This window comes from Periplaneta americana, chromosome 13 (genome assembly GCF_040183065.1).
Source record: "Periplaneta americana isolate PAMFEO1 chromosome 13, P.americana_PAMFEO1_priV1, whole genome shotgun sequence".
In the NCBI taxonomy this organism is placed as follows: domain Eukaryota; kingdom Metazoa; phylum Arthropoda; class Insecta; order Blattodea; family Blattidae; genus Periplaneta; species Periplaneta americana.
The window spans coordinates 69,783,862-69,928,040 of record NC_091129.1 but is presented as its reverse complement, the minus strand read 5'-3'; the positions used below and the strand labels follow the sequence as shown (position 1 = coordinate 69,928,040).

Sequence of the window (144,179 nt, the reverse complement as noted above, 5' to 3'; positions counted from 1 at the left end):
CGTTGTTTAAACAGTTTGTAACAAACAGAAGAAATAGGTCTATAGTATAAAGATATAAATACGCGGTCATATTGAAGTTTTGGTTCAAAGAAGCCAAAGAATACGAACTTGGTGTCTGCAGAAGGAGCTTTGAATTTTTTATGATTAGACAGCGTACTACTGCTCCCTCCCTATATTTGACATTCCAATGCATAACATTACTGTTTGTCCTTGGTGACGCGTAAACACCACAACTTTCAAACCGAAACCCCAACGTGCCTAATCACAAAATGTATATAATTTTATGTTAATAATCATTATAATTCAGGGATGAGATTCTTTTCATTTTATTTCTTAATTTTTCTGTGGATTTTAAACAGTGGCGGCTCTACGAGTTTAGCCACGAACAGGCTCAGCTATGAGAACACAAAATGTTGTTAGTCCAACAAAAATGAAAAATTTTAGAATTTTAGAATTGCAAACCATGCATAACAAACATAAGTTTGTCTTTTGAAGTAGAATTACGTCGTCCGATAGTTCTTCGGAGTTTGATGTAATGAAAATGTAAAACGCAGAAAAATCGTTGTTACCGAGCAGGTCAAAATATAAACGGTTCGAAAGAGGAAGGATATGGGAACCAAAGCCATCTTCGCGAGGCTTCGCGACCACAAGAAACGATGTCTTCCACATCTTCCCGAGCGGTCTACTTCGAGTCTCTGTTAGTTCTTGCATACCATACAGGGTGATTCACGAGGAAAGGTAAAAAATTTGGTATGTGAATTCTGAAGTCATTCTGAGTCAAAAAGTTCATATGAATATGGGTCCGCTTTCGAACGATTACGGAGATATGGCTCTTTGATTTCACAAAAACTTCTGGGATTCCATTGTACTAACTCGCATTTAGAGACAGATAACGGACAAATTTAAAATGTATATTCACGTATGCATACATACCTAATATTCTAGATGCCGGGGTCGATGTTTTCGCACATTTTCAAAGGTACCTCCTTCTGCTTCAATGCACTGTTGCGCTCGGGCGTGAATCGCGCTCGTCACTCGGGAGAGTTGCACGTGGCTGTTCTTTATGTGGCGTTCAGCATCCAAAATAAGGTCGATTAGCGCCTCTCTCGTTTCCACCTTCCTTCGGTATACTAAGTCTTTCATCCAACCCCATAGACAGTAAATACTCTTCGATATGGTACCCTTCTGTTCGGAAAGCGTCGTTCATATTCAGCGACGGCACGCAAGGAACTTCCATCGTACAAACCATAAACATGCACAATATCGGCGTATTCTGCAGTCAAAATTTTATAAGGCATCTTGAAAAACACAACTTAACTCTTTCGATAACTGTACCTTTATAACTACTGTAGTGTAGGTAGCTGACTGAACTGCTGTGAACTGATAAGCGATAGTGTATTTGTGTTATGCGCGGAATCTGTGTCACTACATCAGATAAGGACAGGCGATTGGACATTTGTAATGCCCCATCACTCAGTTTGTGAGGTGAATGCACTTATCCACATCGCTCACAATGCAGATTCCAATGTTACGTCATTCATTGCGATCCGTGACCTTGTCTCACATATCACGTCAGCAGCATATGGTAACGTCTAATTCACATTGCGGAGAGACGTTTTACCAAAAAAAAAAATGCATCTAGCTCCGCCATCGTTCGAAAACGGACCTATGTTCATATGAAATTTTTTTACTCAAAATGGCCTAAGATCGTATAATAATTTTTTTATCTTTCGTCGTGAATCACCCTGTATGAGTTCTGTCAAAGTAAGAAAGAAAAAAAATACTTGTTTTTTCAAACTTTCTTGAAACAAAACTACTCCGTTCTCACCATATGAACACCGTTTGAATCGTATTCCATATCTCCTTAAGAATTTTGACTTTGTGTGCATATAGTGTCACAAGTGGAGAGTTCAGGGATATCCGTTCATACAATATTATGTTTAATAACGCAGCTGATGAGCTCGAACAAGTCCGCGTGATTTGAGTGTTTTTGAACAGGTGCATGTCCTGACGCTACGATCGGACGCGGATTCAAATTCAGCTTGTGTGATCACCTGACCGAGTTTTTTTCGAAGTATTTCGAATATTATGTTTAGAGACTGCATTAGAAGCTTTTGCATGAGCACGACAATGGTTAGCAGGTAAGACGCCAGATAGCGTACCTACGGGAATAAGAACTGTTTACTCGGCTTGATGTCAGCTAGGAAGCAGTACTCGATCAGTTAGAGGGAGCATCTCATACTCGGTGCTAGTGATACGCCATCAAAAATATGTACTGTAATTTGGATCGTGGAGCGAAAGACGCGGTGAAGTTGAAACTTCTTCACAAGGAGTACAAACTACATAAGTGCGGAAGTCGAAATGAAAAAAAAAATTTAAGGGATGAAGACCGTTTACAATTACATTGACTGTAGTACGTCCCGATTATGAAATCCGAATTTTTCCGTTTTGATGGCACAAATTTTTTCGGTGTTTTGTTTTTTTTTAGGAAATCGACTTTTGTTTGCATTTTTATAATAGCAATATGTAAAAACACGATCATATTTTTAATATTAAACAACTGTTAAATAGTTGTGGCAGTCAAGGAATGGAGAAGTTTCATTATTATCTGCATAGGCTATGATCTAGCTGGATATTTAACTTCTTTGTAGGCCCCTGACAAACTGATTTTTCCGAATTTTCATGGATGTTTCTGAAACAAGTATACTGAATTGGCCCGTATATTTAACAAGTATCCAAAACAAAACATCCTAAATTCCTCAATCAAGGATAGAAAAACTGAAAATGTTACAAATTCTCGTAATATCTGAACAGAAAGTAACGTAATGCAAATCTGGCTTTCAGGTAGAAGCTCCCTGTGAAGCAGAATTGAATAATTTCAAGGGAAAAATTGTTCCGGGACCGGGTAGCGCCCGAATGCTCTACAGACTGAGCTACTCAGGAACTATATATTCGTTACTGTAGGAACGTTAACAGAAAACCACAATATAAGTCACACAGAATTGTGTGCACTCAAAGTTGGGTTTCTGGCGTCTTGTCAGCCCATTTGAGTTGTGTGGATAAAAAAGGGAAGAATTGTGACGGTGGCTTGTATAGTTCCTGGGTAGCTCAGTCGGTAGAGCATCCGTGCGCTAAGCGAAGGGTCCCGGGATCGATTTTTCTCTTGAAATTATTCAGAAAGTAAATATTTCACTGTACGGTACATAAAAGCAAATCGACAACAAAAGCATCGCATCGAGTAGCTGAATTTAAGCTACGAGTATTTACATATTCGGAGATTGTTAAGGATTGCTTTCTAGCTGTATGTGATACTTTATTTTCTAAATTTTCAAATTAAAAATTGAGTAAAAGTGAAATAAAACAACAAATCAACCTACTTGTATTGACATGATTCTGCAGACGAGTAGCAGAGTTCGCTCTTCAACTTCAAAATACTGTAGCAGTAATATGTGTTTATTCTGTTACTTTACATTTAAATAATAATAATAATAATAATAATAATAATAATAATGAGCCTAATAAATTAATAAATAAAATCCGCGCATTTTGTTAAGCTTCAATACTGTGAAATACATTGCGGCTCTCGGCAAATCATTAATTTTCACTTTTGGCTCTCTTCTAATTTCTAAGGAGTACCACTGGTATAGTTTAAAAATCTATTATGGTTGACAGCTAAAGATATTGTTGTACAGTACAGTTCAATAACGAAATTAATTTATATAAATAATTTGTGTAAAACAAAACAGAAAATGACAGGAAAAACTGGGATAATTTGATAGCTCGTTAAACATGCTGTTGCTTTTTTTTTTAATTCTTGCCATATTGATGAGCAGTTCAGTGAATTCCTAAACATGACAATATTTCTTCTCACTTCTAGCACACAATTCCAATATAGAGAGAGCTATTAGTTTTATGTCTTCACAGTAGATGGATGAGAAAAACAGGTTCAATACCAAGAGCAATAATTGTGTTTTGTTCACTTGCTTCAGTGACATTTATAGTTATTTACTTAATAAACCAGACTGGTAGAATGCAATAAGGACTTGAAACAAATATGACTGGAGTAATAAACCCAAGTAAATCCCTTTCATGACATACCGTAATAGGAAATATTTAACAGACTTCTTTGTCCATTGCGTTATACAATATAATGCATAGTACAAACCTTTTTCGAATTGGAGATTTATCCTTCCAAGATATGGAAAAATTCAAATATCTTGGAGCAACAGTAACAAATATAAATTACACTCAAGAGGAAATTAAACCCAGAATAAATATGAGAAATGCTTGTTATTATTCAGTTGAGAAGCTTTTGTCATTCAGTCTGCTGTCAAAAAACCTGAAAGTTAGAATTTATAAAACAGTTATATTACCGGTTGTTCTGTATGGTTGTGAAACTTGGACTCTCACTTTGAGAGAGGAACAGAGATTAAGGGTGTTTGAGAATAAGGTGCTTAGAAAAATATCTGGGGCTAAGAGGGATGAAGGATGAAGTTACAGGAGAATGGAGAAAGTTACACAAAACAGAACTGCACGCATTGCATTCTTCACCAAACATAACTAGGAACATTAAATCTAGACGTTCGAGATGGGCAAGGCATGTACTACGTATGGATGAATTCAGAAATGCATATAGAGTGTTAGTTGGGAGACCGGAGGGGAAAAGATCTTTGGGGAGGCCGAGACGTAGATGGGAGGATGGTATTAAAATGGATTTGAGGGAGGTGGGACATGATGATAAAGACTGGATTGATCGTGCACAGGATAGGGACCGATGGTGGGCTTATGTGAGGGCGGCAATGAACCTGTGTATATACGTATGCATATACACACAATCATTTTTCATTACGCAATACTATTTTATTGTACGCATTTCCATTACATAATACGGTTTCATTATAAAACTATTTTTTAATTTCATAATAAAGTTCATGTGTTCTAAAATATACTTCTGCAAGATATTTTTGACAGAAGATAATGGCAGGTGTCCCACTTTAGGCTGTTAGACTTGCATTAAGTAACTTTTAAAAGCTACCCATTCTACTCTAATTTTATTTGATATGAAAAGTGGTTTAGAATGTAAACACAGATAGTTTAGTTGCAGATACGGGTTAAATTTATTACTATAATATTAGTATATTGTATAGGCCTACATAGTAATTGAGAACCTCTACACTCAACTCTGAGAGATGATAGGTCTCGCATGAAGAACTCGTTTTTTGTCAGACAACTCATTTTCTTCCAAGAGTCAGTTAGGAGCTACTCGATCTTAAATTATGAGTCTAGGACAGGCATGTCAGAAATCAGACACTGAAAGTGCAGTGTATGTGCGCGGAACGCCGGTCTGTGCAGGTTGCGTCATTCACGTGTTGCTCTTACCAGTTCTTAGCCGGAGGGATGTACAGGGACATCATTTTATTTTTACTTCAATTTTTATTGTACCTGAGTTTTTGAATCTACTTTACTCCCACCCCTTCTACTAATGAAGTTCAACCGTCCTCCACACAGATCCAAGATCGCATATACAGTCATAATAGCCTTACGGTCACAGTAAACAGTACGTTCCAAAAATATGTTCGCGTTTTCCAGTGACGAAAGAGCTTTCAATATTGAATCATTTTCGCACAGGTACTGTCGTCCATTTGCCTACGTCGCATCCCGGTTTCCCCCACCAGCTTTTATTCGCCAGCTAGTGGCTGGGCTGTCTTAGCTCTTTTCTGAGAACATTAATTTCTGTTAGGAATTTTGACGTCTGCGTAATATTATACAGCTGTTTAAAATAACTTAAATAACAGGGCCTTGTTAAGTAATTAACTGTCACGTGATTTCCTCCCTTTCTACGACCCTACGACATAACCACTTGGACGGACAGTAGATAGTATGTCTGAGTAATTTTATTTTTTCGGATCGGACAGAAGTGAAGATTGAATTTACAGTACGTAAGGTACTCTTCTATAGAGTAGGTACAGAATTATTTCAACACGAGTTACTGGTACGAAGGACGAAACTGGTAATTGGGATTAGGTACAGTAGTCTATAGTGCGTTAATATGCACATTAGAACTGAAGTCTGTATCGAAATGAACGGCCACCATTTTAAAAAATGTGTTTAAACCTCCATATTATGATTATTTTTCAATTTAACTTCATTCTCTATATTGTACGCTAATGTGCTGTAGACAGTATAATATACATTGCATAATGAATACGTCCACATGGACAGCTCAGTTCGTGAGTAAAAACAGTAACTGTTAATACTGTACTATATTTTGATTAAACAAAAACCTAATGAAAATTATCAAACTCAAAAGCGCGATATTTGCTAGTTTACCTAAATGGATAAACTACTTTTCTTCCTTTCTATACCTAGTAAAGTGAAGTGTTTGTATATTACGCCAGTATCATCGAACTCTAGTCGTGGAAGGGGGTAACAAACGGCGTTGATCCAACGGTATAGCCAGGTTAATATTAAAAATATTAGTAAAAATAAAATGATGTCCCTGTACAAGAATCTATTCTGCACTTCTATGTAGTGTTCAATTAAATTGACATTTGGACATTATAAACACACTTAGCAGAAGGCAAAAACACAATTATTGTCAGTGTCTATATTTGACAATAATTGTAACACAAGAAACAATAGACTTACTCAGTTACAATTCACAAAGCAGTCGTTTGTAAAGTATCATTTATTTACATGATTTGTATACAGTATTTGAAGAAAATATAAATATTGCAGTAATTTCGAAACAACAAAAAACGAACACAGTATTTCATTTTACGTAGTAGGTACTGATTATTTCAAAGTAATACTCTTTCATTGTTCCTCAAGCATTATAAACTGGGACCATTGGTGCACAAATATTAAAGGAAATATTTTACTCCGGATTACATGCAATAGGACATTGTGAGACTTTTACACTGGAATCATTTTCTTGCTGTATATTAATATAAATTCACATTATTATTAATAAATTAGATAAATTAAGCTTGAATTTAAATTTATGTATAGTTTATTTGGAAAACGTTGAGAGCAAGTGTCAGCAAGTTGGGAGCGTTACTGAATTGAGTTAAAAGAGTACTTCACAAGCTGTGAAGGGAGGAAATTTTCTTTATGTCAGGTTTAAAGATTTATTAACGTAAGTATATTAAGATAATATAGTAACGTGAGATGGAAAATTTGCCATTATGTATTATTTTTCCAGAAAATTTTTCCGCCTTACAAATAGTTGCTTTCTTCCTTCCCTTACAGCCTCAAGACCCTCACATGTTTTCTTCACTCAATATTCTCATCACTTATCAGCTTATCAAATAATAGTTGTAAGTCGTCTAACCATTGATGGCTGTATTAGTACAGATTCCAAAACAATATCATTGTCATGTCTGTCTTGCCGTGAGAGTACTAATTAATAAATAAGAGCAGGCGAATATCATATTTTGAGAACTTTACTAATCTGATTTAGATTCTCACATCACTATTAGGTCCACATGATATGATGAAATCCTTTCATTTTAAAATAATTACTGTTGGCTGAGGAAAACATCATAACAGTTATGTTATATGATTCGTGATTTCTCTTCTTCGTTATATCTGTGGACTCCTCACTTTATTTTTCATAACGCATTCACAAGCACAGCTCAATGAGCACAACCGTACTGATCTGTGTTACTGAAACCAAAGCTGTTCTGCTACTGCAGGTAATGTACAGCCCTGTCGCGTTCCCCTCCAAGCAGATTCACTCCCTCCAAGTAGGGGAATAGGAACTGCACATCGCACAGAGACAAGTGCACAATGTGCGCGACTGCATAATGTGCAAGGTTTTGACATGAATGGTCTAGGGTTCGGATGTTGATGAAAAGTCACCTTATTTTTCACATTAGGATGATGCCTATGAATATGAAAATCCTTTCTATATTAATATCAACGTAAAAATATAATTTCTTATTTTGCATTTGTTGATGTTTTTGAACTAATAGATTATTTTTTATTTATTTTCCGGCATTTTTTGTCATTTTTAATACTTTGAAGATCTTTTAGACCGTTTGGAATGCATTTTAATTTCTTCTTTACATATAGGTATGTTAAACCTTTTTCTAAGCAAATAGATCAGTAATAATTACCTACTGAATAAATGAATAACAGTGAAGTTTGAGTTTTATAGTTTGAAACAGATTCTAAAGTCCATCTCTCATTCCACTGAAGATTTCATTCACACAACGGAAGTAATATAAAATGCTTCACAACAGCTTAGTTTAAGTGAGGGATTTGACCGCTACTGTTCTTTTGTCGGTATCAGGGTGTCTTTAGAATTTACGTTTGGAAGGGGGAAACTTTCACCGTTTCCTGGACGATAGGACATTGTGTCCCAAATATGGTTTGGAAGGGATCTACTGTAGTAGACAGCATTTTTAACAGAAAGATTGCAAAAACGCAGGCTGCGCCCACAATTTGTTTTGTCATTCACATTCTTTCATCTGTAGGGTCTGGCAACAAAAGTGAAGAGCGGAATGAGGAGGAGACAGAGAATGAAGGCACTGACATGGACCAAGCCTGATTGAAACACATTGTAAACCCTCATTAAAATCTATAGTTTTCCCTTGAAGCCTTCATTTTGTTACATGCCATTTTCCTTTATCTTAGTCAAATTCCAGGAAGTTATCTCCTCTCTCCGAGCTTGGTGGGGAGTCATTGAAACAAGGTGACTAATTTTAAGAAGTTATGGTGTGAGTACTTTGAATAATATTTAAATGTCATTTTTTCATTATTTTAAGGGCATTTTATTGATCATTTTAAGTAGAATTTTAGGTCATCAATATCCTCCCTCTAGTTATAACTAAAGTTCTGCGTTTGGTTACCTAAAGCCTTCAAGTAACCCGCAACAGTGTAGGTATGAATGAAGTATAGCTTGACGGTAATCGACTCTATTTAGTCCAGGTCTGCTGTTCAGTGAACATACGAAAATAAAAAAAAAACAAAACTAGACGTTTGGAAATGAATGTTCCAAAACAAGAACTTAGTAGCGAGCACGTCCATTAGGGAAGAAGAGAATGCATTTTATCAGAAAGAAGGGCAAATTTTCATTTGAAACACTTAAAATGTTTACAGTCATTGATTATAATTTGTAGAGACTAGTAAAGCACTCATAATGGGTTTTATTTTAAGTTTCTGCTGACACTTATATTTTTTCATTGGTTAATTTCAAACTTTAATTAGATCTAAAGTATTTAGATGCGTTTTACTTGTTGTACAATTCAGGGGTAGACAGCCACACACTCAGTTCTTCTCTCGTGTCAACTGGAGTGGTGTACTCCTACCACACTCTTCACATGTTACCAAAGAAAAAAATCAATGAGCATTATGTCGGGCGACTGCGCTGGCCATGCAAGAGGCAGCCTTTCCCTATCCATCGCTCCCCGTAGGTGTTATTGAGACGTGTTCGCAGAGTAAAGTGCGACGGATCTGTATCATGTTGGAACAACATGTCCCTTCCCATTCCGAAGGATACATTCTCCATAAGTAATGTCATTGAGTTCTGAAGGCTGTAAAGGTAAAATGCTCCGTTCAGTTGCTCAGGTAATCCACTGTACGTACATCAAGCTAAACACAGGCTATGACCTCGGCAACAAGACACAATAGGCTCGGAGGCACATTGAGGAGTGGGGTTGACGCGATCATAAACAAATTACAGCTTTTTCAGCTTCAGAAGTTCTCTTGTGAGCTTAGTGTACACAGACGTATGAAGAGGGGCGAGAAAAAGGATATCTGTGGATCGGTTGTAAACATTTTTACTCAAACTAATATACGTAGGGATGCGTTTTAAATAGGGTGCATACCTCCTAAACAACACATCAGAGTAAATGGGTTGTTTGGGAAAAAGAAATGGTCCTCCAAGCGAGACCTATCATCCTTCCCAGTTTGGTACAGAGCTCCTGAATTATTCTGTCCTGTATTGTGTCTTTGTTGCTTATATAATCAATTGAATTTATAAAACAGTTATATTACCGGTTCTTCAATATGGTTGTGAAACTTGGACTCTCACTTTGAGAGAAGAACAGAAGCTAAGGGTATTTGAGAATAAAGCGCTTAGGAAAATAGTTGAGGCTAAGAGGGATGAAGTTACAAAAGAATGAAGAAAGATGTAACGCAGAACTGCACGCATTGTATTTTTCTTAAGAATATTAAACCCAGACGTTTGAGATGGGCAGAGCACATAGCACCAATGGGCGAATCCAGAAATGCATATAGAGTGTTAGTTGGAAGGCTAGACGAAAAAGACCTTTGAGGAGACCGTGGCGTAGATGGAAGGTTAATATCAAAATGGATTTGAGGGAGGTGGTATATAATGGTAGGGACTAGATTAATCTTCCTCGGGATAGGGACCGATGGCGGAGTTATGTGAGGGCGGCAATGAACCTCCGGGTTCCCTTAAAGCCATTTGTAAGTAAGTATATAATCAATTGATAAAGTTATATAATCATTCACACTTAACTAACAAAGTTCTGTTGAACCTCGGACTCTTTTAGCCATAATTAATTTCAACTTCATCTATCACTATTCAAAATATTTAGGTCAACACAAGATACCCAGCAGGCTTCAGTACGTTTGACTTACATACAGATGGCATCGTCCTGAGGAGACTGAAGAACCCTCAGAGTGACAGAGGGATGTTAATCGCGACTCTGTAGGAACAGTCTTGTGTAGCTGAATCGATAGATGGTACCAAACAGTGAATTACGGTACATACAGAAATGCGATCCCACGGACTTAGAAGATGATCCCTACGAAAGGCGTGGTAAGTACAGTAAGTCTCAGGCTGCAGTGCAAGTCTTTGAGTCCTTCCTCCGTAAAAGAGAAAAAGATTTTAAAAAGGGTTAGAAAAAAATACATAATATCCTTCCTTGTATATTACAATATTACGTAGGGATTATCAGAATTGAGACTGAACTGAACACAATTTTATGATTTCTTAGAAAAGTGGCAATATTTTACATTAACATTACTACGAAAAGACGACCGTAAATCAAACCAATAGGATAGTGTGTCGCTGGTATGCCTATATCAAGACAGCAAGAAAATGAATAGCATAAAGGGTCAAGAGTGAACACTGTGAAATATGACAACTTATATGGTGTACTTATTATTTGAAGACGGCCATGACATAAAATCCATTATGTCAATAAAACAGAAACGGACTTGACAAACACGCTATATAAAAGCAAGCTTGAAATAAATGGCAGACACATGTAATCTAAGTGCATAATGGAAAAACAAGACATATAACTTTAAATGCCAGTCTTGTTTGGTTTTACATTTCCTACATTCTTTTTGTAATGCAATGGAATAATTTATGCCGGTTGGTACTATAGCTACAAAAGAAAGACAAGGCGAGTAAATTTAAATGTAATCACCACTTACTCACGCTCTGTAACACAAAAACTGCTTCGTGCTTTTTTAAAAAGTGATGACTCTATTACCACACGGGAACCTCTTCGTAGTGAGAGAAAGTTAACGGAATCTTGTAAGAATTGGATTCTTTTTTAGGCTGATTCTTCACTTCAAGCGGAGTTCACAGAACGAAATAATAATAATTCCGTGGCGCGACAGCCTATGGAGGGCCTAGGCCGGTCAGCGACTGCACGCCTACGTCACTTGAATCAGCAGAGGTGAACGACTATCTAGGGACTGCAGTAGACTCCTCACTGTAGGTGCACAAATTAATCATGATTAGGGCCGTGACATCGGTATATTTGTACAGGGACATCATTTTATTTTTACTTCAATTTTTATTGTACCTGAATTTTTTAATGTACTTCACTCCCACCCCTTCTACTAATGAAGTTCCAACTGTCTTCTACACACAGATCCAAGACCGCATATAGTAAACAGCACTGAGTTAGTGAGTATAGTACGTTCCAGAAATATGTTCGCGTTTTCCAATGACGAAAGAGCTTTCAATATTGAATCATATTTTCGCACAGGTACTGTCCGTATGCCTACGTCGCATCCCTATTTCCTCCACCTGCTTCTGTTCGCCCCTCTGTAAAAGCAGGGCTGTCTTAGCTCTTTTCTGAAAACATTAATTTCTGTCAGAAATTGGACGTTTACGTAATATTATACAACTGTTTAAAATAACTTAAATAAAAGGGCCTCGTTAAGTAATTAACTGTCACGTCATTTCCCCCCCCTCTCTACGATCCTGCGGCATAACCACTTGGACGGAAAGTAGATAGCATGTCTGAGTAATTTTATCTCTGCGGGTCGGGCAGAAGTGAAGATTGAATTTACAGTAGGCTACGTAAGGTACTCTTTTATAGACTAGGTACAAAATTATTTCAACATGAGTTACTAGTACGAAGGACGAAACTGGTAATTGGAATTAGATGCAATAGTCTATAGTGCGATAATATGCACAAAAGAACTGAAGCCTGTATCGAAATGAACGGCAACCATTTTCAAAAATGTGTTTAAATACCCATATTATGATTATTTTTCAATTTAACTTCATTCTCTATAGTGTACGCTAATGTGCTGTAGACAGTATAATATACACTGCATAATGAATACGTTCGCATGGCTAACTCTGCTCGTGAGTAAAAACACATTCTTAATACAGTACTGTATTAAGATTAAACAAAAACCTAATGAAAATTATCGAACTCAAAATCGCGATATTTCCTACTTTACGTAAATGGATGAACTACGTTTCTTCCCTCCTATATCTAGTAGAGTGATTTGTTTGTGTGTTACGCCAGTATTATCGAACTATAGTCGTGGAAGAGGGTAGCAATCTGTGTTTCCGGTTCTCTAAAGGTATAACCAGGTTAACATAAAAAATTTTAGTAAAAATAAAATGATGTCCCTGTATTAGTCTGAGGTGAACACACGACGCCGGACAAAATGTAGTCGGCGTTTCAAGTACAGGCAGCGGAAGCGAATTTGACACACGCCTAAGCAAGCACGTTCCGTGTTTTGTATACGATTATTGTGTATTATAAAATCAAGACAATGCAATCATTGTGCAATGTCGGAAAGGTCTAAAATGCTGGTGAGGTTGAGAAATCATACTTAAATTGTCACAAATGCGGTAAAACATGTCTGGAAAGATGTATATATATATATATATATATATATATATATATATATATATATATATATTTAGGGTTTTGCATTACAGTTTTAGAATGCCGAAAACGTATATGGCGTACAATTTTGCTTTCACTATATTCAACTGTTACATTAATTTATTTATCACATCAATTCCGTTCCTTACTTTCCTTGCATGTTGTTTGCCTGGTTTCAGTTTCTGCTGCAATAAACAACAATATTCATTTTCAAAGTTTCAAATAAAAATGACCGCCAAGTATCGGATAGTATAACCTTGTATCCGGAGAAACTGCATTCAACATCGACTGAAACCAAGGGCGCATATGTAAAATATTTCACATCATCCATTTCATTTCTACATCGTACAGTAATACAAAAAAACGGTGGTTTCAATTCATTATGCAAAATTGCAAAAGTTTTATCAGATGATAAGTGCGATTGTTATAAACTTGATGTGATAAATAAATTAATGTAACAGTTAAATATAGGGAAAGCAAAATTGTGCGCCATGTACGTTTTCGGCTTTCTAAAACTGTAATGCAAAACTCTAAATATAAAAAACATCTTTTCAGACTTATGCTTTACCACTTTGTGACAATTTATGTATGATTTCCAACAATTATTCTCAACCTCATCAGCATTTTAGACCTTTCCGATATTAATCCTTATTATACAATGATTGTATTATCTTGATTTTATAACACGCAATAATCGTATACAAAGTGCGAAATGTGCTTGCTTAGGCGTGTGTTAAATTCGCTTCCGCTGCCTGTACTTGAAACGCCGACTACATTGTGACCGGCACCTCAGGCGTATTCCGAATCTCAGCGCTGAGCAATCTGAGGGCATCACGGTGTTCCGAATTTCACCGATGGCTTCACTGATGCTCGACCGGCGTCGCACGGGTGCCATCAGCTTGCAGAGGTGGTGGCAGTCTCCATCAGTCGCCATAAGTGAATCTGATTGGTTCTTGTATAGAGCGGGAATTAGCAGACGAATGACATTGTGCACTGTTGTGTCATGGCGGTATGTTCTGCTTTGGTTCTGCTGTATTGTTTATAATGAGCACAACGTAAAAACAATATGTTAATGGCTTATGAGCGAACATGTCAACGGACCAGTTATTACTACCGGTTCAAGAAATATATTGTTTATGCTCTCTTTCTTTGAACGAGATGGCAGTATGGAAATTTCGCAAAATTTTGCTAGCGTAGCACAGACAACAACTTATACAGTCGCCATGACAGCCATCGATCCTTCCAGCAGTTTTGTTCCTATTTCGCTGCAGCGTGACGTCATTGTTGTTCACCAGATTCGGAATACGCTGCAATACAAATATACCGATGTCACGGCCCTAATCATGATGCTGAATGAAAATATCTTCCTCCACGGAGGACTTACCCAACGCTTATTCCACATTGCTAGTCCAAGGAATGTCGCCTCTGACCACGTAACCAGGCATGGACAATATGTTCCCTCGCGGACACTGTATACACCAGCCCTGTATTTCTCTTTCAACAAATATTCTGCCTCTCTGCGTGTACGTACAGTAAGCAAAGTTTGAACTCGGTACCATAACGTTCTTTCTTTTTAGTTGGTTATTTAACGACGCTGTATTAGCTACTAGGTTATTTAGCGCCGATGAGATTGGTGATAGCGAAATGGTATTTGGCGAGATGAGGGCGAGGATTCGCCATAGATTATCTGACATTCGTCTAACGGTTGGGAAAACCCTCGAAAAAAACCAACCAGGTAGTCAGCCCAAGCGCGAACCGAACCCGCGCCCGAGCGCAACTCCAGGTCGGCAGGCAAACGCCTTAGCCGACTGAGCTACGCCGGTGGCCCATAGCGTTCTAATCAAGGACGTATAAACTGGTGGAATATGTCAAAAAATTTTAGGTTTCGTTTTAATTTTCAAGAAATATGGAAACAAGACTATTTTGTTATTATCAGTACAGGGTATAATCTTATTTAATATTTCAGAAGTATTCTTCTTCATTTCATTCTTCAGAGCATTCTTCCTGCTCTTTCTCCTTATCAAGCAGGTGGTGAAATGATTAAAAATGTAAGTTTTGAAAAAACAACTTATTCCGATTTACCATTTAAGTTTGAAGCTGGAACACTAATGTTTCAACTGTTCAGTTGAGATTTAAATAAAACATTATATCAGGCGGCACTTCGATCTTGAACATAAGAAGGATTTTGGAAAACAAACTTACAGAAGAGTTTAAGATAGGATTGTTAAAAAACGGTTTATATCAATAAAATAGTTGTTACATGCGATAAAGCAATCTGTTATTTTAATTTAATTTGTTGTGCACGTTGAAATAATGAGATGTTTTACAAAATCTACAAGAATAACTTGTTAATGGAAAAGTCAACCCACAATCACTAGTTGAAAATGCAGTCCAATCAATTTATCGCATTTCAAACACACAGATCAGCCACAGAGAACAATATCCTTTTTTTCAAATTCCAGGTAAAATCCGTAATGAATTGTATGAAGTCTTCTAACTTACGTAATTTTGCAGCTAAGATGCTGGCAATTTTTTAATCCACGCACATCTGCGAACTTTTTTTTATCTAAAATTAACCTGATGAAAAATACTGTGCGTACACGTCTAACAGCCTATCATCTCATAACTGTTTTACATTAAATTTATATAGTAAAGCAGAGCTAGGAAGTTGGTACCAAAACTGTTAAGTTGTGTGAGCTTGGACTGTAACTCTACGGAACGAAAAGTAGTAGCGTAGCTCTCTCTATATGTATGTATACATATATATGTATATATATGTATATGTGTATATATATTATTTTATTGGGTTATTTTACGACGCTGTATCAACATCTAGTTTATTTAGCGTCTGAATGATATGAAGGTGCTAATGCCGGTAAATGAATCCGGGGTCCAACACCGAAAGTTACCCAGCATTTGCTCGTATTGGGTTGAGGTAAAATCCCGGAAAAAACCTCAACCAGATAACTTGCCCCGACCGTGATTCGAACCCGGGCCATCTGGTTTCGCGGCCAGACGCGCTGCTCTCTATATATCAATGAACCAGAACGACAAACATATACAGCCGGATGATAACGAAACATGTGTTCCATTCGTACACGGCCTTACAACAAACTAACAAACGAATAACAAAAAAACAATAATTTGTAATTATAAACTTTGGAACTCCCAATCTAAAATAATTGACCCATACATATAAAAATAACATAGAAAGTATACAATTATGGTTCTAGCCTCATTATAACAAAAAAATGAACATTTTCATTTCACCAAAAGAAATACCTACTCCTTTTATGTTCAGAAAAAAAAACTATTTGTGCTCTGAAAATATTCGTTCTATGTCACAAGACATTAAAGGAGTACATCTTAAATATGATACAGTATTTCTTACGAACAGCAGGTGAACAAATTCTTTGTGAATCTAATAGTGTATCTTGTATGTGGCACATAATATTAAACCCATAATTGTTTTCAAGAAAACATCATTTCTAATGTAATGACAGCTAGGAAGTTCGTATCGTAATTCCGATGTTGAACTTGGACTGCAACGCAACAGAATGCATAGCAACACGAGACGTCAACATTTAATGAAGAATAATCCGAAAAAAAAGTAAACGTATTACACACTCCTGTTTGCATAATTATTTAATAACAGATGAGTTTACTTTTTTGGAATCACCCATGATATTAACATTACGTAAATAATACAGTAATAAGAAAGTAGCTCACTTTGTTCAGAACTTTAAATATTAATATAAATTACCATAACAATATTCTTCAAACTATTCACGACTGTACACAGCTCCACAGAATGATGCTATGCGTTGTTTATGTGAACATACTGTGCTCCGTCTGTAGCGAACGGGAGTAGGGCGAGGCGCGGGTGACATCTATACTCCTCGCTGTGCTCAACTGAAATCTTATGTTTTGGTAGGAACTTCTTACCTATAGTAATAACATACCTATTTCACATTTACGCCTATTGTCTTGCATTGTGTTCTTCAGTCAGATTTAACTCCTTCTGGAGCAACTTGTACCTGTTGATATCAGACTTGTTTACCGATAAAAGTGAAATATTAACAATTCTACCCGGTTTCATATAGTCCAGATCACTTAACACGATGGTTTACTTATAAACTCCCTCTTCCTAGTCATGACAGATGGTTAAATTCTGGCAGATCCCTTTCTTTTGCAGTCTCAAGTTCTATGCTCATGTACCCTACTTTAACTCGTATCCCAAAAATACACAAGCCAGTCGGTTAAGGCGCTTGCATGCCGATCTGAAGTTGCGCTCGGGCGCGGGTTCGATCCCCGCTTGAGCTGATTATCTGGTTGGGTTTTTTCCGAGGTTTTCCCCAGCCGTAAGATGAATGCCAGGTAATCTATGGCGAATCCTCGGCCTCATCTCGCCAAATACTATCTCGCTATCAACAATCTCATCGACGCTAAATAACCTCGTAGTTGATACAGCGTCGTCAAATAACCAACTAAAAAAATATATATACAAGCCACAATAAGAATGAAAAGTGCTTCCGACCCCAACTCAATCTTAACCCTTAGCTCGATAGAGTGACAATAGAGACTTAAAAAATGTTTTCTATTAACCGGAAATAATTCAAAATAATTTAAGCAATAGAGGCCTACAGAATTTAAAACAACAGATTATACGAACAGACTCCATTTCTTGATTTATCTTACTAATATTACTAGGGCAATAGACAGTGCAGAATGAATGTTTTTAATGAAATCTGTGTCAGAAGTTCTAGGGAATCAATTAAATGTAACGGGCGAAATGTTTGTTTACCAAACGCGCCAACATCATAGCATAGCAATTGATAACAATCAAAAGATTGGCTTCATAATCGATCCCACTATAAGATTTGAGGGTATTGAATTACAACCACAAGAAGTAGATCTGGAAAACAAAAGAAATTATGAACCCTGCTATACTTATCTGAAAAAGAAATACCACATACTCGTTTGTCGCTGGGAAGTAATTGGCTTGCTCTTTGGTGCAAGGGTCACCATCTCAAGATTTTGTATCAGTTTCTTTAATCGTTTCCATATTGATTTTTTGAAACTTCAAGATATAGCCATTAATGTTTTAAGACATTCCTTGTTAATTGTAAATAACCATCTGTACAGTTCTATATATGAAAAATAAATTATTCCTGTCGAGGATAGCTGCCCCCCCCCAAATAAATAAAAGTAAAATTAAAATTAAAAATAGAATATTGTTGATCTACAATTAATTTAGGTGCTGTTACCGCTCGGTACCCCCTTTTCAAGGGCAGCTATCCTTTTTGGATTCTTCTCTAGTGATGGGAACAATCAAATGATAATTCGATTTACTAAAGTGTACAGTATGTTTGGAATGAAAGTAGAATTCTGTAAAAATTGTGGCGCAGGTTAAGAGATGTTCATTCTGTTGCTGGAATATATTTAATGAAAGATTACATTCGAATGCACTATCGAGGGCCGAGAAGTTTTAATATTAGCGTACATTACCGGCGCACACAGGAACATGCAAGGTCTTGCGATCAGCTGACAAGAGTTGACAAGACGCACGCAGCCCGTTACTAATAATAATAATAATAATAATAATAATAATAATAATAATAATAATAATAATAATAATCAAATACTTTTGCATCAAAAGTGAACGTGTCTAAATTTAGTAGCCTAATGTAAGAACAGTTACCTAGGACATTGAATTAAAGACTGTATTAGAAATACAATAAGATGTTTCAAGATACATACGATGTCTGTCTTGGTACTTACAGCTTTAAATCAATGTTTTCATTTAAGATAGGGTGACCAGACATCCCATTTTTTACGGGACTGTCCCTTTTTTTTCAGCCTCTTGTTCCCTGTCCCGAGAAAAGTATGCTCGGGAGGTGAAACGAGCGTTGAGCGGATTCCGCCGATTTTGGAATAGACACCGACGTACTTGAACTGCCAACATAGAAAACAAAAAATCACACTCAATCGCTTTCACCTTCATCTTGACGGGATAATAAAAGCCTAAACTAAACTAACCTAACCTAACCTAACCTAAGTGCGTCGGTGTCTATTCCAAAATCGGGGGAATCCGCTCAACGCTCGTTTGACCAAAATTTGTTATGAAACAAGTTCAGAATATAGTGACATGGATATAATGTAAGGTCCAATTAACCTAAGTATTTTTAAACAGTTAAGTTAACCTAATTAATCCAGACTAGTTTCAATATAAAATTGTTAACAATGACTTAAGCCACGTATCCATGCTACTCTATTATGTATAATTATTAAGCCTATAGCCTAGTTACTGTTAACAGTGTAGTATTTATTACTTTAACCCTTAAATTAACAATGTATCCTATAGGATACAATAGGTTAATAGGCTATATGCTATAATTTTAATAGAACAATAGAAAAATAGCATGAAAATTAAAATTCCACAATACCATAATATTGTACAACATATAAAATATGGACAATGCGATAGTTGCTTTCTTCGTAGTCCGACAAGGTATAATAAACTAGTATGAGAAATGAAGCTTTGCCAATTTAAGGGTTAAAATAAATAAAACTGGACCTTGTTGCTCAATGACATACAAACACAAACTAATGTTTAGATAAAATGTTCATTCATGTCAACTTTAATAAGTGTCCTTTTTTTTTATTTTGGAAATGTGGTCACCCTATTTATGAACATACGTTTCATTCTCTTTATAGACCTAACGAAAGTAATGTAGTACCGTATAATATTTCTTTTTAATTATCAAAAATAATAAGAAATTTCAAGATAAATCCTTACAGCTTTAAATAAATCAGCGTTTTTATTTAAGAACACAAGAATGTATTACTGTAAATTTATGAAAACAATATGATTATGTAGTATAATTTTCCATGTTCTTATGTCCTATGTTCAAACAAAAATAATGTATAATTTATGTTTTGAATATACGAAAATAGCAATAAGAAATTTCAAGATACATGAGCCTACAAAATCTTTCCCTTCGGACTTACAAATTTTATATCAATAAATGTTTTTATTTAAGAACAAAAGCATTATCTAATTTTGCAGAAGGAAGTCTGTTCCTTTTTTCCTTCAAGTTGCTGATCGTGAGGCACTAAAGGACAAATTGCTGTCATTTAAAAATCGCTTTTTCTACCGTGAGAAGTGAAGCATTTCGGTTGATTACGCAGAAATAATTAGAATGATTATCTTAACATTTCGAATGAATTCATTCCAATAATTCTCAACACCACTAATACTAATTAAGATTAAAGAGGGATAAATGATAACTTGAAAATTTATATTTAACAAAATAACATGACATGTTGACCGAAACAAAATGTATTAATTATACCGGAAATTATTCGTTGAAATGTTATTTACCTGCAGTGAAAGTCGTCCAGCCCTATTCTCTCGCTTTCCCACGTCCAACTGAGTAAGATTCTCGTGCTCTTGAAAGACAGTCTAAAAGTTACGCTGGACTAGTCGAGTGTAGGTAATCGAAGTAAGACGTAAAGAGATGGAAACGAATGAAGCAGAAGGAAATTGGTTTCTAGAGTACACACTCAAATAATTAACGAGATATCTGAGATCGTTGGTAAATCACGCCCGATCATCTAGTCTGTTTTAAATCGTTTCGAAATAACAAAAACAATTTTATTATTAAAAAGAATCACGTGTCATGATGTTTATACTACACATACTTTCTTATTATATAATTTACGCGATTCGCAACAAGTCGGTTAATTTATTATATTGCAAACGCTATTGTCATATATTATTTTCTTTATCATTCGGAAGATAAAACTACAGAAAATAATTTAATATGCACATAAATAGCAAAACATGATTTCCTTTTTGGATTACATACAAACTGTATTTTATAGAAATAATAACTAAAATGTATAACGCTATTCATAGCTTACTTATTTATGTAATATTCTCCACGAGTTAAAAAAAAGGTCCACACCTGTGGAGTAACGGTTAGCGCGTCTAGCCGCGAAACCAGGTGGCCCGGGTTCGATCTCAGGTCGGGGCAAGTTACCTGGTTGAGGTTTTTTCCGGAGTTTTCCCTCAACCCAATATGAGCAAATGCTGGGTAAATTTCGGTGCTGGACCCCGGACTCGTTTCACCGGCATTATCACTTTCATCTCATTCAGACGCTAAATAACGTAAGCTGTTGATAAAGCGTCGTAAAATAACCTACTAAAAAAATAAAAAAATAAAACGAGTTAAAATAAAAAAGTACCGTATTCGCATTTCATAATCACGTCTAATATTATCGTGTTTTACGAAAATCGTCATTCACAACTCAAAGAAATAGTAATGAGATTCGAAGTTATTACTCACTTGTCAAATAAGGAGCTGTACCTTGAAAACAAATCATTGAGGGGAAAACTATGAAATTATATTTTATTGTGTAAATACGCCTTCGCATAACAAGGTTTCTTGGAATGAGTAACAGCTATTTCTTAAGAAAGAGATAAACTACCTAGCTTGAAGTGACTTGTGGAAAATAATTTCTGAGAATATATTTGCGACTTCGTCTACAGAAAGATAAAGTTTTCAAGTAAAATACAATCTTCTTATTTTGATCTTATTTCGTAATGGCTAAGAATGTATTAAATTTTTAAGTTATTAGTAGGTTATATAGATAATCTTAAGCTCTAATATTTACATATGAAGAAATGCTTTATTGGTGGCATTTATTGCTTTTGACGGTACACTGCTCCGTCGATATAGTAGAAAGTCAATGTTAACCTACTTATACAGGGACATCATTTTATTTTTACTAACATTTTTAATATTAAACTGGCTATACCTCTGGATCAACACCGTTTGCTACCCCTTCCACGATTGGAGTTGGATGATACTGGCGTAATATACAAACAAATCACTTCACTAGGTATAGGAGGGAAGAAAAATAGTTCATCCATTTACGTAAACTAAGAAATATCGCGCTTTTGAGTTTGATCATTTTCATTAGGTTTTTGTTTAATCAAAATACAGTACAGTATTAGCAATGAGTGTTTTTACTCACGAACGGAGCTGTCCATGTGGACGTATTCATTATGCAGTGTATATTATACTGTCTACAGCACATTAGCGTACAATATAGAGAATGAAGTGAAATTGAAAAATAATCATAATATGGATATTTAAACACATTTTTTAAAATGGTGGCCGTTCATTTCGATACAGGCTTCAGTTCTAATGTGCATATTATCGCATTATAGATTGTTGTACCTAATCCCAATTACCAGTTTCGTCCTTCGTACTAGTAACTCATGTTGAAATAATTCTGTATCTACTCTATAAAAGTGTACCTTACATACTGTAAATTCAATCTTCACTTCTGCCCGATACGAAAAGATAAAATTACTCAGACATACTATCTACTGTTCGTCCAAGTGGTTATGTCGTAATGTCGTAGAAAGGGAGGAAATCACGTGACAATTAATTACTTAACGAGGATCTTTTACTTAATATTTTGCAATTCATTTTTAATTTTCAGAGAAGTCTATATTGTATCTTAAAAGTTTTTATTCCAGTCACTGTCTTCACAGCATATGTTTAAGGTGCTACACCTTTACATTACATATTTAAAAGACGTATGAACGTTTTCGTTGGTCTACGCTAACATTATCAGATACGAAGTACATTTCAGCAATATCAGTGCTCTCTACATAATATCTACAAATACAAAACATATTTAGTGGCATGCAAAATGAGACATATTAAAAACCAACATTGCTGTGATACACATTGACATTCTATATGACTGCCTTGATTGTCACTTACTTAAAATACACGTATAGATTACAAAAAAATATTGATTTACATATATATATATAAATGCAAGTCTTCACATATGAGATAATAAAATGACATGATTTAAAAGTGATAAAAATAATAAAATATAAAACTAAGATAAAAAGTATGATGAATGTGAAGAGTTGCAAAATTATTATATTCTTATTTCTGTTTCACAATAATATATATATATATATATATATATATATATATATATATATATATATATATATATATATATATATTGTGAAACAGAAATAAGAATATAATAATTTTGCACAATATATATATGTAAATCAATATTTTTTGTAATCTATAAGTGTATTTTAAGTAAGTGACAATGAAGGCAGTCATATAGAATGTCAATGTGTATCACAGCAATGTTGGTTTTTAATATGTCTCATTTTGCATGCCACTAAATATGTTTTGTATTTGTAGATATTATGTAGAGAGCACTGATATTGCTGAAATGTACTTCGTATCTGATGATGTTGGCGTAGACCAACGAAAACGTTCATACGTCTTTTAAATATGTAATGTAAAGGTGTAGCACCTTAAACATATGCTGTGAAGTCAGTGACTGGAATAAAAACTTTTAAGATCTTTTACTTAAGTTATTTTAAACAGTAGTATAATATTACGTAGACGTCCAATCCCTAACAAAAATGAATGTTCTCAGAAAGAGCTAAGACAGCCCAGCCACTAGCTGGCGAATAAAAGCTGGTGGGGGAAACCGGGATACGACGTAGGCAAATGGACGACAGTAGGCCTACCTGTGCGAAAATGATTCAATATTGAGAGCTCTTTCGTCAATGGAAAACGCGAACATATTTTTGGAACGTACTGTTTACTGTGACCCTAAGGCTACTATATGCGATCTTGGATCTGTGTGGAGGACGGTTGAACTTCATTAGCAGAAGGAGTGGGAGTAAAATACATTAAAAAACTCAGGTAGGCCTACAATAAAAATTGAAGTAAAAATAAAATGATGTCCCTGTATATGAGCCGTTGAAAGCAAAGGTGGTGTAAGTAAAAAATGGGTAATGAGGGTTAAATTGAACATTCTGTAAAATACAGCGCAAAGTAGGAATTAAAATTCAATTTATTTAGACTATTAGTGGTCAGTGGATAGCAAAAAGGACATATTAATTGCTACTTTGCGCTGTATTTTACATAATTTTTACTTTAAACCTCATTACCCAATTTTGACTTACACCACTTCTGCTCTGAACGGCTCATATAATACGCGGAGTAAGTTCCCTGCAATCGGCAAGAATCATGTTTAGGTAGAGCATGAAAGTCAAAGAATAATATGGACAGTAAAAATCGATCATACGGAAATGGGTATTTTACAGTTGTTAATTCAAATTAAAAAAGTGAATCTGACACAATGCTAATACAATTTATTTCCTAGAATATATCTATATATAAAATACAATAATAAATAAATAAATAAATAACAAATAAATAAAGTAAATAAATAAATAAGAAACTAAGTAAATAACTAAGTGAATTAATTAATTAATTAAGATACGAAAGAATGAAGAAATCGAAAAATGAAAATGTGACGATATGAAGAAATGAAGAAACGAAGATATGAAGAAATGTGTAAATGAAGAAATAAATAAAGAAATAAAGAAATTAATAAAAAATAAACAAATATTACCTTAAACTCTCCAGCAATATCCTTAATATTTGCGCCGTTTCCAAGATGTTGAATAATATTTATGTATACTTTGTGAGAAATTCTTAGACGTGAACGTGATTGTGACATGATGCCTTAACAGTATGCAGGAGATTGGACTCTCGTCACAACGGACCGCATTGTACTCTTTTCCTGCTTTCTTGAAACCAGCGGTGACCAAAGCGGGTGTCGTGATTACATCGTATAATCACAGACATTCAAACGGGTACGAGGAGTTTCCTGTACATTGCTGTTTTTTTTCATTGACGTACTGGCAGTATCATGTCGCTCTACAAATTCTGTCTCTACAAGCAGTAAGAGGTGGTTTCGTAAAGAATGAGGAGAACTTTTTTGTTGTTCTGTCGGACCAAATGTAGTCTAATATGTTTACTTTGCTCAACAGTTCAGTTAGGAGTATATAGAAACATTAATTGCCACGCTGAATAATGTATTATTATTATTATTATTATTATTATTATTATTATTATTATTATTATTACTGACCCCTAAGTATGTGTCTATGATTCTCCTATACGTACATGAATATTGATATTTTTAGATCTTCTCCATAGAAGGATAAAATTATTAGGTCTTATCTCAATTTTATTCTTCTTAATCTTTAGATGAGGGTAACTATTTATTAGTTATTCATTTAATAATAATATTGTAGAAAAACTGATTCAATATTATGTGCCAACGACCTGTTAAACCTGTCTTAAATCATACCCAGAAAGAGAAAGATGAGGAAGTCAGCTACCTAATGGTGTTTGAAATATGTCGTGCTTTAAAGTCTTTTAATAGAACAGAATTTCTCAAAAGAGTAGGTCTAATGATTAAAATAGCTTAAATAACTTGTCCATAAGAAGTTTTTAATTTTGAAAAAGTACGAATTTCTCGATCAAGTATCGAGAGAAGAATTTAGAAAATTCCTGATTATATTCAAGAGGAAGGTTAAAAAAATAAACAAGAAAAATCGTATATTATTCACTGGCTCTTGATGACAGCAGTGGCATTACTGATACAGCAAAACTTGAGATTTTTATCCGCGGGATTGATCAAGATGTTAGTACAGGAACCACCACTGGTTATAGTTTTCATGTAAAGTACCTTTCCTCCGTCTCCTTACTTCATACGCAGTCTGTCGCATGTAATCACTGCAGTTCGAGTTTTGGTCACCGCTGCTTTAGACTCAAACGCATTCTACTAAATCGGCAGAATAGTACAATTAATTCTTTCAGAGAGTCGTTTTTGGCAACATATGATTTACAACATTTCCTGTGTCATTTCAGTTTGTGTAAGAAGTATTTTCAAGAAAAGAATTTTTAGAGCTGATGTGAATAAATGGCTATTTCGTATTATGTTCAAAATAAAGGTTGTTTTAGAGAAACATTTATAATTCACATGTATAATTTCCAAATGATTTTATTTTTTTAATTATTTAACAAGACTTCACTAACTAGACCTATTAGGTTATTTAGCGCCGATGGAATTGATCACAGCGAGGCAGTATTTGACGAGATGAAACCGAGGATTCGCCATGCGATTACCTGGCATTGCCTTACAGCTGGTCAGAACTTAAGGAAAAAAACTTGAGCGCTACTGTCAAACATATTGCGCGGTGGGAAAACCAAGAAGAACTAGAAGGCCATAATAAAAAATTCAAGGAAAAATTAGTAACGCTAATTACATGTAGGCTATAATAATGCTGTGTTATTTTTATCCAGAGTGTGAAAAAAATGTGGTCTGCTCTTTTGTTAACGTTTCACGAACAATAATGTAGGAAAGAATGCGCGTTGTTTGCACAGTAGTTAGTCCCACATTACATTTGATTTACAGTTACAGCGGTTAAAAATTTGCTTCGCAATTGCGGCACAGAGAATATGCAGAATATTTATTCGATAACACAATACGGAAGGAAGGTCATACGAAGTATGATAGGTTTAATTTACAGAGATATGTCTACTTGTTATATAATAGTCATAAACAATTATGTACTACATGTTTACGAATGCGCGTGTACGAGTAGAAAGTAGGTCAGGTAAAACTGTAGCATTACACGGGTCTGGTGCAATGATTTTCAACCATCTACATCTCACAGAACTTGAACGTTCAAAATCTTAAGTGACACGAGGAAAGTTTTGTTAAACTTCGGAGCAATCTACACTAAAATGTGTCGCCCTCTACGGTGCTATACAGTGCTGTACAACTCACGACGAAAGGAGGATCGCATATTAGGACAAACCCAGGTCGGAGGGTCGCAAATTTAATGTTATAAACAATAAAGTAATAAATAGAGACCGGATTTTAAAGGAAATCCCTTTTTTTATTTCAACACGAAACATGACATAATTAATTACGATGTTCAAAACTATCTTCCACTGACCAAATTATGTGGTTTTGACTTCCCTTCCCCCCTTTTTAGTACATATTCCCTTGTTTCCGCTTTTTTAAAAACATTTCTTATTTTGGTCTTTTTTGACAGAATATCGCAAACATTTAGATAATTTTCCTATATTCTTTCCGATAGGCCTGTAACTTCCTGGGCAAGCGAAAATAAATATCGTTCTTCTTCTGATTCCAGACATTGAAAAACTAATAAAGTGTGCTGATTTAGAGTTCAGGATAAAAAGAAAATTTTCATCTATGGTTTCAGTTGATGTTGAGCGGTCATATTCTGTTTATAAAGACATTCTGCATTCAAAGAGGCAGAATTATATTGAAATATAATAAAAATGTTGAATGTGATCAAATACAACACTTTCCTTATGTTGCGAAGCGGTAAATATAAGCTTGTGTGTACTATGTGTATCTATGAATATGCTGATGTGTGTTTTCAATTAAAATAGTACCCTTTTGAGGGAGCAATATAGTCCCTTTTGAAGTCCTTTTTTGACTTTATCAAATACAACACTTTCCTTATGTTGTGAACAGATAAATGTAAAATTGTGTGTGCCATATATCCATGAATGTGCTGAAGTGTGTTTTCAATTAAAGTAGCACACCTCTGAGAATGTAATATAGTTCTTTTTGAAGTCCTTTTTTGACTATATCAAATACAACACTTTCCTTATGTTGTGAAGAGATAAATGTAAGATTGTGTGTGCCATGTATATCCATGAATGTGCTGAAGTGTGTTATGGGGAGTAATATAGTCCTTTTTCAAGTCCTTTTTTTGGCTATAACTTTCCCTTTTTTGTCTTTTTCAGATGAAAAATTTCCCTCTAAAATCCGGTCTCTAGTAATAAATTAATAATAACTGCACATAGACTACATTGCTATCCATTATAGTGAATTATTAAGCAAAGTCCTGGACAGGAGCACACTCACCCATATCAGTTGATTGTGCTAAGGTATGTCGTGTATTCAGGTTTCATGCAGAGATTTTCACATGTCCTAAACCAATCCTCTCTGCATTTCACTGTCGGAGATATGCCAGGAATATGAGAATGAAATAGATATCGGCCGAAATTATGTTAAAAACCATCACGGGAAAACTGAAAAACTTTAAGAAAAATCCAAATTTCCACTTTGTCCGCCATAAGTGTAACTATGAATTTTTCAATTAAAAATCCAATACATTACCTGGACTCGACTACGGACAGTCTGTATGAATTACAACAACTTAGTTTCATTTAATCTCTAAACAGTTTCCTTTCTTTCTTCCTTCAGCACACATTGCGGGCCTCCGCTAAGACAACATAGTACAGCATATGACAAGGAACAAACACCCAATTCCATGATTGAAAGCACTCAGTGACGCGGTGCAAAAAGACACGAATGCCTATCTCTGTTGTAAAGCATATTTTCATAAAAATTCATTCAATCTTTCACTGCAAATCCAGCTTCCTCGAGTCTTTCGTATTTTCTCCTTTCTTCTTTGTCTCCGCATATGATCCATACATCTTACGAGGCGTGTCCATAAAGTAACTTTCCCACTCGTCCCACAGCTAGCAAACCACATGTTGCGCGAAGCGACTGCGTGTAAGTGATAGAGTAATGTCCTGGCATGGCGCATGCACTAGCGGAACTTCCCGAGTGCTCTCAGTAGCTTCGTTGCATTGGTTGAAGATGGACGCTCCTATTCCAGCTCCCGCCGCGTGTGAAGTGCAAGTTTTTGAATGCACAGGGCATAGCGCTGATTGAAATTTATCGTTAGCTGTGCCAGGTCTATGGGCCTAACGTCATAAGCAAGCAGATGGTGCGTTGCTCCATAAGTCCTCTGTGATGATGGTTGGCCTCCCACTGCATTCCTCGTCATGCACATTTTGGTGTCCTGCTGAAAACTGTCTACAGCAGCAACGCACCATCTGCTTATCCATAGACCTGGCACAGCTGGCGATAAATTTCAATCGGCGATATGCCCTGTGCATTCAAAAACTTGCACTTCACACGCGGTTGGAACTGGAATAGATGCATCCATCTTCAACCATTGCAACGAAGCTACTGAGAGCACTCGGGAAGTTCCGCTAGCGCATGCGCCATCCCAGGACATTACTCTATCACGTACACGCAGTCGCTTCGCGCAACATATGGTTTGCTGTGGAACGAGTGGGAAAGTTACTTTATGGACGCGCCTCATAATATTATCTATCATTTGATATCTTCTTCTGCCCAGAACTCTTCTCCCGTTCACAATTCCTTCCAGTACATCCCTCAGAAGGCAGTTTCTTCTCAATCAGTGACCCAGCCAATTCCTTTTCCTCTTCCTGATCAGTTCCAGCATCATTCTTTCTTCATTCACTCTTTCCAACACAGCTTCGTTTCTTATTCTGTCTGCCCATTTCACACACTCCATCCTTCTCCATATCCACATTTCAAATACTTCTAGTCTCTTCTCTTCACTTTATCGTAATATCCACGTTTCTGCCCATGCAATGCTACACTCCACATAAAACATTTCACTAGTCTCTTCCTTAGTTCTTTCTACAGAGGTCCGCAGAAGATCCTCCTTTTTCTATTAAAGGCTTCCTTTGCCATTGCTATTCTCCTTTTGACTTCTTGGCAGTAGCTCACGTTATTGCTTGTAGTATATCTCAAGTATTTGAAGCTGTCCACTTGCTCTACTGCCTCATTTAGAATTCATAAAAATATCGAAGTACATTTTTTCAACATAAAAATAATTTTTGCTCTCACTTTGTACGAAAAAAAGGAGAAAGGAAAGCTCAAGGAAGTTCCCTACGGTGACTGAGTGGTCAGACCTTCAGCCTGTCACGCAGGCGGTTCAGGTTCGAGTCCCGATCAGGCCTGGGACTTTTTAGTGAAAAATCTATAGTGACACTTATGGCGGAAAAGGTCGCAGTTGGGGTTTATTCTCCCGTTTCCCCATTTTAGGCATCTACATCATTCCGTCAACATTTCTCCATTTCGTCATAATTCCGCAGCTTTCCCCGAACGCCGGCTGGCGACGCACTGAGGGGGTTGATCTAGGAACGAGTGGTGTTGCCTGGGTACGAAGCGGATCTTAGTGTAGTCACCCGGTATGAGTTTAGAAATGCGTCTAGCTTGAGGGTTAGCGCAACTTGGAAGGTCGCAGTGCTGGATCGTAGTGCCCCTCCCGAAATTTTATTCTATTCCAAGCTCAAGGAAAGACATCAACAAAGAAAGCGGTGTAATTCAAGTTTTGGTAAAATCCATTCCATTAATGCCGTCAAGTTTTGAAGTTGTATTTATATTCAGTTCTTCATCACTCTCTGTCATTGCTATGCTAGTAAGTATTTACACAAAAGACACACAGATAGCCAGCCATTCCCACAAGCAGTGGTATGCCGCTGCTCCTATGAAATGTTGGCATACATCGCAAACGCGTTCTAAACGTGATGACGACGTAGCTACTACTCTAGCATGAACACCACTGAAAACCGGAATACACAATACAGGCAAGTCAAGCCGCACGTGCAAGGTAGGAGTGGGAGTGGAATAACCTATTGAGGTTCGTTAAGGAATGTACGATCTGAAATTCGTAACTTCATCTCGAAAATTTGTAATCAAAATTTCGGAGAGAGAATGTTGAGACCAAACATATTATTAAACAGCAATATGTAGGATCCTACTTAAAAATGAAACTGAATAATAATAGTACATTATGCAACGAGCCTATAATGAAGGTAATTAAGAAGTGAGTATGGATATTTATGAAACGAGCGCAAGCGAGTTTCATAATTTTCATACGAGCTTCTTAATTACCATTATAGGCGAGTTTCATACGACTTTTTATGCTCGACCATATTTCTAACTTGATATTATTAATTTTATTGTATCTGACCTGGAGCAATGTCCCGTATGTTGTGAGATGTGCACAGACGCGAAAGTATTGATTTTTTTCCGAGGAACAGATGTCCACATTGACCTTGCTAGGCCATAAGAACCTACAGAGATAACATTGAAATAAAATTAGAAATTGAAAAACGAGATGACAAATTGAATTTATTTGAATATTATTTACAATTAACGCTAATTATTATAATAACAGAACATAACCTTCTGCGACAGTATTGGATTTCCAGCCTCCGTGACTTTTCGCTAATTCTCTTTCGATTGCATATCCGAGAATAATCGATACTTGCGGTTTTATAACGGTAGAAAGCTGACCTGTCATTGGCTGAACAGTTGTAACCTGAGTCGTCATTGGTTGAAAGACCTGACCTTTAATGAGTAGGTGTACTTTAATGACATGCATTAAAGGTCTGCTACCAGGTGTATAATTACTACATTTCGGCATGGTCGAGCATAAAGCTATTTTTGTCATTTATTTAGCTTCCACGGTACCATTAGTACAAGCAGATCCACCACCGACCAAAATTCCGTACAGCGAAGAGATCAAGTCTGAAGAGTCTTGCACTACTCTGAAAAAATAAATTAAACAATACAGTACTTCAGATGATCATCACCGCTACTCACAAATTGAAGTTTTAATCTTCGATGTCATTAAAAGAACAGTGCTAATTTGAAATGGAAAATGGTGACAAGAACTTGATTTATACGCCATTTAAGATGGTAATTACAACTATTTATGAGAGATACAAAAGAAGCAAACAAGTTTCAATTCATAAAACCACAATTAGTGGTGAATGAGCACTTACTTTTACTTTATGCTACAGTGGCGTAATCATCAAGAACGTACGCCCTACCAGCACGATCCGTTTTAGCAGACAAATAAGTAAAGGATAGATAGACACGAAAAAATATGGAATTTACCTATATATCATAAAATTTAAGACTTACTTAGAACATTAGAATTACTGCACGACTAATCCGCTCAACTTTAACGATGCGTGGAAGTTACACTCACGAGTTCGAATTCTGTCTTGGTATGGGTGTTTATCCGTTTTAATGCCAAGTTCTAAGTTAAGACACGGCGTTTTGCAGACCTCATGTCAGGGAATCTATGCTATGTGTTCGTATAATACAGGCATCAGTAAAAAAATGTAATCGTGATCACTAACAATAGTGACGTCTCAAGAATCCTCTGTTATTATTTTAATAGTTTCCTTTGTCTATCATGGGTCTCCGCGGTTTCATTCGCCAATCAGGAAACTTAGTGAGTCAAGTAAGAAATGGACTATAATTAATTTTTCTATAGCCCTTTCTATTAAAGGTATAGTTTACTTCGAAGACACTCAAGTCAAGAATATTCTATAGTCCTTCCCCATTCACTCTCCTGGACAAGGTTTCTTAGAGCTATAGTCCGGGTCAGCTTACTTAATAACTTAAGGGTGAAACCTAACCATTTTTCCCTCAGTACTACATAAGCTAGTGGATTATGGTGATTTTCTAGTTTGCAGGTTGAATTTTCTTTTGCCAATTTCATTTCGAATTTCGGTACTGAGAAATACTACAACTGGTAATTATTTTATAACTGTTACGTTGGTAGCAGTGACACAAGTTATCAGCAGTTTAAATTCTGCAAATTCAAATTGTTCTAGATTTCTGAGCCCATTAATGGAAGCTAGTGAAATTTGAACATACTAATAATTTAATTAATAGCATATTAATATTAATACATAATAGTTATTGTATGTGTTGCTTTGTGTTGTTACAATTTCAAGATTAGAGTCAGGGGTAGTGGCATTCGTTTTCGGAATTCATACTAATCATTTCACGTGATCAAACAAATTACATTTTTAGGTTAGGTCTCGTGATTAGTAAACTGTTTAATCAAAGCAATGAAATTCATGTTCTTCTTTATGGTTGTGAAACTTAGACACTCACTTTGAGAGAGGAACATAGGTTAAGAGTGTTTGAGAATAAGGTGCTTAGGAAAATATTTGGAGCTAAGAGGGATGAAGTTGCAGGAGAATGGAGAAAGTTACACAACACAGAACTGCACGCATTGTATTCTTCACTTGACATAATTAGGAACATGACGTTTGAGATGGGCAGGGCATGTAGCACGTATGGGCGAATCCATAAATGCATATAGTGTTAGTTGGGAGGCCGGAGGGAAAAAGACCTTTGGGGAGGCAGAGACGTAGATGGGAACGTAATATTAAAATGGATTTGAAGGAAGTGGGATATGATGGTAGAGACTGAATTGATCTTGCTCAGGATAGGGACCAATGGCGGGCTTATGTGAGGGCGGCAATGAACCTCTGGGTTCCTTAAAATTCAGTAAGTAAGTAAATAAGTAAGTAAGTATTATTATTATTATTATTATTATTATTAGTATTATTATTATTATAGTACATTGCATTGTGTGATTTTATCCTCTTTTGGTGATATCTAGTATTAGTTGGCAACACTGAAGAGACGGCCAAATTAGTCTTTTAGGCTGCTATTCATAGACATTTCGCAGCACGCGCTACGAGCGTACTAAGCTAGCCCCGGCTATCGACTGGTTACTTGTACAGAATTCAAATCATATCCTGTCGCTAACACTGGTTTATGAATACGAAAAACGCTGATCATCCACCGGAAACCCGCGCTAAAATTGTCTATGAATACGCCCCTTAGGAATTACTCTTACGTGATCCTCACTATAACTTTGAATATAATGGCAAGCACTGTAATCACCAGATCTTCGAGGACGACAAACCGAAGATCAAAGTCTGCTCTCCACTAGCACGACATAAATGCGAACTACTGTATGTCTACTAGATAAAAATTTGTAATAGTCTTCGTTGGGATTAAGCATTAAATCAGTTTGATAAAACGAATGATACCACATACATACAAACAAAGCAGTTTAAATAAATAACATTGTAATTCGTTGAACATAAAGTTCAATGAAATTATTTTATGTTAGGTATGAGTGCTGTACCTGCAAGACGCATGCACAGTATCGAGCTGGGATCTCCTCCCGTCATTGTTTGAAACAAATGTCTGGCACTGAATCGTGACTTGAATTAATCGTTCCACAGATTAATCTACACATACAGGTGAGTTACCATTACTGCACTAGAAATTATGCCACATTGAAAGGAAGGACAATTCCATATACAGTGCAAAAATACAACACGTATTTTAATGTTAAATAAATAATATTACTGCAATAACCACAATTTCCTTTTTCTTCTTTTAGATCTACCTTCCTCTTCAATCCATTTTTCTTCAACTGCTGTTGCTCACATAAGCCCGCCATTGATCCCTATCCTGAGCAAGATTAATCCAGTCTCTATAATCATATCCCACCTCCCTCAAATCCATTTTAATATTATGTTCCTATCTAAGTTTCGGCCTCCCCAAAGGTCTTTTTCCCTCCGGCCTCACAACTAACACTCTATATGCATTTCTGGATTCGCCCATACGTGCTACATGCCCTGCCCATCTCAAACGTCTGGATTTAATGTTCCTAATTATGTCAGGTGAAGAATACAATGCGTGCAGTTCTGTGTTGTGTAACTTTCTCCATTCTCCTGTAACTTCATCCCTCTTAAACCCAAATATTTTCCTAAGCACCTTATTCTCAAACATCCTTAACTTATGTTCCTCTCTCAAAGTGAGAGTCCAAGTTTCACAACCATAAAGAACAACCGGTAATATAACTGTTTCATAAATTCTAACTTTCAGATTTTTTGATAGGAGACTGGATGATAAAAGCTTCTCAACCGAATAATAACAGGCATTTTTCACATTTATTCTGTGTTTAATTTCCTCCCGAGTATAATTTATATCTGTAACTGTTGCTCCCAGGTATTTGAGTTTTTCCACCTCTTCAAAGGATAAATTTCCAATTATTATATTTCCATTTCTGATACATTCAGAAATTTAAAATAAATATTATAGTCCAGACACATGATCTGAAGACATTAATTCATCAATTTAAGCAAAAAAGATCTTTTGAATTCAATATTTTCTAATGTTAATAGAAAAAAAAAAGAGTTCAGACAAGTTTGGGGGGGAGGTAATGCCTCCATGCCCCCCCATAACTCCGTCTATGTGCACAAATTGTGTATGACTGCATATTGAAAAAACTCAGGTCTATTAACGTTTATTTTGCATGACCCCATGTTTTCTAACTTATTGCCTGTTTTGCCTCTCTTTCAAAGGCCACTGCCGATTTAGGAGCCGCTTTCGTAAAGACATCTGCAATCTGAATTGAGACGTTAGCTACAGATAATTTTCTCAAAGAGGAAGGGAAACAACTGGTCTGAAAATTTTCTTTGGAGTCCTCTCAAACACGAACAAAGATGTTTTATACGTCGAAAACCTGCTGGGTGGAACAGCAAATATAGGCCTAGTAACCATTAGGCTACCAAAACTACTGTGCATAACAATATCCATGTCCGTATCCGTGGCGCAACAGCCATGCAGAGCCAAGCCCGAGCAACCAACTGCTGACTTACGTCCACATGCCTCACCTGACAGCAGACATTCTGATGGGGGCAAATAAAAAGTTTTTTTTTCTTTCACCATGTTAATAATGTCAAAAGAAGTGCTTATGCAAATTTTGGCCACTCAACCGCAATTACGAGGGCCGGAAAAAAATAAGTTCGCCAGGGGCCGTTGACAGAAAGAAAACACAATTTTATTGGAAAAATTTGTTGGAACAGACACAGCAATTGTTGAGCTATTTTTCAACATATTCCCCACCGAACTGAGATAATTTTTCATATCATGGGATCGTCACAGAGGTGCAGACGACTGTCAAACGCTGGTTCCGATCCCAGGCGGCTGACTTCTACGACACAAGAGTACAAAAATTGATCCCATGATATGACAAATGTCTCATTTCCAGTGGGGGATATGTTGACAAATAGCGCAATAATTGCTGTATCTGTTTCAATAAATCTTTCCATGCAATCGTGATTTTTTTCTGTAAACAGTCTCAAGGAAAATCACTTTCTTAACGGTCTCGTAATTGTGGTCGAGTAGCCAAAATTAGTGTGAGCACTTCTTTTGACATTATTAACATGGCGGAAGAAAAAAATATTAACTTTTTTATCTGCACCCATTAGAATGTTTGCTTGTGAGATAAACGATAATCCAAGTACGGGGGTAATGTGTGAATAGCACAATGATCTCTCGCAGCCATTATAGATGGTTTTCGAAACTGCACATCGCTACCTAATATAGCTCTCCAAATTCATCACGATGCTGGGTTGGCACCGGTCCCATACACTGGCCGTAATTGTGAGAAAATTCCTCCTCCATAAGGACTCGAACCGGTGCTCATTCCGTAACGCGAGTTCTAGCACGTTGATTGCCAGAGTGGATACCAGTGTCTCCACAAGGATTATCTGACTGCCTTAAAGGACACCGGTGTTTCAGCGGACCTTTACCTAACTGCCACAAAGGGCACCGATGTCCTCTCTCATGTACACCTATTTATCAATACGCCAGCGCCAAGTTTTACTCTAAGGACTAAAGTACATAAAAACACTATGGCAGTCAACGTGCTAGACATAATACCTTCGTCCACCACTACGGTGCAGACAGCACAGCAATAATAATTATAATACCATCGGTTTATAGGCGAAACACATTAAGTAAAAAATATTACTTCTGAAAAAAAAAAAAAAAAAAAGAAAGACGTTTAAAATATCTTGACAAAACTGAATCCTCAAAATATTATTTTTACTAAGTTGTTTCTCTGCATGTATATTTCATTTTCTAATTCTAAGTGCATAGACATACAATATGTACATTATATATGACTTTTTCTCAGAATCAGTATTTTTTACTTAATGCGTTTTGCTTGTAACCTATATGTGATCAACAAAGAGTCGTGGAATGCATGTTGTAGGAATACTGTCTCATTCATCATTCTCATTATATTATTGCTCAGTTATCACTTTATCTTCAATTCAAAATTCTCCATGATTCTGTTTTAATGTAAGTTGGTTCTCTTTTCTGTTTCTTCCCCTTAAAAAATATTCAAATCCTTTCAATGGAACGGTGAATCTCGGAATGAGACAATGACTTGGAGTTCACACATATATCCTATTAAGACTGAGATCTCTTGCAAGAATGCGAGGTCGCGCGTAATTTTCTAGACTTTGATTCCCCTGCAAATATTTATTGACTCTCAAAAGATCCTGTGGGTGTTTGTGCAAGAGGAAGACGGATGAAAGTCATGTTGCATGCAGACCATTTAGGTAGCTCCTTTATACATAAGATTGTTTATTTATTTTATTGGGTTATTTTACGACGCTGTATCAACATCTATAAGATAATCCTTATGAGATAGGATTTGGAAGAATGGAAAACACTATGGCTGACTCAAGACAGGTCTATAACGGTCACTAGATACTACATATAGCCTACTCCCGCCACTACTTACGCAGTCTCCAACTGGCACCACGGCCAACCGTCGCATGCTAGCGGTTCCCGTAGCAAGGCGCCTTTCGCCTAGGACCGAGAACATTTTCGGATGCTATTGGGTATCGCCCATTGAGAGTCTCCGTCTGGCAGCGGTGCGATGCACGGTTGTTAGTACAGACAAACAATAGTCTCACTGGTCATTTCCATTCGGTATCACCAAGGCTCGTACACCTTTTCCTGAAACCACAATTCTGAATGGTATGAAATTATACGAAAATATGAAAAGATGAGCATGAAATGGAGGGAAATGGTGGAATAAATGTGTAATGTTGAAACTGGAAAGCTTCAGAAAAATCTTTATCCTCCGATTTTGTTAAACCCAAGTATCACTCGGTCAGAGCTGTGGATCGATACGGAATTCGCGAAATGATTTTAGACGGAGCTCTAGTTTTTTTACTTGGTTATTTAACGACGCTGTATCAACTACTGGGTTAGCGTCAATGGATTGGTGATAGCGAGATGAGGTCGAGAATTCGCCAGAGATTACCTGACATTCGCCTTACGATTGGGGAAAACCTCGAAAAAACCCAACCAGGTAATCAGTCCAACCGGAAATCGAACCCGCGCCCGAGCGCAACTCCGGATAAGCAGGCAAACGCGCTACCGCTTGAGCTACACCGGTAGCTGAGCTCTAGTAATAAGGGGCCTAGAAGATTCTGAATAGTTTATAAAATCTGGAAGGTCATTAGTTGTACAAGTACCATTTGTCCATCATAAATTAATTTGAAACTGTATCTTCGGTGTGAAAAGCTGGAGAACTATCTATGTAGTAGCCAAGGTTTTGTATAAGAGCGTTGAAACCAAAACCCCATCCCAGAGTGAGAAATTAAGTTACATAATATCTCTGTTAAGATAATGAGCTGAATTATTTCTTGCGACCTTTATCTGTATTTGCTTTAAGCAAATCGGCATTTGCAAAGCAGAAGCAGTGACGTGAGCACCTTGCCGGTTTATCTCGTCCACATAAATTTCGTACTCTGTTGGTTTTTCACACGCCTTTTATGGAGCCTCCTAAATGTGGATAATGAACTCTGCAACCTGACGTAAAAAGCGCCTTGTTCCCAAGGGCTTCGGCGGCCCCAGTCAGCAAATTCTTCATCCTATTGCTGGAGAGAGATAAGGCTGTAATATACGACCGGTTGGGGAAATTATAGCACAGCGAGCGCCCTTCTTAGGTGCTAGGAAAGTTCACGTGGAACAAAGCGGCCGTTATCCGTCTTTTGTTAACTTTTTCATATATAGTATATGCTGCATGTGTCATTGCCTGCTCCTATCCGTTTGTAGCCGAGACAGGAAACACTCGGTATAACGTGTAAAGATGGGTGATTCGACTTGCACGTCGACACTTCAGAAATAATCGATTTTGCGAGGAACATAGCGTCGTTGTTCCTGCAATAACTCCTATGTGCAAAATATAAATTTTTTTCAGTAGGAAGAAAAAACACATTTATTCATCCTATGGCAGCCATACATAGGAGACTGTGAATTCTTACATTTTCGAAACAAAGAAATATAATTACATATAGGAGATTTTATTATTTGCTGTATCACTATTTAAGTTATTTAATAGAGAAAAAATCAGAAAATCGATAAATATGTCACATAGGAGTTATTGCAGGAACAACGACGATATTCACATCAAACGGTAATAAACGGCTTATGATTTTCAACTCCGTTCTCTGTTTCGTCTTAAGTGGTACCTTCCTACAAACACAGCCGACCTGAGTTCGATTCTCAGCAGGGAATTCAAAATCTATATTCCTTCCATATCTTGTTTGTCCACTGTCTGATGCAGTTGTCTTGCACATATCAGCCGCATGATTATGGAATTCTGCTATTTGTATCTACAGTAGAGCATCGATTATCCGAATACCGATCAACCGAAACATCGGTTAACCGAAAGCGTTCCAGTCGGCAAATTCAAATTTGCGCGCGCGCAATGTAGAAGTTTCGCTAGTGCTGTTTGCGAGATTTAGCGGCAAAAACATGAGTCTCAGTCTGAAGAAAAAAGAAAAAAGTTGGACAGGACTTCTTTTCCTAAACTGTAGGACTACTTTAATGGCCATTTTGAACTTGCCAAACTAGGCTAGTCAGTTCTCTGTGTTATTTGTAAGACGTGTGATACAAAATATGTACCGGTATGTACAGTTTTGTGTTTAAGATCAGTGTTTCTTTGTTTGATACTGCTCCTCTGACACCGGTACAATTTGTTTTCGTAAATGATCGGTTATCCGAAAAATCAGTTATCCGAAGACCCACAGTCCCCAATTGTTTCAGATAATCGATGCTCTACTGTAGTTAGGTTTACCAACACGTCCCTGTTTGAGACTCTGATTTCGCTGTTCCAGTCGATTCGATAAAATGATTCGTCCCTGTTAAACCCATAAGTAGGCTAATGAGTTAATGACTGATTTCTCTGAAGAACTTAGCATGGTAATTTATATGAACTGGTGAATCCGTCTTGTTTCTAGTCTCATCCTACCTTCTTTCCATAGATTACGGAAATGCTTCCGATAGAGTAGATAAAAACAAGTTCTGCAACATAATTATTACATGACAAAGACATCCCTAACATTTTAATAAATTCAATAACATCATTATATAAAAAAACCAACTTACAAGAAACATTACAATTGAAGAAAAAAAATCACTAAACACGGATTGAAACAAGGTCGTAATCTTTCGCCCATACCCTTCGGTATGTGTGTATAATTACATACATAGCTTATATCGCACCTTGGGAAGAAGGGGGCCACAAGTGAAAAAATTTCACGAATTGAGATAACGCTGCTTCCTAATAGAGAATAAACTTCCTCTGTCTTTTTCTACAGAGTGATTCAGTAACTATGTTACAAACTCTTAGCGATACTAGAGGAGGCAATTATGAACAACTTTCATCAACGTGTTCGGAAACGTTCTGTTTGGTAATTACAAACCTAGATATCGTACGTTTGTCAGTGTAACCAGCCATAATCGAACTCAAGGCCATCCTTTTGAAGTTTTGTTGCATACGACCGTTCCTGCGACCATTGTTTATTTCTCATAAACACGGTATCAACTAGTTGGCATCGTAAACGATATTTTGACTGTTAAAATCTTGCAACTTTCCACCCAACTTGCTGATTTGCATTTCATTTATGGAAGAGCAAAAGGCAATGTAACGAAATTTGCAAGGTTTTTTTTTTATTATTGGGTTATTTTACGACGCTGTATCAACATCTAGGTTATTTAGCGTCTGAATGATATGAAGGTGATAATGCCGGTGAAATGAGTCCGGGGTCCACCAACGAAAGTTACCCAGAATTTGCTCGTATTGGGTTGAGGGAAAACCCCGGAAAAACCTCAATCAGGTAACTTGCCCCGACCGGGATTCGAACCCGGGCCACCTGGTTTCGCGGCCAGACGCGCTGACCGTTACTCCACAGGTGTGGACAATTTGCAAGGTTTGATCAGTCAAAATATCATGTACGATGCCAAGTAGATTATACCATGTATATGAGAAATCACTAACGTTTGGAGGAACAGGTCGTCTGCAACCAAACTTCAAAAGGATGACCTTGAGTTCGATTCTAGCCGGTTGCACTAACATAGCTAGGCCTGTAACTGCCAAACGGGATATTTCCGGACATAGGTTCCTATATGGAAGTTGTTCATAACTGTCTCCTCTATCATCCCTAAGAGTTTGTAACATAGTCACTGAATCATCACCCTGTATATGGGACAAGCGGTAGGCAGGGCGTTAATTGTATCCGTATGGTACTACTACAGATCAAATGGACGTATTACACATTAAACTTCACATATCTCATTAGTATAGTTTTTGCATTTGTGGCCGTCTCCTTTCCAAGATGCGATATATATGAGTGTGTGTGTGTGTGTGTCTATATATATATATATATATATATATATATATATATATATATATATATATATATATATATAGGGACATCATTTTATTTTTACTAACATTTTTAATATGAATTATTATTATTATTATTATTATTATTATTATTATTATTATTATTATTATTATTATACCTCTGGATCAACGCCGTTTGCTACCCCCTTCCACGACTGGAGTTCGATGATACTGACGTAATATACAAACAAATCACTTTACTAGGTATAGGAGGGAAGAAAAGTAGTTCATCCATTTACGTAAACTAGGAAATATCGCGCTTTTGAGTTTGATAATTTTCATTAGGTTTTTGTTTAATCAAAACACAGTACAGTATTAACAATGAGTGTTTTTACTCACGGACTGAGCTGTCCATGTGGACGTATTCATTATGCAGTGTATATTATACTGCCTAGAGCACATTAGCGTACAATATAGAGAATGAAGTTAAATTGAAAAATCATCATAGTATGGATATTTAAACACATTTTTTAAAATGGTGGCCGTTCATTTCGATACAGGCTTCAGTTCTAATGTGCATATTATCGCACTATAGACTATTGTACCTTCGTCCTTCGTACTAGTAACTCATGTTGAAATAATTCTGTACCTACTCTATAAAAGAGTACCTTACGTACTGTAAATTCAATATTCACTTCCGGCCGATCCGAAAAGATAAAATTACTCACATATGCTATCTACTGTCTGTCCACTGGTTTTTCATTTCTTAACTGATCGTTTCTTATACAACCCTTCACCCTAAGGAAGAATCTCATTTCTGCCGATTGCATTTTGCTTTTATCTCTTTCTTTCATTATCCAAGACTCGCTTCCAAACATAATAATTGGAACAGCCATTATCTTGTAATTTATTTTTTTTATTTCTCTGATAGAGGAATAAGTCAGCATTTTTATTTAATGTGATTTATTTAATGTCGCAGCAAAAGAAAAGTATCTTGCCAAATGATTCGTTCCCTTCACAGGTCAGATGAATCAGTGTCTGTAACACATATGAGGCATTTAGAATAGCAATGATGTATGCGCCAACTGTATGAATTTGGTTTTTTCTCGCAATATATTCCTTACACTCTCCTCTATCATGACAGGAAGAATGACTGGTTCATACATCTTGCAAATGGGTGAAAATGCTATTCAATTACATGGTATGTGGTCCTTACAGCATTCTTTGGAACGAGGTAGAATTATGAGAATAGCAATGATGTATGCGCCAGCGTGTTCCTTTAAATCTGCTGTTCTACTACAGAATGAAGTATCTAAATTTGGTCATCTTTAATATGCATGACATGACGTTTAAAGTAATGAAACAGTTACTATTACAAAATTTCCGTATATTTTACAAAATCATATCAGTAATTAAATTTTTATTTCACATTTATATCATACATTTTGTATCAACCATTACATTTTTCATTCAGTTCTTGCTGTGAAGTGTTAATTTCTGTAATGTTTGACAATATTAAACCCAACCCACTTACAATATCTATTTTAACGTGTTTATGTATTTAATGTGGTCCTTTGCTCAACAAGCATTGGAAACACGATGTTTATTCTTTTCAGTAGGCCTAGAGTCTACTGATTTATTGTCTCTTAGTTCACAAGCAAACTAGAAACGTGATGTTTGTAAGATTACCTTATCTGTAAACCCTCATGTGACCAATCTATCTTTCTCAATAAGCAGACTTAAACGTGGTATTTATTCTTTTCAGTACCAGATAGTATCAACAGATACCTCTAATTTTCGCAATACAGGAAATGAGTAACTCAATTTATTGAACAAGGCTCTTTATTTCCTCATTTAGGAAAACAAATCAGTATCTTTTTGAAACGTTATTTTTAATGTCATAATATAGAACACGAACCAGTGTCTTTACTGAATTATGCTCATTCAGCATGTACAATTTTCAAAACGGTTATTGTGTCAATTTTCCACAGAAAATACCAGAGTTCAAACTGGGCCAAGTCCAAGTGGAATTTGTGATGGGCAATGATGATGATAACGTAGATTTCCCTGGGTTAATGTTATTTCATCTTCAATCATTATAGAGTTTCTTCATTATCGTCAATAAAATTAAGTAGCTAGGCAAAGTTAGATAATCTGATGGAATGGAGCTAATGGAGCTAGAAATGACACACACACACAACCTTTGGAGAAGAAATTTATAAAATATATGTATAGGAAAATAAAGCAGTAAGTTCTGAAACGTTGGAAACTTTTCATTTCACCACAACACTAAAGAAACCGAAAGCTAAACAAGCTCATTGTTGTCGTTCCTTGAAAAGAATATTCTAAAATTTTCAAAGGCAAAGAAATGAATAACTCAATAATGATATAAAAAGTACTTTATTATGAAAATAAATTAGTTGAAGTATGTATAGTGAAATTAATGTACATAATTACAACAACCAAGTAATCAAATTTACAGTAATTGCCAACAAATTCAGTGAACCTATTTCCAAGAGTATAGCTTCAAGAAGTTCTCATATAAATACATTACTAGAAATTTTTCAAACTGAGATTAATAAACATATTTTCATATAAAAGTTATTTCAGTTTCATTGTGTTCCTACTTCTAATGTTACAAGAGGTAATGATATACAGTTGGCCTTTTGCCTTTGTTATAAACGAAAGAGTCCCATGCTGTGGCGTCGTGGTCTAAGGCATCCTGCCTAGGACTCATGTAACAGAATGCACGCTGGTTCGAGTCCTCGTGGGGGAAGAAATTTTGTCATGAAATTTCGGCCAGTGTATGGGACCAGTGCCCACCCAGCATTGTGATGCACTTGGGGAGCTACGATAGGTAGCGGAAATCTGGTTTCACAAACCAGTTATAACGACTGTGGGCATAATCATGCTAACCACTCGATACCTCCATTCTGGTTGGATGATCGTCCACCTCTGCTTCGGCATGTGGAGGTGAGGCCAGCAGCCGGCTGGTTGGTCTTGGCACTTCATGGGATGTAGCGGCATGGATTTACTTTTTTACTTCACTTTATGAACGAAAGAAAAGCGATTAGCCTGTCATGGAAAAGAGTACAGGTATGCTGTTTGATAAACAGTTACTCCACGTTTGGTGATAAAAAGTTCTGATCATTCTGTATTGTGAATTTTTAAAGTAATTATGTCAGAAGAAATTACATTTTCATAAAATTGAATACTATCAGTTAGTATATTCTTCAAAGGATTGTCTTACAAGGAATTTATGCAGATGCAGCAACTATACTGAGAAATCACTGTCATTCATATGCCACCATAAAAAAAATTGAATTGCGGAATTTAAAAGACGAAGAATGGAGATCAAAGATGAATACCAGTAGTGTTGGAAGACCTGTTTCTGTGACCATTCCTGAAAATATTAATGCCGTGCATGACATGATATTGGAGGAATTGGGCTCAAACATTATCAGAGATCTTCCTTTGGCCATGTTTTTCAAGTTGTACAATATGATTTCGGGATGAGAAAATTATCTGCTATCGGTATTAGATATGTACTGGAGCTAAATGGCAGATGTGAGCATTATGGGATGAAGATAAATGCAAAGAAGATGAAGACCATGGTTACTGAAGAAAAATAAAGAAGATAAATGTGGGAATTCGAAACGAAGCAGTAGAACAAGTTGACAACTTCATATACTTAGGGTGCACTGTAAGTAGATAGTTAGATAGATGGATTTATTGAGCAATATTATACATACAGATGTACTATATTATCAGAATTTTCTCTTATATCCAATGCACGGGTCTTCTGACCATACATGCTGTGTAAAACAAGTCCTACTTTGTAGGTTTTACCCTCCTCACCTATGATTAGATCCAACCACTCTCCAAAAGAACACACAGATTAAAATAAAAATGGCACAAACAAAACACATTATATAATATATCCTAACCTGAAACAGGCATAAAAGTGTATAACTGAGTAGATACCATTATCCCTTCGTCAGTTCGCATCACAAACTCCAACAGCTGAAGTTATAATCTGTCTCACCTTCAAGAGGAACAATTCAGTCTTTTGTTCGTATTCTCTATTCCCCATGAGGTCAAGACAAGCAAGCGAACTCCTATTCTGACTTAGCATTGAGGGTGGTATATATTTTCTTCGGATATGTTCCAATTCGACACACTACAATAAAATATGTCTATAGAAGTCCTTTTCCCCATAAAGTGGTAACATGAGATGCTGGCAGAAAGTCAAAAGGAGGATAGCAACCGCAAAGGAAGCTTTTAATAGAAGGAGCATCTTCTGCGGATCTTTAGAAAAATAACTAAGGAAGAGACTGGTGAAATGTTTTGTGAGTAATGTGGTACTGTATGGGACAAAAGCATGGACATTACGACAAAGTGAAGAAAAACGACTAGAAGAATTTGAAATGTGGATAGAGAGAAGAATGGAGCGCGTGAATTGGACAGACAAATTAAGAAAAGAAGCTGTGCTAGAAAGAGTGGATTTAAAAAGAATAATACTGCAATTGAGGGGTTTGTGCTAGTTCCCCATCGGGTGCCTCCCTAGGTGGCGGATTAGGGAATGCCTCCTATATATAGGTGGTACCGAGGAAATGAAATACTCGGGGTGGACCAAAACTAGCACCCCATGCCCGGGGTAACAAGGGTGAAGACTTCAACGGCTGGAAAGGTGGAGGGAGCACCCTTTCATGCAGGGTTAATATACATGATGGCCTGATTGGATACCATAAGGTAGCAGCCCTGCCACCAATCTAGCTCTGAGTGGTGCTGGTAACACCACCAGAGGACTCCAATTACTCGAAAGCTCCAAAGAAATAGCCGGACTGATCTATTACAGATAAACGATTTGGAATCTCTCAACATATACAAATAGTAACATGGAATGTACGTGGGCTCACCGATAAAATACATGAATTACAGAATGAACTCTCAGACAGGAAAATATAGCTGATATAGCTGTTATCACGGAAACAAAGAAGAAAATGCAAGGAACGATAGATCTAGAAAAATATACTATGATTTACGGAGGAGTTCCAATGGAACAAAGAGCATCAGCAGGTGTAGCTATACTTGTAAACTCCATATGGAAAAAGAAAATACATTCATACACATGGTACAGTGAACGAATAATTGTATTAAAGTTTAAAATAGATAGAGGGTATCTATCGATAATTGGAGTATATGCCCCAGAAGATGGCCGTAAAACAGAATCCGAAAAATTTTATCAACAACTACAATATGTTATTGGAAAATGTAATAAGAATGATTATATAGCTTTGGTAGGAGACCTTAATGCTCGGATAGGAAATGTACCAATCACCAATATAGTTGGGTTTAATGGAGAACCTATAATTAACCAAAATGGAGAGATACTTAGAGACTTTGCATGCTTCAACAATTTACGGATCATGAATTCTTTTTTCCGTCATAAAGAAATACATACTTGGGCAGCAAGGGGAAGTAGATCAATAATTGACTATTTCCTAGCGAATGAAAAGATGTGGAATCTATTTAATGATGTAAGAGTTTATAGAGGAGCAGATATTAGCACTGATCATTACTTAGTATTAGCTAAGGTAAAACTCAAAACAAGATGGGCTAAAGGTAGTGACAAGAAAAAACCCCTGGAGAAATGTTGGAAAACTTATTTGCTAAAAGAACCATCCATTCGAGATCTATACTCTAAAAGACTATCCCTATATACTAAAGAAAATGAAGAACGAGATGATATTACTGAAGAATGGACAAATATCAAGAAAATCATAGAAAAGGCTGCAAATGAATGTTTAGGGACTAGAAATAAAAAGAAAGATAAAAAAGGACTCTACATATGGAATGATGACCTTAAAACTTTGATAGAGGAAAAGAAATTACTGTACCTGAAATGGTTACAGACAAAACAGGAAAAAGACTTATTAGCATATAAAGCGATTGCAGCTCAAACAAAAAAGAAAGTAAGAATGGCGCATAAAGAAAGTTGGGATAGATACGTCGCGAATATTGAACACGATATACACAGACGACAAGTAAATGCATATAAAATAATAAAACATCTGTCCAAACAAGAAAGAGATAAAGCAGACATAAATGTAATATCGGGAGAAGAATGGATCCTTTATTTTAAGGGACAATGGACAGATAAATCAAAAATATATAATGGAATAAAACACCAGGATATATCAACAGATTTTACAGAAGTTGATAATATTGAATTAAAGGAATTAGAAGAAGCTCTAGAGAGATCAAAAAATAGAAAATCACCAGGCATTGATGGTGTTCAAATAGAATTAATAAAATACGCTCCAGCTGAGTGGAAAGCGAGATTTTTGAAACTCCTAAATCAATGTTGGATCCAGAAGAAAATCCCAGAAGAATGGACAGTAGCAAATATTATTCCTATATTCAAAAAAGGAGATCGAAGTAAATGCACTAACTACAGAGGAATTAGCTTATTAAATGAAGCATATAAAATATATGCAAAAATAATAACAAAACGATTACAAGTTATTACCGAAACCATCCTCTTGGAAGAACAGTCAGGATTCCGAAAAGGAAGATCATGTATTGATAACATATTCACAATAAAACAAATAATGGAAAAATCCAAAGAATTTAATAAAGAGCTCCATTTATTGTTTATAGACTATCAGAAGGCATTTGATAATATAAAAAGAGATAAACTCTGGGAAATTATGGAATTGAGAGGTATTCCTAAACATTTAATAGACATAGTAAAAAGTATATATGAAAACTCCACCATATGCTACAAATCAAAAGAAGGAAAACTGTATTATGAGACAGTAAATTTAGGAGTAAGACAGGGCTGCAGTTTGTCGCCAACACTTTTTAATCTTTATATTGACGAAGCAATGAGGAAATTTAAGTTGCAAATGCAGAAGTTCAACATATCAGAAAACGTTAAAAACAAAAAATTCTTAAAAAACCTCCTCTTTGCTGATGACCAAGTTATATTAGCTAGTGACGAGGATACGTTACAAAGGGGGCTATTTGAATTATATAAAATTACGAAAGATATGAATCTAACAATTTCGAAAGAAAAAACAAAAATAATGGGCATTTATGGGCAAAAGGGTGGTGAGATCAAAGGTAGTAGTGGAAGACTATATCATAGAACAAGTTAATACTTTTAACTTCCTTGGCTGCCATCTATCATATACTCATGAAAAAGATATTGATTATAAAATTGCCAAATTTAACAATATATGTGGGACCATTAGAAGAACACTCCGTAATAAAACTAGGAAAGATACACAGATTAAACTATATAAAGTTATGGCAATACCAACGGGCTTATATGTGAGTGAAACTTGGACGTTAAAAGAGAAAGATAGAAGTCGACTACAGGCAGCTGAAATGCGATTTCTTCGAAGTGTAGTAGGAGTAACTCGACTGGATCACATCAGGAATGAGGAAATAAGAAACAATCTAAAAGTTAACAGTCTGATAGAAACTGTAGATGAGTATAAACAGAAATGGTGGGAACACGTACAACGGATGAGCCAAGATAGAACCCCGAAAATAATCGCTGACTATGTACCCACTGGAAAAAGAAGTATCGGCAGACCAGCAAAAAGATGGATACAAGAAATAAAGGAGCCGCAACGGGCTTAAAGCCTACAGCTTGAAGCAGAAGAAGAAGAAGAAGAAGAAGAAGAAGAAGAAGAAGAAAAAGAATTAGTTGGGCTATAGGCTAAGAAGAAACTGCCTAATGAAGGATGCACTGGAAGGAATGGCGAATGGAAGAAAAGTTCGGGGGTAGAAGTAATATCAGATAATAGACATTAAGAAATATTGATTGTATGTGGAAATTACGAGGAAGGCAGAAAATGAAAAAGGACTGGAGAATGCTGGGCTTGCAGACATGCTCTAGGCCAGAAAAATATGAATGAAGGGATCCCTAAATATCTTAATTCTGTTAGAAATGACTCATAGGAACAATTTCCAAGTAATTTTGCTGCCATTTTGAAACCGATTCTTATATATATTTTTTTTTTTTGGATTGTATTGCAACTATGAAAGAAACTGAATCAGTCAATAAGATCTAGAAACAAAAAACCTCAAAAAATGGAAACATTCTGGTTATCACCATCTAAAGACATTTCTTGTTCAAAAATCGGCATCAGTTTTTTAGGACAAGATGGAGTAATTATGACAGACTACATAGAACAAGGTAAACTGTAACGGGAGTATAAAAATTATTCATTATTAGCTGTGCTTTGGAAAAAACTGAGGAGATACATTGTGGTAAAATTTCCGAAGATGCACTGTTCTTGCACCTGCTCACATGTCTGATTATGTTGCAGAAAAGTGATGAAGTTGGCTTTGAATTATTGATTGATCATTATTTATATTCACCAGATTTAGTAACAAATATTGTGAAAGAGTGGTTTGCAGACCAAGACAAGCACTTTTTAAAGCTTAATATTGCTTCATGACTATTGCTGTTTAAAACGAAATTACGAATATAACGTAACTATGTACAGGATCAGCTATTAATGAAGTCATAAAAACTATTCAAATATAAAAAAAAAAATACTGTACATTCTTTCGCTATGGACAAACCTATCGATAACTTTCTGGTTGAAATGGGAAATGTTCCTGATAAAGTCTTTTTCCACTGAAGGCATTTCTAATGCTGAAAGCCTATCCTGTTCCATGGTATTTCTCACAAATATTTTTATCCTCTTCAATGTAGAGAAACAACGCTCAGTTGCAAAGGTTGGATGACGAGTGCAAGCACTATTCACAACACAAAGTTTAACAATTCTGTTTTTGAAAAAGATATGCTAGTTGCACACAAACGAGAAGTAAGTGAGAATTCTGAAAATCAGTTGGATGGCAGGGCAGCTGCCACAACTCACGGAAGTGAATGGAAACGAATGTTGTGTTACTGTTTTACCAAATGCTGCTTAGGAAGAATTAACTCTGATATACTGTTGGGAGAAGTAACAATTCAATCTTGAATCTATTATTACATTATGTACAGCACATGCATTATGTCCAGACACTTCCCCACCTCTTCCTACAGAGCTGCACACGAGACAGGATGAGTCTACTTACGAATTATAGGGGAATGGGTTAGTTTTTGCCTTGAATTCGGTAGACACATACCCGACCTTCCCTTCTACTCCTACCCCTCTACAGAAACGCTGTTCCCATACTGCACATTGCGAGTGTCTTGACAAAATGAATGAGCTGCACACGAAGATGGATAATATCTGAAAAATTTATTTCTTGCTAAATGTGTGTGTGTATCTAATGCTCTGGATTTAACAATGAAGACATCATCCTTCTTGCTTCCCAATATTTTGATGGAAGGTCCACAAATGTCGTAAAAGTTTCACAATTAGTCAGATGCTCCATCTCCATGTCCTCTTCTCTGGTGCACAGTAAGCATTTAGGTGAATTCAGTACTCCAATACGATGGGGTTGTTTACTGAGGCAATCATGACCAGTAATCAATCTAAACATGACCACGGCAGATTTTCGAGGTAGATCAGGAATTAGTTTTGGATCTTTGAATGATTCTTTCCATTTTGAATTTCGATGTTTTGCCTGTTCGTTGTTACTTATTCTTTTTATGACTCGTTTTATTGATTCATATGGGAACTTGAAATTTGTTTTTAAGTTAATTTTAGTTCCTTTCTTTGCTAACATATCCGCTTTCTCATTACCATTCAATCCACAGTGGGCCGGGATCCATTGGAAGATCAGTTTTTTATTTAGCATTTTAATTTGTTTTACCATGCAATGAATTTATTTTGCTTTTTCCATTTTAGGGGATGTAGTTGAGCTGATGGACTGGATTGCAGCTTTGGAGTCAGACAGGATGACTATGTTTTTGCACTGGTTTAGCCAAACAAATAAATTTTGAAGTGATGTATAAATGGCTTCAACTTCACCATCAAAATTTGTTGTGTACTTGCCAACATTTTTATAAAGAGAAAAGTATTAACAAGTAGCTCCTGCTGCAGCTCCTTCATTTTGATCCATGAGAGATCCATCAGTGTAAATGCACAACCAGTCCTTCTGTGGATATTTTCTATTAATTGTTTGTAGGGCAATGGCTTTTGCTACTTCTGGATTTATATCTTTTTTGTTGAAGACTTTATCAAGATCAAGGCAGCAGTCTACTTTGAAGTTATTAAGTGGATTATATCGAGACATCAAGTTTTCCTTTCCACTTGGTATTTCTAGATTTTCTTGCTAAATGTATAAGACATGATACTCTCAGAATCTGGGTTGCATGTTCATCTGAGCTCATCCCTTTAAGAATTAGTTTGGGAGTTTATAAAGAATAAGGTGCAGATATAATGTTTACAGCCTAAAAAAATAATAACATCGCATTTAGAATGTTTTAGAAGACATTACACCATGAATGTTTGCTAATATTTTCAAAGCAACTGTGGACAAATAAGACGTCTGCTGAGACAGAGAAATTGAACTGGAACAAGTTGAAGCCAATTATATCAAGTTCCCAATAAAGAAAGTCTATTCATTAAAATACTACTTCTTAGACATGGAAAAATACAATCATACAGTAAATGTCAGACATAACACGGTTGTCAGGGACATACATCATCCCTGCAGTAGAATGTATTTATAGTATATTGGAAGATGGCCTGTAGAGTAGCAGACGAAGGATTAGCACGGGGGGAAAAAAAATTACAACATACAGGGCTATTCAAAAAGAAAGAGCAGATTTCAAATATTTATTTTAAACGAAGTATAAACACTAGAAGCATTTCCCACACACCACTGGATAGAGGAAAGTTCAATTTTTTTTTAACATTTGATTACACACGACGCTCGATCTGGGGCCATAAGCAAAGCGGAAACAGCAACGGCCTGTCCGCTGCAGTTACTCGCCAGTCCGAATTTGAGGGACTGAAAATCCTTGCGTAGTCGTCGAACATACAAGAACTCACCGAATGTGAATGTTTTTTGCGCCGTTTCTGTAAAGAAAGACGTGTATGAACTTTTTTTTAATGGAGCATTATCTGAACGACATCATTCCGGGACGTTGGATTGGAAGAGGTGGAGAAGATCGTGTTCATCATGTGTGGCCCCCCAGGTCCCCCGACCTTACCTCCTGTGATTTTTATCTGTGGGACACATAAAAGACAGGATGTTTGTACCATACCTCCCTGCTACTCTTCAAGATCTTCGACATCGAATTGTTGAAGCCATGAATTCCATAACTAGGGACCAGTTGATTCTTGTGAGACAAGAAATGGACCATCGTTTTGATGTTTGTAGCGCAACACATGATGCGCATGTTGAGTGCTTACAACCTCATGGACTTTAAACTTTAAACCTTCCTCTATCCAATGGTGTGAGGCAAGTGTTTCTACTGTTTATAGTTTGTTTAAAATAAATATTTGAAATCTGCTCTTTCTTTTTGAATAACCCTGTACTTCTAAAGCACTATGAATGTAATGTCATCAATACACAATAACAAAAAAAAGCTTACCAATTATAAACCTTTACGCCTGTGAAACATAAGATACAACAATTAAATACTGTTTTTTAGTCAATGGGCATTCTCATCATAGCTGGAAGAGATATGCAATAGGCGGGGGGAGGGGGGGGGAATATACCTTCCATTGTGTTACATCACAATCCATGGTAGCCTATAATGACCCACCACATCATATTAGGCAGATTTTTATAAAATATACACATTATACAAATTTATTTATTTATTTAAAATCAGAACACACAAAAAACATATGGCCATATATTCAGTCTTTCTGTACTCATGTCTATAAGATAACAAGCACAATTAAGTAAAATATTTATTTAGTTCACATTTATATTTTTATGCTAACAGCATCAAATGCTTAACTTATAACTCTTTCAGTTTCAAATCTAAAGGTTTATATTACAGTTTCCTTTTTTTAAATCATAACAAACATTTGCAACAAGTTTTTCATAATATCCTAGTATATTTTACAGAAGACAGTTTTTTATATTGAGTTGATATAATGAAAATTATTAAGATAAAATAATATATTTTGCAAAAATGTGAGTAAAAATAAATAATAGTATAGTGAAAGATTTTAATATCTATGTTTGAGCAGTAATTTCAGCATACACTATTTTATTGAATGGGATATTATCAGCTTTAATTCTGGATCTGTTGTTATGACTTTTTTATTTGATTGAATATTATTTTAAAACGTAGTATTAGCAATCAGACACAGTATTTTTGTTGGTATAAGATGCACTTTTTAGCCCTCAAAATAGGTCTTAAAATTAAGATGCGTCTGATACAAGATCTGGCAGAAACAATTAGATGACTTAAAGATGGCAGTATTTCCTTGTGTTATGTAATATAACATTGTTATACATAACAATGAGTTGAATAATTAATACCATTTAGTAATGATAGAATTCTGGCTGAACGAACATTGGACTTTTGCCATAGAAGCATTTTTAAGAACAATGACTCGGCGACATAAACATCTTTTTAGGCATCACATTCATATCGGAATAAATGGGAATTTTCCAACACATAAGACCCAGTAAGACCATCCTGAATTGGGTTTTTGCATTTACGACAAATGCATCAGCTTCCGACAAAAAACCTCCTGATTGCACTAGAATCGTATGTAGTCCAGAAAATGTGGAGAGAATGAGAACAGCTTTCCAGCTGAGTCCTTGCCAGTCTGTTCTTCAGCATTCATAAGTCTTGGGCAAATCAGACAGAAGTGTTATGCATATCTTACATTATGATTTACACTTCCATTCATTTAAGTTACAAATTGTGTAAAAATTAAATCCCCACGATCATCATACATCATCACTTGATTTCTTCCTGTAGGGTTACTTGAAGGGAAAGTGTATCAAGAATGACCTCATACAATCCAAAATTTGGAGGACAAAATTAGAACCGAAATTCAAGAAATCATACAGGACATACTGCAGAGAGTGATGAACAATGTCAAGTGCCTGCAGAGATTTGTGTCAGATGTGGTGGAATTTACCAGAAGAAATGAATGTAAAACTAAATGGTATACTTTAAGATGTATTTTTAAATTTGGCGTTCAATATTATATTTGCAATTGAAGTGTTGTTTTGCGAATCATAAATCATCTAATTGTTTCTGCCACACACTGTACAATAAAGATATAACAATATACACTCCCTGTTTCCTTCCTCTTCTCTGCCCTACTCAGACTAAAAGTTTATGAAATAGTATAAATAATGATATTATATAATTATCACCTTTAATTACTATTTATTTATAAATGCATAGAGAAATTACCAGTAAGTCACAAAACCATTGTGAATTTAGTGAAAGAGAAAGTTTACGTAAGTGAATTTGCAGGCTTTTGAAAGGCCAATTAATCATCATCGTCATCATCATATTTTTATCTTCCAGTTTTAGTTTTTTTTTTTTTTCAGGAAAAAAATACATATTGGTTCCATCATCAAGTAAAGGGAAAAACCTATTTGTTGAATTCATTACCATGATCTATTCTCCAGTCCTAGTAACAGATTCTACTTTTCCTGCTCTCTCGTTCAATACCTAAAATGGCCCATGATAACAGATCCCTTCTTTGCTGCCTCTGATGATGGAACTGATATGTAACTTCACGATTTTGATGTTATTACAAGTAGTACATGATGCAAAAATCCAAAAATATTACACCATATTGAACACAGAGAAAGTCTCAAACAATACTTAATATTCCTGTTTGTCTAAGTGACTACATAGCAGTCTTATCATAGAAAGGGTAAGCTTTGAATTTTCCAATCTTCTTCCCATCCACATAGTTGTAAGACAGAAAACAATGCTGACAGAAGAAACAGGGATCATGAGGCACTCTTTCATTCTCAACAGTAATCCATCTGCAAAAGGAGCAAAGTAAGTATGAAGCATCCAATGATGTGATCTGTGATAATAAAACCACGGTTATCCCAATATTTATTTACAATATCCACAAGATTGATAAAGCTTCACAAGTACACGTTCTACAACAATTTTTCCTAGTTCATCACATAATACACAAACTGGAGACATTAAACTCTCCAACGCATTATAATTGCTTTGCAAGGCAATCATGTTCAGTGACAAGTCTAAATTTACACTGAAGTACAATTTTAGGTATACCAATGTGTGCTGAAAATTAACATTTCCAATGTTTCGGAACTATTTGACTTCAATAAACTCATAATTGTCAGGATCGAATGTCTCATATCAATAACAAAAAAATGAACTACAAGTTTTTCCTATTGTACTCATACTATAGTGAAGAAGCAACACCTACACATATTATGAAATTTTTAAATATAATGACAAATGCTATTGAATTAGAAAATCAAACAGGTTTTAATTTACTAAAAAAAAAAAAAAAAAAAAAAAAAAAAAAAAATACACTCTTGCGCAAATGGTCTGATGTTAATGGATGAGTACCAGTAACAACAACAATAAACAATAATATTTTAATAATATCAATAAATGAAGGGTTGGCAGGAAGAATGATGAAGGTCCAAATAACAAACTTTAGAGAAAAATGAATTTAAAACTCTAAAACACTCTGCTTTAATTCGTATGCGTAATGTCATTTACTTTTAATTTTTTTATTGCACCTGGAGATTTTGTAATAACCAGGTAAGCCTCTATTAGCTCTCAACATAATCCAATAGATGGCACCTCTAACTAAAAAATTTCATGTAATTATGACAACTTCAGCTGTCTCACTAGTCTAGAAATAGATTAGGATTACAGTGAAGTCTTCTAAAGACTTCAATTACTTTCAATTTAAAGTTCGCCATTACTACTACCACAGCTACCACCACCATTTTCACCAACATCAACACAATTATTTTTTCAGCTCTACAGGTGTCTTTGGTAGGGTCTCTATGTAATAGATGTCTAAGCTCAAATTAACAGTCACATCCGATTTAAAGGAAATCACAAGTATTTTGTATCATTATTTACAATAATCAGCTTTTAAATATGATGTTCAAAAAAAGGTTCTAATTGCAAATCTGAACTCATATGAGATATTTAGGAATAAAAAGGTTCTATCACTGTTCCATCAATATAGTAGAAAGCCAATGTTTACTTACTTAGATAAATATTATCCTTATTTTTAACTGAAACCAAAACACGCGGAGCAAATCCCCTGCAATTGGCAAGCATGAAAGCCAAGGAATATTATGGATAGAAAAAAAAGTGATCACACCAGAATGGATATTTAAGAATTAATTCATTATAAAAATTGAATCTGAGACGATGTTAATACAAATTAGTTTTATTTCCAAGAATACCATACATCTATCTATTACAGATAAATTGATAAGTAAGAATGTAAATAAATAATATGTAAACAAATAAGTATGTAAGGAAATAAGTAAACAAATAATTAAATAAATAAATAAATAAATAAATAAATAAATAAATTTTACCTTAAACTCTCCAGCAATATACTTAATATTTGAGACCTGAATGTGTTTGTGACATGATGCCTTACCAGGATGTGAGGATTTGGATTCTTGTCCCAACAACAGGCCACGTTGTACTGTTTTGCTGTTTCCCTTACATTCAAACACATTCTACTAATGACAATCAAAGTTTTATTTCATATGCCGTCTGTGCTTATCCTTTTAACAAATTTATTGGTTTAACAATATTTTGTTACATATATTTTGAATTTGAACGTTTTCGGCTCTATTGAGCCATCATCAGAACCATTTATGCCCATATGCATTATAAAGGTACACAAATATTGCAATACAAATAAACCCAAATAATATCAAATAACATGATTCTGTGTAAAAACACTGATTATGCGGCAATAATTACATTACTATATAAAAAAAACTGGCTGTATAAGCCATATTCAGGTGTTAAAATGTTAAAATTATTACATGATAAGCTTTAAAATTATAAACAATTGTAGTTGTCGACTTGATGTCTATGTGGATTCCATATTAGGTAGAAGCTAGATGCGACAACTGTGGGGGAGAGAAATATCGAATGTAATATCTATACTCAAAATTACAATAATGTGCAATATCAGAATAAAGTGTACATATAAATCACAATGCTATTATTACCATGATCTTAACAAGTTACATGAATCTAAAGACAGAACATCTCGTAGAGAGATTATATGTATCCAAGAGCACGGAACAGTTGTCTGTTAAATAAAAGTTTATTGGAATTTTGTGAGACCGGGTTTTTTGTGTGAAAATTAAACAAGAGAAAAGTAATTAACTATGTCATAAAAATGAAGTTAATTTTTTATATAGTAATGTAATTATTGACGCATAATCAGTGTTTTTACACAGAATCATGTTATTTGATATTATTTGGGTTTATTTGTATTGCAATATTTGTGTACCTTTATAATGCATATGGGCATAAATGGTTCTGATGATGGCTCAATAGAGCCGAAAACGTTCAAATTCAAAATATATGTAACAAGATATTGTTAAACCAATAAATTTGTTAAAAGGATAAGCACAGACAGCATATGAAATAAAACTTTGATTGTTATTAATAATAAATTAGCTTATCGGTCTCATCATGCCTTTTAAATTACATTCTACTAAATCGGTGGAGCAGTGTATCTGCAAATTGGTAATTGTCTAATTGCAGTATGACAGAGATATGAGAAACCATGGTAAAATGAGGGCATGCACATACAAAAATTAAGGACAAGTTAAATTTATTCTTTGAACATATTTAATGTTTTCTTTTAGAACCCAAACTTCAGAGTTCTCTCCTGTATAGTAAGTAAGACTGTACGCAGACAGAACTCTGTTATTCTTACCCAGAGAACACTTCATTTCCTTCATGCTGTGGATGATATTACTGTTTAGAGTTCATTTAAATTCTTTAACTACCGGTATTATTCAAAGCACATATACGTTGCTTTTATTGCATCTTGTTGTGTCTAATATTATCTACTACTTTCCTCTCTTTATTCAGTCCTATTCTGCCAGTCTCCATCTTGTAAATCTCCTGCTCGTATACTTCTGATAATTCTTTCTAACCATATCTTCCTAGGTCTCCCTTTTCTTCTTTCTTCTTCTCAACAATTTAAGCAATCTTCCTGGTAAACTAACTTCTGTCATTCTTTTCACTTGGCCATCCACCATTGCAATTGTTTAAATTCGATAAAATTTATTAATGAAATGTGATAATTCATCTATTATTTTCTTTCTTTGCTTCTAATTTCGTTTAATCTAAATCATATTACTGAACTGGGAAATCCATCTCAATAGTTTTGATATTGTTTTTCTCCTTATTTGCCAATTTTAGCAAAATATTGTATCTAAATGAAGTAATTTAATACGAGTATGCACAAAATTCTTGTTCTCATATACAGCATACTTCATTTCATGACAGTGATAATAAATGTGCTTGTAACTCTAGAGAAGAATAGGTCATGCATACAAGTTGTGAGAGATCATAAAATCTGCACTTTGAATATCTAAAATATTGTGAATTTTATTAGTAACAACGATGTACTGTTAATCTTAACTAATATTTACAAAGCACTATTTACAAATCAGAACTACCAGTTCTCAGTTCACAGTTCTTCTATCTCAGTCACTCGAGTTCACAGTATCTCGAACCACAGACCTTCAGAGACAGTTCACTGTACTCGAACTCGGGTCCCTCCAACTGCGGTCCACTGCACTCGAACTCAGGTCCCTCCAACTGCGGTCCACTGCACTCGAACTCAGGCCTTCGGATGCTGACGCAGATGCGGACGCACACTCGAGTCGAACTCCGGCACACAAGTCTGGCTTGCTTGCTCTGGCTTACTCACTGACTTAATAACTGAAAACTGCAAACTGGAAAACTGCTGTCGTTCCTTCGCGTCCGTAATTTATAGCAACAGCGACGTAGCCTCGAAGGCTCCACGCGTCTCTAGAGATGGCACTCCAGAAAAATCCCGAGCCCTCTCCTCTCTACCAGCACCAGATGCGCGCGCACTCTCGCTCCACTCTCTCGCCGTGTTGGCCCTTTTCCCCTCTCCGCCGCGCGCCATCCCAAGTGCTCCGCGCGATCTTCTCTCTTGCGGGACGCTGGTCGTGAGTTCGAATCTCACGTCGCTGTCACAATATATTCAAAATGTTCTACCCAGTTATTAAGTGATTGTCCTCATACCAAACATTATTTGAATCACAATATTCAATCAAGGATTAGGTCATATGCTATATTTAAAAAGAATCAAACTTCAACAAAGGCCTTGTTCCAGTAATTGACAAAATTTCGAGAAGCAGCTCTATATTGTTAGTTTATGCATGCATATCTTGTAACTTTGATTAGGCAGTCGATACAATACCAACTTATACTTATGATAAGTAGGTGAACCATGAATATTTATATGTATAACATGTACTATCATCAAGATTGGTTCCTGGAATTAGGGATTTAATATGCATACAGAGACAGAAATATCTTTTAATATACTTACTTATGGCTTTTAAGGAACCCGGAGGTTCATTGCCATCCTCACATAAGCCAACCATCGGTCCCTATCCTGTGCAACATTAATCCAGTCTCTACCATCATATCCCACCTCCCTCAAATCAATTTTAATATTATCCTCTCATCTACATCCGAGCCTCCCCAAAGGTCTTTTTTCCTCCCACCGCCCAACTAATACTATATACGCATTTCTGGATGCTACATGCCCTGCCCATCTCAAACATTTGGATTTGATGTTCCTAATTATGTTAAGTGAAGAATACAATGTTTGCAGTTCTACGTTGTGTAACTTTCTCCATTCGTCTGTAACTTCATCCCTCTTAGCCCCAAATATTTTCCTGAGAACCTTATTCTCAAACACCCTTAATCTCTGTTCCTCTCTCAAAGTGAGAGTCTAAGTTTAATACAGTAGAGTATTGAATATCCGAAACAATTGGGGATGGGGGGGGTATTTGGATAACTGATTTTTCGGATAACCAATCATTTACGGAAACAAATTGTACCGGTGTCATAGGAGCAGTATGAAACAAAGAAACACTGATATTAAACACAAAACTGTACATAGACCTACATATTTTGTATCACACGTCTTACAAATAACACAGAGAACTGACTAGCCTAGTTTGACAAGTTCAAAATGGTCATTAGAGTAGTCCTACAGTTTAGGAAAAGAAGTCCAACTTTTTTTTTCTTCAGACTGAGACTCATCTTTTTGCCGCTAAATCTTGCAAACAGCACTAGCAAAACTTCTACATTGCGCGCACGCAAATTTGAATTTGCAGACTGGAACACTTTCGGTTAACCGATGTTTTGGTTGATCAGTATTCGAATAATTGATGCTCTACTGTATACTACAAACTAACATGCATAATGTACGGTATACAGTTGTCCTCAGTGTTGGAATAATTACCATGTTACCATTAAATCCAAAGTTCGTGAATTGGATTTTAAGAATAAAAATTTTAGCATATGTTCCTTCGGTAGGGAGGTAAAGCCAAAGAGGTCTATGATATCTAAAAGAATACCGTCCCTGAATGAAGAGACTGAAAGCTAAATTTGTTGAACATTTTTTCAACAAAACTGTGTTAGTCATCATCTTCGTCCATAATTCATTACTACAGCAATAAATTCTGCCTTGTAGATGATCTTACTTCAGAAATTAAATTCCATTCTGCTATATAAGCACAGGAAAATCTCAGATGATTGCTTCTGGAGGCACTAGAAAGTAACTAAACCCAAACCAACAATCGAGCAAATCAAACCATAGTAGTATTATCATATTGATAGCCGTCCAAATCTTGGATTTAAAAAAAAATATTGACATCCTAATCAATTAAAAAAAAAAAGTAAATTAATGTTAGAAATATGCATAATAAAATTTAAAAAAAATTTACGTGATGTGATAGCTATCGATACGATTAGAATAATTGATTGAAAAATAAATAATATACAGTGATATATTATAAAGATGAATAGAGATGGTGACTGATGATGTTCAACGAATATTTTAAAATGGTTGATGCAATTGTCTGAAGAGTCTTTTCAGGAACCTTTAATTTTCTGAGAATCTCCAATGTAAATTTGGGAACTGTTTCTCGCGCACCAAACGTAAGTCCAGTGACATTCCAATCTTGAATATAATATTTATGACTGAAATCATCACAGCATGGAAGGTAAATAGCACGCTTCTCTTCATCTACTTGCTCTGGTTGATCTTCATTAATTTCAAACCTTACTGTTGGGTCAAGAATGAGACCAGTTTTTTTTATTTCTGTCAATTAGTATGATGTCAGCATGCCGTGTAGATCCTATGTAGAAAGACACTGAACTTCCTCATACATATTGTATTCCCATGTTTCCTTAACCTGTTAACAATTATTGAGTGGACTGTTATGTCTGTCAATTCACAGTAATTCGCCCTGAGGACAGAAATCTAGCACATGGGGTAACGTTTCATGCTCTTTGCATCTTCTGCAATGGGTATTGCTAAGGCTTCTACTGGGGAGAGATCTGTGATAACACTGGTGCTCATTTTAAGGGCCTCGGTCCATTGGCCACAAGATAGACCTTTCTTATTGTCCAACTCAATCTTTTTTCACCAAGTTTTAGAAGGTTCTTTATTTTTGGTTTACAGGCCCAGGGCTTTTAAAGTGATAAACCCAAATTAAAAAAATAAACAAACAAACCAAACCAAACAAAAACAAATTAACCAATCCACACCAGTCAAGTCGAATAGAATAAAGAAAAAAATATCAAACAAAACTATCAGACTGTTCTGGGATAATATTAATTCGCATCAAATAACCAAATCAAACTAAGTATAATATATATCTCATTATATCATGTGAATATGAATATCCATCTAAAATGTTGTTGTTTTCTAATGCCAGGCATTTGGCAATAAAGTTATTTGACCTCTTGCATTCCAATATTTTTCAAAGATATTGTCATGGTTAGCCACTGAAGCACAGATTTTGAGATGTTCCGAATCCATTTCTTGATTTGAATTGCACAATGGGTAGTTAGGGGACTGATATATTCCAATTCTATGCAGGTGCTTGGCCAAACAGTCATGGCTACAGACGACTTGCGGGATAAATCGGAAATTTAACATGGATTATGATGCAGAGAATTCCATTTTTTCCCTTGAGATTGTGTTATCAAATTTTGTTTGTTGAAGTCTAAGTATGTAAATTTAATAAATCTTTTCACATCATCTAAAATGTTGCTGTTTGCTGCGCAAATCAGCAAGAGAATTACTACTAAATTATTCTGTAGTTAAATATGTAGTATATTTTTAACAAAAGGAAATTCGGGACACCTTATCCCCATAATATTAAATTATACCCCATTTTCATAGTTTCTATAACATATAAAATAATGCAATTTTTACCACATGTACACTCTTAGACAAAAAAAATGACCGGGCTCCAGATTCTATGTCCGATTCGGAAGACATCGGGTGCATTCGTCAGAGCATGATACACACGCAGACGAATTTCTTCTGTCATAAATGTTTCCAACATTCCACTGCCACCACTATATGATGATTATATAACATGCTTCTTAAAGAGAAGAGTCATCGTCTCTCTCGCATAGCGTAGTCGGTAGCATTGTGGTCTTGTATTCAAAAGGTTTCGAGTTCGAATCTGACTCTATACTTTGTTTTTCATTTTCATTTTTTTCCGTCGGGCCGCCATAGAACACCTAGACTGTCACTGGATATCCAGCCCCAACATGGAACAGATACATGGTCACTGCGAAAGCGAGTTGTCACATGCATAGGATCATATTGGGATCCCCGTGAACGTTAGACTATTTGCTGCCCGTAATTATGAGAGGAAAAAGTAACTTCGTCTGAAAATATTACCTTATTCCAATCGAAATTATTTTCCTCTGCAAATGCAAGGCGGAATAATCTGTGGTCATCAGTGATGCACCCTTTCATTGCTGCCACTCTTGGATAACGTCCTACGTTCCAGACGCCTTATGACAGTGAGAGAAGATCCAGGGAAATGGGGATTTACTTTAATTGAAGAAGCAGATTGATGTGCACGAGTTGAAACACGTCTTCTACCAGAACCTGGCTGACGATGTCCAATTCCTTCTCTGGATAATCTCACCCATCTTCTAGCTGTGGAATCGTGCACTCCTAGTCCTCTACTTGCCTCCATAGCGGAAAATCCGGCCTCCCTCACAAGAGAGAGAAGAGTGTCTTCTGTCAGCCATGTTACCCCTGATAATGACAAGAGAGAATGGTTGTTTCATGTTTAATATGTGCGCAGAACTATGTTTGTTTTCAGAAGTTCCAGATGTCTCTAAATAAATTACACATCAATATAGAAATAAACGTTTGACGTCCTTACGGGGTACACGACCTTGAATTGCCTACACAAGAAGCAAGGCTGTTACCACGGAGCTATTACAAAGCAGATATGTAACGACACTATTTACGAGTGTAGCCTATATCTGGAACGCATTGGTTTTGTCTTTAACATTATTCATCTCGTGTTTGCAGTACTATTAACATTATGATGACGATGATGATGATGATGATTATTATTATTACTGTTATTATTATCCTCATGTTTGTAATATTACGAATATTATTATTATTTATTATTCTCGTTGTACCGCCGCCGCTGCCGCCGCCGCCACCACTAATTTCAGTAACTGAACAATACTCCTTATGGAGAAGGGAGAAGATCCAAGAACTGTGCATCTGTTTTAATTCACGGGTAATTAGGAAGACGTCTCTGATATTACTGAACGTTTTTGTTTAATTTTTCAACTAATCCACATGTTAATAAATGTATAATTCGTTTCCAGCTAGAGAAAAAATAAAACGAAACAAATAAATATACTTATACAAAGGCGGATTCGAAGCCGGGTTTTCTGATTGTGAAGCCAGAGTTTTACCACGGAGCTATGACACATACACAGTTCAAACCGTTGTTTGCCGATATAAGAGTATATTCTTGGATCTAGCTGGTTTCGTCCTTACTACTCTGATTTCAGTCTTGTGTAATAGGCGCACAGCCGAACGGAACTTAGACAAATTTACACTTCAAGAGTCCAGTCATTTTTTTTTTGTCTAAGAGTGTACCTTACTCATTGTTCTCAATTTTAACAAAGAGTTTCCTTCTATACCCAAAATTTTCATAGAAAAAAAATATATAAACTGAATAATTCTCTTTTTTAATTTACAGTATTTTACTGAAAAATTATCTCTCACATAATTTAATTAAAATTACAAAGACCATTCCAAATTTTTTTAAACTACTGCTCGAAAATCTAATAAAAGTTGTAGGTACCTCCACATAGTAGATTCTCGCTATCAGATCTAAGGCTTTGAGTTAAAAGCAAGCTGAAGGTGACCTGGTTTTAAAGGATATGAAACTTCTTTTTCTGGCCTCCTCTACAAGAGGTGAGAGTGAAAGATCTGTACCATATATCATAACATATAAGAGAACCTTAACCCCTGAATGAAGGGGCTCCAGAAAAAATTTACCGACTATTTCCCGTCAATAATGTCATAATTCTAGCATATCAACCTATAAAAATAGTGTAATGAATTTGGCTTCATGGTTACCCATAATTCAGACATAGAATTACCCAGATTTACAAACTCTGAGACCTTTGCTAAATACATGTGGAGGTGTCACTGAGCAATGCAACAACTAATATTTATTAACCTGAAAGGTAACGAGAATATTTACTTACCGGGCAACATAAAAGCCACAAATCATACAATAGCGAGCATTTGCTGAGCTCATGCTGCGATATCTTGGGTAGTCGCTACATGATAAGGAATCATTCGGATGAAGTAACCTGCAAAATAAAATCAAATCACTTTATACAAACCGTATAACCTTTAATGTTAAAATCTATAACTAGATGCTCCTTTATTCTCTTAATCTACTCTCAGTTTCTATCTCTAAATGAGGGCTGCAGAAATGTAGGGTCAAGTAGGACTATTATGATACAAAAAATCGAACTTTTGCTGTAATTTTTTTATCAAAGCATATACAAATTTGAAAAAAAAAAAAAAAAAAAAAAAAAAAAAAAAAAAAAAAAAAAAAAGGACATGTGCTACTTCAGACATATATGAAGGATTTAGCATTAAATTTATTTTTTATTTGTAATAATGGATAAAATTAAAACAAAACCAGTGTACCATAATAACCTTCTGTGTGGGTTATTGTGACATAGGGCTATTCTGATAGTGCTATAAATCTGACCATACTATACAGAGCAATGAAGTACGGCTATTGTGATTCACACAGATACTTAATATTATCTCTTGTAAACGTTTGGCTGAAATCACTTTAAAATTGACCAAGATTTGGCAACTTTTGTGATGATCTCTTTTTCCCATACAAATTTACCAGCAAGCAATTTACTCAAACTTTAACACCTTACTGTCAATGCTAGAAAATTGCTTATGTCCAAATAATTTTTTGTGTGTAATGTACTAGATTGAGAAAATTACGAAACAGTTTGTATTGTGAAAATAAATTCATGCAAGTTTTTAAATAATGATGAATATATTTTCCAAAGTTCCGTTAAATTTTAGCAGTGAGAAGAAAGACTATTAAATTAAAATTGTTAGGTAATTTTAACTTTGCTCTAGAGTATGCCATTAGGAAAGTCCAGGGTAACAAGATGGTTTGGAATTGAACGGGTTACATCAGCTGCTTGTCTATGCGGATGACGTGAATATGTTAGGAGAAAATCCACAAACGATTAGGGAAAACATGTGAATTTTACTGGAAGCAAGTAAAGAGATAGGTTTGAAAGTAAATCCCAAAAAGACAAAGTATATGATTATGTCTCGTGACGAGAATATTGTACGAAATGGAAATACAAAAATTGGAAAGTTATCTTTTGAGGAGGTGGAGAAGTTCAAATATCTTGGAGCAACAGTAACAAATATAAATGATACTCAGGAGGAAATTAAACACAGAATAAATATGGGAAATGCCTGTTATTATTCGGTTGAGAAGCTTTTATCATCCAGTATGCTGTCAAAAAATCTGAAAGTTAGAATTTATAAAACAGTTATATTACCAGTTGTTCTTTATGGTTGTGAAACTTGGCCTCTCACTTTGAGAGAGGAACATAGGTTAAGGGTGTTTGAGAATAAAGTGCTTAGGAAAATATTTGGGACTAAGAGGGATGAAGTTACAGGAGAATGGAGAAAGTTACACAACACAGAACTGCACGCATTGTATTCTTCATCTGACATAATTAGGAAATTAAATCCAGACGTTTGAGATGGGCAGGGCATGTAGCACGTATGGGCGAATCTAGAAATGCATATAGAGTGTTAGTTGGGAGGCCGGAGGGAAAAAGACCTTTAGGGAGGCAGAGACGTAGATGGGAAGATAATATTAAAATGGATTTGAGGGAGGTGGGATATGATGACAGAGAATGGATTAATCTTGCTTAGGATAGGGACCAATGGCGGGCTTATGTGAGGGCGGCAATGAACCTCCGGGTTCCTTAAAAGCCAGTAAGTAAGTAAAATAAGTAAAAATAAATTTATATATGAAATTTTTAACTTGTACTGTAGATTCCAACATGTCAATCCAAACATTCCTAAAGAGATGAGAAATTATGAAATACTCTTCAAGAAGTAATAAATTACTTTAAGTTAGAAAATTGAACAATTTGGCCAATTTCTTAACTGCAAACATAATATCTTAATTACCCTTCTGACTTATCACAGTAGCCCTTCTGATTATACACCAATTACTGCTAGACTGCTGAACATTCACAACTTTTCTTTAGAGACAAATGAAGCTGACACTATTCTGAGTAAAAGGAAAATTTCAAAATTTTTCTCTCTTTATCCATTCAATAGCAATAACAAATGTAACCGAGTATCACATCAAAGTTGTTTCAAGAAACAAAACTGCCCTTTCTCTTAATACATTTATGAAGCTGATAATAATTTTTTTAAACTTTGTTCAATATTGCTCCTTAAAAAGCATAAAACGTATTTTCATAATAGCAGTTTTAAACATTGTCAAACTGAGCTTCTGGTCCATTTTAAAGTCTGTATCAAGACTTTTTTTACTGTATTATATTAGCCCTACTTGACTCTACGTAAAATCTGTATCTTTCCAAATAATTAATTTTGTAATCACATTACTAAACTAGAATGGTATATTTTTAATTCGTTATTTAATGACACTGTATCAACTACTAGGTTATTTAGCATTGATGGAATTGGTGATAGCAGTATAGTATTTGATAAGATGAGGCCGAGATTTTGCCATGTGGCATTCGCTTAAAATGGTTAACACTTCCAGCAGCTACTGTCATGAGGATGAGTACAAAATTCTGTAATTAATATATAATAATTAATGTTAAATATAACATATTATGTTTAGTAAGTATACATGTAAGTTTTAATTTGGTGAAGCACTATGAGTTTAAGGACCCAGATGCCAGCGGTCGCTCAAGGACCGTGTTACCCAGCAGCTGAAAATTAAACCGGTATTTATTACTGGAACACTCTGAATAATAACAAATAAAATAATTTCTTAATTCTAGCATTCTGAATTTAGTATGGTCATATATGCCAAAAATTAGTTTCCTTTTTTTTTTTCTCGAAAAGTTATGAAATTAGATGAGATAAATAATTCAATTAGAGACTTGTAGTCAGGTCTGATGACCTATTTAGCATACTGAATGGAATAAATACAGGAAAACCTGAGGTTAAAAGTAATTGAAAACTGGTTTACTTGATAAGAATTGACAACTTCACCATCATCTTTCCACAATACTTTCTTACTCTGCTTAACATCCCCTTTCATCCAACTTACACACCAGTGCAGGTACAGAAGGGACATTCATTTGATCACATACTATGGTCTATCCAAAATATGAACTGTACACACTATTGATGTAAAGACTAACTGAAGTACTCAGGGCAGAAGGGAAGAAAGAGTTTTTTTACTTTTCATATTTTCTTGGGTATAACTTACGAATTGTTATTTCACGATTTATTCTTTCCTGAAGTAATCCATGACAATGCCTCATATAATGTGAAATTGTCCGGAAAATAGCTGATAAAAGCACATCACTTACTAGAACATGTAAGGGGTGAACAACCTATTGTTAAGCACTAATCCATGTAAAACAGCTTTCTTGATAGCAAGGCTTGGCTGCACCTATGTCATCTGTTGGTAGCGACATCTGTAACAGCCATTAGGATTCGAACTCGAGATTCAATATGGTGTCCATCCTTCACAAGCTGTGATTTAAACCGCGACTTTCTCCATTTTTTGTCATTAAGGTCAAGGTGGTATCAACCACAATAAGTGAATGCTTGAAGTGAACATATTAACTTCGAGAAAGACAAAAATTAACAAAAAGGGGGAGGGGAAACAAAACAAAGAAAAGAAAAACAAAAAAGTTTAACTTGAGGACAAATAGCAGTAAAGAATAACACTAAGTCAACGATCAAGATATCAGATCTCCTTATATTTGTATGTGTTTACAGGGTGATTCACGAGGAAAGGTAAAAAATTTAGGATACAATATCTTAGGCTATTTTGAATAAAAAAAGTTCATATGAACACAGGTTACATCAAGATTCAACAACAGAAAGCTGGGGGGGGGGGGGGGGGAGGTTGTTCTCAATCCAAAAAATAAGAACTTCTTAAACTTTTTGCTATTCATATATAAGCTATTGAAAAATGGAATTAGAATATAACCAAAAGACCTCTTAATTACAAGCCAAACGATATTTTTAAAGGATATTGCTGGACATCTGGCGGAAGAGTTTTCGACGATGATGATGATGATGATGATGATGATGATGATAATGATATGTCTTCTGAAATGAGGATTTGGTATTCATAAGAAATTATATGTGTATCTTACAATGTAACGTATGAACATTTTGAACAAAAATTGAGGTAGTTTAAAGAAAATTAGCCCAGGAGAATTCATTAGGTTTTATCCCAGATCAAATATATAATAGATTGCTCATCCTTATGTTAAAATCGGAAGCACTTTGAAGAGAACAACTGCCAGGATCGCCACCCATCCGTCATAAACAAACACGAGATGACAGTACTGTCGCTAATGCAATTCAAATGAGAGTTATGGCATGACTCCTTATGTAATAACTAGATGGCAGCATAGTAAACCTGACAAAAGTTGTTACCATCAAAGCCTATAAGGCTGAGCAATCTGGGTATATATGATTTAGGGTTTTATCAACAGTAATCTCACTAGAGGTTTTGATTTATCTAGAGAAAATCAAAACTCGAGTGGGATTTAACTATTACATGATTAGAAGAAAGTATATAAAGATTAGAAGAAATTAAGAACTCTAATACAATAAAATATTAATTGACTTACTAAAATTCTATTTCATTAATGTTTGCTTCACCAAAACATTTGAACAGAGCCACCATTTTGAGTTGACTGTCTATGTGGTAAACAAGTGACAATTGCAAAGCATGTTTTATAGTACCGTAAAGAATTTACAGTTTGAAATGTTGGCAAACAAAGAAACAAATGGTAGGGAGGTGATAAAAACAGAAGAAAGTCTATAAAGATTTGAAGAAACAAAGTACTCTAATATGATAAAATAGATATTAATTGACTTACTAAATTCTATTTCACTAATGTTCCCTTCACCAAAACGTTTGAATTGAGCCGCCATTTTCAGTCAACTATCTATGCGGGAAACAAATGACGATCGCAAAGCATGTTATATAGTACCGTAAAGAATTTGCCGTTTGAAATGTTGGCAAACAAAGAAACAAATGCTAGGGAAGTGATAAAATTGTGCGACAAGCAGCCATGATTGGATGAAAGAAGTCCTTTTGTACAGCTTTATTGGTCAAAAGTAGTATGACATAGTAAAAGTGCAAATAGTCTGAATAAAAATTAATGCTTTAATTAATTACGATAATGACAAATATATTGCATCTTTCTGAAACTACAATTCAACTCAAGTCATAGTGTAATTTAAATCATCTAGTAATCTGATAACACAACTTAAAATTAAATTCTGATATTGCGAGCCTAGGCATATTACTTCAAAATTTAAAGTTATGCAATCCATAAAAAAAAAAAATAATCAAATTTGTACATATTACTCATCGTAATAGCACTAGTTGCAAAAATATATTCATTATTATCACCTGAATAAGGATCCATGATTTCCTTTTCTTTCATCTTCTATAATGTCTTTCAAAATCTTCTGAAAAAATTACTACTTCTGTTCTGTGCAATCGGTTTTTCTACATGCATTAAGCGTAAGTGTCAAAATCCAATTTAATACACTCACTGTCTCAACAAGGACGTCAATATTTAGCAACTGCTTCACTTCGAAATAAACAAAACAGTCAATAAAATCAATCATGGACAGTTGTGTATTGTAGAGTTCTATTATAGTTTTCAAGAGGCATGAAATACTACAACATACTAACAAATTACATCCAGAGATTGTAAGAATGTCTTAAGTGATACTTATCAGAGTGGCTTCCAATACAAATAGGTTTGGTAAAACAAATGACTTAACACCACTAGAGCTTATTGACTCTATATCTGATATCTGAACATGATATAAACATGGCAGTCTCAAAAATTAAAGTTGACACATGTTCTGGTCTGGATCATGTAATTATGAGAATAATCAAGGAACTAAAGACGAGTAAAGTACTTTGCTTACTAGCTAACGCCATGTTGAAGTTTAAAAGATGTCTTAAGACAGCTAGTAAAAGACTCCATGCTTCAAAAATGATTTTAGATGATAGCTTCTTTCGAAAAAGCAACACATTCTGTGGTAATTACGATGAACAAAAGGGCAGGCTTTCTCAGAGTGCCCAAGTTTTCTAACTGAAGTCGTTTCACGATTTTATTCTCGCGTCTTCATATTTTTTTTTTACTGAAAATAATCCAACTGTGTCGTTAATAGATACTGTATGAATAATGAAACATAGATTTAATTAAAAATAGGTTAGTGAATCTAAGAGCAAGAATAATTTGCGATATGAACAGAGGTACAGAAATAGAAATTACATGAAGTCTGAACAGCAAAGAAATTATTTCGGTTTTGGCACACTGTAGCATTGCAGTTAAGGCATAATGCTGCAAGCTGGAAGGACGCAGGTTCGATTCCCGATGGGGTCATGAATTTTCCATTGATCTAATCCTTCCAGCCACACTATGGCCCTGGGATCTACTCAGCCTCTAACAGAAATGAGTACCAGGAGCATTTCCTTTTGGATAAAGGTGGCGGGCACGTAGAACTGACATCCCTACTGCTATTAAATCCTGATTGTCTGTGAAGGTGAGAGCCTTAAAATGAGTCTTGTCTTCAGTAATAAACTCATGACTGTTGGGTTAAGATGTTTTTTGGAACCTTCATTGTGACTGAAAATTAAATGTACCAATATGGGTTATAATATCTGTAGTAGAATCAACATTCCTTTCGACGAACTGCATGGTTTACGGGTCTGCTGTCACTGCAATGTTGCCAACTTACTGCTACTGCTAGGAACTGGTCAGTGAGTCAAGTGTGTTATGTTCAGTAATGTGGCAGCACTGCCCGCAAGCTTGGGCAAAGAGAGAAGGCATCAATAAATGATGATTGACTACTTCCAAGGTTAACTTTGGTTGTCATGACAACCTATAAGCCATGTGGCTAGCAAGTTGTCAGAAATCCAAAGAAACTTTAATTCTAATATAGTTAGTTCCCCCCCCCCCACCCCACTGAGGTTTTTTCCAACTTTAATGCAAATATCTGGTAACCTACGGCGAATCCTGTGTCATCTTGCAAAAATAGTTTGACTGTTACAAATTCTACTGATGCTGCATAACCTTACTGTTGATATAAACTCTTTGGAACATGATTTACCTGTTAAGAAATTAGTGAAACCTACAAGGAAGTGTCTTTGAACACCCTACTATAGCATTACCAGGTGTTAATGTTTTTTTCCGTAAGATTTACTTTTTTTTCTTGTATTTTGTGGCATATGTTTTTCTTTTGCCAATAAGACTGTTTCTTTCTTTTTTTTTTCTGATCCATGCACATGACAAACCTCATCCAGATCTCAGATGTTCTTCAAACTGTCAGATGATATTCTGTGTAATTTCTATAAAATAAAAAAAGAAATACCAATCTATATCACAGACACTCATTGCTAAAACTCCAGTTGTTAATGAAATTCCTCCATGGAAATGGGTGATTCCAGAACATAGCATACAAATTCCAGGAAATCATTCCAAAAATGATCCTCCATACATTCTTATGTTAGATGCCATGGAACTACTCTGCAGCACATATAAGGATCACCTTCAAATTTATACAGATGGATCTCCAAATTCTAATAATGGGACATCAGGAGCAGGCTATTATATTCCAAAATATCAAGAAAGTTATTTCATATCATGTTCATCCTCCTCCAGTCTTGACACTGAATTGCTAGCTGTTGATGGTGCTCTTGAGTGTGTTTCTCAAATTTCTGAAAAATCTATTTGCATACTTACAGACTCCAAGGGGGCTATATTTAATATAATTAAATAGGATGTACCAAACCTATATGCACATAGAATTATTCCAATTCAGAAACAACTAAGTAAACTAAAAGAACTCCAAAAGGAAATAACATTTCAATGGATACCTAGTCATTGTGGTATACCTGGAAACGAGAAAGTCGATAATACTGCAAAACAGGCAACATATTTGCAACCAAGACCTCTTCAAGTGATATCTCTATCCAGTGCTTTTGCTTCAGTAAAGTCTCATTTTACAAACCTATGGATCAACAATTGGCTCTCTTCTGACAAAGGAAAAATTTTACAGTCTGTATAAAAGAAACCAAATGACCTGAAAATGTACAAAAACTTGCCCAGACATGTCAAACATTTTTAACAAGAGCCAGAACAGGTCACATTGTCACTCAATTATACCTACACCAATTTCACATTTCTGATAATCCTACTTGTCTGTGGTGTAATAATCATAATGAAGATCTGGAACACATTCTTCTATACTGTCCATCCATAAACCACAAAAGAAGTAAATTAAACTCATCAATACCGGTTGCAGAAGACACAGCCCTGCAGTATATTGACTACACCCTAACTCTGGCTACTAGCAACAGACGTCTATAATGAATACCGATCAAAATACCCCTCATTTCTCGTGAAAAACAACTACTGAATAGACTACAGTGGACTTTATGTTGCCAACAAACAGCTGGATACATTAAGAAGATTGATTGATCCACGCACATTAAAGAATCTTATTTCGCAAGTCCCAGAATATATTTGCAATGACATCACATAGGCTACATAGATGAAACTTTCTTTTCTTTTATGTAGTTTATTTTTTTACAAGTTTTATGCCAATATGCTGCATTATATTGAAAAAAAAAAAAAAAAACGCTACAATTTTACAGAAAATAATCGGTATTGAAAGTTGCATAACTTTTCAGTGAGTCAAGAATTTGATTTTTCTATATTCTAAAATAATGAAGTTGATATATTTAGATTGCAAGGATTTGTGAACCTTGATGAACTGTGTACAGAATTTTGAGAGTAGAGTTATTTTATTGGAACGTAATCATTATGAAAAAGCCCCAACCAAGATTTGAACCTTGACCAGCCTCATGGTCTAGTGGTCTGAGCTTCTGGCTATAGTTCATGAGGTCCCGGGTTTGATTCCCGGTTAGAGCACAGGAATTTTTCCTTAAAGGGTATTATTCCTGTGTTCGTCCATGGTCTGGAATTTAGGTTAAGTTTAGATTTAAGACCTCTCCTGGCACCACATTATCATAATCATCCTATCACATCATCGGGGTAATGTAACTCCGCCTTCCAGGCGCCCCAACCTCAGAAGTGGGTTACAATTAAGCCACGGCCAGGAGAGAAGACCAGAAATGTCGAAAAGACAACCTGGTGGCATTGGATTAAAAAAAAAAAAACAATTTTACTATTTAAAGGTGGTGAAGAAGGCCAGTTGACGAACTGGAGACCAATATCAATATTTTCAGTAGTGAGAAGAATAATAGAGAAGATTCTTGATAAATATCTCTGCAATTTCGTTAATTTGTCAAATCAGCAATGGATGTTTATATCTACACCTGGTACTCATATAAATTCATCAGTTACCAATGGGTATCTTCAGGATGCAAAATTGGAGAAAAAGAACTGTTGCCTAGCTTTCCTTGATATAAGTAAAGTCTAGACAATATAGGACATGAGCATTTAAAACGATCTGTCTACCATACGGATATGCCAAACAATCTCAGAGACTAAATTATTAATTTGATGGAAAATAACATTATTAAAATAGAAACAGGCTTAAATAAAAGTGGTGACATACACCTTTATAAAGGAGTAACTCAGAGTTGCTGACAACACGTGTTCCACTATGTTTCACTATGAATTTCCTCTTCTTACAAATGATGGGTAAAAAGCACGATGCTTGTTGTATATTACAGCAGCCACATTCCAAAGATGAGGTGTAATCAATATGTACTGGAGAGAATTGTCAAAGGTTACAGGGATTGCAGATATCAGATTGGTCTATGTTTGTGACAGGGCAGTTTAAGAGGATATGTTCCAAATCTTCTTCGTTATTGTTGCACCAGCAACAACTACTAGAGTCAACAAGATTAAAGCGGTGAAGATACTTCTGAGTGACAATATGGACTGTCCTGGCTCTTGCCAAGAAAGTTTGTATGTGTCTGGGAATGTTGCGGAACATAGATTTGATAATTCAAAATTTATCAAAAATTGGTTTGAATATTAACCCCCAAAAATGTAATCTCATTAACATTAAACATGGTAATCTCAGCCAAAACACTATCACTTTGAATTGTGGAAATACAATTAATTCTATTGGACCAGGTGAAATTGTCAAATATTTGGGAATTACATTTTCTGCAGAAATTGTGTTTGATCAACCAAGTATTTTTCGAACTTTTGGTAAAGAGAACTTAATTACCACTAATTTACTGAAACCTGATCAAAAACTGAATATTGTGAATCAGTATATATGGTCCAAGATCATTTATTTGCTCCAAAGTACACCACTTAATAAGATTCCAAAATCTTTCTTACGTGATATTGATAAAATTGTCCGCACAGGTGCTAAGGAAATTGTGGGCTTACCGCACGATTGTCCAAATGACAGGCTATATGCTCTGAAGAATCTTCGTGGCCTTGGTTTATTTAATGCTGAATGGAAAGTACACCTCCAACACTACAATATTGCCATAAGTCTTATAAAAATAAATGACAAACAACTCCATTTCTGCAGGAATCTTGAAACTGAAAACAAGAAGCTCTTTCACAATTAAACATTCCCAACAACGCAGAAGCACATTTGATGACAGGACGAAGTTTAAGATCTGAGTTACGGTGGAGGTCATTTAATAATTGGTGTCGTCTTCCACAAAAAGGTAAAGGAGTGGTGACTTACAGTGAAGATCCGAAAAACAACTCTTGGATTAATAATAGGAGGAGGAATATCATCCTCAGAGTGGACCAATGTCATAAAGATGTCCACAAACATCGCAGCAGTACAATCTGTGCCAGGTCCGTTCATTCCAAGATCAAAACTGTCGTCATTCAGGATACAGCAAAGTAGAAACCCTTGGGCATGTTTTGGGTTATTGCTCTACAGGAGAATTACTGAGGAACAATTGCCACCATAAAGTGAGACGCTCCATCGCAACCACTCTTCGGAAGGCAAAGTGGGAGGTTTATGAAGACGTGCATTGCTTGGCTGAGAAGAGCTGACATTATAGCCATCGATCACCGGAATCAAAGAAGCCTAATTCTTGATCCCACTGTCCGTTTTGTGGATGGTCAACAAGCCAATAACGTTAACGATGAAAAGAAGTCTATTTACAATCCATGTATTCCTCACTTCAGTGAGAGATACAAAATGAATATTAATATATGGGAAGTGAAAGAACTTCTTTTTGGCGCTTGGGAAACTTCATTTAAGTTAACCAAAACCATTCTCCTCTCTCTTAAATTTTCTAATGAGGACATTAACAAAATTTGTCTAATGATATTGAGAGACTCATTATCCATTTTACAAAATCAATTGTATAACACTACGTAATATTATTTACTCATTTCATTATTCTTCATTGTACTTTCATCTCATGTTTCTCCGAAATCAAATTGCACTTTATTTTTACATTTATTATTGTTTTGTATTCTCTCCGCAAATCATATTATATTTTATTTTTAAGTTAACCTCTGCTTTGCATTCTGGATCCTAATGGTCAGCCGTAGATATCGGCCAGATGTCCCAAATTGTGGAATTAGTAGTATTTACAGAATATTAAGTAAAATGTGAATTCTTACTATTCTAGATCAGCAATCAGCATGAGAGCACATTCTGTTTGGAGATACCTGCTGCTAGCCCTGACTGAGCAGGTGATTAGACCACCTCTCTGTTTTACTGGATCAGCGATGTGTTCATCATGGCAAAACACGGTGAATGTAGCAAAGGAAGGGATGAGGAGAGCCAACCTGATAGTCTGTAGCATGATAGATACTGTGATTTTTAATTCACACAACAATAATGTTACTTTTATTGTCAACAATAATGGCTTTCTATATTTCTGAATTTAAACACACCCGTCAACAATGGGTATTTCACTCCACACAGCAACACAGTATTCGTTATTGCACTCCACAGACGACAATGACAATTCACTTGAATTATTGAGAACAATGTACTCCTAATCTTAACTAAGGTTCACAAAGCACTATTTACAAAACAAAACTGTCAGTTCTCAGTTCACAGTTCGTTTGCCTTGGCTAGTTCGTCTAGCTCATTCACTCAAGTTCACAGTACATCAAACCCAAGACTTCCAGAGACAGTAAAATGAACTTCGAACTCAAGACTTCCAACTGCGTTGCTTCCGCCTGGACGCTCACTGCTGCTTCACAAACTCACTCAAGTCGATCCCCGGTCTTGAAGGCTGGCTTCCTCACTGACAGCTGCTTCACCAAACTGACTGGCTTGCTGTCCAAACTAAAACTGGCTCCTGGGCGCGTTGCTTCCGCCTGGACACTGCTCAAGTTCACTCGCGTGTCGAACCCTAGACTCCTGGGTGCTGCTGATTCACAAGCTGAACTCGCTGTCCAAACTGGACTCAAGTCGTGCCGGTCTTCTATTTATTGCTAAGTAACACTTCGTGAGCCTTTGATTTCCGGACATTTCGTTACAAAAATCGGCTCGCGTAGCTTTTCGAAATTTCCAGCTTCCCTCCTTTGCTTCGCGCCACACCGCACCTGCCCTTGCCTAGATGCGTGCGCAACTTCCTTTGCCGCGCTCAGCGACCGCCGATCTCATCCTCCTTCTGCCGGACGTGCTTTCGATTCTCGACGCAGCTGTCACAATACTTTATATCTATAATTAACAACTGTGCAACATATCTACTTTGTAATGCAAAAATTATAGTGACAAAATATAGTTAATACTGAAATACACTTAGACACACGGCCACGTATGATGAATTAGATGAGGAACATTAGAAGATTAAGTGTTCGCATAGGCTTCCGCGGCTGGTGTACATGGTATGTGGATAAGCTTCAGGGCTTCTACCGCGTTGTCTTGGTGTTGGTGGTGGCTGACATTTCGACCGCTGTGTTGTGGTCATCTTCAGAGCAGTTGTTGGATAAGGAAATAGTCTGCGAGCTCGTATATATATAGTAGTCTCGATGGGGGGAGTACTTGCAGTGATAGGTCGTAGGTTCTCCTTCTGGCATCTGAGTGGTCCTACGTTGTCCAATCCGGTTGAGGTCTGTATGAAGGGGAGTATTCATATTAAATACTGGCCCTCATAAGGTCCGAAAGAGTGACTTTGATACCGTGCCTGATGTCTGGATGAAGGGGGGGCGCTGCGTACATGTGGAGACCTGGTTTCTCGTTCCTAAGTATGATCTTGGAATAGACTTCCCCATGAGTTGCTGAGTTGTAACCCCTGTTTCTATCTTCTTGGATATTGTTATTACTGCGTAATTTGTCATTTAATATACCTATGACACCACACTTAAGATCGTTTCTATGCCTCCATAAATTTTCTAAATATCTACCTCAGATCTGCACAGTATTCTCAAATATAGAAATAGGTGGGAGAGACTTTCCTCCATTATACCAACATAACTTAGGTGACATTAGGAAGGTAAAGGTAAAGGTGCCCCCTTTACACATCCGATGCTTTCTTGACCATGGCTCTACAATGAGGTGAGAAAATCTCGTCACCACCTGGGACCAAACCCCAGACCTTCAGTCCTTAGCCAGCTGCTCTACCAATTGAGCCACCCGGCCGCCTGACATTAGGAAAGTTTCACGCAAGTGTACACTTGACTTTTGTAAGTGTTAATATCACGAAAATTTAATATTCTCTTTGTCAGCCTTTCCCTTTCCATTCTGTTAAGGTGCCCAAACTATTATAATGTCTTATTTTCTAATTGTGTTGTTAATTTTTCAACCTTCAGAGTTTCTCTGATTATGTCATTTCGTACTGTCTTTTTGTATCTTCTGTACCTCCAACGTCAACTCTAAATACTAAATTGTAATCTAACAAAACACAACTTCACTACCATTTATCATTATTTTTACATTCTTAACGAAATCAGTGAATACAAGAGCATATTCAGAGTTTCCTTGATAATGATGAGCATATGTATATGGATGATTAACTTGCAATTTGTTAGAAAACTGACTTTTTGAACCTGCCTGTAATTTCAATAAATTCCACTGACAGTTTAAAGCAAAGTAATTTTCAACTAAAATCTGATAACGTTGTATGTATAAATATGTGTAAATACTATACAAAACATACAAAAATACTGTCTTCCTTTGACCATCACTTTCTTCAATGCCCAGGCACTTGTTCACAGAAAGCTGAAGAGTATACTGCATCTTTATTCAAGATATAACAATGAATGGAATATGCAGACATTATAACATAACATATGAGATCCTTTCAAAATATAACATTACTGGTATTCTAACAAAAAAAAAAATAGTTTTTAAAATAAATAAAATGTTATTTAGATTGGCCAGACAAGAAAACAGGTGTCGGTGCCAACAGAGAATACAATTCATCATCATGAGAGGAATTCTGAAACACAGCTCATTAAGCCATCTCCAATAATTGTAACAGAGTCGGAAAGAGATTCATACTGTCACAAGATCCTTACATCAGGCCACAAATTCTATTTGAGTCTTTCAATTACTGTATTACTCTTCGAAAAGAGTTTGCAGCCTATATAAGAATCTATTTGAAATTCAGTTACAATAGGAGATGGATTTTGTTTCAGAATTCCACATATAATATTGTGGTTACAAGATAAGGTATCATAAAGAAAAGTCAGTCAATCTAAAACCAAAGCAAATTTTTGTCCTGACAATGGTATAAAAAACGTAGATCATCCCACTCATTTACTCGCACAATCAATCAGGATCCCATTATAAAAATTTGCAAAAATTTTAGTAAATTTTTCACAATCCTCCTAAGAGCACAAAGCTGCAGTTTCCATCCAATTGTATCCTGACAAACATTTTCAGAACAATCCAGTATGATCCCGGAAAATCTTGGATATTTAGAAATCATACACTACACATGACTGGATGCTCGTGAAAATCAACTTACCTAACATCACTGAAAACGAGGAGGTGTTCACAGTTTCCTTGATGCTGATAAACATATGGGTAACCCAGACGCACTGTTAGGTCCTCAAATTTGGTATCTTCCATACGAGCTGTTTGAAATGGACCCAAATCATGACTGGCAGCCCAATTTCTGATAACACTACTATAGTCAATGTTCTTAGGATCCCTGTGATCATTGTAGAAAGTGTTTTCAATGAAGATGAAGCCGGATTTATATATATCCTGAAAAAAAGAAACCCATTTATAAAAAAAAAAAAAAAAAACCTGATAAATTCTGTATGTGCAATAAGAAGAAAAGACTAGACTACTTCACTGTAACTGCATAAACATCATCTGACACATGATTTTACAGTGACATATTAAGAGAGAAAATACCACACAAATGCTACCTCTCCAAACCAAATTGTGCAGAATAAGGAAGTAGAAAATTAAATACAGTGAAACCTCTCATTTACGGACATCGAAGGGACGTAACAATCTGTCCGCATCTGGGAGGTGTCCTTTACTGGGAGGAAGACTCTCCAATCTAACAATAAATTTAAAATATACATTATGTATCCTTTCACTCTTTAAATGAAATGTGTTACTGTAGTTTAATTCTAAATACAGTATACTACAGTAAATTCTTTGCAACTTTGAACTAAAGTAGATAAAACCGAAAGAGGAAAATACAGTAGGCCTACTGTACCATGCTATTTTATTCTCGGTCTACAGTTATGCAGTACTGTAATTTACAGTTTTCAACTTAACCTTTACGTTCAGGTGCCATGTCTTTCGAAACAGAACAAATGATTGAAGTGAAGAGAATAATCCTACTAACTCTATCATGTGTCGAATGCAATTTCACGATCGCGGAAACCTTGGACCTATCAGACAGATTAAGTTTTATGACTTTGTTTATCCACTTGCTTCCAGCTAACAAGGGGCAGCTGGCTGGGCCAGTGGTAGTCTACGAGACCCTTATTGTCTTCTTTCATGTTAAGGAATTTCTGTACAGTTCTCAAAACTAAATTTTCCATTTTTGTCTTGAAATCCAAGTTATGTCCGTAGTCAGGAGGTAAAACAAGTTTTAGGACTGTGAAACAGCTGTCCGTGTCCGTGTCTGAGAGTGTCCGTAAATGAGAGTTAAATTTATCAATATTTCTATATTATTTCAGTTGGGACATAAAAATCTGTCCATATACATGAGGAGTGTCCGTATCTTGGGGATGTCCGTAAGGAGAGGTTTCACTATATATTGTATTTCAAATACAGAATAACTTCAGGTGAATTTAGGAAGAAATAATTGAAATGGTTTGGGCATATCAAAAGAGATGACTGTATTTACGCAGTAATAAATATGTGTGCGTGTCTGATGCTCTTGCAGTTGGATTTCAAGATGATCTTTGTCCATGATGGTATTATAGTTAGGGTATTGTACAAAGTGCAGTGAGGTGATGTATGAATGAAGAGTTCATACAGATATACAGATGTTCTGCAAGACAGTCATGACCTGTAAAGTAGAAAGAAGTGAATGTCTTTGGTCTTTGGGAATGTAAAATAGTAACTTTAAGTTCTGAAAATTTTTTGCACTGTTTTTATTCATTGCTGAAATCTAGGTTTCTTTTGTTTCTTGCTCTATGCACTTTTCTTTAATAATATGACAATTTGAGTTTTCTTCTGCCCCTCAGGCAGCAAGTTTGTTTTAATACATTCACAGTAACTACGGACTCTCTGGAAAGAAACTTCTTTGTGCACCTTATAGTTTCAGAAAATAGTATATTTTAAGGAGTCAGTAGAAAGCAGTTAAGTTTTGTTTGCCCACTCGTATAGCAGCTAAGAAACTCAAAATGACTGGATGTGTAGTAGTAACTGATTAAGGCCCAGTTTCACCAAACTTCATTAAAATAACGCTAACAGCATGTTAACTAACGTGTTGTTAAACATTAAACATCCTGTTAGTGTAATAGTATTTCACCAACCATTTGAGATACTTTGGTTAGGTAACATGATGTTAAGAGTAATGTAACAAGAATCAAAGAAGCAGTGATTGTATGAAAGTTTACTGAATGTGCCTTTAGTTGGTGTAGTCATTTGTTTTAGCGGAGAATTGTATTTTTTACATTATGGAAGTATGGCTGCAAAAGGGTATCTGTCGGATACAGAGGGGAGAGCCATTAATCCTTCCCATTGAAGGCTTTAAGGAACCAACCTGGACAAATACCCAATGTCCCATCCCTACCTTCCCGTGGTGCAGCTGTTCGTAAGCATAATTTTACGAGCTGAACTAAAGGGAGGGGCTACTCATCCATTAGCACTGGTCAGCTTGATGAGTTAATGACTGAATTTGGTATAATTTTCCTCTATCCAATACCTAATTCCCTCTTTACCCTTTCCTATCCTGTCCTCTGACTGAACTCTTACTTTCTTCGATCCCGACAGCCTTAGAGCATTCGAGGCCTAGGGGTTCATTTCCCTTTCCTTCCTCCTCTTTCTACTTTTCTGTTCCTAGTGCTGACCTGCTATGGCACTAAAATCGTCCTCCAGTGGCTTAAGGAGGGAAAGCTGGTGATCAACAAGATCTCCCAGATAGGTCCAATGGACCCGTCAACCAACAGCAGGTGTGGTCCTCCAGAGATTCTGGGGGTTGTGTGTGAATGAAGTAGCCACCAAAACGTTAAAATATGGTGTTCACTTAAATCGGCTACAACTTGCCATTTAACAATATTGGAGTGCAAGAGGTCAAATGACTTTATTGTCAAACGCCTGGCATTAGAAAACAACAACAACATTATGGAAGTATTGGAGACTAACATAATTACAATGGAAATCGAGAAAAAGAAAGTGTAAGGAGCAGTAATTTTACCTCATATGAGAAATATAATTATTTTAGTAAATCTAGTAATTATATGAATGTAATTGAACTCAAATGTAGTGATGGAACTTTCATTAGGAAAAAGGAACAAGCGTGGGTCTCTTTAACCCAATATTTTCAACAGCCATTTGGATGTGAAAACGCAAACTATGAAACAAATCAATGAAAATATTAAAAGAAATGTTAAGACGGGTCATGTACAAGATACAATGGAACATTTTAAAACCGACGGTGGTACTTTCACTCTCAAAGTTGATATTTGTGCGAAAATTCTTTCAATTATCCAGGATCAAATAGAACCAATTGTGATGCTAAATATTACAATGGTAAGCGTTAACATTATTTTCATATCTTATATATCTAACATATCTTCACACGTCATTAGTCATAATTACATGTGAACTGTTAAATGAGTGAGTAAAGAAATATCGTTTTCAAAATCTGCAATTATATCTGAGTATTAATACGGAATAATAATCACAGAAATTCTTACGTTAATAAGCACATAAATATCTTCTTTTTACTGCGGATGCTGTGCTAATATTAATATCAGTCATTTAAGTATTTATGAACATATCTATTCTGAATAATTAAAAATGCTGAAGCAGTGATTACAGCAAATTGTTTTCACTGCAAATATATCTCGATATAATAATGCGGCGTGTAACATATGTTCATAGCCATGATTCACGCTGTAACAGGACGTTAAGGATTTAACTGCAGGAGTATGCTATGTTAATTTAACAGTGGGTTTAACATGATGTTAGCAGTAACAACAGTCGATGAAACATCTCCTCCATTAAGTTTACTGTTAAACTGCCTTAACAACATGTTAAATTGTTTAACAAAGGTTCGTGAAACTAGGCTTAAGAGATGCAAATCAGTAAACAGAAATTCATATTTACCATTGCACGCACTGTGAAACTTTGATGTGGGTTTTCACTGAGCTCTCCTGAGACAGCTAAGTCAGAGGGACATAAAATTTTGTCTCTCAAACTGGTTAGGAACTGCTCTCCAAGCAAAACAATCTCCTGACTGCAACGAGGAGGCTGACTGCTACGAATACCAATTTTGTGACGAAATGGATGATACATGCGAACAGTGACGAGAAAGTGTTTTCCTGGTGTAAGATCCAAATTTTCTACGGATGGTTCAGTCTGAAAGTAGAAACATTTCAATTAATATTCCTAAATAACACAAGAAAGGAACACAAAACTTCAGCTATTTACTAATCTATAACATCACTAGAGTACAATACTAGTACTCCAGAAAATATGAATATCTGAAAGATTTACTTTCGGGAATAAAACTCTACTGCACTGAATTTTAGGTGTATTATAGTAGGTAAGGCTGGCAGTTTCCAACCGAAAACAATGTTTTTAAGTTAAACACAGCAGAGACGGGTTAAGTCATTATGAAATGAGGTGATATTCTTACTGGCTCATAATCCACATGATCGAGTTGCCTGATATTGTTTATTATGCTCTGATAGATCTGTTTCTGCACAATACTCTTAAACTGTATTGTTTATGTTCCCTTCCTCTCCTTATCAATAGTAAATGTAACAGTCGTCTACCTTCTAGCAGGTCAGAAACTGCCAGTCTTCATTATGAGTTTTCATTCCATTTCATATATTACAGTCCATTACCCCATTATCTCCAGGACACTGACATCCTAAGCAGTACGCCACACTTCTATGCCAGGCTATATCGGGAAGCTATTGAAATACATAAACACAAAAACAACTTTAACCGTAAGGAGGAAGGACTCAAGGTCAACAAAGCTTGGTATCCAGCACTCAGAAGCACACACATCAATCCCTTTCTCCGACAATTAAACACTACGACAAACAATCAGAACACCGAAGCCACTGGTGCAGACTGCAGTGACAACGACAAGCAACAACAGTTCCACACCTTAAATATCGACGTGCTATCAGTCTGAATGCCAGTTCCTGATACACATAGCAGATCTCTCCACACACATGTACCAAGCCACTGAAGATGTCCACTGGAGTAGTGGACGAAACGTTTGGTTGTAACACCAACACACCACAGCCCTCTAGCCAGAAAAATATGCATCCTAACTTCGAAGTGGTCTGTTCAAAATAGACATTTACAGCTTCAAAAGTGGTTAGCGGCAAACTTTTTTATTTTTCACGTTAGATGAGAGGTCAAAGCGAGTGAAATGTTGAGAAAGAATGGAAATTACTTTTAAAAGTTGCCTCTATTCAAAATCTTCACTGATTTTCAAGTTACAATGAGTTAAAGAAAAGAGTATTTACATTTGGTGAAGAACAAGACAACCTCTTGTCTGTTAATACAGAAATCTTCGCTCTGATTACAAATCCGCTTACAAAATACTTCCATCACTTAAATTGTTTTAATTATATGTTTTGAAATGTAGGCCTAATAATAAATATTAAAATAAAATATGTAATTAAAATATAAATAATGCAATTAAAACTTAAAATAAATGTAATTACAATAGTAAAATAAATGTAACTGAAATATTAGATTGCACTTAATTAAATTATTAAACAAAAAGAATCAAAATGGCAAACGATGATCCTAGTATTTAGACAGCCTTAGATGTTGTGCTTGCGGTTGCAAACGTTGTCAAAGAACTTCCAGCTCTGGAGGAGAGAACACGTAGAAAAAAAGAAAGAAGTGTGAGTGAGAAAGTAAAGTCCACTTAGAAAAAAAATAAGTGCATCAGAAACAAGAAGTTAAAGATATCTGAAAGATAAATTACCTATGAAACGAATATTCAGAGAATCCCTCATAACACGAATTACCATCCCAGCACATATAAATAATTGAAAATAGTGAAATGAAAATAAAAGATCCTTTATTGATAATATATTTTTTTATTCCTACACAGAGAGATAACATTGGATAACTACACCAGAATAAATAAATAATTAAATAATAATAATAATAATAATAATAATAATAATAATAATAATAATAATAATAATAATTGGAAGATTCTCGGTCATTTAACAATTTTCTAGGAATTGATGAGAGTACGTTCAACGAATTCCTAACATGATAACTTATAAATAATTTTAGTGCCGTGAAATCAATGCATTCACATTTGGAAACAATTATTTTACTTTAATTGTCCGCGTTTCTATTATAATGTAATGTAATACGTCTAAACCCCATAATAACATATTTTTTCATGTTTTTTCATCATTAGATACAAAAAGAAAACAATACTGACTTTTATTAAACTTTTTAGCAAACTAATAAGCTTACTCCCTTGAATGTATAATGGTTACATTTGTTCTCTATGCAGAAAGTATCATAAAATTCATACAGTATTTGCAGTTCTACATGCAAAAATGGTATGCAATTCACATGTGTTAAGTGTGTAACAAAATCTCGAAAACAGAAAATATTCTACTTCGTCTCGTCTTGTCTAACTTTTCTTTGATTCTGATACAATGCTTCCTTCAAGAGAAGAAGACGAGAGATGATGACAAGTCTGAAGTCTGGGAGGGGTTTGTCTCACAAGTAGTGATATTCGCGTATAATTAATAAAATTATCCTGTATATGTATAAGTGTATTCTCTAAGTATGCATGAGCAACAAAGACGACTTGATGAAGCAGTATATGCTAGGTGTAGACCTTTGCTAATTTTTTCGGCAATGTATGCAATGGAGGGGGAAAGAAACTGGCATCCCTACCCCATTATCTCCTGGCCTAGTTGCCTTATAAGTGGTGCTTCTTGGTGTCATTTGTGACGTTCAGACCTGTCTTCGGACAGTTGACTAAACAATAATCCTATAATAATATTATATTTTATATATATATATATATATATATATATATATATATATTATTTTAATGTACCGAAGTACATATGATATTTCCATGCAGATATTCTGCATCATCATACGATGAAAGAGTAATGGAACGGAGAAAAATTCTCTCCGGCGCCGGGATTTGAACCCGGGTTTTCAGCTCTACGTGCTGATGCTTTATCCACTAAGCCACACCTGATACCACCCCGGCATCGGACAGAATCGTCTCAGATTAAGCTCCAACTCTTGGGTTCCCTCTAGTGGCCGCCCTCTGCACTACGTCATAGATGTCTATGAACATAGGACCGAAGTCCACACATGTGCTGAGATGCACTCGTTATGAGTGACTAGTTGGCCGGGATCTGACGGAATAAGCGCCGTCTTAAATCACGAAGTGATCCGTCAGATCCTGGCCAACTAGTCACTCATAACGAGTGCACCTCAGCACATGTGTGGACTTCGGTCCTACGTTCATAGACATCTATGACGTAGTGCAGAGGGCGGCCACTAGAGGGAACCCAAGAGTTGGAGCTTAATCTGAGACGATTCTGTCCGACGCCGGGGTGGTATCTGGTGTGGCTTAGTAGATAAAGCATCAGCATGTAGAGGTGAAAACCCGGGTTCAAATCCCGGCGCCGGAGAGAATTTTTCTCCATTCCATTACTCTTTCATCGTATTATATTTAATATTTAAAAATTAATTGCAAGTCGGTTATTTTAACATTAGGCCTATGCAGACAAATATCGCATAATAAAATAAACATATTAAGTCTAATACACTGATTATTATTGATTGAGCTGTAGTGACACCAAATGCAAGTACTAATGTTAGGAAATACTGTGCGAATCCGTAAGGGTAATGAAAACAATTAATAGGCCTATTTATGTACATTGAAACAACTAGCTAATATAAAAGTTCCTAGAGTATTTCATAGGAATAAAATATGAATGAGATTAGTTTTGACAAAAAATTGCTATTAAATGTAGGCTTATATATTTGCTTTTAAGAATGAAACCTTTCCTAAAGTAAAAAAATTATTAACTTTGAACTATTAAACCTTAGTAAGATGTTAAAAGACGCAAAGTTCATAAAGGTAGGTTCTCTAAAAATACATTTCTGTACTAAGCAATGCTATAATATTCTGAAGGACTGATAAAAGGCAACAAAGATGCGAATATGAAATTACTGCTCATAGATAGTATGTAGGCTAGAATTTTTCTCTTAAGATATATTAAAGATGTGAATAACTTATCACTTTCATTTAATTCCAATTGGATTGCATCTCATATTGTCCTTTTTCCTTACTTACTTGTAATCCTCTAGAATATATCGTATAAAACTGGGTGTTTCTTTACAATTTCTCACAGAACACCGACATAAAATTCATGGCGGCAGCGAAAAAAAACTGTGCAGGCAGCGAATCTAAATTTCAACGCTGCAGATTCGCAGACGTCCGGCGATACTTTCGCATTGGTGTGGGCACACTCATATACCGCAATGTATGTTGAGACAGTGGCAACTTTGCGAAGCGAAACATTCGCCACCACTGCAAATATTTCGCGTCGGTGTGGGGAGGCCTTTATGGTCAGGGAAAACCTCAGAATAAAACCAACCATACCAAACGGGAATGAAGTGAAGTGAGGTCGAGGACTCGACATAGACCACCCAGCATCAATCCCACTGCTGGGGAAAACCTAGGAAGAAACCAACCAATCAGACCAAATGGGGTATCCAAATAACATTGATGTCTAGTGGAAGAATCCCGAGAAAAACCCCAACTGCAACCTTGTCCACTACAAGTATCACTGCTCATTGAAAAATCTCAGACCAGACTAGAACTCGAACCTGGACTACCTGTGTGAAAGACTGATGATCTACGTCTATACCACGCAGTCACTGCAGGAGTAAATAGGGATCCTAGTGAATTCAAAAAGCAAAATTCAGAAAATGAAAATTCCACAGAGGCTGTCATGTGGAATGACAACGGACGTTTCCAGGAAATGACTGGAATAATAATAAATTCTTTTTTTGTTCTGGCAGCCTAAACAATACAGGCAAAGATAGCATCTCCTCCATAATATCCAGGAGTTGACTGGACTGGGGAAAAAACAATAATTATGTAACATCTGGAGAGCATATGTGCTTAATTGCCTCCATGACACAGGACAAATGTACACCTCAGACTAAACCAATCTTTGCAGTTTGTTATACCTCAAATGTGGAGCCCTGTACCATGAAAACATAAACAGATTACAGGGATTAGGCAAATGTACAAGTGCGGCTACACATGAGCAATACTGAGAGGCAATGGAAGAACATAAGAGAATCACTGCCCTCTGCAGAACGAAAAAAGGAGCACTTCATGGAGTATCTCTTCAAGTTTAATTAAAAAAAAAAAAAGTCTCCAAGAGTTCATCAGTGCTCCTGCTAGTCTTGATCTGCTACCCTAAACTTAGGGTCTAGGGCTATGTGTCTGAAGTAAACTTTTGTGTGTTTTAGGAAAAATGTTTGTTAGATAAGCCTTTGTGTTCTGTTTAAACTTCTGTATATTTTATGTTATATGTGTGTAGAGTATATTTTAATTGTGTTACAAGAAATGTTTAAAAAGTTTGTGCTGTATAAATCTTTGTGTTAGGCCTATACTTAAATTTATGCATATTTTGTGCCATATATGTGTTTAAACTTTTATATATTTTGTGCCACATAATGGGTAGAGAAAAATTGCAACAGACCTAGTAACAGAAAAAAATTGTTCTGGTAGCTAAGTTTTTGCTGAGACGTAGATGGGAGGATAATATTAAAATGGATTTGAGGGAGGTGGGATATGATGATAGAGACTGGATTAATCTTGCACAGGATAGGGACCGATGGCGGGCTTATGTGAGGGCGGCAATGAACCTTCGGGTTCCTTAAAAGCCATTTGTAAGTAAGTAAGTAAGCTAAGTTTTTGTGATCTGTTTAAACTAGTATAGTACACGACACTGAAATTTCTAACTTGCATTTCTCGGTAATTCAGTAGAAAACATTGGTCAATATTAAGGACATAAATTGCATCGAGGATAAGTGACAGGTTGGCATATCAAAAACCTGAACAAACCAAAATTAACCTGTCACTGATCCTCGATGATGTCCGTCATATTGACCAACATTTTCGAATGAATTACCCATTTTTCTAAGTTCTACGGTGCGGGAATCTATGACAGGTCACGTTACATTGTACACAACATCCAGCTACCTCATCAACTACCCACTGACCTTGTCGGATACCTCGGCCTCATGTCACTTAATAGGCCTAAGGGAACGTTCATGAGAAAATGTCCAAAAATGAAAATAATAAAAATATATTTTCGTCTACGTATTATATATCAAATGAAAGCTTGAAATTACTATTTTTAGGCTACATATCAATTTTCTTCATTTTAAGAATGCATTCGACACTACATTATAAGAAATGTGACATGGTACAACACCTAGCATTATGACAATTCATAACATTATTTCATGTTATGTTCAGAAGTTTAATAAGTGAGGCACACATAATTTTTAGGCACCAAGATATCCACTCTATCTTCTATTTAAAAAATATAATCCTTTTATGTAAGCACACTATAAGGAAAAATCAATATTTTTAATTTTGAAAATGGTTGTCTTCATGTCACCCTACTGACAAAATATTTTAAAAGTTTCCGTAATAAGATTATTTCTGGTGCAATTTACTAGAAATTTTAAGAAATGCTAGTTTACTGAGTGGTCCATAGGCGGTGCAAAAAGTTGTTTTGCTAGCAACGTCGTTTGTTTTTAAATAATTGTCCAAACATTGGTCACACTACTGACGCCGCTGCTGTCTGAAGTGTATTCAGTGCTATATCATCTGAAAAATTGCTCTATTGAGTCTACTAGCCTAATAACAAATAGTAAATATTGTATTATATTATGTGTGCAATATTTAAGCTAAAGTACCTCAGTTTGAATCCATACTTAACATAACTTTACAAGCAACTTAGGCCATTGTAGATTAATTTAAATATTTTTACTTCATCTTTTTATTATTTTTAAAGTTCTAGAATGACTAAAACTGGAACTGAGAGACAAAGGGCATATGCGGAAAAAAATACGAATGATGAAGACTACAAACGCCATAGAGCTGCCATTGATAACCGTTACAGAGAGAAGAGAAAATCGACAGAAACTATCCAGGAACGGAATATAAGAAAATCTAAGGCTGCGATTAGGAAGCAGAAGAGTCAAAGACAAATTGAATAGCTGGCCCAGATGGCTCAAGCGGTAGGGGCACGGCATGTCTCTATCGCTTGTTCTGAAAGGTTGTGGGTTCGAGTCCCGCCTCGGGCACGGGTGTTGTATACGTACTAGTTTAAGAGAGTGGAAAACAGAAAAACAGAAAAAAAAGAGAAAAATGGAAAAATAAAATAAAGAATTACTCGAGGATAGTAGTGAGGCTTCACCATCTGCACTGGGAAAGGCATTCAAGAAAGTTGATAGAAATATGCCTCGGTCTCCAAGGAAGCAGAGGGCTACGGTTGTAAAATTAGCCACAAAATACGGTGTTTCATTAGAAAATAAAGTATTAGCTATTAAGAGGGAAAGACTTTCTGATGATGTAACTAATCTCATTACAGAATTTTATGTAAATGATGAGATCAGTCGTGTTGATCCAAGTCTGAAGGGTGTCTCATCACAAAGATTCATCACAACAGCACGACGACACCTTCTCTATCCAATTAGGGAAGTCCATAATCTTTTCTGCAGAAATATCCAAACAAGAAAGTTGGTCGTAGCAAGTTTGCCTCTTTGCGCTCTTCACATGTGAAACCATACAGGGATATGCCACATAATGTGTGTATGCCGCTATCATGAGAATTTCTCTAATCTTCATGAGAAGATTTCAGGTGTCCTGCCAGGATTTGGAGCATCCATTAAAGACTTCATACAAATACCTGTCTGTGACCATCAAAAGAAAAATGAAGCGATGAAGAATGTTAACATATTTTCTGATGGGTGTGCTGGACAACTCAAGTGCAAATATAACTTTTCAAACATTACTCTTCCCAAAGAACAGTTCAATCTGTCCAATCTGACTTGGACATTCTTTGCCACGTCACACGGTAAAGGTGCCGTTGATGGTATTGGTGCTGTTGTGAAACGAAAGGTTTGGAACTTGGTTAGAGCCAGAAAGGTAACCGTGCGAGATGCTGAAATATTTTCTCGAGCCTGTAGCTCACTCAAAGTAAATGTGCCTCATGTTAAGAGTGAGGAAATAAATTCTGTGAGGCAGGAACTGGGTAAAGCTTGGGAAAATATCCTACCTATTATGAGGACGCAAAAAATTCAACATGTTATTGCTGTGTTAGCCTATAAGATCAAATATAAATATTTTCCACAGAACTCCAGTGAATTGGAAGAGTATCTTCGCCCTGAAGTCCGTAAGAGGCGGAGAAAGCGTCCAGTTCATCACAAGTAAAGAAGAGTGTGTCAAATAGAAAATGCAATTGGAAGTCACACTACTGACGCACATTATATTCTAAAATAATTTTTATAATTAAAATAGTTGTAGTTAATTAAACAAAACATTATGCAAGATACATTGAAATACTCATATTTGTGTCATCAATCACTGTAATTAGTCCATCATTTTCAATTTTGCAGTAACATATCAAATTGTTTTCTACTACTTCACATCAGTCTAAAACTTGTCACACTACTGACGTGTAAAAAAATTGAGGTAGGATTAATTAAGTTTGACTGTTGTTAACAAAATTTTATACATGACTTTGCAAGTTCTCAAAGAGTATATACATACATTTGGTAAATGAAATTAATAAGAAATAACTTGCTAAATTTCATAGAATAATAAAAATTGTGTCACACTACTGACGGTGGATGTTCCCCTAACTATTTTTTCATTTAACTCATCGAACCCATAACGAAACACAAATCAAATATCAGTCCCGTGTGTGGTGTGGGAAGAGATTGGTAAAATATTTCTGTTTTATGATATTAGAGTCTGCGAGAAAAGTAATGGTTGGTAACATGTGATTTGCACTAAAACGGAATATGGTACCTGCTGCTACATACAAGTTCACTTACAGTCACTTACCAGTAAGGCGCATTCGGCACCTCGTAGCAGCAGATATTACGTTTTCCCGTGATTTTAATTGTTGGGGGTGCGAATCTTGACAATCCTGTAGTTACTAATTTGTACGCCTACCAATGACAATGTGAAAAGTTCGTGAAAGTGACTCTTCATGAGACTGGTCAAATAACTCTTCACAGGAAAGAAATACATCTTGTTATAGGCCTATATAGCTAGGTACTACTTTATACTTACAAGCCATATGTTACTCCTGTATTTGAGATGTTCTACAGTTTCATCATTTATTATTCGTTTCTTCAGATGTTTTAAGGTCTCTAAATTAGAAGCTTCAGGAGGAATATCAGATTTGTCAAACAATCCCGGTCTTGCCTTAACACATTCCACATCAACGGTTGGAGGCTCACAAGAAACCTTCAGTTTGTCAACACTGTCAAAATAGAATAAGCATCAACAATTCAATATCAAGACACATTCTAAATCTACATATCATCAATTTATACAATTTTAGTACAAAACACTATTACATCTTGGTAACATAACCTCATATTTCGGGCCTATAAGCCTATTAACTTATGTGACCCAGAGTTTGCAGCAAGTGAGCAATATGAAAATAGGTGGTTATATTACACTGCAAATTCTGGATAAATCCCAAAGAACAACCACTAATTAACCTGTCTCATGTACAAACAGTGTGAATCGGAAACCAAAAAAGATTTTCCGAGTTTTAACAGTACCCAAATGTACCAACCTACAAGTGTCAGCCAATATTTTAAGCTTGTCTTCACTAAGTTCAACATCCATTAACACTGAAATCTTCTTAAGATCAACGGCCTTACGACTTTTTGCACTTTCAGATTCAATGTTGCTTACTGTTGGTACTGCAGCAGAAAATTCTCTAAATAAATCTTTAAGGCATATCTTTTCTGAAACCCATGATCGATTACCAGTTTGATACACTGACTCCATTTTTATGAAAATTCACTATTTTCAATCAGCGACATTAACGTATTAGGGAAAGAAATTCAAATTTCTCACGACAACAATTCGCACACTCCTCCATTCTGAGAAACATACAATGTTACCAGTTGCAAAATCAGAAACTACCTACAGAATGGAACAAAATTCCCTACATATCCCTACAATGTTATAAATTTCCCTATTTATTTATTCTTTTATCTATTTATTTCTTTCTGTATCCACTACAGGTTGCCATTGACAAAGAGTACCATGATACAATAAACAGAGTAAATGCCTTGAAACTTAGTGATACCATAGTCTAGTATATACAGTCAAGAAGCCGTAGTTGTGAGGGTGCTAGGAACAATAGACTATTTCGCATTGTCTGTAATGAGGCGATATTAGCGACCCTAGTGGTTAGCAACTATCTATGGATGCATATTTACTACGTATTGAGCTTCATGACTGTATATACTAGACTGTGGTGATCATAGACAAATAAATAGAGGTGGTGATACATTGTTGTTTAGAGTGAAAAATATCAATTTGAATTAGATTAAAACACATAATAACGTCAAGAAGATGCGAATTAAAGTCATGGTTCATATATGAAGGGTACACGGGAATAACGATCAAGGTCCATTTTAGAAAGTTTCGAGAAAAACAAATTTTAAAGTTTAAGCACTTAATACTTTGTTATGTGTGTATTTAATAGAAATTGACGTAGTGGAATGTCAAGAACGATTATTTCTTATTACTAGCTAGAGCACATGATAGTACTTCCTTTCCACTACAAGATAGCATTATTAACTCAGTTTCGATTTTTGGTGGACCTTGATCGTTTTTCCCGTGTACCCTTCCTATATGATACCTGAAAATAGCTATTGATCATTCGAGTACTGCAATAATTATCATTACTATAATAAATTGCGTCATTAAGTCATTATTGATATATATTTATATCAATTGATACATATTTATATATATAATATTTAGATATATAATATAAATAAATAACCTAAGCAACGGTATAGGCATTATTCTAACCAGTGATGACGTATTTCTAAACAAAAAAGTGCCCTGGCTCTGGAATTTTGATAGTACCGGTCGTACCCAACGAGTTAGTAATATAACTTACCGGTAGTAGTTGTCTTTGTCGTCTTCATCATTATCATCATTTGCGCAAACATACTTATGGAATAGCCAACCAGACGCAAATACGTACAGTACATGGGCTCGAACTAAATACTGTATAGAGGTTGTTGGGTCTGTGGAATAGACCTCATTAAGAAATAACTGTTTAAATATGAATACAAATAATATGACTTTTTATAAATGCAAAATTTGTCGATAATAAGAAAATCATAAAAGTGTACGAAGACCACCTCTGTGGTGTAGGGGTCAGCATGCTGGTCTCCTACGCAGAGGGCCCGGGATCGATTCCCGGCCGGGTTGAATTTCCTGGTTGAGGTTTTTCAGGGTTTTTCCTCAACCGTAAGGCAAATGCCAGGAAATTCGGGCCACAACATCCCTGAAAATCACCGGCCTCATTCATTACCGAAATCATATTCATAACATAGAACCAGTCTCAACAATAGTACACAGGCCTTCGAATTTCAACCAAAGATTAACTCGCGATATGACCAGAGATGTTAAAGCGAGTATAAATAACAGCGAAGGGGGGGGGGAAGTGTACTGCCGCCGCCGGGCCTTGAAAAAAAGAACTCTGGCGCCCTCCAGACCTGAAATACACCCCTGAGCATAACTAGCCAATAATACAAGCATATGAAATAATACAGTATACGAATGTAGTGGTTGTGTATTTTGTTTTTGTTTGTTTTTTTTTTCTATTTCATTTACTGTATTACACAGATCTTAATTGTACATTAGCATTGAAGCTTTAATACGTGGAACAAGTCAAGAGTCATTTTTTAGCAATATGAAGTGAGGCCGAGGGTTCGCCATCGATTACCTGGTATTTGCCATAACCTCCTCAGTCCTGGGGAGAATTTTGAGTTTCAAATATCCATGAAATTTTAATGAAGTGTTGCAAATGGACTGTGTACTGATGAAAAAATTAGGAGAAAAATATTCAAGTAATGAAAGTAACTCAAAACTGATGTAGGAGACCATGGGACTCAATGTATTCTAAATTAATTACATTAACTCTAGTCTGATTGAATATTCAGTTTTATTTTATAATATATGATACAGAATAACAATTTTTATTTTAAAATCTATAAGCTTGACGTCTACCATAGGAGACCCAAGGTATATCTCAATTTTAGTAATAGTGTACATATTTTAAGGCATGAATCTGATTATGCCATCAAACAGAGCAGTGTTTTATTTAGCTCATTCAATATAATATTCATTTTAATTTTTTAAATATTATCAACAATCCTGTATGGGTCTGAACGTTTTGTAAGTTATGTGTATGAAATAATCTTTAAAAATGTGTAATCTTAAAGAATCTTTGTTTACGTAATTAGTTTAAAATAATCGCAGGTCACAGCTTGATGAGACTCGTGTTAGCATTGTCACAAAACGAAGAACTTTAATTTTTAATGAAAATCGTAACGAGCGCAAGAAAATGAATGTGGCATTCACTGCTCAAACCACTAAAGTTTACTAATAAAGACAGCCTACAATACTATAAACGATGGCATCCAAAGTTGCGGGTTACGGCTGTGATAATCACGCAGGAGGCCCTGGTTCGTGTTCTGGCCAGATCTGGGATTTTTAATTGAAAAATCCATAGTGATACAATGACACATATGGCAGACAAGGTCGCAGATGGGGTTCTCCCGTTTTCACATAGGTCTCTTAGGCATCTATAGGCATCCGAAAAGGAAAACTCAGTGCGCAAAAACCAGCGGGCGTGACTGTCTCGCGCAGATGACGTATGCTTCTGTTCCCAGCATGGTCTCAAGCCTACTGCAGGGGAATAAGAGGGATATAACATGCGCCCCGCGAGGAGTCCGAGCTGAATTTTTGCTTGTAGGATACCTAGGCATCCAACAAACAAAACTCAGTGAGCAGAAACCAGCGGGTGTGACTGTATCGCGCAGATGACGTATGCTCCCTTTCCCAGCATGCTCCCATCTCCAATCACACCACCGACACTATGCGCATGCGCACGTATTATCTTCTTGTACTGAACTGAAAACGTGTTATTGCTACAGAGTCAGGGAGTCACATAGCGTTTTATATTAAATATTAATTTAATTTAATTTAAATATTTAAAATTTAAATATGAGGACAGTTCCAGTGATGATAGATACCGATTGTGACTTAGAATGAGACGATGTTGACATCTTGTAATGTTATATTCACTTAATTGGTTATTGTTACAGCTGCTCTTTGAGTGCACATGTCCGCAACCCTAGCCGTTATAGCTATATCAGTAGTCGCTTAAATAAAGAACCCGCCTACTGCAGGGGGGTAAGAGGGGTATAGCATGCGCGGCGCAAGGAATTCTGAGCTGAGTTTTTCTTGTAAGATACCTATAACAATGCAATCATTTCGGCGGCTCGATCAAGGGAAATTAGCATCGAACGCTTTGATCGACTTACCGATAACAGAGTTTGAACTTAGCAGCCTCGAGAATGTAAAACAGCGCTGAACGTTCTCAGAGAATTAACGGACAACGAGAATGTATTGATTTGGTATGCAGTAATAGTATGTTAGCGTAGCACTCTATCATGATCCAAATATTTGATTAAGCTAATTTTAATTGTGTTCAAATAGGTAAAATGCGTAAACTTTGCAACAAATTCAATGCAAAAAACAAAAAGAGTAATGAACCAAATAGATTATGTTGCGCTGTTGAAAAAGTTGTTCCTCCTGAGATTTAAGAGTCTCCCAAAACCAATTTACAACAACTTATAGGAGTATATTCGTTATCAACACACTTTTTAAAAAATATAAGACAGTACAACACCTTATACCAAGAGGCATTGTTTGGTGCAAAAGAAATACAATGCCAATTTTATGCTAACATTTAAAGTTCAAGTACAAGGTTATAATTTAATTGGAAGTCTTCTTCCAGCTCAGAGTATGAACCTTCAGATCTTATAAGTTTATCTTATTTCAGACGCTTCCAAATTGTCTGTCAGATCTAATATAGTAGCCCCTACCAAAGCTTAAAAGTAGAATTGATTGAAAAACTCCAGAAAGCATTGCTTGAAAATAACAGTTATATTCATAGTTTTAAGTACAACTTTGAAAATAATTCAGGAGCAAACGACCTACAACAATAATAAACTATTGTTCACTAAGTAATTACAAAGCTGTATTTGAAAATATAATAGGTTTAAGTCAAAATTATATTTACTGTATTTGTAAAAAGTGCAGCGAAACGCATGGATGTGGCTACTTGCTTAATATTACTTGTTATCGTATTTGAGTGTTAGTTATTAAGGATATTTGAGATATTCTTCTGCAAATAAAATGTGAACTTCCTGAAGATGATCTTAGACAATGCTAAAGCATAGTATAAGTCGCATAATTTATGAAAGTATTATGTGATTTCTGACATACGACAGTATTTTACTGGGGGGGGGGGTAAAATACTGTCGTATGTCAGAAATCACATAATACTTTCATAAATTATTATTTCCAACGCTGTTTTACTAGTTGCAAGTATGAAATTCTAATAATAATAAAATATTAAATTATCAAAAGTTTAGATACCTATTTATTAAAATATTTTTACAGCAGTATTTTACAAGGAAATAGCATATCTTTACAAATCACAATTTTCCAGTTTTGACACTATTTTGCTGTGAGTGCGAAGTATTAACGCCAGTGCTAGTACCTTATTCACTTCCAAGTAGAATATGCATCATTCGACAGATGGCAATACGTGTATGCTTTACCAGGTACAACATCTAGCGGAGACTATCTGAACTTTATGTTGCTCTAAAAAAATGTTGGATTGTTCTCGTTGTAGGTAGCCTATCCAGGACAAAGATATTCACGTCAAAAGGGATCGGTTATTAAATGAGTAAAAAATAATTTAGTAAAATATATATAAATAAATCTCTGATCATACATCAATCATTGAATATTTCTGGATTATTAAGACCACTTAAATGCAAGAGTCATAAATTAGATACTGGGTAAGGAGTCAGTGGCGTATGCTGAACCTGGAGTATGGGTGTTCTGTCAAATAAATATATGTAACTGGTCTATAGTCGCACGAGTTTAGTAGAAATTTCAAATTCATTAACTACTCGTTCTACGTGAGTAAATAAACCATCTGCTGTTCTATCAGCACTAACATCTACAAAGCCCAAGAATCTTTCATAGGCATAGCAGAGAACTGTACATAGTTGAGATTTTATTCTCAATATCAGAAGTTTCATCAAGTATTATAACTACAAATGAAACTGAGTTAATTTCATTTTTTATTTCTTCTTTTTCTACATCAGTAATAGCTTTTATGGCATCATTTTGAATCAATGGAGAAATTCCTGGAAACACTGTGGAAGAATTCAGATGGTTTTCTAAAAGTAAACCATATTTTTTAACACATTCAAAAATTCTAAAAAAATTTCCTTTGTTCAAAGAACTATCTGATTCGTCAAGTTCCCGTAGAGGGAGTTCCTGGTTAGCTAGAAGACAAATAGCGTGAACGATTCGTATTAATACAGCTCTATTTTTCTTTACCCCTTCGTCGTATTTATTGGTATCAGTTCTTCGTTGATCACCAAGTAAAGTATCAATTCACTTGAATAATTTCAAGGGAAAAATTGTTCCGGGGCCGGGTATCGATCTCGGGACCCTCCGCTTAGTGCATGAATGCTCTGCCGACTGAGCTACCCTAGGAACCACACACGACACCGTCACAATGACATTTAAGTTGTGTGGATATACATGCCCGCGCAGTCTTGAAGCATGAAGCAATCAGCAGTTGGGATCTTTCTGCGTTCTTCGGATAAAGCGTGACGCGACCGCACTGTAGTAGTAACAATACTGCATTACTTGCTTACGGCTTTTATGGAACCCGGAGGTTCATTGCCGCCCTCACATAAGCCTGCCATCGATCCCTATCCTGAGCAAGATTAATCCAGTCTCTACCATAATGATAATAATAATAATAATAATAATAATAATAATAATAATAATAATAAAACATGAATGAACTTAAAAAAATATGGAAACAAAAAAAGTGTAGGTCTATTTTGTTTTAATCACATTTAAGCTTATATTAATTTATTAAATAATTAATTTAATTTTTAGCAAGCACATCTTAGGCTACTTTAGCACCACCTCCGCCCACATTAAAATCCTGGCTGCGCCACTGGATACAATGAATTAAGACTGGATTGCAGTAGTTGGTATAATATGAGAATTATTTCGTTACGTTGCTTTATATCTTTCCTACAAAATACATGTTATTATTCCGACTTATCATTTATTGATATGGAAGCGCCATAGTTACGACTTATGGGGCACTTGCCCTGCCTTCAACTATTACTAGGGTTCCTCGATAATAATTGAATATAAGAGTTGAGACCACCGCCTACTTATAAGCAGCCATAGGATGCGTGGATGCGTTGAGCAGGTTGTTGTTGTTTATTGATATTTCTGGCTTTGAGCCAGATGCCGATTTAGGGTCTTAATCGCGCAGGATGCCCTCTCCAGCCATTGTACATAAATAGCAATATAAATATATTTACACATATGAAACCATTTCTGGCATAAGTGCCAGTAGGTGTGTGAGTGCAGTGACTGATTCCTTTTATTTTGTGTAGGCCTAATTTGTTAATTTGCTATATTTGTAGCGGACTAGTTAGTATTAATATAATATACATATGGTACATATTAGGAATGGTGATCGGGAGAAGAGTCGGGGTAAAAGATATCACCTGATAGACAACGTTAATGTATTATTATGGGCAGATTAAGAGGAAAGAAAGAATTTGGGAAAAATGAAAAATGCTGGGTTTGCAGTTAAAGACCTGCTCTTGGGCAGAACACTATGTATGCATGTCGGTGGTTGAGACACAGGATCCAAAAATCATCTACGTACCTTGTTTCATAATCCAGTAAGCACTTACAAAGGCTTTGCACCTAGAATACAAGTTAACAGGCTTTCCTTATTTCTCAGTGATAAACTAGCTGTAATAATATATTTAATATATTATATATAATAAATGATATAAAATAATATAGTAGGCCTATATTATAAAATTATGTATCAAATTTGTTTAATATTTATATAGAATACATAGGCCTATAGTTTTACTTCTCACAGGAGATTTGTTTTTCCATCTGCAGGACTATAAAATTATTACATATTTCAATTGTTGATGGGGACAGAGACCATGGACTGTCTCAACTCTCATTATAAAGGAACTTTAGAATTCAGACTTTACAGATAATGAGGGATTTATTACTTCATCGACACAATTTATTTTTAATTTAGTACATACGTGATTTATTTATTGTATGCTAATGGAGGTCATGGTTGGATTCAACCAATCAGAAGGAGTGTGCTCATTGTCGTAACTCTTATATTCAATTTGTTATATAGGAGGGACCCTACCTTCAACAATCAATATGATCTCCTAAAAACTCCATTTCGGCTAGGCTATGCTAAATTCAAGTGTCACTACTTCATTAGTAAGTATAATTATATGAAAATATAGTATTGATAGTAATATAGACTCTAGTGCAATATGATAAGTACATTTTTTTTAGAAATCTTGAATTGAAGGCTTTAATTTTTATCTGTGTCTCTTACGGATCTCTTCTGAGTGCGTTTTCTTAATTTCAGTACTTTAATTCCTACAAATCTTATGATTACATTGTCTTATGCTTACTAATTTCACGAACCAACAGCCGCGGAACTCTTCTATGCATTGCATATCAAAATTAATTATACATAGGTACACATGTCACCACGCAGGTTTTAATTGATATCAAGCGTGGTTGTATAGAATGCAATATGACAATTTGTTATAAATTAGGCAAAATAATGTAGTCGAAACTTCTGCAGATGTTTCAACGACAATGATGAAGAAATCATTGGTTCTAATAAACTGTTTAAATGACAGTCTTTCCTTGTGTTAAGGAACATCCTCATGGTCTTGGACTCACTTTTAAACAAGAAATTAAAGAGCTGTGTGCAAGATCTTCGGTCGATTCTGAAGGAAGTTTTTGGAATTATTTGCAACTATTGTGCTAATGATGTTAGGAATAGCATGCCAGATGTCATCGCTGTCTAGAGTAGCCGTAATCAGTAGTATTATTGATTCTATCATGTTTCTTCCTCCAGAGGTCTTTATATGTTTTAAAGAATAGGCCTAATATAATTATCATTTCAGAAGTAAAGAATTTTTATACGTATAAGAAGACAATGGAGGCAAAGGCTAATTGAGATTTCCCGAACTCTGATTGGATCAAAAACCCTGGCAGAACTGATATTCAAGCATTGCGGTGAATTTCGGTGGAACCCGGAGAGCTTAATTACTCAAATCCACTCTCCTCACCTTCACGCTGGGGCACCCTACCATCATTTAACATGCAAAAAATAGAGTGGTGCGCGGAAAACAACGGAAAGCTACCGCATTTACCTTTCCCAAGAAAAACTATCCCCCCATTCGGATGTCCGGGAGGGGGATGCTGGGGAAGGATATAATATGGATCATATGCTGAGAAAAGAGGAAAGCAGAAAATAAGAAAGATTGGAGAATGTTGGGTTCGCAAAGAAGAACCTGCTATTTGCCACATACACACGCACGCACGCACACACACACACACACGAGGGTCACTCCAAAAGTAATGCAAGACATTTATTTAAAATTTACATTTTTATCCTACAGCTTTGCTATTTTCACAGAATGTAGATACAACCTTTAGGAACAAAATGTCACTTTTCCACATAATCCCCGTCCCTTTCAACTGCCTTACGGCACCTTGGAATGAGAGCCTGTATAGCTTGTCTGGACCGTTGCTTACGAGATTACACAAGCTGGCGCATAGCGCTTGAAAAACGAGTCTGAAGTGGTTCCCTCGTAATGCCAATTCCGCCGCTCGGAGCGCTGTTCTGCCCTAAATATTCATAGCAGAACACTTAAATGACATTGACATTTGGGACATTTAAAGGACTCACTATTGCTTATTAAATGCTTCGTACAATATTTTATGGACAATATACGTAATTTCCAAACTTCTACTCCTCAATTATATTACAATAAAAGGCTGTCATTCTTGATATTAAAACATATTACATATAAACTGAGGGACTGACTGCTCTGTACTTCAGTTCATACACCAAACATTTCCGGAAATAAATTAACTTGACATCTTACATATACGCACTATAGCCTACCCTTTTCACCTAATATTATTAATATTGTTATTAAATAAGATATTGCAACTAATTAAGGTACTGCATTATCTTTAATTTCCTTGAATTCATAATTAAGCATTTGCAAGAAGGCCTAGCTTTTCCCTCTCTTTTTAAAAATATACGAACGCCACAATAACTGAGAAGTATAATTATTGCGCGATTTTTTCTTGCAGTGGTGAAAACATTTCTATAGGCCTACTGATTAATCTATTGAGCATAGTAATAGTAAACGCTGTAGTATTTTAGTGCGTGTAAATATATTTTGAATTAGCATTTATTAAATTAGGAAGTTAGCCTGTAATTTGTGTGATTGAAATGGTTTACTGCTGTGTGCCATTGTGCAAATCGAACCAGAATAAAGAATGTGATTTTTCGTTTCATTGTTTTCCACAAGATGAAGGACTAAGAAAGAAGTGGTGTGTAGCCATTTCTCGCGAAGGGGACAAACCAAGGACTCTTTGGACGCCAAACAAGAAATCGCGTGTCTGCAGCAGACATTTCAAAGAAGCTGATTTTAGAATCAGCACAACATTAAAACATTTGCTTCCTAATGCGGTACTATGCGTCTTTGATGATTTTCCAAAACATAAACAAAATGTTTCAAACATAAGTAGACGCAACAAAAGAAGGATAACAGAAGTGGTGAATAACATCCTGCTAAGAAAAATAAACCCAATATTGAACATAGTACATCAGCTTTCAATAAAGCAAATGTTTCAATTGAAGAAATCTATGAAGCACATAAAAAACTATAGCCACACAGTGCTCAATTGAAAGTAAAAAAAAACTCCCAAAGCCATTACATTACAACGTAAAAAAATTACTAGGACAATTCGAAAACAAAATCAGCTTATTGGAAAACTAAGACAGACAATATGTAATTTAACAAGCAAGCTATAAAGATACGACCTGTTGGTACTAAGTTCTTCACATAGCAAAACACAGAGAATTTTCGAATATAACTTAGCTGAACAAACTTCAAATAACACTGTAATATGCTTGGCATATTTATAATATTCGTACTCAATCAGTAATGCACAATTAATCGAACTATTTTCACGATACACAATGCTTTGTAATGGTACTATTCATCATTTCTTAGGGCAGCGAGGCGAACCTAGCGGCAGAAATTGTTATGACTCACAGAGACCTACTCTCGATCGTGCTATGCGCCAGCTTGTGTAATCTCGTAGGCAACGGTCTGGACCAACACGTCTGAGCAACTCTTTAGCAGCGTGCACGAGGGAGTCATCATCTTCAAACCTCGTTCCGCGAAGAGATTCCTTCAGTTTACCAAAGAGACGGTAATCGCATAGTTACAAATCAGGACTGTAAGGCGGGTGTTTCAGTGTTGTCAATCCAAGTTTTCTGTCTGTGGTCTGTGGTCTTGTGACTGACATGTGACTTGGAGTGACAATTCTTTCACTGTTTCGCGTTTGTCAGGTACGACAATATTGTTAACGCGCTGCCCATTGTCAGGACTTCGAGCACTGCAGGTTCTGCCGCTGCGATGAGTATCCCGAATATAGGCGTGCCCTCTTTCACCAGATAATCTGCTTGGCACCGACTAACCGTACTGCGATCGACAGCTGCATCTCAATACATCTTTTTAAACCTCTTGTGAATATTTCCCACTGTCTCGTTCTCATCCTTCCTTCGTTCTTTCCTTTCTTTTTTTCTTTCTTTCTTCCCTTCTTCCTTCCTTTCTTTCTTCCTTGCTTCGTTCCTTTCTTTTTTCTTTCTTTTTTGTTTTTATTCCTAGATATGCTATCAATCAGTCTAATTCACAACACTATCTTAACATCTACTAAATTTCGCTTTTGTGTTTTTAGAGAAGAAATTTATCTTCCTACATTTGACTCAGAGCTTAACGGATTGCATTTCTTGAGAGATTCTTAGGATTAGGTGATTAGAATAAAATACGGAGCACTGAAAGATGTCAGTATTGACAGAGATCTTTTAACAGGAGATAATTTATTCAAACATCCGACAACCATTTCTGCATATTTACTTATGCAGAGGTTTCAGATGACTCTTGATTCTACGAAACTTTAACTATAAAATATTTAAGTGACTTCTCTGTGAAAAAGACTTAAGTGGTCTTTGATGTACTTGTCGCGAGCATAAAGCAAAGCGAACTAGTATTTTATTTATATACAGAAATCAGCAGCTTGATAGCAGAGTGTTGGGCTATGACGACAGCGAACCCTAGTTCAAACCATGGCGTTGGCGAAGTTGTATTTAAGATGAACAAAACCAAAATTGTGAGGGGGTTTTCTCTGGTTACTCCTATAATTTCCATCGTCATTCGCCAAAACTCACTCCAAAATTCTCCTTTTATTATCGCCTCTAACTCATCACCTGTATTCGAATGACACCTATAATGCTTTTCACGCGACATTTAATTTCTACATCACACCTTCTTCGTTGCTACAATGTTTTGTCTTGTCGCATGTAATATATAACTTATCATAAGTAACTTTTTTCTTTTGTATTTCATGTGCGACATATTTAAGTCACCAGATCTCTATATTCAAGATGTTTTTAGTTTCTGTTTTTACTTAGAACGTTATACATTTTCTATGTAGTGAAATATTTGTATTAACAAACATTAATCGCGAACATAAACACAAAGTAAAATTAAAACACTTTTAGTGAAACAAAAAAGTGGTTCCGATTTACAGTTATAAATCCTATAATCTCAAATTCAATTCCAGGAAGAGGAAATGAGTTATACCTGCTTTTTATAGGAATATTTTAAAATGTTCTGTGTTTCGTTTTTGTCTTGTATTGGCTTATTAGATACCCTTGCACAATAGTGACCACATGTTCAAGAACGCCGCTGTTTGTGAATGTCTGGTGTTGGTTCAGATTATCACGAAAAGACCCAAGAAGTCTGATTTTTAAGTAGGATATCTTTACTCGCTTTGTAGGTTTAAGATCAAGCAGTACAGTTTATCTACAAATATTGTGTAGAATAGTGTGAATTAACCTTTGAAGTTATAACTTTCCCAGTGGAATTATGCTGTCAGTTTTCGTTGAATTTCTAACAGGCAACTGATCAACTCAGAAATATTTCCCCAATGGTGTAATTTTCTTCCCCGTCCGATATTAATTACGCAACGTGTTAGATATTACTATTCCCGACCCCTCTCTTCCTGCCACATTATTTTTATCACGCTCTTCTCATAAAAGACGGGATCGATCTCAATTCTAAAACCAGGACAGCGTACCTCGTATAATGAAAAAAGAAGTATATTCATTCTGTTATCCACTGGTAACTAATTTTTGTAACTCTAGCATTCATTTCATCTCGTATCTCTAAGTTATATTCTCAGCTTTGGTTCTAGAGATAACATGCCTAACAAAATGTCCAACGACTCGGGTTCGAGTCCCGAAAAGAAAAACGAAATTTCTTTCCCTTTCACAGAAATCGGCGTGTATCTCTTTGTTTTAAATTCTGTGTTGTTTAAGACGATGACCATACTGATCATTTAACCAGAAATTGGGATGGAAGTTACTGACATGTTTTGTGTCGTTTCGGATAGTTGTAATGGAATGGAAATTCTGGAGGTGACACTATGACCCAGCACTGCGACTTTTCACGATCTATTGCGCTAACCCTCAAACTGACTACACTAAGGTTTCGCTGTGTAGCCAGGTTTCGAGCAGGCAATCCCCCTCGTCCCTAGGCCAGCCCCCTCCGTGCGTCGCCAGCCGGCATTCGGGGAATGCTATGGAATGATGACGAAATGGAGTATGATGTAGATGCCTAATATGAGAAAAATGGAGAACCCCGAGAAAAAGCCAACTGCGACTTTGTCCGTCACAAGTATCACTTCTACGAATTTTTGAAGTGAAATATTCCATACCTCACGGAATTCGAACCTAGACCACCTGCGTGACACGTCTAAGGTCTGACCATTCAGCCATCATACGGATTATTTCATCATCATCATCATCATCATCATCATCATCATCATCATCATCATCTTCATGAAATTATTTACGAGTACATCTCGGCGAACGAGTATATTGTCTAATTATAGTTTAGCAGAATAGTCTTATTCATTGCAAATAATTTGCAAAACTTATAAAGTGAAAAAGGAATCGTCTCATTTTATCGACGCATTCAGCTCCAGGGATTCATCGTCGGTCTAACATAAAAGACTGTGTGGCTAATTTTTTTAAGGAGTTATCTCTGCATTTTCCTTTAGTGATGATGAGAACCATGAAAAGCTGACTTAGGGAGTCGAAATTGTTACTTTTTTGTACATATCACAGCCCATTAAAACTCTATTTTATTAATCTGATTACGGGAAATTATTTGAAATTATTAATGGTTTTTTTGCGACGTTTACTAACTGCGATTGTTATCTAATGACTGAGTGAAATGAAGGTGATAATGTCAGCGAAATGAGCCCAGGGTCCGGCGCCAAAACTTACCCATCATTTGCTCTTAATGGGTTGAGAGAAACCCCCGGAAAAATCTAAATCAAGTAGCTTGTCCCAACCAAGATGTGAACCCGGACCCGCTTGTTTAACGGTCAGACATGTTAACCGTTACTCCATACGGTGAACTTATTTGAAAAAGTATATTTCTTTTTTCACGTAAGAGAAATTCACAAAGAAAAAACAAAAGCAAAACAATTCAGTACAATACCGTACAATACTACAATACAAAATAATACAATGTATTAATACAGTAAGCATGGTAGTACTATAAACGGGATCTCAATCTATAGTTCCAAATGTTTGTAGATACCAAATTATTGGAGACTGAAAACCGCCACTGCCTGTACCGCCGTAAAGGAAATAAGATGACAGATGTCTTATTCCACACAGAACTTTGTCAAACTTTAGTAATTCCTGGCAGAGATACGCATTTCAGGCTGGAATATCTGTAAATGACACGGTCGTTTAAAACCCGTAGTTTTGAACACCCTGCATTTGGGCAGAGGGGGAAGAAGGAAAAAAAAAAAGAGTTCTCCGTAACATGGCGGTTTCTCTAAGGCGTTATTTCCAAGTTGTTCAAAGAAAGTTACTAATTAATGCATCCCAAAAATTTCTCTCACTTGTTCTGAAAGGGCTGTATCTTGAAGGAAATGGATATAGAGTTCATCTCGTTAGGTGGCCGATTAGGTAGGAAAAAAAGCAGTCATGGAGTTACCCGATCTCTATATAAATCTATTGAAGGATATAAAAATGTTGTTAAATCTTGTTGTAGTTAAGAGAAGACGGTCAGTACATATATTTATTTTAATTGTAAGTACAGTAGAACTTCGTTAATCCGGACTAATTGGGAGGATAATTTGTCCGAATTAACGAAAGTTCTGATTAAATGGAATAACCTAGTAGAAAATGTATTAAAACTCCGTTTACAAAAACAAAACACGACTATTGTACTGAGTGAAAAATCCTTCGCGCGCACGCTCTTTCACGGCTTACGGCTAATCGGCGGAACCCGCTGCTAAGATTCCCGCTTCCACCGCGCTGAAGATCGTGTCAGGCGTCAGTGTGAGTTGTACTATTGCAAGATAAGCACGTGTTCTTTAGGCGACGTAATACAGCGTCTTAATTAAGTTGATATGGCTCAATCAAGATATTCTATTCTGCAAAGAGTATTCGTGTATGATTCACACGTGCGTACAGATTTTGCTCGTGCTGTAAGGAGATTATTTGAAGAGAGATTCCCAGGTGTCCAAGTTCTAAACGAAATTCGATTCAAAGTGAATTTGTGTTTATTTTTTTAATGTTTATTAGTAATAACAAGTAACTTACGCGACAAACTGTAGGTAGATTTTTAAGTGTTTATTTTTTAAGTGTTCATTAGTAAAAACTTACGCCACGAACTGTAGGTGATTTACATCGGACTTCCTGACACTTTTTCACCGCGGTTATAGGCTTGACTCACCCAAGACCCGCAAGCAGTGGAAGCGGTCGCGCGGAGGATTGTACACCCACATTAAAAGGGCATAGACCTAATATATAACACATAAAGCAGTGGCATTACGTTAGTGAGATTTTCTACTGTTATTAGTGGTGTGATGTTCTAATGTGACTGGCCATTAGATTATTATCAGTAAAGGAAATAAACTCCAAAAAATCCCAATAAAAATATTGACAAGTATTTTAAACAAATTTCTGCAGCTAGTATTTGAGTGATGCAGTCGGGAATATCAACATAATCACATTCTGATGGAATAAAATATTTCCAATAGCAGACATCTCTTTATAACGACATATTAAAAAGTCCCGGCAGAAATACACACATTTGTATGGAATAATATATTCCCAAAAACGGACATCTTAAAAAGTCCCTGCAGAAAAACATTCTTATGGAACAATATATTTCTATTAGCGGACCTCTCTCTATAATGGACATCTTAAAAAATCCCTGCATGAATACACATTCTTATGAAAGAAAATATTTCCAATAGCGGACCTCTATTTATTATGGACGCGGACAGTACCAATGAGCAATTTTTGGTACGATTACCTTCTGAATACGGACAGTCAAAGCAAGTGATCCATTTTAAGAAATAGGGAGAGTCGGGTAGTATCGGACATCGAGTAATATCTGACAGTGAGTTCCTTTCATCAACAACACGATAGTACCTGATTGACATGGTTACGTTTCTGTGATGTCTCATAGAGAAACGTAACCATGTCATTCAGGTACTACCATATGGTGGTAGATGAAAGAAACGCACTGTCCGATACTACCCGACTCTCCCCTAAGTCTACATATTGAAATTAAAATGTAGGCCTACAAAGATTGCAATAAACAAACAAAAATTGTAGATTGCTTTTATGCAGAATATAACGTACAGCTGCTTATGTTGTCGTATGTTTAGAAGAGCATTCAAATTTCAGAGTTTTGTACAGTAATATCTTACATTGTGTGAGGATATAATTCATATAAAATAAATGTAGTGTTGAATATAAAGAATTATAATGATTTTGATACTATTTTCTAAATAGCCGACATTTATTTTTACCCCGGAGGTGTCCATTATTGTGAAGTTTCACTGTACTAGGTTAATAAATTTAATATGTATTTAATAATACACGCCACTATGTACTGTATGTTTTTTTATTTTAGTGGGCTATTTTACGACGCTTTATCAACAGCTTAGGTTATTTAGCGTCTGAATGAGATGGTGATAATGCCGGTGAAATGAGTCCGGGATATTGGGTTGAGGGAAAACCTCGGAAAAAAACCTCAACCAGGTAACTTGCCCCGACCGGGAATCGAACCCGGGCCACCTGGTTTCACGACCAGACGCGCTAGCCGTTACTCCACAGGTGTGGACTACTGTATGTAAAGTCTTTGCTATTACATTCGTGAAATTGTCCTAATAAATACCATTAGAGGTAGTAGGACTAGGGTACTTACATTGAAGTCGTTCGTAAATTATCGATAAGTCAAAATCTATCGTGGTGATGCCTATGATAATACCATCAGAAACTGATTGATCCTAATGAAATGTAATAACAAAAAATCTACCATCTTTGATCTTTGTAGCAGTCATCAGTGATGAAGGGTCCAGTCCACTTTATTTGGTGAAATTCACAGTGACCAAGTTCTGTAAAACATGGCGGAGGCTGAACCTGAAGCGGAAGTTCAGTCCGAGGCTGGCTCCGCGGAGGAGACGATAACAGAGACCGTCGTAGAAGAAACAGAGGAAGTAGTAGAAGATACAGAAGAGGAGTTGGAAAAAGAAACTAAGAAACTAAAGAAGCCAGGTATTACCGCCCTGTACATGCACAAGCAACCCCTTATTTGTTTCTTAACCTATTTTCAGTTTAAGCACCTTGTCATGATGCATCTGTTTAATTTCCTTATTACATTACTTACATTTCTATGATAAAATGTCTAGCTTTCATTAATCAGATAATCTTGTCGTACTTTAATTTTTATTGTAATTGTAATTGTAAATTTAATATTAATTGTAATTTTATTCTCCATATTATAGTTGTAATCCCCTGGTAGAGGGGCAGAGAAGGCCTAACGGCCTTATCTCTACCAGGTTAAATAAATAAATACTACTAATACTACATTTTCACTGACCGCTGCTGAGCTACCTGCTTCCATCATGCGGCCCACAAGATGGTTCTCTCATCTAAGATAGGTGCAAAAGAATCTCTTGACAACCACTTATTATCATTATTACATTAAAAATAAAAATAAAGTATATAGTTTTATTTAAAAAATATCTTAAAGATGAAAATGAATGCTTGAACGCAAGTCTTGATGATATGTTAAGGGCCGTTGGCATAATTTAAAGTTATGGAACATAAAATGATGTCGCATGAATACTGAACGCCGGAAAAGACATCTTATCACGACTGTGAAATAACTAATAGGAATTTAAGAGTTCAGAATGATGACACAAAGGTAAATCAAGGATTAGAACTGCCGTACAGGACAGATTTCTGAGTCTAAGGGCCTTGAGAGAGAAAGAAATTCAATAGACACTATGTTAAAAATGCCTTGCAGAATGCCCATAACGTAACTATTCCAGCTCAGACTATGAGGAACAGGTTATATCAAAGAGAATTTGATGCCCGTCGCCCATTAAAATATCCAGGTATTCGGCATGGAAATCGAGGACGTCATACTGCGGACAGCAATACGAAAATTTAACAGATGACCAATGTCATATATTCTTTTCGGACGAATCTCTCCTAGGCTAGCATCTAGATTCCAACAGGATACACATTTGGAAGCAATCAGGTAATGCAGAAGGATTGAGATATGTACAAGAGGTTTATAAATACCAGTCAACTTTTATTGCGGTATGGGGAGGTATAATGACTAATATAAAATCATATTGTATTGTATTTCCAAATTCTGAGCAATCTGTCCCTGAATTTAACTTTATGCATCATAATGTCAGGTCACATGTTGTTCGAACAGTCTCTAAGTGGCTGGAATGCAAAATATTTGTTGCCGTGGCCTGCCCAGCCCCCAGATCTAAATTCCATTGAGAACAAGTGAGATACTCTACAGTGTAGAGTTTTATGGGGAATGGAGAACACTGAGCCATTGACCGGCTGTTCGTAAGTCTCCAACACCATTGGCAAAATAACGTTGAAAATGAAATCTGACATCCCGTTACCTCAATGCCAAGAATGTACAGAACGGTCCTTGAATGTAAGAGGTGAAATACTATACATTAAGATAAAATGGTGGCACAAAGCTCTATAATAAAATTTGATACTTATGATGTAAGTCGCGAAAAGTAACAAACAATGAGTTTAAGGGTATAAAGGATAACTTATTATTCTAGAATTAGAAAAAACTAGGTATACAATTGTTAATAGGCCTATTCCTTAATGCTGAAGAACTCCAATTTGAACACTTATGAAATGGACTTAATTATTGTGTTATAAATATTGGTTTGTGTATGTCATTCGTTCTTTTTCTTACTATTCACGCTGATATTGCCGGTTAATAATGCCACAATAATAATAATAATAATAATAATAATAATAATAATAATAATAATAATAATAAGCTTAATAAAAATAATAAATAACTGTATACCTATCTACTTCGGCCCAACCCAGTATATCAATATTATTTATTATTGTTTTAATTACGTACTGTAGTGTTAATGTATGTATAAATTTAATAGTACTCAAATGATTTGCATCAGATTCTGATTCTCTAATTAATAAATGATTAACAATCAAGGTATTCCTTCAGGCAATTTTTATGTACATAATATGATCTAGAAAGTAAAACATCAACCCTGACGTATTTAAATTGAACTACATCACATTTTGTAGCATACCTGTATTTAGTTTAGAATTAACTGTCTCCAAGCAGTTAGTGTTGTTTAGTGACCTGTCCGAAGATAGGTTGAAACCTCATAAGTGACGCCAATAAAGCATCACTTATGAGGCAACTAAGCTGGGAGATAAAGGAGTAGGATGGTCGTATTGCATCTAAAAATGACACTTCTAACATAAATGAATGAAGGAATAAGCTTATTCAATTCTTTACTCCTTATATTATACGGATATAGCGGGCAAAAGTTGAGGCATGAATTCCTCATATGTACAGAAGACAAAATGATTATATCAACATGGGTCCGAAAATGCTTAGTTTCTGAGTAGGGCTTGCAAATATGATCATAGTGCACTCCAATAGCCTACGTATGTTTGCTGGAATAAAATTATTCTGATGCATTATTTTTACATTTCCTCAGATGAACTGTTAAAAATGTCGACCTTACAGGCCGCAGCACTTCGTCTCATCGAGATCCGAACAAATTCCAAAATTCCTGGCACAGTTCTTACTGTGTAACAGCCTTGCAGAATCTGCTGAAGAGAGTTCTTTCATTATCCACAGAAGTAGAATACACCAACGACTTTAAGTGCTTTTACGAAAAGAAATGCAATTGGGTTGAAATCTGGTGAGCGTGGAGGCCGAGCATGTTCGGATCTTGATGAGACGACGAGCTGCGGCCTATATTCAGCAGCAGGTGGACATTTTGAACAGTTTATCCAAAGAAATGTAAACGGAATGTATCAAAAAATTCTAGCAAGCAAACGTATAATAGAGTGCACTATGAACATACACACAGGTACCAAGTATTTCTGGACCCACGAAAACAATATATATATATATATATATATATATATCAACATCTTAGGTTATTTAGCGTCTGACTGAGATGAAGGTGATAATGCCGGTGAAATGAGTCCGGGGTCCAGCACCGAAAGTTACCCAGCATTTGCTCATATTGGGTTGAGGGAAAATCCTGGAAAAAAACTCAACCAGGTAACTTCCCTGACCGGGAATGGAACCCGGACCACCTGGTTTCGCAGCCAGACACGCTAACCGTTACTCCACAGGTGTGGACTATATATATATATGAGAATGCTTAAAATTTACTACGTATCCCAGACATTTTTAACTAGCCGTACCCGTACGCTCCGCTGCACCCGATAGAAATAAATATAAAGTAATTACATTATTAAAATAGGACGTTTGATCCAGGGAACATTCGTGTTTGATAGAAGGATAAATCGTTTAATATGTTACTTAATTTAAATTGCATCCAAATAATTAAAATGCGATCATTTTGGTCCAGAGACACTCATTTGGTGCAATGACAATTCCTTTAACATGTTTCTTAATTTTTATTACATGCAACCATAGTTTAATGAAGATTGACATCATTTAGATTTAATGTGTATATTTTATTTTACTTGTTATAGGTTTCCATTGAATTATGGTAATAACTTAATTTTAACCCTTGTTTTCTACGTATTCAGTAAATGGCGCTTGGCCCACTATGGTTATGAACCCTTCAAATAACTTAAATAATATTATATTATATTATATTATATTATATTATATTAGAAGTTACTGTAATAACATTATAGCATTATGTCCATCTAGAGAAACTACACTTTCCAATGGTGAAATAATAATTAATTGTACAAATCGGTTAATTTAGCTTCCGATATTACTTCATACAAACACAGAAACATTCTCTGTACGCTATCTTTCATAGCTTTCGATTGTTGCTGTCCAAGGCCCCTTATAGAAGAAGTCATTTCTTTTTTAATTCATTACACGGCCATAGATGGCAGTTATTTTAATTTTAAAACTCATTTATCTCATTAAATATCGGTCCTATCAAACTTTTTCAAGGAATAAAACTTATCGGAAATTATTTTTAAAGAAACTTTTGTTATGTAACATTTTTCACAAAAATCGATAATAAGCGAGATATTTCGATTTATTTAATCCAGGCCCCCTTATAACCCCCCTTTTAAATAATGTATTTTTAATGCCATATAGCCTAAAATCTAAGTTACAACGAACTTAATTTATGTTCTAATTTTCATCGAAATCCGTTCAGCCATTATCGCGTGAAAAGGTAACAAACATACAGACAGACAGACAGACAGACATACAAACAAAAATTTCAAAAAAACGATTTTCGGTTTCAGGGTGGTTAATTATACATGTTAGGACCAATTATTTTTGGAAAATCGAAAATTACCAGAAAAATTTCGTCTACAGATTTATTATTAGTACAGATGCCCATCTTAAGTAGCAAAACTGCTGTAGTTTACGAAGAATTACATTAAGTGAAAATAAACAAGACTGTAGAACATAAATATTAATAATATTTTTGTTAGATGTAATAATATTTGAAACTCGCTAAAACGGTAAAATGAGGCCTAATACGTGAAAAGAAAAAAAAAAAAAGAGAAAATAGTACATTGCATACGAATGGAACTGATTATGAAGGTGGCGCATTTTCTTGCAAATAATAATTAACTAAAAAATTCTTTTTGTATTTTCAGCTCCTTCTCCCCCTAAAAAGAAGCCGCTAAAACCGCCGAAAAAGAAAAAGAAGAAGAAACAAGGCGCTAAAGGCGGAAAACCTAAGAAGGCTGGAAAGAAGCGCAAGGAATCCATAGTATGGGCACGAAAGAGAGTAGCAGCAATTGTTCCTTCCTTCAGTCCATGTCCGCACATCTTTTTCAAAGAGAAGATTGTGGATCGCAAGGGCTTGAAGCCAAACGAATACATAAATCTCCTGGCCACGCCGAGGAAGTATGTATCCAACATCATTCTGTGCATTGCATTGTGGGTGAGCACTTCATAATGCACCCGATTTATCATATCTATTCAATTGCACCCATTCTTTGTTCCTCTCTCACATACATTATTTTCTCTTAAAATTATTACATTTCTGACAAATCTGAATCTTATTATATCACCTACGAGTTTTATTTCTCATAAAGTCTGTGACTGTACTTGACATAAAGTGACGAAGGCCTATATCATCGGCATCATTAATATGAATTTATTAGGCCTCTATTATTATTTATTTCTTTCATATATTTATTTATATTGACAGAGTTAAGGTCGTAAGGTCTTCTCAGCGAATAGGGATTATATAGAATGGACACTGAGCGAATTTTCCTGTTCTGTTTTTATGTATTCATGCGCTCCATCGGCGTTTAGTTCCACTTTCAAGTGCTAGAGGCTAGTGTAATCGAGCACACGCAAGAGTTCAAGAATTCCTCGATAATAATAATAATAATAATAATAATAACAATAACAATAACAATTGAATATAAGGGTTTTTACACAGAATCCAAACATCGCCTAACTTGTTGCATAATTAAGTAACGACTTTGCATTCAATAAATTCAAGTTAACAGCTTTTTCTTATTTCTCAATGATAAACTAGCTGTAATAATATTTTTTTATGATATTATGTAATACATTAGAGTGAATCGGGGGGAGATGACTATCGGGGGAAGATGTTTATTTCTTTGTAGTTGCACATTCTTCCGAGAGAGAACGTCACGCTCATGTCTTCATTACAGTGACTGTAGTCTTCATCACCACTGAGACAGTTGAATGCATGTAGAGTGGAAGCTAACTCATTCTGCCACGTGTTCTTGTTCAATTATCAATTATGATTCGTTCTTTTATCGATCATTTGAAGCATATCTTTTACTTGTATTCTGGAGAAGTTTTGCTATTCCAATTTCATGTCTTCTTGTCACGCAATAATTTTATACCTGTATGTTTCTATATCGATCACAGAAAGCGCATAGGCCTATCTGTTACTTGTATTCTAGAATCTAGAGGTTTCTTTACTAGTCAACTTCCATGTCTCGTCATACAATAAAACTTGTAGTGCCAGTATGGATTTTGATACCGGTATATTTCTTTATCGGTCACAGAAAGCGCACAGACCTATCTGTTACTTGCATTCTAGAGATTTCTTTATTAGTCAACTTCCATGTCTCCCTGTCACACAACAAAACTCGTATTGGCAATATCGATTTTGTTACCGGTACGTTTATTATCGATCACATATAGCGCATAGGCCTGTTACTTGTATTATAGAGCAGCGATTCTCAACCGGAGGGCCGCGGTCCTATGCATGTATGAAGAGCAGTTAATGGGGGCCGTGAAGAAAAAAAAATATTTTTTCTATAAGCAAATTTAAACGTCCGACTATTTTGTGTTGAATAAGAACATAATTAATTCTTGTTTAATTGTTGCCCAATTTCACATTCCTACATTCTCCTCTGCACTTCAGGCCATTGGACTGCACTGAAAAAAAATTGAGGAAAAGGGGAGCTTCAGCATCAAAAAGGCTGGAAAATACTGTTCTAGAGATTTCCTCACTTGTCAACTTTATTGACACTCTGCCATTCAATAAAACTTATATTGCCACTATTCTGTGACTTGTTCAATATGTAGCCTACTTTTAACTTCTTAATCTTCCTGTGTCCTGATCCGTTTCATATGACACATTGAATCGTAAAGGTGTGAAGTATGAGAACTGTTCAATTGTTATTCATCGTGTAAATGAATAATATTTTAAATTTATTATCATTACTTCTCTTTTTGTTGTTAGATCTTTCATATTATAATATTCACTAATTTAATTTACTTTAATATTACGCCTTGTAACATTTGTGTCTTATCTGATACGGTACTAAATAAAACAGTAATTCATTAGCAAAGGTTTAAGTTTTGTGTACACTTGTTATTGCATATTTTGTTATTATAAGAATAATTATTAGCGTATAGATATTGACAATTATAATTTGATTAATAACATAATTTATACAATGAAGTATCTTACATTCACACTTAGGAGGTAACTGAATTGCTTAGAGAAAGCATTATTTTTGTGATTTTTACCGAGCTATTTTTATAACACAATTTTATAATTCTAAGCTTAGTTTCTGATGTTAAATAAACATTAAAATTTACAAGACCTACCATTTTGTTACATATCTATTTTTTTCCAGAGAACCATGGCGTGAAACTTATGAAATAGATGAGGCTCTTTATCCTTTCAAACGACGACCTCTCACAGCCCGCACGCAATGTTTGGCCATTCCTAGTAAAAGGTAATATTATGTTATTTCTTACTGTCTGCAATTCGTATTAAAATATGGCTTCTTAAAATGAAAATTATTTAGTAGGCTACGCTAGGAAGCATGCCGTGTAATGTATTACACATAGTTAAATTGTTGATTTTTATAACTAAATGTCTGCATATAACGTAAATGCCACATTTACAACTATAGTTTGTATAACTATGCACTTTTTTCATTCATTAGACTAATGTAGCCTATGTTATTCACGGCACGTAAGCAGGCAGTCAATGGTGAAATTGTTTTTCTAGATGATGTTTAGTCAACTGTCCGAAGACAGATCTGAACCCCACAATTCATACCAACAAGGCACCACTTATGAGGCAACTAGCCCAGACGATATTACATTCAAAAGTTTTTAATTTTTTTAAAATAATGTTGTTTAGCCTATATATTTTTTATAGATATTGTATAATTTTAAGATATGGAAAAATATAATTTCTTTTACTTGGTTTCACTTTATCAAAAATATATCCACCGAGTTAGCTCTGTGGTAGCATGTCTGCCTCCAGACTAGCCGGGCCGGGTTCGATTTCCGGCGGGGTCAGAAGTTTTCTTGTTAAATTTCTACCTCGGAACTAGGAGAGATGACGGCGCACAACTTATAATCACTAAATTGTGCACCAATATGTTTGGGTTAAATTCCAAATCTCTCCGCAGTGCATGTGAAGGGAAGGCATGTCACGGTTGATAATGATTCGTCCGTCGGATGGGGACGTTAAGCCTGGCGGCCCCCTTGATGCTATTCGACAGGAGTAGGCTACGTGCCGGTACCAGGTTTCCCCTTCTCCCTTTCTCAACTTCATCATCACCCTCACCCATTCCCTACACTACACTTACACGAACACTGAACATACACTCACCCTAGTACACGACATAACTCTCCACAGATACACATCATGCATAAGGTGGCCCGCCGAAGTGGTATGCAATTTGAAAATGGGTTACAGTCCTGCTACCTATCCGCAGTATGCGGAAACCGAATCACGCACAGTGAAGTGAATAGGCATTAGACACACACTTTATCAAACATATTTAAAAAAATTGTTCGGTGTAGAGCTTTTTTTGTAGGTGAAACTTTATTTCGCAATTGGAGCATAAACATAGCTATAAGAAAGTCGTCATTAATATGCAGTGAAGCCTTTTATATTAGTTGCAATACAAAATTATACATTTTTAGATATGTTTAACTTTAAATAAAATTTCTGAGATATTATTTTTTTATGTGTGCTTCATTTTCTCTGTTTTACTCAGAGTCAAGAGTTGGAATTTTCAGTATTTTTAAAATTATATATACTTTACTTATTTGATCCTCTTTGGTCTCTAGCTAATAGCTATGCTCTGTTTATACTCATTCCTCTTTATTTTAAAATCATTTCCATCAATTTATCCAAAGTCTATAGTCTATAGATCTTTCCTTTGGTCTTTTTCCATCCACTCTAGTCTTCCATCTATGTTAAATAGTAAAATAAATCACCTAAATTTGAAACTTCAATTAGTGTAATTGGTTTTACTAGGGTAAACAGTGAGAGCTACAAACAGTGAAGAGTAAAAAAGTAAAATTTAATGTGATTATTACTTACTGAGTTAGAGGCTCAAATATTTGATATTTTTGACGTGAACATCACAGAGATGATTGGCTGTTCTTAACTGGGTTTAAAATAAATGCTGTGAAAAGAAGAAAAACAAAATTAAGCCCTGACGGATCAATTTCAATATGAGATTCTAAAAAAAAAAAAAAAATACATTTAATTAAAATCACTTTAATTTAAATAATCTTTCTGGATGAAATATGATGATATGGATATGAAACAGCAAATTTGAAGCTAATAATTTCAACTTATGCTCCATTGTTAATCTGAATTGTCACATTAATTTGTACGATGTATGTACATACTGTTTCTACTTCCATTTAGTTTTTTATAGTAACTCCTATATAAATACAACACATGTTTTTAGAATGTAGAAGCTATAATTACGACACATTCTTTCCATTTATACTAATTATCTTCATGTTTATTTTCAGATACGTAACAGCAATTCTGAGTGAATTTTTTCACATATTATCTGACCAACAAAAAAATCATTTAAATCAAGTGCTTCAGAAAGAATGTGACATGACAAAAGAGTAAGTATAAGTTCAATTTATACTGTATTAACTTATTCTGTGGTTCCAAGACAAAATTTAATATGTAATTTCTTGCAGATTTTCACAAGCAAGCATTGAAGTTTGAACGATTATATAAAATCATAGTAATCATGATTCATAACGAGTTAGAGAGAAAAATAATAGAGATATGCACATCATCTTTCGCCACAATAAAGATATCATCAGGATTCATAACATATTGCAAAATCTCATTTTCGCCAAAAATTGATATGTCATAATTTGCCTTGAAACCACAGTATTGATGCCATATACAGACAGACTAATAAATTAAAACAAAACAACTTCTTTAGTTGTACTCAGTATGGTTCCTTTTTGTCATACAGCGTAACTTTGTATCATTTGCAGTGGAGGCTCATGAGTTTGTAGTGCGATAGGACTGGACTAGAATTTTCTACATATAGCATTAGGCCTATCATGTATCACAGCGAAATGACTACGGGGTTGTTTCCGATCTCTGATAACGAATTTGAATGACGTCATGTGCGTCAGGATTCACACCAACAGTTGAATTGCGGCGAGAGGTGACAGACCAGTAGTGAGTGATTTCATAATCAGAGTGCACGGTGTAACACATTAGCAATGCCCAAGAAAATCGAGCCTTTTGGGGGGGGGGGGTACATAGCAACTCTTTCCGATGCCAAGTACAGTTACGTTAAAATCATGGGAGCCTGAAAAAAAAACGTGGTTTCGTTATTTCCAAGAAAGACATCTAATAAGAATGGCAAAACTGGATTCTTTCTAAGGAATTTATCTGATATATTCTATAGGTATCCCAACATATAGTTCCGTATTCCATTAATGGTTGCACTAACGTTAGATATGCTATTTCCCTTATTTATATTTCTATTTAAAAATGAGAATTTACCTACATCCGTAGAACTTAAATGGGAAACATATCTCAGGGCTTATGAATTCTTATCACTCTCGCACAACAAAATATATAGGTCAGTCATTTATCTCTACACAAGAACGGGTAAACCTCGATAGTTTCATCAAAAACCAAGTTACACTTGTGCACAAAAGGCAAGTTTTTTTTCAAAGCTAGATTAGATAAATCTTGGTGATGGTGTTTACCCTTTTCTGTAAACACTCTTGGGTCATTGATATTTTTTTAAAATAATTTTCAAATATTCCAGATCTTTATCGAAATTCATTAAGATTGCTTATCCCTTCTTGGCTGAACTTAACTAATAGGAAGAACCGGTACTTCTTGAAAATTGTTACTTGAATGCAAAAGTTGGGCATCAATACATGGGATGTTGACAAAAGCAGAGTATAAATATTAATAGTAATTTCTTCCTAAATTTCCATGTGCTGTATATTTTTCACTTGCATTGCGCAGGCTCAAGTTCATCAACCTAAAAATAGATTAAATTTGTCTACATAGATTACATAGTCTACATCGTGTACGTGTTGTTTATGTGTAGATATACACTATGGAACTTTACGCGTAGACGTTTATCATTGTTTCAAAATAAAATACAGGATGGTTAACGAGGATTTACCGTCCTTTATGGAGCTTATTTCGGAAAACATTCTGAGCAAAAAATGTCATATAAACATGGGTCCTATTCTCAATATACACAGAGTTACGTTTCGTTATTGGAACGCATTGCTGTGAACGCGTGATCTTGGTCAGCGTGCAGTCAGCAGCCAGCGCGAGCGCTACGGAAATCAAAGATAGCCGTATGCAGTTACGTAGAGTGACGAGTGCCGTTCACAAGCGTGCGGTCAAGTGTACTCAAACGGACGGCGACATTTTTTAAAATGTGTTGTAAACTCTCCAAGACTGTAAATTAGAATGCAAAATTGAACTACAAATAATTAAGTCAGTGGAAGTGGTATGATTTGTAATAATTGTTGTGATAAGTGCTTAAAAATAATGTAATTTTTCTAATTAAAAATAGAAAAAGAAGCAAGTAAGGAGTTCACAGCACATTTTTAGCTTCATAATACCTGCCAATTAAAGAAATGATACTTCTGAATGGTTCATTCTCTATTTGTATTAATCTTTTACCTTCAAACTAAGGAAAAAGTATTTTATAAACAACTTTAAATTAGTGTAACTCTGAAAATATTGAGAATAGGAACTATGTTTATATGACATTTTTTGCTTAAAATTTCTTCAGAAATAAGCTCCGTAAAGGACGGTAAATTCTTGTGAATCACCTTGTATATCACTATTTCTAAATTCTATTGTTTTTATATTTATCAAATCCTATTATTTTTTTATATTTCTCATGTTAAAAGCTTTATGATTACCGGTATGTTGATTTACTCTTCGCCTAAACATGAGCATATGTTGGGCTTAACTTTCTCTTGCAGGACTGAAGAAGAAGAAGGAAATATAGCTCATTCTTCGAAGGGTGGATCACGGAAGGCAAAAAGTCGCGAAGATAGGAAACGTAACGGTGAGTTATAAACTGACAATAGGACAATTCTTCCTTTGAGATACATAAATAACAGAATGAACTTCAAACTTAATTATTTTCATAGGCAAACCGGGTAAAGGAGATAGGCCTCAAACTGCAGGAGGTGCAAGAAGAGTAGCAGGCAAGAGTGGTAGAGGAGAAAAGGGAACGGCAGGCAAGAGTAGTAGTAGAGGAGAAGGAGGAATAGGCGAAAGCAGTAAAGGAAGAGAAGAAGGGAAGAGTGGCCAACATCTGAAAACCATAGATAGTTTTGGAGGCACATCCGAGTATGATGCAAACAAATGGACTGAATGGCTTAACAAATCTCTTATGGTGGATGAAAACTGGGCTGCTTGGATCAGCAGCCTTGTTGTAGGAGCAACAAGAGAAGAAGCCCAACGGGAAGGCATTGAAATTTCGGAAGAAAGTAAACCACAGCTGACAAACGAGGATTGGGAGAAATATACAGTGGAAATTAAGAAGAACTTAACTGATTGGCAAAGCAGAAAGAAAGAAATTCTGCAAAATGCTGAATATTGGAATGACTGGCAAAGCGGCAAACCTATTCCTCAAATTCCTGCTGAAGTCACTGATACTGGCGTGGAACCCAGCGAAATCAATCCTTCAGAATGGGAAGAAGAGATAAAGACACTAGTATCAGATACCTTTAAGGAAATGGGCTTTGTGGAAATCGGTGATGAGGCAGAAGCACCAACAGAAAAAGAAAAAAAAAGATGAAATTGAAGAAAACCAGAAAAACGAGAAGAAAGGTGAAAGAGAAACTGAGAATCCATTACAGGAGGCTGGAGGAGAAGAAAGTATTGCAGATATTGTGGAAGCAGGAGAGTGAAAATGACGGAAGAGACATTAATGAAAGTTTAAGAAGAAAAATTGTAAATTTGATTATGGTGACAGAAACAAAAGTAATAAATATGACTAACTTTGAAAGGAAACAAAATACTGTTATGATTTGAAATTTTTAAAAATATTTCTGCAATTTGTTAACTGAGTGCTGCAAGCAAGGGTTAATATACACAGCGTGAAACACATTTAGATAAAACTACGCTAAAATTCGTGAAGCCTTCTTTGGTGAGATTTCATTTTTATTTTTATTAAATTTCAGATAACATTTTTATAGCAAAATAAAAAAAATGAACAACCGGACGGACGGAAAGACGGATACACAGACAGGCAAACTAACACATTAATAAACAAAATAAGTAAATAAATAAATATGTGAATTAAAATAAACGAATTAAGCAAGGAACAAAATAAATAAATGGACGAACAAACAAACAAAAGAAAAGGAAAGAAAGAAATAGACAAACAAAGGAAAACGAAGGAAAGAAATAAACAAGCAAACAAAAAAAAACAAGCAAAAACAACATATAAATAAATAAGTAAATAAATAAACAAATAATAAATAAATAAATAAACAAATAAATAAATAAATAAATAAATAAATAAATAAATAAACTAACTAAATTCATATTAATTGAACATACCAGCAAACAAGCAACAAACAAAAGAGAAAAGAAAGAAACAAAATAAATAAATAAATAAATAAATAAATAAATAAATAAATAAATAAATAAATAAATAAATAAATAAATAAATAAATAAATAAATAAATAAATAAATAAATAAGTAAATGAATGAATGAATGAATGAATAAATAAATAAATAAATAAATAAATAAACAAATAAATAAACTAACTAAATTCATATTAATTGAACATACAAGCAAACAAACAACAAACAAAAGAGAAAAGAAAGAAACTAAATAAATAAATAAATAAATAAATAAGTAAATAAGTAAATAAGCAAGTAAGTAAGTAAGTAAATAAATAAATAAATAAATAAGTAAATAAATAAATAAATAAAAAATAGGTAAATAAGTAAATAAATACATGAGTAAATAAATAAATAAATAAATAAATAAATAAATAATAAGGGAATGAATAAATGAAAATAGGTAAATAAATAAATAAGAAAGTTCATAAATAAATAAATGAATGAATAAATAAACATAGGTAAATAAATAAATACATAATAAATGAATAAATAAATAAGAATAGGTAAATAAGTAAATAAACAAATAAATAACAAATGAATGTATAAATGAATTAATAAATAAAATAGGTAAATAAATAAATACCTAAATAAATAATAAATTAATGAATAAATAAAAAATAGATAAATAAGTAAATAAGTAAATGAGTAAAGAAATAAATAATAAAGAAATAAAATTATGATCAATTTACCTCTAAGCTAGTTCATAAATACCTAAACTGAATGCCATTTGTTGAATTAGCTTGTAATAAATTGTTTGCTAACATAAAAATTACGGAACATCCTTTAAGAGTAAAGGATAATCTTTACAGCACTATATTCAACAAAATATTTGAAGGGGGTGACATGGAGACATGGATGGATTGCGAAAAAAGATTCCGAAATTGTCAGTACAGTTCTGGATATAAATAAAGATTTACCGCCAATTTAATAACAAATGTGAGATCATTGCATATTTCTTTAGCCAGTTTCTTTGTGAGATATCCTGAGTGAAGTTGAGTCTTACTATTAAGTGACGAAGTTACATATAGCTTTAATTAACTTGAATTATAATCCAGATCAGCTTACTTAATACTCAAAAGCTGAAACCTAACCATTTTTACAATTTTACTACATGTGGTAGAGGATGGTAGTGATTTTCTAGTTTTCAGGTTGAGTTTTTTTTTACCAAATTTTTTTCGAAATTCGGGTACTGACAAATACTACAATTGGCAGTCATGTTCTAATTATTATTATGTTGGCAGCAATAATTTCGGTTTTCAGTAGAAGGAAACTGATGAAATAAAAGTACCAATGCTTGTGAATTAATATTTAATTACTAATACGAGTTTAATATTAATATCAATACATAATCCAGTTGTGTTGCGTTGTGATTCCAATTCAACACTATATTCAGGCAAGTGTAATAAAAAATATCCTGTAACTTATAGACCACAGCTGAGCATGAAGGGAAAGTGAAAAGGAAAGGAGATACCCCGCCCAAGTCCTTTTCGCGTATTCTGCTTTTGAAACAAATACACAGTCAGGCAGTGTGTATCAATGGTGGAGTTCAGGCGACAGAAGTATAGTTTACATTTTAATGAATTTCTTTCGTGTTTATATTTTTATTAAAATGTCCTGGAGAGGATACAGCATCGTAGCGACTTCTCCAAGAAAGAAAGTGCTTGCCATTCAAAGTATTTACACTTCACGAAATTATGTTTAAAATGTAGGCCTATAATGTAATGGCGAAAGAAGACGTTAAAAAAAAAATTAAGCGCACAGAGACGGGAATTATTAGGAGTAAGTATTTTAAGTAGGCTATACATTTAAAAGTGTTTCCGGAATTCGTACTAATCATTTCACATGATGAAACAAAATATATTTTTAGGTTGTTGTTGTTTTGTCAACTCTCCCAAGACAGGTCTGAACGTCACAAGTGATACCAAAAAGGCAGCAACTAGCCCAGGAGATAATGGGGTAGAGTGCTCAGTTTATTTCCCCCATTTTTAGGTTAGGTCTCATGAATCGTGAACTGTTTAGTCGAAGCAATGAATTTGATGTTGTTAGGCAAAATACATTTTAATATTAGATCATGCTAATCTACTAATTACCAACGTAATGTGCGAGAGGTCCAGGAGGAAAATAGGTATAGGTCTAATATTTCACAAATTAATGAACCATTTAGAAAACACCTGCAAACATAAAGATGAGATGTGGTAAGACATTGTTATTGTTAATACTCAATTATTATTATTATTATTATTATTATTATTATTATTATTATCGTTATTATTATTATTATTATTATTATTATTATTATTATTATTGTTTCAGTACATAGCATAGATTATACCCTCTTTGGTAATACCTGGTGTTAGTTGACAACATTGAAGAGACGGCCAAAATGAGCTTTTTAGAAACTACTTTTAAGTGATCCTTACTATATAATTTATTACCAATGTGGTTTTATTTGAATCTTGTTTCAAAGTGATTACTGAAAAGTACTGTGGTTCAGAATGAAGTACCGTACAATATTAAAAAAGGATGCTTTATGCTATGAGGACAGACTTTCAATATAGGAGTTAGATCCCTAAGAACAAGAAAGTTATTTAAATATATATTTATTTATTTACATACCTGTTTATTTACTTACTTATATATATTTAGTTGTTAATTAATTAATTTAAACTTTTCCACAAACAGCGGCAAGCTTCCAATTATACGTTGCTTACATTGATTTATTATTATTATTATTATTATTATTATTATTATTATTATTATTATTATTATTATTATTATTATTATTATTATTATATTGGTATATCTTCCTGTTTGTGCCCCACCTGGTCCTGAATTCAAAAGCCGTCACTAGAATAACAGAATTTAAACAAAAAAGAATTAGGCCTACATATACACGACGAACAGCAGAATTATTATAAAAGTGCAATACAGGTATATCTTCAATAAAGTGCTCTCCATGTCTACAATTATACATTTAAAAGCATGGCAATAAGCATGATTTATTCATAAAATATGTGCTGAACAACATACTTAGATCATTTTCTTTCATTACTTTCTTGTAACATTGTGAAAGCAGAATTCTTCCGCCCGAAATTAGCATTTGCACAAAATGCAGAAACTTTACAAAAAGAAATACATGCTTAGTTAAAGACAATTTAACACAATTATGGCTAGGGCTGTTTCGTGGGATTCCTTCATAAAATCTATAACTTTCATACAATGTTATTTATGTAACTAGTACTTGAAACGTATCTTTAGCGATCGAGTATTGAGGCGTAAACCGAGCCCGTAATATTATACGAGACCGCTGAATGTTTTATGTACTTGTTACATTAATATTTTTATGCTCGACCATGCCGAAATGTAGTAATTATACACCTGGTAGTAGCCCTTTAATGCACCTCATTAAAGTACACCTATTCATTATAATTCAGTTGTTCAGCCAATGAGAAATCACTTTTGTACTGATTGTACAATTATAAAATCGCAAGTATCGATTATTCTCGGATATGCAATCGAAAGACAATTAGCGAAAAGTCACGGAGGCTTGAAATCCAATACTGTCGCAGAAGGTTATGTTCTGTTACTATAATAATTAGCGTTAATTGTAAATAAAATTAAAATAAATTCAATTTGTCATCTCGTTTTTCAATTCTAAATCAATTTCCAGGTTATATCAAGCCTAATCTTCATGTTATTCTCTAGATTATATCAAGGTCAATGACATTCGTGCCACGGAAAAAAATCAATACTTTCGCGTCTGTGCACATCTCACAATTCAGGTCAGCTCCGCTCCTCACTTACATAACCATAACATGAATACTTCTGAATAATTTCAAGTTAGAAATATGGTCGAGCATAGAAAGTCGTATGAAACTTGCCTATAATGGTAATTAAGACGCTCGTATGAAAATTATGAAACTCGCTTGCGCTCGTTTCATAAACAAACATACTCGCGTCTTAATTACTACCATTATAGGCTCGTTGCATAATGTACTATTTGGTACTCAGTCCGTAAAACTAGTAGATCTCTATTAAACTAAAATTTAATCTTATTTTCAATATTTATTCATATTGGCACGCCATGGCCTTCTATTTATTATAACATATTTCTGATAACAATTTTACAAAGGTGACCACTTGAATAATGTGTTGTCGTGGTTACGACAAATTCAATCCGTAAAGTGTTTGTCATGAGGACTTTATAGGATTGATTCCTATAATAGTATATTTTACGAACTGTTATCTGTCACTAAAACAACCACTTTACGGACTGAGTACCAAAAAAGACTCTTTCCTCAGTAAAATATTGTACACAGCCAGAAAGAAACCTCCTATTTCTTTTATTTGAGGAACCATAAAAAGAGAGAAAAACTTCGCTTTTCTTAGATCACTAATAACATGATTATGTTCTACCACATGCCATTTATGACCCTATCTGTTAAATATAAAAGCATTTACTTTATTGTTTTGTTGTTTATTTACGGAGAAAGACCCGAAAGCTTGAACTGCAGCCTTAAGCTTATTGTGTGTACCACTCCAATTCTGTGAATGATTGATTAACCGAACGGCAGCGCTCTTGGACAAGTAGGTACAGCACGCCACACCATGAATTTAACCCAGGCTATGGTATGGATGATGATGATGATGATGATAAAGATGATATGCGAGTTAATGATGGCGAAATGAGTCCGACGTCCAACGCCGAAAGTTTCCCAGCAATTCTGCTTCAATTGGTTGAGGGAAAACCCCGGAAAACCCCAACCAGGTAACTTGTCCCAACCAGGATTTGAACTCGAGCCTGCTCGTTTCACGGTCATAAGTGCTGACCGTTACTGCACAGCGTTTGACTAAATAGTCATACTATGTGGACTACAGGGTCTGCCTTACGTGGTCATAAGGACCGTGGTGAGTTTGATATAACTAAACCCCCAGCAGAGAATGAAGGAAATTTTATAGCTATTCAAGAGCTCGCGTAAATGCTGGAGACAGTGCGTTAACAAACAACAACAAAATGTAGTAATTATACACCTGGTAGCAGTCCTTTAATGCATGTCATTAAAGTACACCTAATCATTAAAGTACAGGTCTTCAGCCAATGACAAGTCAGCTTTGTACCGTTATATCGATTATTCTCGGATATGCAATCGACAGACAATTACCGAAAAGTCACGGAGGCTGGAAATCCAATACCATCGCAGAAGGTTATGTTCTGTTACTATAATAATTAGCGTTAATTGTAAATAATATTCAAATAAATTCAATTTGTCATCTCGTTTCTCAATTCTAAATCAATTTCCAAGTTATATCAGAGTAATGTTCATTCTTATTCTGTGCCAAGGTCAATGACATTCGGCTACAGAAAAAATCAATACTTTTGCGTCTGCGCACATCTCACAATTCAGGTCAGTTCGCACATAACCATAAAAAGACCTAATTTTCAATACTTTCAAGTTAGAAATATGGTCGAGCATAAAAAGTCGTATGAAACTTGCCTATAATGGTAATTAAGACGCTCGTATGAAAATTATGAAACTCGCTTGCGCTCGTTTCATAAACAAACATACTTGCGTCTTAATTACTAACATTATAGGCTTGTTGCATAATGTACTATTTTCGAATTGTAGTAGAAATGCTACTTATAACCTATAAGTTGGAATATCCAAAACCAAAACATAGAATCTCTTGACGAGTAAAGATATTTCATTTGATGCTATTCTTAGTAAATTATTATTATTATTATTATTATTATTATTATTATTATTATTATTATATTTAAAAGTAGTAAAATTTATGTATGTAAAGTTACACAACACAGAACTGCACGTATTGTATTCTTCACCTGACATAATTAGGAACTTAAATCCAGACGTTTGAGATGGGCAGGGCATGTAGCACGTATGGGCGAATCCAGAAACGCATATAGAGTGTTAGTTGGGAGACCAGAGGGAAAAAGACCTTTAGGGAGGTCGAGATGTAGATGGGAGGATAATATGAAAATGGATTTGAGGGAGGTAGGGTATGATGATAGTGACTGGATTAATCTTGCACAGGATAGGGACCGATGGCGGGCTTATGTGAGGGCGGCAATGAACCTTCGGGTTCCTTAAAAGCCATTTGTAAGTAAGTAAGTAAGTAAAAATTTATATATGTAATCAGTTTTCATAACTTAACAAAAATTGTCGTGTGCATGAAAATCTCGTACGTTTGGCGGTTTTCGTACTTGTACAAACTAACCAAATTCATGAGATTCTGTAAGTAAAAGACAGATATTCCAGAAGTGAAAGTGCTCCAACATCGAAAATTACCCAGAAATTCTGCTTCAATTGGTTGAGGGAAAACTGCGGAAAAACCCCAACCAAGTAACTTGTCCAAACCGCTCGTTTCATGGCCAGACGTGTTGATCATTACTCCACAGCGGTGGACCAATGTTACATTTACTTCATTTGCTTATTTTAAAAAGCGAGATATCATATAAAATGTGAATTCTAATTATTTTATTTAATCTCGTCTTTAAGTTTACACATTATACCGGGATCATTTTTCTTTTTCTGCATTGTTATGCAGTATCTTTATCATATTTCTTCAAGTGGCTGCTTGAACACCTGCAGATCTCTAACACATCAGTTCAGGCTGTTAAAAAACATTAGAGTGCTTCCATTCCTCAAATGAGGTATAGAAATTCTTATATATTCAGAAATTTAAAATAAACATTATAGTCCAGACACATGGTTTGAAGATAGTAATTCGTCAATTTAAGCACAGAAACTTAATCATAAACAAAAGCAAGAAAAATCTTCGGAATTCAATATTTTCTAACGTTAATAGACAAAAAAAAGAGTTCGGGAAAGTTTGGGGAGCAGTTCCCCCCATGCCCCTTTCCCCATAACTTCGCCTATGCTGCAGAAGTGAAAGTACGGGAACTTAGCCTGAGAATGAAAAATTACTTCCATTTTACTGGAAATACACAATAAAATCTCTCCTTAGCCACAGCCCGTGGGTGCGCCACTGGTTCTGCCAAGGAGATTTAAAGTAAAACAAAACATTAGGTTTAGGAATTGGTAGCTGCAATTATTCATTCAGTGGTTAATTAAAGTTTACAAAATTCCCATGTATCACTTATTCTGAAACAAGTTGTATAAACTAACTGATCGCTTTAACAGTATTCACACAACACATTCACTGGGAAGAAACTGGAGAGAGTTCAAAAGGTGTAGTGAAGCGATCACAAGATATGAAACAGGAACCGGAACTGAAGTCACTCCACAATGTACCTGTAAAAGCGAATTGGAGGAGGGGCTTGCAACAGAAACAGTTTAGCTGTGGCGCATGCGAGATCTCTCATGCAGTGCCATCGTAATCCTTACCTGGATTTATTTCGGTGCACATCCCAGATCAAATCAAGAAGGTTACTCATCTTACATACGAAGGATAGGTTTGGTTTATTTAGGTTTCTATTAACCATGCGCTGTTATCATCTCACAGCCAAACTGTTCCTGTCGCGAGTAGCACGTCAAATTGGTATCCAAGTCACTTCTGCCATATAGTGACCACACGCCATTCAGAAACGTGAATTCAGTCGGAAAAATGTAGTTTTTAAATAGGGGATAATAAATCTACGTCCTGGAATAGAATATCATGGAACATGACATATTTAAATATATAAGATACTATTCCTTAAAACATGGCACAACTGGCAACAGTTTTCTCAGGACTTAGCTGACTATAGGCCTACTGTTATAAGAATGTTATTACATAGGCCTACTGTTGTATGCAAAAAATAAATATGCACTAACATAATAAATATTTAATAACTTCACCGAAAGCCATAGTTGCTATCAGCTCTGCTGCTGTCTCCCAACATCATCACAACAACAACAACAACAACCATATACTGTAGCTTCCACAACTTCACAAACAGGTATGATTGAAACACAGATCTAGTATCCTTATGAGCATGTTTCACTGAAACACAGACATGGTGATCTCACAAATGCGTTTGTAAGATTTATAGATATGGTGATTTTACAAGTATGTTTGATTGAATTTTTTTATTTCAGTAGATTATTTTACGACGCTTTATCAACAGCTTAGGTTATTTAGCGTCTGAATGAGATGAAGGTGATAATGCCGGTGAAATGAGTCCGGGGTCCAGCACCGAAAGTTACCCAGCATTTGCTCGTATTGGGTTGAGGGAAAACCCCGGAAAAAACCTCAACCAAGTAACTTGCCCCGACCGGGAATCGAACCCGGGCCACCTGGTTTCGCAGTCAGACGCGCTGACCGTTACTCCACAGGTGTGGACACGTTTGATTGAAACACAGCCTCAGATATTAAGTTATTAGATAGGAATGTTATACTAAAATATTGACATGATAATCACATAATCATTTATGACTGGAAATAAAAAAGCATATGACGGTCTTACAAGCATGTTTAATTTGAACATAACACAGGTGAAGTGGTTCCGAAAACTTGAATGAACGACACACAGGCATGACAATCTCTTAAACCTGTATGATTGTAACACAGATACGTGATCTCGAAATAGCGTTTTGACACAGAAATTATTTCACAGACATATGTAATTAAAAACAGAGAGAGAGAGAGACAGTGATCTTGCCAGTATGTTTCATTGAACAGACAAATGGTGATCTCACACAGATATTAGAGTGAACACATTTTTTTTTTTTTTTTACTTTTTGTATGAAATAATAATGTTTTTGTTTACTTTTTCAGTGAAGCGGATATGTTTATTAGCGGATTTGATACCTCTGGTACAACAAGACCTGGTGTGGGAGTTCCTCAATATGGAGAGCTAGCAAGTGCAGGTCGTGGAGTGCCTGTATATGGAGGTCGTGGGCGAGGAGTACCTCACACAGGACGTCCTGGAGCTGCTCCTATTTATGGCGTTCCTAAGGGTAGAGGTGCTCCAGCAGGTGGTTTTGATTGGGGACCGGACGAAGAATTCTTTGGGAGAAAGACAAGTGAATGGAAAATATGGCTTGCTAAGAGAATTGCTGAAAGAGTAGCCAGTTTTGCGGATAGGCCACCTTCCATAGAGCATACTTCAAGGATTAATCTTATTGCAGAAAGTATACTTACCCACTTAAAATCTGCAGTAGGCACACCTCCTCCTGACTCGAAAAACAAAATGGAAGATATTATGAAAGTTTTGGCTCAGAGGCTTGCAATGTGGGTTGATGAGAGTTTAATCGAAGAAAAAGAAATTGTGTCTACTCCTGTCGCTAAAATGGAGTCGGAACCGGTAAGTTTAGCACCAAGCGAACTAAAAGAAGAAGGTGCACTAAAAGAAGAGGTAACTGTTAAACCAGATATTGGTGCAATGGAAGAAGATGTTGCTGGTAACACTGCTGAAGAAGCTGGATCTGGTGATGTTGCAGATGAAGGCCCCAAAATAAATTCAAGTGATGTTAAAACCATCTCCGAAAATGATAATCCCGTGACCGAAGCGGAAAATGTGGAGAGTTCAGCACCACAAAATCAGTCAGCACCAATAAACGAGACTGCAAACACTCAAAAGCAAACATCTCCTGCTGCTGAAAAAACAGAACACACATCCACAGTAACAACAAAAAAGAATGGGGACGTCACTGAAACAACAGAAGTAACCACTGTTACAACGGAATCAGTAAGTCATGTGGAATCTGCTCCTCCGATAGTAACAGAAGAAACTGTTGTGGAGGAAAAGAATACTGAAGAAAAGAATGAAAAGAAAGATAAAAAAGAAGGAAATGACAAAAAGAAAATTGAGAAAGGGAAGGGAAAAGGAAAGGGAAAGGGTAAAGGAAAGAAAGAAGAAAAAGGAAAGAAAGATAAAAAGAAAGATAAAAAGAAAACTAAGAAGGCAACTAAAAAGACAACCAAGAAAACTACAAAAACAACAACAAAAGGAACAAAAACGAAGAAAGGAAAAAAGACTACAACGATAACCAAGACCACGAAAGTAACAAAAAAGAAGGAAAAGGAGCCAGAGATTGTTGAGCCAGCTGAGCCAGTACTTGAAACTGTTATTGAACACATCGAACCAGAACCAGAACCAGAACCTGAGCCTGAACCTCAGCCTGAGTCTAAACCTGAACCTGAACTCCCAGCTTCACCATCAGCGCCACCACTCTTAGTGTACGAGATAAATTTAATTGGTGGTGACTTGTTTCAAGTACGCCAGATTGATCTGAATAAAAAAGACGAAGTGCACAGGACTCAGTCAGACTTAGCCAGAGAGGAGGAAGAATTCTTGGAAGAGCAACGTAGAAAGCGAGAAATAACAGAATACAAACAAGAACAACTCGACATTGCTCAGCAAGAGTTTGAAGATCACATAGCGAAGTTACGCGTTAAGGAGGATAAAATAAAGTTAGGTAAGATGTTAAAGCAGGCACAACATTTTATAACAGATGCGCCTGAAGACTTGCCTGATCCAAATTCTATGAGAGGAAAACTTCATTTAACTCTTCATGAGAGACTATCCAAATTAATTGAGAACGAATGCCCTTGTCCTGACACAATAGATCACATTAGAGTCATTGCAAGGAATGTATCAAATCAATTGGCATATTTGATAGAATCAGTAATGACAGAAGCTCATGGACTGACAAATAAAGAGATTGGTGAACACTTTGCACAGTGCAGAGATCAAGATAAAAATGCTGAACAAGTTATTCAACAGAAAGTTGACGAGTCTGGTGATTCAGGAGACACAACAGAAAGTCCTGAGGAACAGCAAGGTGCTGCGGAGGATGCAGGTGGTGAGACAGGTGAACTAGAAGGTGTTTTAGAAGGAGGTGAAGAAGGGACAGGAGGAACGGAAGGAGGTGAGAAGGACTCAGGCGAAATGGAAGGAACTGGACATGGAGAGGAAGGGGTAGGAGGTGGTGAAGAAGAAAAGGATGAAGGTGGTATAGCGTAATTAAAATACTAATTCAAATTCAAAAGTTTATAGTAGGATATGAAGTAGACTGAAATCCAATTGTTTTGTAATTCTACTTTAGGTGATATTGCTGAAGAGGGGGAGGATAGTGGTGCGGCAGAAGGTGAAGAACCTATACCAACCGAGAATATTATAGAAGATGAAGATTCGGGACCAACTGAAGAACCACCAGAAGGAGAAGCAGAGACGGTACCGACCGACTCGATACCAGAAAATGTCCAAGATCCAGAACCAGAGTCACCAGGAGCTGAAGAGGCGCCAGTAACGACTGAAGATCTATCAGAAGAACGTGGCGAAGAACCGACAGCAGCTGAAGACGTACTAGAGGCGACTGGCAAGGTACCAGATGCGACTGGAGAAGAACCGACACCAACTGACGAAATACAAGCGACACTTGGCGAAGAATCGAAAGTGGCAGAAGATGTTTCACAAGAAGTTCCAACGCCAGTACTTCATACAGCAGCAAAATTGACACCAGATGAAACACAAACTGTAAAAGAATGGGCCGAATGGTTTACAGATACATTAAAAGCTGCTGAAGACTTGGCTGCTTTTATAGGGTCAACTGTTGTAGAGGCAGAACAGAAAGCTGCTAAGAAGAAAGGCCTTGTTGTCTCGCCCGATGGAAAAGTGCAGAAACTCACGAAAAGAGAATGGGAAGAGTTTCAACAAGAAACAGCTAAAAATGTTTCGATTTGGAGACAACGTTTAAGAAAACTTGCAGAAGAAGGAAAACAATGGGATGCCAAAGTTAAGCTTGTAGAAAGACAAGAATCTCAGGGTGAAACAGCGACAAGTAGCTCTAATATAGATAGTCGTCCATCGCCACATGTTGAAGAATCTGTAATGCCGGAGAAGCCACCAGCTGCAGTAGAGGCACCCATGGAAAAATCACTGCATCTTGAAGGAGAGTCGGCTACTGAAGAAACGCTACCTCTTGAAGGAGAGTCTGCTTCAGAAGAAACTCCAGCCAGTGAAGCAGAGCCCCAACAGTAAAAAATACATTTTAAATCAGGTTTAGCTGCTACAGCTGTTCATGACAGATAACATCTAATGTGGGCAGCAATAATTGATCAATGTTAATGTAACAGAATCTGGACCCAATTACTACAAGAATCCAGCTCCGAATAGAAAATTGGATACATGGTTTGAAATACTCAGTAAACAAACTAACATGTCAACTTTCATCAATAATCGTAAAGAGAAGTAACAAAACCATAGACAAAATGACAGATGGGAGATAATTAAATTGTCATTAGTAGTCACCGGGAATAACAGCGTTCTACGAAGAATCTGTACAACAATAGAATTTTCCAAATTATAGTAATTAATTATCAACCATAAACATGGGTTTAAAATACATACATACTATTATCACTTGCTAAAATGAAAACTTAATCAGGACTATTGTACTTCAAAATTGCACATAATATTATATAATAAAAACTAATGAAGTGGGATACTAAATGAAGCCGATATTTTCATAGGTATGTACATCAACAAAACAGGCAATACATATATAAGGAAGGAGAAAGAATTCTAGTTATTACTTCCCGTTTGTTTGTTTCACAATTTGAAGATTTCGGGGAGAAATAATGAGAACCCACATTTACAAATTGCATATATTTTAAATTTTTTTAACGGCAAACACACGAGGATTTTCATTATTTCAAGCAGCATAATCCATTCATTGTTAACACATTGACATAATTATTTAACCAAATCAAAGCTAATATGGCTTATAGGCTGTTAACAACGAGAAAACTGTCAATCTCAATTTTGAGGGTAATCACTATTTACAACCGAGGTCTTCAATTAATTTAATGTATATAATACATGGTTCGCAAAAAAAAAACTGAATTTATTGAAGTTTAAAATTACACACTATACATATTTAATAGTAGCCTATATTGCACACTAATAGAATAGAATAGAATAGAATAGAATAGAATAGATTAGAATAGAATATTTTATTTTCGTTGGCAGATTTAAGGATATAAGACCTTCTCTTCCACTCAACCAGCTTTAATATAATCAATACAGTAGTTACATAAATATTTATTTATGAATGTTTACAATACACTTAAAAGATTTTCCAGCGATATTCTTCAGTTAAAGTTTAACGACTAGTACATGTATATTTAAATTGAGAAAAAAACCTATAAGAAAAAGTAATAACTTAATTTATGAGCAAACGTAATTCAATTCAATCTATATGCAATATACAAAGAACTATAATTAAGTTGAGATAGCTAGTTGGTTTGAAATGATGAAAATTAATTTAATAGAAGTTTACTAGAACTATGTTATAGAGATCAAAATATAAAATGTAAAATATATTGGTGTAATTAGAACATTAATGCAATGAGATTTTGCCATTAGAGGTTTTGTATTCTATTTAGAGAAACTAATGGTAATAATATGAAGGGACAGATGTGAGTTTCATTATAAGTAACAAAGATTAATCAGTAATTAATATGTTAAGAAAGAGTTTATGTAATTTTGATCTAAATGAAGTTATTGTCCACTATGGGAAAGAAACGCATGATTTTTCGCGAGGTACATAATCGGAGCCCGAGAGATTTATCCCGAGGGCTACAAAATGTACTAAGGAAAATGTGTTTCGATCCCGTGGTGTACGAGGTATATACTGTTTTTCCCCAGGCCGCGACTAAATTGTCGCATTTCATTTTATTTTTCTTTATTGATGATTGTTGGAGCTATTTTTATTGAGGGCATATGAACTGATGCAAAGGAAATGTCATAGCAACGTTCTTCTGTTTATATTGATTGTATTGTTAGGATTTGTATGCGCAATGCAAAATCGATAGTTTTGAAGAGTCCAGTAAATAAAATAAAAATAATTAAATGAATGAATGAATAAATAAATAAATAAATAAATAATGCGCAATGCAAAATCGATAATTTGAAGAGCACAATAAATAAAATAAATAAACAAATAGATAAATAAATAAATAAATAAATAAATAAATAAATAAATAAATAAATAACGTATGTTGCTAGTGAGGCAGTTTCTGGTTTACTGGCGAAAAAATCCAGAAAAGTATATGAAGGTGCATACACTCGTTTCAAAGAATGTACAAATGTATTCAGAAAATGCCTTGTTGGTGTATTTCATGGAAAGAGCGAAGGAATACAAGTCTTCTACAATATGGGCACAACATTCTATGTTAAGATCGTGTTTAATGGTAAATGATAACATTGATATTATTAAATATGGAAAACTTATGCATTGTTAAAGAAAAATTCAGTTGTATATCGTGCAAAAAATCGAAAGTATTGTCACAGTCTAGTATATACAGTCACGAAGCTCAATACGTAGTAAATATGTATCCATAGATAGTTGCTAACTACTAGGATCGCTACTATCGCCTCATTACAGACAATGCGAAATAGTACCTGCACAGTCTATTGTTCCTAGTACCCTCATCAACTCAAGCTTCGTGACTGTATATACTGGACTGTGGTATTGTTCAGGGATGATGTTCAAACTTTCTTGCCGAAAGTGGATGACGACGTGTATTTATTGGTTAAGGTAATTAGTATATAATAAATTAAGATTGATATCTGTAAAACATGAACTACTACATTATATCCCTAGGGAGAACATGTTATATTTCTCTCACACTTTTGGTAACCTAGAAACCGACATTTAGTCACGGCCTTGGAAGAAATAATATACAGTATGGTTTTCACACAAAAGAGCAAATTCGTGTTCGGATCAATGTCCAGTTACATAATATAATACCACAGTCTAGTATATACAGTCACGAAGCTTGAGTTGCGAGGGTGCTAGGAACAGTACAGAAGACTGTGCCGGTACTATTTCACATTATTTGTAATGAGGCGATATTAGTGATCCTAGTGGTTAGCAGCTATCTATGGATGTGTATTTACTACGTATTGAGCTTCGTGACTATATATACTAGACTGTGATAATACTAGAAGTTAAGTGATATATTTAAAATGTTAAGTATAATTGAGAAAATAAAACAATAGCTAAAAAAAATAAAAGAAAACAATATCTATATGAAAAGAGTTACACAACGTACAGCTTCTATTTTAGAAAATATAATATTTAATTTGAAAATGTTAATATTAAGGTTACTTAAATGCCATTTCTTGGAGTTTTCCAAGATCGAGCATTTAAAGGTTGTACAGCCGTATAAAATCATAAAAACAGTGCTACATAACAACGGGTTAGAAGGAAAAATAATAAGTCAATAACCTTGATAGAATCCATACTTAACCTTTGCTGTAAACTTTGGATGGCCTAATTAGTCAAATCCACTCTGTTCACCTCTACGCTGGACCTCCTGAGACCTTTTAAGATATAAAAGAGAGAGGGGTGTATGGAAAGCAACGGGAAGCAACCGTATTTATTATCTTTCCCAAGAAAAACTGAAAACATAGCATGATGAGTCCTTCCATGGTAAAAGATTTAGGACGTACACTATCCCCCCATTCGGATGTCCGGAAGGGGAATGCTGGGCAAGGACACATTATGAAGCAACTCAACAGAGAGAAGAAAAGAAGATTGATTGGAAAGTGGAATGTGAGGACTCTTCTGCAAGCAGGTAAGTTGAAAAACTTGAAGGAAGAAATGAGAAGAAACAGAGTGGATGTGATGGGAATATCAGATGAGAGGTAGGAAAATAGTGTGATCTGGTGAGGTTGTTTTATTCAAATAGTGAGTGCAAAGGAAGTCATGGTGTTGGTGTATTAGTGGAATCACGTGTGAAAGATAAAGCCATATCAATGTGTTATGTAGATGACCGGTTGATAATGATGAGACCAAAAGGAAAACAAATAGGCTTAGTGCTAGAGCAAGTTTATATGCTACATAGTGGATTAGTAGACGGGGAAGTGGAAGAAAGCAATGGTAAGGTAGAAGAGGTAGTTGAGAAGGAGAAAAAGGGAGCATGAGTAATGGGTGACTGGAAAGCAGTTGTATGAGAAGGATAAGGGAGAAGAACAGTTGTAAAATATGGATTGGGAAAAAGAAATGACAGTAGAGAATCTTTGGTGAACTTATGTAAAATAATTAATATGTACTTAATATGTAATTAGGTACTTAAACAGGACAAAGAAATTAGATACTTCACCTTTTCGTACAATTTGTAATTAGGGTAAGGTTGCCTATATCGCACCACTTTACCATTAATAATTTTTATTGAACAATACAGTCTTTATTTTCTGCATTCCTTTACATAGATACGTTCCAAGAACATTTACCTTTCATGTAAAAAAAGATTCCTTGAATTTGATTTAATACTTTTTAATTAGAATGACATTTTCGAAACGATTGTCAGTGGTGCCATTTAAGCACCTAGTTTCCTAAATAACACTTGCGGTTTCTTAAATAGCACCTCTTTATCTGCAGGGAACAGGATGAAGGAAAGCTTTTAATATTGAACATATTGAACAGTATTTAATGTGAATAATGTAATAAATGCAAATTACAAATTTATTGAAATTAATGAAAGAGAGTAACGCATCTTAAAATAAAATTGAAAAAATAGAGCAAAAATTACCTTACATTTAAACTTCCTAAATGCGTTTTTTATTGTTACACATTTGCCATGTGCTTCACCAGGCAGTTCAGACCGCAAACTGCATCACCTTTTCTCAACGATTATCTCACCTAAGAACCGGTTCATAATATGGCTGTCTGAAATGGTTTGAAGATAGAGACATCTAAAGGCTGGGCCTATGAGTATTATGATGAGGAAGCTGAAACAGGAGCACACCATTTTCCACAATCTAGCTTCTAAATTTTTGGAATGGGTCGTATAGGTGGACATACAGAAGCAGCAATTTTTTCTATGACAGGTTTGAGTGCCAAAATAAAATATATGAGCTATTCAACAAATAGTTCACTGATGATGTAACCTGACTGAGCAAACAAATAACGATACTGGAGGAACACTAGCTGATAATGTAGGATGCAGTGTTTGACGTTTGAAAATTATCATATGTGGTAAAAAATACCTAGTGCACTTATACAACACACACTTGTTGTATTAACGCCCTTCGCACCACTTGATATTGCACCCACCTATTGCATTCCTCGTTCAGTTAAAATTTTTGTGTACTTCTTTTGTACGGCTAGAATTGCTACAGTTGCTCATATCGCACCGGTGCGAATTAGGCACCTACAAAGTGGTGCGAATTGAGAAACTACGTCATAAGTTATTATTTCCTTCATTCTAGCCAATAATCACCACATGTTCGAAAATCCTACTAAGTTAAATGTTCTTTAATATTTCTTTAAACCAGTAACATCTTAAGATTATGGATTCCTTTGCATACAAATCCGTTATTTAGTTACAAAATGTTAACTAAATATACATCTACATGAGCGATTATATTAGATACACTATCACCATGCTGCAGACACAAAGAAGTGGCAGAAATCAAGTGACATGGTGGAAGTTCATATGGTAGATTGTAACAATACCACTAGATGCCACACTACTACAGTAACTTGTTTTAAACTAGCAGTGGTGCCATTTAGGAAGCGGTGCGATTTATGCTACTCTACCCTACAAATACGAGTAATAATGATGTAATGAACGTATATTTTCTCAATTTATTTTTTACTCATTACGCAACATTTCAATTTTTATCAGTTCTGAATGGAAATCTCTTGTACTGCTTTTCTTCAACTATCATTCAAAAGACATGTAAAAACGAAATCATTTACTGTACCATATAGGCCTACATATTAAGGTATGCTTTTACTATGTAACATCTTTGTCCCACCAACAATATTAAAAATTAAAGAATTTGGTGAAACGCAAATTACACTGACGTCTTTCGATTTCGGCCGTCATGCAAGTGCTTATCTCATATCCGATAAACTCATCATTGTAAAGGAGTTCATTCCTATATAATCTACTCTGAAGAGTTTATTATAATTTATGTGAATCAGAGTGCTGCATTGGAGTTAAATCGCTCGCTTGAACTCGGTCGAATGTCGCACGCTCGAGTGAGATAAGATCGGTCGTGATACGCTCGTAATAAATAGAAGCACAATACAAGGTCATCTCACCGACATATCTTTTCTTGTATGGAAGGCGAAAGATAAGATATATGTGTTTTGCTCACACGGTAAAAATAAGGCTTTATTTTCTGCGTTTATGAAAAACGTCTAATGGAACGTACAAAAACAGTAACATGAAGTTATAAATAAAATAGTATGAAAAACTTCGATATACAGTTATTATTGCTAATTAATAATTATTCAATATTTGATTTACCACATATATAATATGATAGGTCTATACATAGTGTTCCGCCTTTATACTGCGACAATGTAGAAACGTTTTACAAAATATTATTACATAGCAGTAAATTAATAACAATATTAGCACAGAGATAACGTCACAGAAAATATAATAAAACGAATAATCATTCTGCACAACTGTTACAGACGCAAAGATTGATACACTAATTATTAGAGATTATTATTATTATTATTATTATTATTATTACTAGAAAACTTGATACATTTCTTGCATTATCGTGATTGTGTTCTCCGTTTATAATAATTATATTTAGCCTACATCCAATAACATCTATCAGATATGGCAAAAACAAAATCACTCCTATGGGGGGGGGACATTTATCTACAACATTTATATTACATTTTAAAGCAAGTTTTGTAGTTGTACGATGGAGAGGTTAGTTAAACACTGCAAAGTTTTGAAATGATAAACATCTATTATGTTACTACACAGTTCATCACTGTAACAAGAACGAATGTCTAATGCTCGGCTTATACTGTTCGAGGATTTGTCGCTCGCGACAATTTTACCCATCATGCATGTGCGCTACCTATCGGATTATGCTGTGAACTACTTGGCGCTCGAGCGAAAACGTCCGATGCAGACCTCTGATGTGAATATTATACTACGTTTAAAAATAATGACATTCAATTATGTTTTGACATGAACGCGAAATACAAGTCTAATTATAGAAAGTTAATAGAGACTGGCATTAAACCTACTCATACAGAGCTAATGGAAAATAATAACTATACAGGCGTACGTGGGATATTGCTATTTGCTTACATACAGTATACCAGTTAATTGTTAAACGTCTGCGTCTCAAAAACTGTTTTTTCTTGTTATTTTAATAGTACATTCTGTATTAATGAATTATTATTATTATTATTGTTCTTATTATTATTATTGGAGGATTGGCAGTTATTCACGCTAATTTAATTTCGTTCATTAGACACACTCAAATCTTACAGAAAATTATATTTATTTATCAAATTCTATTAGTCTAAGCTTACTTATTCATATACAGATGTTACACGCAATCATTGGAATTTTTTAAAATCCCCTGTCACTTTTTCTAAGAATTATATCCAACTGTCTCCGTTACTCAGTTTTAATTGTCATTTCTTACTTTCTTAAACCTCATCATTTTGAGTATAAACAGTATAATGTATGAGGAATGGTCAATGGTGAATCGGAGCATTGTTAAATAACATTATTATAAAACATTAGTGAAACCATAACAACAGTAACGACTTTACAAATTTTAGTTCCTTTTGGTCTCAGATCAAAATTTTAAATACATCTATTCGCTGATATGTCGTAATAACTGTATTTCGGATCTTCAGCGAAATTAAACAAGTAAGTTGGCATTAACGCTTAGTCAATACTTATCTAAACTGTAGAATACAGAGTGTAAACGGCAGAGTGGGGACATTTTGGTACGTGATAAATGAGTCTCACGTTCATCGCAGTGATAAATAGTTATGTTTTTTTAGTAGGTTATTTTACGACGCTGTATCAACATCTTAGGTTATTTAGCGTCTGAATGAGATGAATGTGATAATACCGGTGAAATGAGTCCGGGTCCAGCACCTAAAGTTATCCAGCACTTGCTTATATTGGGTTGAGGAAAAACCCCGGAAAAACCTCAACCAGGTAACTTGCCCCAACCGGGAATCGAACCCGGGCCAACTGGTTTCGCGGCCAGATGCGCTGACCATTACTCACAAATGTGGACAATAGTTATGTTCGAGCCCTACAAAACTTAGGTCGAAAAATGAATATATACATA

General features: G+C 35.4%; 2 protein-coding genes across 3 annotated transcripts; one reads left to right on the top strand and one right to left on the bottom strand.

Moving 5' to 3' along the window:
* Positions 1-54,667: 54,667 nt before the first annotated feature.
* On the bottom strand, positions 54,668-93,787 carry Pbp49 (proximal sequence element A Pbp49). 2 transcript variants are annotated; one of them, XR_011335584.1, is made up of 7 exons: positions 93,452-93,787; positions 92,938-93,130; positions 83,685-83,936; positions 79,906-80,147; positions 64,964-65,071; positions 63,111-63,476; positions 55,003-55,137 (listed from the first exon to the last, which is right to left on the bottom strand). XR_011335584.1 is itself a non-coding variant. In XM_069843406.1 (6 exons), the coding sequence occupies exons 1-6, from the start codon at positions 93,667-93,669 to the stop codon at positions 54,996-54,998; spliced, it is 1,155 nt and encodes a 384-aa protein (XP_069699507.1). In that variant the 5' UTR covers positions 93,670-93,787; the 3' UTR covers positions 54,668-54,995. The 2 variants fall into 2 exon arrangements, 1 of the variants encoding a protein (XP_069699507.1); XM_069843406.1 differs by lacking the exon at positions 63,111-63,476 and having other exon boundaries at positions 54,668-55,137.
* Positions 93,788-101,203: 7,416 nt separating this feature from the next.
* On the top strand, positions 101,204-136,537 carry LOC138712021 (enolase-phosphatase E1-like). Its single transcript, XM_069843405.1, has 7 exons — positions 101,204-101,292; positions 110,553-110,773; positions 115,361-115,613; positions 117,842-117,943; positions 119,997-120,098; positions 132,866-135,042; positions 135,139-136,537. The coding sequence occupies exons 2-7, from the start codon at positions 110,623-110,625 to the stop codon at positions 136,071-136,073; spliced, it is 3,720 nt and encodes a 1,239-aa protein (XP_069699506.1). The 5' UTR covers positions 101,204-101,292; positions 110,553-110,622; the 3' UTR covers positions 136,074-136,537.
* The last annotated feature ends 7,642 nt before the right edge of the window (positions 136,538-144,179 follow it).

Excerpts from the sequence above, each read along its gene's own strand:
- Pbp49 (XM_069843406.1), bottom strand. The coding sequence starts at position 93,669 with ATGGAGTCAGTGTATCAAACTGGTAATCGATCATGGGTTTCAGAAAAG. Across the intron at positions 93,131-93,451 it reads ATATTGGCTGACACTTGTAG|TGTTGACAAACTGAAGGTTT; the intron begins GTTGGTACATTT and ends CTATTTTGACAG. Across the intron at positions 65,072-79,905 it reads CTCGTTTTCAGTGATGTTAG|GTTACTTCATCCGAATGATT; the intron begins GTAAGTTGATTT and ends TTTATTTTGCAG.
- LOC138712021 (XM_069843405.1), top strand. The coding sequence starts at position 110,623 with ATGGCGGAGGCTGAACCTGAAGCGGAAGTTCAGTCCGAGGCTGGCTCC. Across the intron at positions 110,774-115,360 it reads TAAGAAACTAAAGAAGCCAG|CTCCTTCTCCCCCTAAAAAG; the intron begins GTATTACCGCCC and ends TTGTATTTTCAG. Across the intron at positions 115,614-117,841 it reads CTCCTGGCCACGCCGAGGAA|AGAACCATGGCGTGAAACTT; the intron begins GTATGTATCCAA and ends ATTTTTTTCCAG.